Raw genomic sequence first — 143,193 nt, forward strand, 5'->3', positions numbered from 1 at the left:
TATAACATAAAATCTTTCTTGAACCGTCACAAGAAATTGGAAAAGAACGATTATTAGTATAATTTTACAATTTAAAGGTTAATTTTTTAAAAGATTAGGAATATTTATTTAAAAATATTGTTGGATGGTTTGTTTAAAGTTTGATAAAATATATTTCTACTCTTGTCAGAATGTTACAGCAAAGTTCTAAAAGAATTATAATTTAAAACGTATTAATTGATTAAAGAAATGACAATGAAAATGAAAATAATTTTACTTTACATAAAAAAAGAAGAAATATATGTAGTACTATAGAATTAGAAGCAGAGATGATTGAAGAAGACAATGACAGCTATTGTGATATATGGACGTCAAAAACTTCCTAAAATATATAAATTTATGTCAGAAGATTCAAGAATTTAAGAAATATTAAATCTATAAAAAAGTAGATCAGCGAAAATCATAGATTACTTTCAGCTCTTCGTCTCTGAAGAATTCATAGAATTCATTGCAAATAAAACAAATCTGTATTGGTCTAAAAAAATAACAATAATATAAAAAATCCAGAAGGAATAGTACTAACTAAATTGTATTGTTTTTTGTTGTGTCATTTCTAATGACACGCAACAAAAAGTTATTATTAGTAAAGTATTGGAGTAAAGACAAACTTCTGCGTAATGATATTTTTAGAGAAATAATGGTAAGAGACTGCTATTTTAAATTGTTAGAAATACTACATTTCACCCATGATCTCGGATCTACTAATGATCGTTTATACAAAATGTGTCATTAATATGTTACGAAAAATATTTAATCAACCATTTCAACTTTACCAGCAGCTATGTATTAACGAATTTATTTTTATATAAAGGGCGACTATCTTTCAAACAGTACATTCCTTCAAAAAGAAGTAGATTTGGCATAAAATCCTTTATTTTCAGTAATTGTCAAACAGGATTTATGCAAGATATAATTGTTTATGCTGGATCATCTACCATGATGGATAATGAAAATAAGACTATTAAAAAATCAGAAGCAATAGTTAAAACATTTATGAAGCTCTATCTAGGAAAGGGCCTTACCGTTTATGTAGATAACTGGTATTCGAGTCCAGCTTTACTTAATCTAATAATTGTACAAATGCACGCGAGACCGTAAGAAAAAGGCGGAAGAAATGCCAAAGATTGACGATCAATTAAGAAAAGGAGTTCTCGTTCATTCAATAATTTATCAGTCATAAAGCGAGTCGATAAAAAAGAAATATACATGTTTTCTACCATGCATACGGCAGAAATTGTAACGGTATTCAGGCATGGAAGAAAAAAGTTATCCAAAAACCTATATGCGTATTAGATAATAATTCAGTGGATACAGTAGATAAAGCCGATATGGTTATAAACACTGAGACCTCAACACACAAATCATTGAAATGGTACCGCAAATTTCCTTTTCATTTACTAAACATATGCGCGTGGAGTGCTTATTATCTTTACAAACATAAAATGAAAGAATTCATATTCACGGCCAAATTTAAATTGCAATTAATCAGAGAAATACAGGAAAACTATCATCAAAGTACAAATCATCATCATCAAACAGGTAATAATTATTCATTGCGATTAACATAAAAACATTTTCCTACAGTTTTTGTATCGATAGGAAAACACCCAAATAAAAGGTGTGTCGTTTTTAGTGCAAACGACGATAAACGCGAATCTAGATATAAATGTAAAAATTGTAATGTAGATTTGTATATCGATCCTGCAGCTGCTGCTGCTGCTGCTGTTGCTGCTGCTGCTGCTGTTACTATTAGTACTAGAACTGAAACGATTTTTCACGAGGTTAATCGTAAATGTTGGAAAAAAGTTTTGCAAAAGTAATAAATGCTACATTTGATTTATTTTTATTAATGGAATAAATATTAATGTATTATAAATATAAAAATGAACATATAGATATGTATGTATGTATGTAGGTATGTATGTATAGTACAAATTATATTTTATATTCATATCTTCTTTCTTTAAATGATTCATTCTATACTTCGTCGAATTGTTATTTGGAACGATTTATATTTATACTTATACAGTAAAGTAATAAATTAATTATCATCAATGTTTTATTTAACCAAAATAACTATTCTTGTACTGTTTTATCTATAAAAAATTGAAATATATATACACATACATACTATACGCACACAGGACATATAAAAATTAAAAATTAAAAATTAAATATGGTTAAATATTAAAACTTTTCAAATGGATTATTACGTAAGTATAAAAAAATATTTTTAAATGAAAAACTGATCTCTCATTAATATCGAAACTATTACACACACAGATACATATGTACATATACAATATTATAAAAATGGTACCAGATACTCTGCAAGAGTTTATTAAAAATAAGAAAAAAAGCAAAAAGATTTCCTTTTTTAAAAATTTGTTTAAAAAAGAAAAAAGAAGAGAAAAAATAAATCAGTATGACCTACAAAGCAAAGCGGCAGACGTGACAATTTGTCAGTATACAGTACCTATATATGATACATATAGTACCTATAAAACATATACATAAACATTCTTTGTAAGTAACCATGCAGAGTTTCAATAGTACTCTGTGTTATGTTTCGCATGTGATCGAAGCCTGTTTCCTCTTCGATAAAGAACAATTATCGATCATAGCAATGAGTAAGGGAAAGAGAGAGAGAGAGAGGGGAGGCCCCTTCGATAAATGAAACGGCCGTTGCAAAAAAACCTACTAGGTGCCTCGAGTGTATCGAATAGAGTATATGTTCTATGCATATGTACATATATATGTACGTGATTGTGTATATATAAAAAGAGAGAGAGAGAGAGAGAGAGAGAGAGAGAGAAAAGACCTCTCTTTCATTCTCTTAAATCTTCTAATATTTAATATTTAATATTTAATATTTAATATTTATTAATGTTTATTGTTCGTATATTTTTTGTATACATATATGTATATATATGTTTATATCGGGGTCTATATATGCACTTTGGATACTCTTACAAGCTTTTATTAACGTAATGAAAAAGAGAAGTACTTCTCCATAATTGATGTTCATCATTCAATTATTAGAATGATTCGTTTTGATATCGTTATTTTATTCTATCCATATTTTACTTTATTTTACTTTATTATATTATTTATTATGTCATTATTTAAAATTATAGTCTTTAGAATATAGTCTATAGAATTTAGTCTTATTTATAAGTATAATTGTTTTAATTCTTTTTTATTCTTTTCTTTCTCTTTTTATTCCTTTTTTAATTTGTTTACTTTTTTTATATTTTTTTTCTTGTTCAAAAAGGAGAAGGAGGAGCTGGTGAAAGAAGAGATGGAAAACATTGTATTCTAATGATTTATCTAATTTTTTCAAGAATTATTTTTTCGCTCTTTATGTCCTTTCTTTTGTTCAAAAAAAAATTACTGTGTGTATGCGTATGTGTCAGAGAGGGAGAGAGAGAGAAAGAAGGAGAACAAAATCACCAGAAGAAATAAAGCCAAGTGAGTATATTTTATATACAAATCATAAGTACCACTTATATGGAATCTAACTGGTAACTTGAATGATCGTCGCTATTTTAAAAGAGGTCAAGACGGAGATTAATCATAGCAAATTGATCGTCTATCTTAAGGAGGGTACATACTAGAGATAAATATGGAAAAAAGCACAGACAAAAATCGGAAAAAACATTTATGCGTTCGTGATCCACTTTAAAGTAACTATATATGCTAGCTTTATAACATACACCTCTGTGTATCTGTCACTGCGTCTTTGTCTATAGAAGGTATCGAATTTAACTCTCATCTCGAGTACATATCAAGACTTAGTTAACTAATATTTCGAAAATATCTTCGCCGTTTTTTTCCTTTTTTTATTGTTATTATTAATTCTTTTTCTTTTTTTAAAGATCCATAAAAATGTCGAGCAAAAGGAAATCGTTCGATCTATAAGGAACAATGTTTTAATTAATACATTTTTGTTTTCTTTCAAATTAATACATCATTACAAATATACGTATCATTAGCATGTAATTTCTTTTCTTCAAATTTCAAAGTCATTATTAATTATTTATTTATTGATTTTTTTTAACGAATAAATCAATATATTGTTATTGCCACGGTATTAGATCTTATAAAAAATTAAAAAAATAAAATAAATCAACAGTACAAATTTCTATATACATTTTCGGATATGTATAATGTGACCGAAAAAATCATTTCTAGTGTATCGTGTCATTTCATAAAGAATATCAAAAATCTATTGAAGTTATGGGAATCGTTCGGAACACGATTTAAAATAAACATATTGTATCGAAATATTTTTTTTCAAACATTATCTCAAGATCAACAAAATTCTCGCATAATTCGATTCGCCTTTTTCTAAGATTCGATAATTGGATAATAAAAGTATTTCAAACAATTTAAAAAAAAATCGTTGACGATCTCGTAAGTGTTCCAAATAATGACCATGAAAAAGATTTTTAACGGTCGAGAGTTATGTAAATGAGTTATGATAATGCTAAGGAGGGGGATAGTGGATAGTGGTAACGAGAACGGAGACGGTAGGAGGTTTGGAAATAACGACTTTATTCAACGAAAAAGAAAATGAAGTATGCAGAAGATGCCGCTACTTTCGTCAAGAAACACGACTAAAAATGACGGCATTAATTCTTGCTCGTTAATATAAAGAAGAGTTTTCGAGCGAGTCTTAAAAACGCGGGAAATTCTTAACGAGATTATTCCAATTAGATTGCAGACGCGCGAAACTTCTGGGAGCTTTGTCGCAGCGAATTCAGAGATAGAAAAATTAAAATAATTAGATATGTGCATATACTACCTTTGAAGAACTTGTGAAAATCGTGACATTGTTTTGACACTTCGATTTCAAACATTTTAAAGGTTTTCATTTAGAATAAGTTCTTGTAAACAAAGACCCAAACGTGCACGCGTGCATACACATACATCAATTTATTTTCAACCTAGAAAAATTTGTTCTCGCTTTTGTCGTTCAATGTTATTTAAGTTAACATTATCAAAATATTATATTACAAATATTTGCTTTCTACTAAAATAGTTTATATTTTAAAATAGAAAATATATGCCAATCGCAACTGAGAAATCTATTGAATCTCTTATAGAAAGTTATTGAAATTTATGTGGTTAAAATGTTGTTCCTTTTAAAATGACTTTATATTTTTTGTTAAAAAAAAATTAATATTACATTTTAACTGTTCCTTTTTAGATCCTTCATAGCGTCTCGTCATCTTTTCTTTTCTAAATTTAATAATTAATAACTAATCTTTCGCATTTCTTAACATAACAATATATTACAAATAAAAAAAAAGAAAAAGGATTGAAGAGTTTTTCAGTCATTTCAATTTCTTAACAGAATATCAATTATATTTTATTCATTTCATTCTTTTCTTGATTAAGCTTAAAACAAATCAAACAAAAGAAACTCATTAATAATCGCATACTTCCAATGAGCGTATGAACATCAACGTCACGAAGTTTAGCACGTTTTTCTATTTTTCTCTTACCACACTTAATCTCAAATAAACAGTTCTCTTCTTCCTCATTCTTTCTACCATGATATAAATTATTAAATCTACCACACATATCAAAAAAATAAATAATAAACAAGCTAAAAGCTCTGGAAACTCGTGACGTCCTTATAAAAAATGACTTTAACCCTCCATAACCCAATTTCTTCAGAAACATTAATTTTCCGATTTAAATAAAGATTTAATTTTTTTCCTTTTTCTTTCTCTTTTTTTTGTTTTACAAGAACAAGAAAAAATAATAAAGTTAGACTTGCAAAAACACTTGAACGTATAACTTTCAACGCGACGTTGTAATAAAAAAATAAACAAGTAACGAGTTTTCAACGATCTAACAGATTAATCAATTCATTTGGAAAAGATAATAGAATTTATCATATGTCAAAGTAGATCGTAGATTTATCATATGTCCACATAAATCATAGCCAATAATAGCTGTTACCAAAAAATGACAATTTCAGAAAAATTCGAAAAGAGTTGGGAGGAAAAGAATGTATGGTGTTATTATATATACATCATGAGTTGCAATTTTAACGTCCAAATTGAAATCCAATCATAGTATTCCAAGAAATAATCTTGCTTTACCATGATAACAACTATTATTATATAAATCTAATATTGCAATAAATCTAAGAAAGTCTGGAAAACTCGTAATATTAATATAAAAAAACAACCTTAAACTTTTACAACCTAATTTGATAGCAAACATTAATATTCAGATATGAACTTATAATTAATTTTGTGATAAAGTAATGAAACAAGTCTCCACAAGTACAAACTTAAAAGCGTATAACTTTCAACGAGACGTTATGGATAACGAGACGTTATCGTAAAAGGAAAAAAATAAAAGGAAAAAAGAGAGAGAGAGAGAGAGAGAGAGAAAGAAGCAATTCTCAACATTAATCAATCACTCTTAAAACAGTGCAATCGTGATATTGCTGTAAAATTAAAAAAATATATCCATAGAATAGAAGTAAAAAAAGACTTCGACCAACTATACATAACTCAATTTTTTGTTACATTAATTTTTTTTACAAACTAATAAATTAATTTTTCATCGCAATAATGAAATAAGGAAAAAATCCAGATATATTATTGTAATTTTCAATATATATATATATATATATATATATATATATATGTGTGTGTGTGTGTGTGTGTACATACGAGTTATGTAATATGAGTGGTAATATGAGTTTTAAAATCGTAGTTACTTTTTTCTCCTTCCATTTTCTTTTTCTACTTATTGTTTAATTAAACATCAAACGATCTTAAATCATAGATCACACGTAAAACAAGAAACAAAACGATCCAGTAAATGTCGAAGTAATGATCGGAGCCAACCGTATGTAGTAACAGAAAATAAAGATGTTAGAAAGATCCGAAAAAGGTCGAGAGGAAGGAAGGAATGAACAAACACAATTCTCACATCGTGAGTTTTGCTTTTAATGAGTAAGGTAAAGCAAGATCATGTGATTTCAAGGGATTATTTAATACTAATATCCAAGTCAAGAGAGAAAAGAAGGGGGAGAGAGAGACAAAGAGAGAGAAAATGAGAATGAGAGAGAAAAATAGAGAGGGAGAGAAAATTAAAAAATTTTTTAATATAATATATTTTTAAAAAATTAGGACAATTTTTTTATTCTATTATTAAAATATATTATAGATTTCCTTTTTTTATGAAGATTGACAGAAATTGTGCTATCTGTGTAATCGAAATGCATAAAAATTAGGGAGCATTTCATTACATAAGTAAATATATAAGAAATATTTTTAATATTTAATAAATTTCTTATAATAAATGATAGTAATGTATAATCAATTTCAATATTACAAAGGATTTAAACGTATACCAAAAATAATTAAATGTTTGCGAATTAAGTTTAAACGATGATGTATCATATATTTATATCTGTTTTATCCATTTTGCTAAAACGGATATCAATAGAAGATGTAATATATTCGGAAGAAATAAATCTGTAATTAAACCTGGAGCAATCCATACATTGTTTATAATATAATTCTCTTGTCATTTAAAAAGAAATTGATCTATCAGAAACACTCACAAACCATAGTTATAAATGACAATTTCATTAGATATTTTGTCAGATATTGAAATTAAAGTCGAAGGTAAATTTAAAAGTTTTTAACATTGAAAATGTTTTTGTTAGAAATAGTAACTAACTTTTGTTAGAAATAGATAATTTGTTCCTTAGTTTATTTATATTAATTTTCTTTCATTCTAGTTTCTGATGGAAATTGTAAACTCTATTCCTATAAAATGTAAACTGTTTATTTCCAAAGGTGATGACATCAATAATACAAATAAATTCCATAAAGCAAATTAATCAATTAGACTTATTTGAGAATTGAAATTAACGCGTTACGTGCCAATTTGAATTTTGGACACTTTCCGTGTCCAAAATTCAATACGCCATGTGAAGGCGTATACGCTTCACGCTTTACGATTAAATAGTTTTGCTTCTAACGTATGCCTTACAATCTGTACAATAATACAAAGATGATAATTATCGAGAAAAGGGTGTAGAGATTAAGATGCATAAGACAACAAAGCAATACATTTCATTTTCAAGGAATTATTTTAATAAACACATGATTTTATTCTTTTTACAATGAGAATTCCAAATGGCTTGAACGGAAATTTCAGTGTGGGCCGCATACGCCCTACACGGCACGAGACGTGTTAATAGTGTAATAACTATAATTTTTTTTCTTTAGTTGTTTTAACTAAACATTACTTTTATTATTTCAGCTCCAAATTATAATAGCTACAATACTTCCAAAAGGCGATGGATATTCTTTAAAGCACATTATATTTTGTAAATCACAACTGCAGATGTTGCAACACCAAGAAGGATTAAGAGTCATCGAGTTGATAAAAGCGTCTGACCTGCAAATATTGGAGTAAATTAAAAGTTTACAAGAATAAATAGGGCAAGTTAAAACATATTAAATCTTTATAAGACTTACAATCTCATTTTAAGAATAAAAGAATGATAAAAGAGTGGAGATACTTTTATAATAAAGTATAAATAAATATGGAGTATTATTTTTCTTTTAAAATGTACATAAAACGTTTATTACGTTTTAAATAAGGAATTTCAATAATGTTGATATACAGAAAAGGAATATAAAAATGAAAACAAATTTAAATAGTAATAATCAATGAACAAATTGTTGTTACTATTTTTAACAAAAACATTCAGAATATTAAATACTTTTAAATTTAGCTTCAACTTTACTTTCAATATCCAATAAAATATATATGACAAAATTGTCATTTATAGTCATATTTGTGAATGTTTCTTTTGATAAATCATCAACTTCTTATATTGTATGACAAGATTTACGATAAACATTGAAGGAACTATTCCAGGTTTAATTACAGATTTATTTCTTCCAAAAGTATTACATCTATTTATATACATTGTGGAAAAGTAGATAGAACAAATATTAAAGTTTGGAGAAAAAGTTTCTTTGTATTTTAATGTAAAGGTAAATCAAGTCTTTTATATTTCAAACGAAGTTTGTTACACCAAATATATGCCGTTTTGATCAATCATCATTTGCCTTTTTTGATGTAAAATCATAATCCCATTATAGTAGAACTTCTGTGTTTTTTGGACAATAAACTCTCACAAGTGATTTTTACAGATTTTTTTAGAAATCAGTTTTACACCGTTAAAGGAATTCTGCAGAGACTCGAACAAATGGTAGTCTGATGGTGCCAGGTCAGGACTATACGGTGGGTGCATTAAAACTTCCTAGCCAAGTTCTTTCAAGTTTTGATGGGTTACCAATGATGTGTCAAGTTTAGCGCTATCGTAATGGAAGATGACATCTTTCTTATTAATCAATTCTGGTCGTTTTATCTCAATAGTCTTTTGGTCATGTAATCATCAATTGTTTGGCATAATCTTTCCAGTTATTGATAGTAGGGATTAGAATCAATCATTTGACCAAGCAGCAGCAGCTTATAGTGAACAATTGCTTTGCAATCTCACCATAGCATCATTATTTTTAATGTAAATCCTGGCTTTGCCACTGTCTGTGGAGCTTTACCTTCCTTCGATCATGTTCGACTTTCCGTTCATTATTGTTATATGTGATCTATTTTTCATTACCCGTAATGAGTCGTTTCAAAAATGGTTCAATCTTGTTCTATTTTAGCAACGATTCGCTGATAGAAATTCGATCTATTAAATTTTTCATTGTTAAATCATGTGGCACACAAATATCGAGTTTTTTTTTGTATTCAGCCTTTTTGAAATGGTTTAAAACTGTTTTATAATCAATATTTAGTTCTTTAGCGACGTCATGATTGCTAATATGTCAGTCTTATTTAATTTTTTCCATGATTTCATTAAATTTTTCAGTCATTGCTCAAACCAGAACGAAGTGCATCATTTATATAAAAATTTCCAGATTAAAAACACTTGAACCGGCTTCTTGCTACACTAGTACTGCATCAATTTCATGAACATTACAAATTTTTTTAGTCATCTGAGTCGCATTCTTCCCATTTTTGTAATAACATTTCAAAATGTTTCGAATTTTTTCTTTATTTTAATTCATTTTTAAAGCGTAATAACTTTTAAATAAATAAACGAATATAATCATAATCTTTCTAAAATATTCAGTGATATCACTTTTCAAACGCATACAATTACCAGATTTGATTAATATTAATAGAGTTATACGATTATAATGTTAGCCAGAAAAATACAAAAAAATTTTCCTCAACCCAATATAAATACGTGATATGTGAATTATCATTAATCTATACTGCCATATTTTTTGAAAGGCTGAAGTTAAATATATATTTCTATTAATATAAAAAATTTATAGTTATAAAAAATTTATTAAATGCTATAAATATTTCTTGCACCGTTTCTTTTTTCTTTAACCCAATTAGCAATATAGTCTTATTATATATGTAGGATATTTTTGAGAGATGAATAAAGAGAGAAAGAAAATGAGAGTGAGAGAGAAAGAGAGAGAGAGAGAGAGAGAGAGAGAGAGAGAGAGAGAGGGAGAGAGAACTAAATAGATAGGCAGATATAATTTGTTTTTTGATATTATTGAATTTTAGAAATGTCAATTCTAAATCATTTTCACATCGAATCATATTGTGTAAAGAAATTAAGAGAGAGAGAGAGCGAGAGAGAGAATGGGAAAAGGGAAATAATTTGTGTTTTTATATACTATTTATTTTTAGAGATTTTAATTGTTAATTTTTTTCATTGAAAAATTTTGTGTAAAAAAAAGATGAAAAGAAAGAAGGAGAGAGGAAATAAGAGAGAGAGAGAGAGAGAGAGAGAGAGAGAGAGAGAGAGAGAGAGAGAGAGAGAGAAATAATTTGTTTTTTAATTTTATTTATTTTTAGAAATTTCAACTATTAATTTTCTCATTGAATAATACTATGTAAAGGAAAGATGAGAAAGAGAGAGATATAGAGGGAGAGGATTTTGTGTTTATTGAGAGATTTTGACTATTAATTTGCTAATTTAATAATTTCATGTAAAGAAACAAAGAATAGAGAAAGTGAGAGAAAATATAAGAGAGAGAGAGAGAGAGAGAGAGAGAGAGAGAGAGAGAGAAAGAGAGAGAGAGAGAGAAAGTATATACAGAAGAAACGCTTGATACTTACATTAACAGAGATATCATACTCTGGAATAAATCGAGTGTAAATAAATGATATTGCGTATTCTATCATTGACTAAAAGATATAAATGGGATAACCAATCTTTGATCGTATCGATATTTGTATCACGAGTATATAAAAATCCTTTCATATATCATTATTTGTATATTTGTAAGATTTTTAAATTATCAAACATAAAGAAGATACATATTTATACACGTCGAGAATATATATTTGAACAATATTTTCACGTGGAACATGAAATGTAAATCGCTTTGATTATTTTTACTATTTTAAATAATTCTACACAATTTTTATTTATTTTAATTTATTTTCGCCTATGCGATCTTTTAATAGTTTAAAAATTTTTTAGAATTTCCATCGTTTTTAAATAGAAAGTAAAAATGAATCAAAGTTATTCGTGAAATTTTATAGCATCTAACATGATTTTTGGTATAAATTTCAAATTAACAGTTTAGACAATGTAATGGATACACTCATTTAGATTTTAATATGAAACGTTACAAAAGACTTAGATACCTCAAGTAATTTTGATGATAATTGTTTGTTACACTATTTATTATATTGGAGGCATAAGAAATCCTTTGTAATCGTTAAAATATATTTTCTTTTTTACAGAAATTAAAAAGGCTATTCACAACATTGTTGTGTGTTTACGCTATCAATGAGGATGGATGTAATTCTTGACTAATTTTGACGAACAAGAACTCATTTTAAAGAAGAAAGCTTAATCTACGGGGCTCTTTTTCTTAAATTATGAAAAAACATTATTTTCATTGAAAAAAATCGTGTTAAAAAATGGTATTTTACAAGAATAACTTGCATACAAAAAAAAACTTTTTCAAAAGTCTGCTGAAAGAGCGCTGTAGATTAAAACTTTGTCTTTAAAATGAGATCTTGTTCATTAAAATTGGTCGAGAATTACTTCTGTTCTCATTGATAGCGTCAATGCCCTTTTCGACATTTTTCGCGAAGAAAAATTGTGGCGTCCCTCGAAATTTGTGGTAAAAGAGATGAAGTTCGTACCCCTACTACTGATTTTCATATACACGCTTGAATGATATATGTTTTATGTCCGTGAAGAAACTATTACCTGCTTTGTTGTGTTTGTAAATAGCTGGTACTCAGATTTTTTGAACATTTCCAAACGCAAAGAAAAGCGTTTTACGATGCTCGCAGAGAAAAGCCACAGTAACTCACTCGATCATTTTAATGAGTTTTGGCAAAATTATTCTATGGCAAAAATAAGGAAATACATGTCCAATCGTTTATGACAAAGGATTTAAGCTTCTAAAAGTTTCTAATAGTTATATTTTGGAAAAATTTGTAGTTCCTTTTAGATTTTATAGATTAAAAAGATAGGGATCCCATAAGCAATATATAACACATTAGCAAGCGTCTTGGTTCGCAATTCAGGAATCGTATGTAGTTTTAAGACTTAAATGATTCCGGTGGTTTCTTTTTATTATATCGATGTAAACGAAAATAATGAACTAATTTACTCTTTTTTCCTTATTTGATAATTTAATAAAATGTTACTATCCAATCTCTTATATTTATTTCCTCCAGTGATGATTGACGTGAATTTCGTGGTGATCTCTGTGCTAGATAGGACACAGCAGCAGTATAATTTTGTTCGATGACAAATACATATAAAATATATACATTTGTCGATTACTTTTTCAAAATTAATAATTAGTGAACATATATATTATATATTATTTTTAATAAAGATCAAAACACGAATTCGTTTCGCATTATCTATAAGATTTTTCTCCCAGTGCTATTTTGTTATGGTTTCCTCTTTTGGAGTTCATTTCATATTATTATTATTACTATTACTATAATAATAATATATAATGTAATAACATAGTAATAAAAACAGTAATAGGAAAAAGAAACAGAAATATATAGTTACATTGCATACATCATGACACATACGATGACGGTAATTTATGATAACAAAAGAAGGAAAAATGTATCATTTTACGTTGTGGTTTGACGCACGAATTCTCAACAAATCGTGTTCTTAATAATTTTGACACATGATTGCCCATCCAATACAAACGACATATAAAGAAAAGTACGAAATATTTCTTTTGTTTTCGTCCGCTATTGTTTCTCTTTGTCTTGCTATCTTATGATCGTAATGCATTTTTTCCATACTGTTTCTTACTCACGATCAATCGATGCTAATTGTTTTTGCTATTATAATATAAAATGTATTTTAAATAATATCTAGATGTTTATAAATAATATTTAAGTAGATTTTTATTATTATTATTGTATTATATTATATTACATTATATTATTATTATTATTATTAGTAATAGTAATAGTCGAAGTAATATAAAGTGGTCTAGTCCTACAGGAGAAACCATTTAAAAAGAGCACTGGAAGTTTTACTTCATAAGTAGTGTGGAAATGAACTCATGTTTTAATTAGTATTAAAATAATATAATATATAAGTGTTCACTAATTATTGTTGAATATTTTCTTAACAAATTCTTATTTTTTATCGCAGATTTAAATACTAATTCTGATATATGTCAATTTTTTTTATTATTTTCTATGAATTTATCGTAAAACAGATGTGTACCGACATCGTATCTAGTAGGGATCATTGCGAGATGCACGCTATGATTTTAAGGTTTCAAAAATAGCATTTTTACTCGTAGCTTCTATATGTACACATAGAAATGACGTCAATTATACGTTGCAATTCAAAGGATATTCTCGAAAAGAACATTATATTCTTGTTACTTTTGTTACTCAACTGCATCGATAAATATCTATTATGTGAGAATCGGATGAGATTTAAACTTTTTACGTTTTGATGGATAGCAGCGTACGTGAAAATCGACACAAATCAAAACGATAGAATCTTCAAAACCTCGAAACAGTATCAAAAAAGATATGCTTCTTATGAAATTTAGTCTGCTAAATCGATTGAAAACATTTCGAGAATTATGGCACAACTTCTGTCGTAGTTATTTCGATCCTTAACTGCTGAATTCAGAATCGCTTGTTTTTTCGAAATGACGCCAATTATACATTATCATTCAAATAGCATTTTGGGATATGGTAGAGTGTTAGTGAAACATAATTGAGAGTGTATGGTAAGTAATACAAATTTAACGCTTATTACTCACATCGATAGATTGACTGACTAACTCAGTCTATCGATTGATTGACTGATTGATCGCTTTCTTTTTTATATCTTCTTGTGAGGGCGTAACTATGAGAGTGTTTTCAGATACACGACTCGCACTGGACCAGCGATGATGATCGATTTGCACGGAGGAAGTTCTCCTGTTTCTTCCTGATAGTCAGAGTTCGGAGAACGCGAATTTTTTTAAAGGATCCCGTGGAACTCGTGAGGTAGATGCGAGACAATAGATATAATATGAATATAGTTATCATAATAATTTGTCGTAATATGATACAATTGTTGATATATTCTTGTGTAGTGAATCGTATTGGCTATTTCTAAGCCAGTAATGTAATAAGACTTGGAAGTCTGGATGTTGTGAATCTGAAGGATGTAGTTTTGACTGATTTTCGCTTTCTCCTGAACTATCCATGAAGATATTACTGAATTAAGCAAGGGCAGTAGAGAGGGAGACAAGTAAAAAATACCTAGAAAGGATATTCTTATTAGTTGTGGGCGTGTAAGGATAGTTCATTCGAAATGTATAAACATTTCCAGGTACAATCCTTTGTCCTACTAATTGTGTAGACACATGAGTGTTATAATGATAATTAATAGAAAGATACCTGACAATCCTTGTCTTATCGGGCTCAGGGGTCCTTTACTGTTTGTTTATTGCCTGGTTCGGCACATTATGGAAAAATGAATATTTTATTAACAGTGTCTAAACTCAATCTAGTGCGGTAATGGGTTTTTTATTTATGCGTTATCTTAACAATTATTCAAGAAATTCCCAGAGACAGATATAACCAATGGCGATATGTGGCCCTTAGGATAAAGTACTGTAGATACTTAAGCATGAGAGAGAAATATCGCTATTTGTATCAATCAGTGCTTTGATAGGATGTGTTTTACTGAACCTCTGTTTACTGAACCTCTTTCACACATTTTTTCTCAAGAACCCGATATATAGAGCAATTTGCTTCCACCACGATTGACTTCTTCGAACATTTCGACGCAATATGTCTTCGCTCGTTAGAGCTGTAACATCTCGGTCCTTCACTTTTCGATGTGCACTTGTTGATTAAATGATCGGACGAACTGCAAATGTAGCAGATATTTCTTGCTCTCGTAGATTTCAACTTCTTTTCCAATACCTTACTCATTGGATGGAAAGGTTTTCTGGCAAATCTAGTACTGCTCAAGATCTGACTTTTTTCCTGTAAAATCACCTCTTTGAAAGCTTCTATAATTTCTGCCTTTGTACAGAATTTATTTATTCTGGCTTTCAGATTATGATCAGGAATACCTTCAATAATATAATCCCTTATTTCATCTTCGGGTTCATTCTTTTTCTGTTTTTTTTTTTTTTTTTCATTAGTTGCATGAACTATTCAATCAACCAATTTTAACCTTTTTCGTACGTAATTTACGTTGTGAGTGGATCATGCCCCGATGAACAGTCTGTCGGCGACTTTTAAATGAGCAAAATGAAAGGAAGCAGAAAAGTATGACGATAATATCGTTTTATTTATTTTGTTTTTTATACATATTTATATTTTGTGAGTGAATTTGTTTGGATTCTTATGAAGGTCAAGTATCAAAAAATTGAAATCTTTTCTTTTCTTTTCTTTTTTACATTTTCCTAACTCTTAAGCAAATTCAAAACTCTTGTGCAATCGAAACTGTCTTTTGATTTTTTAAATTTTCATTTTTTCAATCATTGTCATAATTTAGAAAAATCGTAATTTTGTTTTGGAATTTTGTTGACAAATTGATTGCTACAGTGGTATTTCATGTGACCGTTAATTATTTTCATGGTGAAATCATGGTGTAACTATCTCTAATTAATTCAAGAATTAATTAATCCATATGTCAAGTGACATTGAATAAAATAATTATCTGATTTTACAAATGAATAGTAAAAATTGTGCTTTGTAGAACTATTAATAATTGTTATCAACAATTTTCGTTTCTGTTAGCAATTTATAATAATGAAACTATGACTAATTAATATTTATTTTTATATTTTCTTAGTGTAAATATAAATTATTGTTTCGAATATCAGTGATTAGTTTATTAGTTTTTAATATTTCGAAAGTTTACGAACATATTTGTTAATAATTGCATTTTATGATGAGCGTAAATAAATGTTTGTTTTATTATTGCAACATTTCAATTCATTGTCATTTTTTCTGCAATTTTACGGAATTTTGTGTCAACAATTTTTTACTCTGTAAATTTTCAATGACATATGATTACTCTTATCAATCTGTTAGTCATCTAAAAATGATTAGCAACTATCTATGAATCAAAAATCCAATTCTCACCTTCAATAATTTGAAGAATAAGATTTATTTTTTTATTCACATCAGGTGGATTAATAGGAATTATCCCTTCTAATTCATCCTTAGATATTATCCTTCATGATACTTATTATGTAATTGGCCACTTCTATTATGTTCTATCTATAGGAGCAGTATTTGCTATTATTGCCAGATTCATTCACTGATTTCCTCTAATTTTTGGATTTTCTTTAAATAAACTCCTATTAAAAATTCAATTTACCTCTTTATTTATTGGAATTAACTTAACTTTCTTTCCTCACCATTTTTTAGGATTATCAAGATTTCCTCGACGATTATCCTGATATATATATACTTCATGAAATGTAATTTCACCTATTGGATCTATTATTTCCTTTATTTCAATAATTTTTTTTATTTTTATTATTTGAGAATCATTTATATCCTAACGAAATATTTTCTAAAAATTTTTTATATCTTCTAATATAGAATTAAACCATTCATTCCCACCTATTAATTATTCTTATGAACAAACTCCTTACACTATAAATTAATATCATTACTTTTTTATAATATAACAAATTAGTGCATTGATTTTAAACATCAAACATAAAAAAATATTTATATTTTTTATAAATTTAAACCTGATTAAATTTTTATATTCAAGGTTCAAATACTGCAAATATAAATCAATTAATTCTTTTTCATGATTATTCTATACTCATATAAATTCTTATTATAACACTAATTTCTTACATATCTATTTTTTTAATTATTAATAAAATTACTAATCGATTTATAATTAATGAACATCTTATCGAAATAATTTGAACTATTACTCCTATACTCACTCTATTTTTAATTGCTATCCCTTCACTAAAAATTCTATATATAACATAAGAATCTTTTCATCAACTTTAACAGCTAAAACTATTAGTCACCAATGATACTGAAATTATTAATTATCTGACTATAAAAATATTAACTTTGAATCTTGTACACTACCATTAAAAAAAAATAATTTATCCCAATTTCGACTCCTAGATCTTGACAATCGATTAATTCTTCCTTTTAAGATTTCTATTTGTATCCTTACAACATCAACTGATATAATTCACTCATTAACTATTCCAGCTTTAAGAATTAAAATTGATGCTACACCAAGATGTATAAATCAAATATTTATTCACATAATCCACCCAGGAATGTGAATCAACTTTTAGATGACTAACAAATTGATAAGAGCAATCATATGGCATTGAAAGTTTACAGAGATAGGAATATAATTTTATTTAATCATCAGATACTCACTAATTAATTATTATAGTAATATTATTAAAAATATGATAATTCTACTGTGGCTTTTAGGATGAGGTATAAAAATACCATAGTAGTCAACGTATCAATGTTTAAATGTTAAAATATTTATCTCTAAATTATTAGTTACATACATAAATATATATTATTAATATTTATATACATATATATATAAATGTATATGTATGTCTGTTAATGTATTTTCTTTTAGAAATTTTTGATTTTTTGTGATTTTAATAAACAATATTTTTTATTATGATATGTATGCATATTTTTTAATATTTTAGAAACACTTATATTTTGTTTATATGTATAACAGAATATTATTATATATGTTTATTGACCCATAAAAAAAAGATTTAATTCAATAAAACTAATATTTTTATTTGTGATAATGGCTTTTTTTAAATGGCTATTATGAGTGCAATTTTATGCCCCTAAAGAAGATAATCAATTATTCAGCGAAATACAGGGATATGTAATAATTTTATTTTTATTTCCATAATTTTCTTTTTAATTTTTTATATAAAAAAAATCAAACTTCGTACGTCACTTTTTCCATTGTTCAGTAATTATGAAAATATGATTTTAAAAAATGTTTTCAATATCATAAAAGCGATAACATTGAAGATTTGCATTACACAACTTTTCTTATTTTCATTATATATATTAAAATATAAATGATATGCATATATGCAATATATTCTATACAAATGATCAACTTCTTTTTCAAACATTTTCTTATCCATCTTCAATTTTCGGCGTTATTTAAACAATGTTTATAATTGAAACAATTTCTTTCAATACTCTCATATTTGCGGAATGAAAACTTGTAATGCTTTATTTTGAACATCTGATATATATATATGTATGTATAGAAAATTTTATAATGGATTAAAAATTCATATATAGAATATTTTAAAAACTCAAATTTTGAATGAATTAAATAATTACATATTAATATAACAATTATAATAATACAAACGATACTAATAATAATGATAATAATAACAATGAAAATAAAAATAAAAAAGATAGAGGAAAAAACAATAATAAATATAATAATAATAAAATATTGTGCAAAATGTTTATCTAAAAATTAAAAAAAAAGTGTTTATCTTAAAATAAGGCACTACACTACAATAATGAAACCGGAATGCTTATACGCGAGTGAGTGCTTGGTACTAAATTATAGATTAGATAAACTAGAAGTAATAAAAAGGAGAATCATGAGTAAAATATTAGGGCCAGTGAAAACAACAGAAGTATGGAAATTAATATCTAATGATGAAATATACAGGAACATAGAAGGCATAACAGAAACGATAAGGAAAAGACGACTGCAATATATTGGCCATATTTACAGAATCGATGATCCCAGATTAACAAAAAGGATACTCATGTACCTTTAGGAGAAAAAGGCAACAACTAGATGATTCAAAAGGTAAAGAAACATCTAGAAAGAAATAATATAAGTGAGGAAGAAACTATAGACAGAAAGATTTTTAGAAAGAGAGGTATTAAGCATAGAAGGATTCCAAGGAAGATTAAAAAAGAAACTTGGTGCGAAGTGGTCTGAGAAAAGAAAGAAACAGCATAGTGAAAAGATGAAGGAATATTAAAGGAAACGGAAGAGAAAACAGCTAAGTGTGAAGAATTGAAATTGGCACGTGGTTCCTAGCAGGCCTCATCGAAAGAAGAAGAAGAAAATATTGTGCACGAAAATTAATTTCATAATAAATAATGCACATATATAATATATATAATAAACCTATATAAAATTTATAGAAAATTAATTAATTTCAAATATAAAATATAATATATAAAGTAAATTTCTTCCTTTTCTGCATTCGGCAAAACAATAATAATTCATGGAAATAATTAAAAAGATGTTATGTTATTAACGTTAATTATAATTCTTTCTCTATACTGTTATGACGACTTTATCAAAAATAAATTACCTTGCATGTTATAATATATGAATAATAAAATGATTATTTAAAAGAGAAGTTTTAAGAGTTTTAAGTTACCGAATTTAAAAGCTATCTTCGATATTGTTTTAGATTTTCCACTGCGGATTTTTCGTCGAAAAAATTTTGGGTTTTTCGTTAGCATTAAAGGATACAGTCCCTCAGCCGAATCTGACGTTGAAAATAGTCGGACTAGTTACAATATTAACACCAAAAGAAACATCGATTGCCCGAATGATCGATCGAACCACAAATTAGACTTTTTCCCGTTAATGTTTTCGTTAGTATTTTTTCTCATTGAATATCGAGAGTTCTGATTTGAAACGTTGAGGTTCGCTCCATCGACATTCATTGTTTCGTACTACGAGAAGTCGATTATAAATATGCACGGACCTTTCAACCATAGATATGTAGATAATTGCATACATTTTCGAACTAGAGAAGACATAAAAGTGAAAAAATAATTCAATTGGAAATAGGATAATTCGTCGATAAATTTTTTATATTTTTTCACTTTCAATTTTAGTCTTGTACATAAAAAAAAAAAGAAAATAGAAAAAAGCCCGAAACAAAATTTGCAACTTTTCTTTAAACTTCCAAGAAATGTTATCCTTACAATATTATTCGGAATATTATGTGAATTATAATTAAAACACATAAACATTGTATATATAAGATTCTATAGATTCAACAAAAAATTATACATGTTTATTTAAAGTGAAAAATGCTAATATGATATTAATACAAAGGAAATGACGAATTAGTTTATTTTGTATTACAAGGTTTCCTTCTTTGTTTTAATAATTTTCTCTTTTGTTTAAGGCTGTTTACTACCTTTTGTTCAAAGCGTGTGTGACTTCAGCCACAGGTATGGACAAAATATGAATTACGAATAAGGCAGAAAATGTTGTCCCCACCATGCCACTATCATATTAGTGTATAAACTTGTTTGGTTATTTCCTTTTCACGCGACATAACAATTGGTTTCGTGTGAGTTAGAATAAATAGTTAGTAAACTGTTAACTCACACTTTTCATTCTCTCATATGTATACCTTTTTTGATGGTAGTGTGCATCTCGCAATGATCCCTACTAGATACGATGTCGGTACACATCTGTTTTACGATAAATTCATAGAAAATAATAAAAAAAATTGACATATATCAGAATTAGTATTTAAATCTGCGATAAAAAATAAGAATTTGTTAAGAAAATATTCAACAATAATTAGTGAACACTTATATATTATATTATTTTAATACTAATTAAAACATGAGTTCATTTCCACACTACTTATGAAGTAAAACTTCCAGTGCTCTTTTTAAATGGTTTCTCCTGTAGGACTAGACCACTTTATATTACTTCGACTATTACTATTACTAATAATAATAATAATAATATAATGTAATATAATATAATACAATAATAATAATAAAAATCTACTTAAATATTATTTATAAACATCTAGATATTATTTAAAATACATTTTATATTATAATAGCAAAAACAATTAGCATCGATTGATCGTGAGTAAGAAACAGTATGGAAAAAATGCATTACGATCATAAGATAGCAAGACAAAGAGAAACAATAGCGGACGAAAACAAAAGAAATATTTCGTACTTTTCTTTATATGTCGTTTGTATTGGATGGGCAATCATGTGTCAAAATTATTAAGAACACGATTTGTTGAGAATTCGTGCGTCAAACCACAACGTAAAATGATACATTTTTCCTTCTTTTGTTATCATAAATTACCGTCATCGTATGTGTCATGATGTATGCAATGTAACTATATATTTCTGTTTCTTTTTCCTATTACTGTTTTTATTACTATGTTATTACATTATATATTATTATTATAGTAATAGTAATAATAATAATATGAAATGAACTCCAAAAGAGGAAACCATAACAAAATAGCACTGGGAGAAAAATCTTATAGATAATGCGAAACGAATTCGTGTTTTGATCTTTATTAAAAATAATATATAATATATATGTTCACTAATTATTAATTTTGAAAAAGTAATCGACAAATGTATATATTTTATATGTATTTGTCATCGAACAAAATTATACTGCTGCTGTGTCCTATCTAGCACAGAGATCACCACGAAATTCACGTCAATCATCACTGGAGGAAATAAATATAAGAGATTGGATAGTAACATTTTATTAAATTATCAAATAAGGAAAAAAGAGTAAATTAGTTCATTATTTTCGTTTACATCGATATAATAAAAAGAAACCACCGGAATCATTTAAGTCTTAAAACTACATACGATTCCTGAATTGCGAACCAAGACGCTTGCTAATGTGTTATATATTGCTTATGGGATCCCTATCTTTTTAATCTATAAAATCTAAAAGGAACTACAAATTTTTCCAAAATATAACTATTAGAAACTTTTAGAAGCTTAAATCCTTTGTCATAAACGATTGGACATGTATTTCCTTATTTTTGCCATAGAATAATTTTGCCAAAACTCATTAAAATGATCGAGTGAGTTACTGTGGCTTTTCTCTGCGAGCATCGTAAAACGCTTTTCTTTGCGTTTGGAAATGTTCAAAAAATCTGAGTACCAGCTATTTACAAACACAACAAAGCAGGTAATAGTTTCTTCACGGACATAAAACATATATCATTCAAGCGTGTATATGAAAATCAGTAGTAGGGGTACGAACTTCATCTCTTTTACCACAAATTTCGAGGGACGCCACAATTTTTCTTCGCGAAAAATGTCGAAAAGGGCATTGACGCTATCAATGAGAACAGAAGTAATTCTCGACCAATTTTAATGAACAAGATCTCATTTTAAAGACAAAGTTTTAATCTACAGCGCTCTTTCAGCAGACTTTTGAAAAAGTTTTTTTTTGTATGCAAGTTATTCTTGTAAAATACCATTTTTTAACACGATTTTTTTCAATGAAAATAATGTTTTTTCATAATTTAAGAAAAAGAGCCCCGTAGATTAAGCTTTCTTCTTTAAAATGAGTTCTTGTTCGTCAAAATTAGTCAAGAATTACATCCATCCTCATTGATAGCGTAAACACACAACAATGTTGTGAATAGCCTTTTTAATTTCTGTAAAAAAGAAAATATATTTTAACGATTACAAAGGATTTCTTATGCCTCCAATATAATAAATAGTGTAACAAACAATTATCATCAAAATTACTTGAGGTATCTAAGTCTTTTGTAACGTTTCATATTAAAATCTAAATGAGTGTATCCATTACATTGTCTAAACTGTTAATTTGAAATTTATACCAAAAATCATGTTAGATGCTATAAAATTTCACGAATAACTTTGATTCATTTTTACTTTCTATTTAAAAACGATGGAAATTCTAAAAAATTTTTAAACTATTAAAAGATCGCATAGGCGAAAATAAATTAAAATAAATAAAAATTGTGTAGAATTATTTAAAATAGTAAAAATAATCAAAGCGATTTACATTTCATGTTCCACGTGAAAATATTGTTCAAATATATATTCTCGACGTGTATAAATATGTATCTTCTTTATGTTTGATAATTTAAAAATCTTACAAATATACAAATAATGATATATGAAAGGATTTTTATATACTCGTGATACAAATATCGATACGATCAAAGATTGGTTATCCCATTTATATCTTTTAGTCAATGATAGAATACGCAATATCATTTATTTACACTCGATTTATTCCAGAGTATGATATCTCTGTTAATGTAAGTATCAAGCGTTTCTTCTGTATATACTTTCTCTCTCTCTCTCTCTTTCTCTCTCTCTCTCTCTCTCTCTCTCTCTCTCTCTCTCTTATATTTTCTCTCACTTTCTCTATTCTTTGTTTCTTTACATGAAATTATTAAATTAGCAAATTAATAGTCAAAATCTCTCAATAAACACAAAATCCTCTCCCTCTATATCTCTCTCTTTCTCATCTTTCCTTTACATAGTATTATTCAATGAGAAAATTAATAGTTGAAATTTCTAAAAATAAATAAAATTAAAAAACAAATTATTTCTCTCTCTCTCTCTCTCTCTCTCTCTCTCTCTCTCTCTCTCTCTCTCTCTCTCTCTCTTATTTCCTCTCTCCTTCTTTCTTTTCATCTTTTTTTTACACAAAATTTTTCAATGAAAAAAATTAACAATTAAAATCTCTAAAAATAAATAGTATATAAAAACACAAATTATTTCCCTTTTCCCATTCTCTCTCTCGCTCTCTCTCTCTCTTAATTTCTTTACACAATATGATTCGATGTGAAAATGATTTAGAATTGACATTTCTAAAATTCAATAATATCAAAAAACAAATTATATCTGCCTATCTATTTAGTTCTCTCTCCCTCTCTCTCTCTCTCTCTCTCTCTCTCTCTCTCTCTCTCTTTCTCTCTCACTCTCATTTTCTTTCTCTCTTTATTCATCTCTCAAAAATATCCTACATATATAATAAGACTATATTGCTAATTGGGTTAAAGAAAAAAGAAACGGTGCAAGAAATATTTATAGCATTTAATAAATTTTTTATAACTATAAATTTTTTATATTAATAGAAATATATATTTAACTTCAGCCTTTCAAAAAATATGGCAGTATAGATTAATGATAATTCACATATCACGTATTTATATTGGGTTGAGGAAAATTTTTTTGTATTTTTCCGGCTAACATTATAATCGTATAACTCTATTAATATTAATCAAATCTGGTAATTGTATGCGTTTGAAAAGTGATATCACTGAATATTTTAGAAAGATTATGATTATATTCGTTTATTTATTTAAAAGTTATTACGCTTTAAAAATGAATTAAAATAAAGAAAAAATTCGAAACATTTTGAAATGTTATTACAAAAATGGGAAGAATGCGACTCAGATGACTAAAAAAATTTGTAATGTTCATGAAATTGATGCAGTACTAGTGTAGCAAGAAGCCGGTTCAAGTGTTTTTAATCTGGAAATTTTTATATAAATGATGCACTTCGTTCTGGTTTGAGCAATGACTGAAAAATTTAATGAAATCATGGAAAAAATTAAATAAGACTGACATATTAGCAATCATGACGTCGCTAAAGAACTAAATATTGATTATAAAACAGTTTTAAACCATTTCAAAAAGGCTGAATACAAAAAAAAACTCGATATTTGTGTGCCACATGATTTAACAATGAAAAATTTAATAGATCGAATTTCTATCAGCGAATCGTTGCTAAAATAGAACAAGATTGAACCATTTTTGAAACGACTCATTACGGGTAATGAAAAATAGATCACATATAACAATAATGAACGGAAAGTCGAACATGATCGAAGGAAGGTAAAGCTCCACAGACAGTGGCAAAGCCAGGATTTACATTAAAAATAATGATGCTATGGTGAGATTGCAAAGCAATTGTTCACTATAAGCTGCTGCTGCTTGGTCAAATGATTGATTCTAATCCCTACTATCAATAACTGGAAAGATTATGCCAAACAATTGATGATTACATGACCAAAAGACTATTGAGATAAAACGACCAGAATTGATTAATAAGAAAGATGTCATCTTCCATTACGATAGCGCTAAACTTGACACATCATTGGTAACCCATCAAAACTTGAAAGAACTTGGCTAGGAAGTTTTAATGCACCCACCGTATAGTCCTGACCTGGCACCATCAGACTACCATTTGTTCGAGTCTCTGCAGAATTCCTTTAACGGTGTAAAACTGATTTCTAAAAAAATCTGTAAAAATCACTTGTGAGAGTTTATTGTCCAAAAAACACAGAAGTTCTACTATAATGGGATTATGATTTTACATCAAAAAAGGCAAATGATGATTGATCAAAACGGCATATATTTGGTGTAACAAACTTCGTTTGAAATATAAAAGACTTGATTTACCTTTACATTAAAATACAAAGAAACTTTTTCTCCAAACTTTAATATTTGTTCTATCTACTTTTCCACAATGTATATAAATAGATGTAATACTTTTGGAAGAAATAAATCTGTAATTAAACCTGGAATAGTTCCTTCAATGTTTATCGTAAATCTTGTCATACAATATAAGAAGTTGATGATTTATCAAAAGAAACATTCACAAATATGACTATAAATGACAATTTTGTCATATATATTTTATTGGATATTGAAAGTAAAGTTGAAGCTAAATTTAAAAGTATTTAATATTCTGAATGTTTTTGTTAAAAATAGTAACAACAATTTGTTCATTGATTATTACTATTTAAATTTGTTTTCATTTTTATATTCCTTTTCTGTATATCAACATTATTGAAATTCCTTATTTAAAACGTAATAAACGTTTTATGTACATTTTAAAAGAAAAATAATACTCCATATTTATTTATACTTTATTATAAAAGTATCTCCACTCTTTTATCATTCTTTTATTCTTAAAATGAGATTGTAAGTCTTATAAAGATTTAATATGTTTTAACTTGCCCTATTTATTCTTGTAAACTTTTAATTTACTCCAATATTTGCAGGTCAGACGCTTTTATCAACTCGATGACTCTTAATCCTTCTTGGTGTTGCAACATCTGCAGTTGTGATTTACAAAATATAATGTGCTTTAAAGAATATCCATCGCCTTTTGGAAGTATTGTAGCTATTATAATTTGGAGCTGAAATAATAAAAGTAATGTTTAGTTAAAACAACTAAAGAAAAAAAATTATAGTTATTACACTATTAACGCGTCTCGTGCCGTGTAGGGCGTATGCGGCCCACACTGAAATTTCCGTTCAAGCCATTTGGAATTCTCATTGTAAAAAGAATAAAATCATGTGTTTATTAAAATAATTCCTTGAAAATGAAATGTATTGCTTTGTTGTCTTATGCATCTTAATCTCTACACCCTTTTCTCGATAATTATCATCTTTGTATTATTGTACAGATTGTAAGGCATACGTTAGAAGCAAAACTATTTAATCGTAAAGCGTGAAGCGTATACGCCTCCACATGGTTTGAACGGAAAGTGTCCAAAATTCAAATTGGCACGTAACGCGTTAATTTCAATTCTCAAATAAGTCTAATTGATTAATTTGCTTTATGGAATTTATTTGTATTATTGATGTCATCACCTTTGGAAATAAACAGTTTACATTTTATAGGAATAGAGTTTACAATTTCCATCAGAAACTAGAATGAAAGAAAATTAATATAAATAAACTAAGGAACAAATTATCTATTTCTAACAAAAGTTAGTTACTATTTCTAACAAAAACATTTTCAATGTTAAAAACTTTTAAATTTACCTTCGACTTTAATTTCAATATCTGACAAAATATCTAATGAAATTGTCATTTATAACTATGGTTTGTGAGTGTTTCTGATAGATCAATTTCTTTTTAAATGACAAGAGAATTATATTATAAACAATGTATGGATTGCTCCAGGTTTAATTACAGATTTATTTCTTCCGAATATATTACATCTTCTATTGATATCCGTTTTAGCAAAATGGATAAAACAGATATAAATATATGATACATCATCGTTTAAACTTAATTCGCAAACATTTAATTATTTTTGGTATACGTTCAAATCCTTTGTAATATTGAAATTGATTATACATTACTATCATTTATTATAAGAAATTTATTAAATATTAAAAATATTTCTTATATATTTACTTATGTAATGAAATGCTCCCTAATTTTTATGCATTTCGATTACACAGATAGCACAATTTCTGTCAATCTTCATAAAAAAAAGGAAATCTATAATATATTTTAATAATAGAATAAAAAAATTGTCCTAAATTTTTAAAAATATATTATATTAAAAAATTTTTTACTGCTTCAACTTCCGAATAACGTTAATTAATCTCTCCTCAGTACGTTAATTAATATTTTCACTTTCTTTTATTGAGAGAATTATCGCACATGCTTATAACAAACACTGACGCGATTTTATCCAGTTCTGGTAAAATTGAACTATTTCGCGATACCAATTTAGAATTTATTCTATAATTCTAATTGAAAAGAATAAACTCAAACTTTCTTTTAATAAACAGAAACGATGAATATATTTTATATTAATACGATTATTTAATTAATTATTTTATATTAATACTATTATATATTATATAATATTATTATACTATTATTAATAATATTAAATTAATTATATATAGTTATTTGATATTAATACAACGATTATTTAATTTAAGAAGTTTATAGCTAGACACAAACCAAAACTCAAGAAAGAGATAAAAAACTTAAATGCTTCCGTATTGCCAAGGTTCACAGGCACAAAAATTGTCAAATCCGGATTGGCTGGATGAAATCGCATGCTGATTGGCTACCGACGTCATAAAACAAAAGCTTTTGTAAAAATTCGAAAAACTATATCCTCACTTAAATCTTAATTTTTAAAATGAGATCTTGTTTTACAATATCGATCAAGAATTACGCTTGGAGTCATTGTTGGCATAAATATTATTTTCGATATTTTCATGAAAAAAAGTTTTGCATAGTGACGTGATCGTTGAAGTTTACAGTAACAGAAAAAAAGCTCCTACCTCACTACTAATTTTCATATAAATGCCTGAACGTGTGCTTTCCATGAAGCAGACACTGATTATGCAGATTGTTTGCATAAACCGTTGCTCAGATTTTCTGATACATTTTCAAAGAAAAATATTTCCAAAATCTCTATAAATTCTCTATTTATTCGCCTAGTAAATCACCTAGCAAATCTTTGTTATCCTAATGCAAATTGAACAAATAATGGAAAAATTGTAAATTTGTAATGATCTGTTTCAAAAACATGCAAGTACTATGAAGCATCGGGAAATGGCGCTCATTCGTAACTTGTGGCGACCTCGTTACAACTGTTACGCCTCCACCGACAAGACACATAACTAAACGCTTCGGCGTCACCAACTCACACGTAGGAAACCAACCAAACAAAGTGAAAGACAATAAAGAGGCCGAAAACAAAGGAGATAGAAAAGACACCGGGAACACAAAAAAAATCATTTACTCTTTCTTCGACTCTTCTAAAGATCACAATCATAGCTACTGGAAGTCAGAATCTGATTGTACTTTCTGAATACCAAACATAAATAAATAAACATATTACTATTGTTACTTGATGTGCAGTTTTTTCTACATAATGGGTTATCAACGATAAACCCACACTTTCTCAATTAACGAATCATTGTCTTTCCAGAAAATATTTTCTAGCCGATGATATTAAGGATTTAAATATAGGCTTCATAATTAATTTCTATATCGATTTGACGATATTTAGTATTCAACTAGGGAAAAATAGTCTAATGATGAGAAAAACAATTTGAATCTTAATTTAGTTGCTAGGTGTTATAAGTATTTGTTAATTACTTATAAAAATATGAGTAAATATATATATATATATATATATATATATATACACGCATTAACAATTATTATATATAATATATCAGTTACAATTGAAATTTAATCAAAATATATTAAAATGTCCATATCTTTTATTTAATTTCATAGCATACAATGTTATCATATTTGTCATCGTCTTGACTAGTAACAGATGAAAAAGAAGAAACTTCTTGATTATTTGACTGATGTGAAAGAGGTTTTAACCAATCATTTATTACGATTCCTGTTTGTAAATCTTTTAACATTGTTTCAATATTTGGACGTACAACAAGAATTGTTCCTTTCTTTAAATTATCTTTCAAAAATTTCCACATTTCTACTTGTACAGACTCAGATAAATAAAATTCAAAAGGATTATTCATAATAATAACATCACTTATTTTTACCACTTCTGGAGCATCCTCAATCTTTTTATGTAAAATTTCAATTCTATCATTCATTTTATATTGATTTACAATGCTACATTGGAGATCACAAAATTCTTTATTCATTTCAATGCCAATGATTTTACTAGCATCTGTATAGACATATGCCTACAAAATATATATTATTTCATATTTACTATAACTACATTATATGCAATATATACAAATAAAATAGTTTTTCTTTCTACTTACACCATACAAAACTGCACCTAGTCTTGATCCAATATCCAATACCGTTTTTCCTTTTAAAGTTGGTAATAAGGTGTTAAATATGAAATACAAAGCATCTCTTGACATGGAATGCGAAATGAATACTACAAAATAAATAATGTATATATCAGAATAATTTTATAAAAAATAAATGCTAGTTTTATTATCTTACTTATTGGTTTTATATTTCGTGATCCACAATCAATACAATAATATTTTTGTAATTTTCCATTATCTATTAATTCATTCATATCATCGTCGTCATAAAGAAATTCATCAACATGCAACGTTACATTAGATTCGCAGTCCGAGTTCTGTAAAATATAATATTTAATGAAATATTATAAGAACTTTTAAATTTTAATAAAACATTATAAAAACTTTTAAAAATTTTAATTAACATACCTCTCCTTTTTTAGGAAATTTTATATGTTCTGTAGATAATATTCCATTAAAGGGAACTCTTTTCCTTATATCATATGCAATTGAATTTAATAAGAACACAGGATCATCTATAATTGCATCCTCCATATCTTTCCTAAAATCACCTGCAACTGCATGCATTTAAATATTTAATAAGATTGATATACTTTTCAAAATGAATAATTTATTAAAAGTACAAACCTGGTCGATATTGGAATACAGTTTCCATAGGTTTCCATTCTTGCAAAATAAAAGAAAAGAATTGTTCTTGATCTTTTTTGTTTAAATTTCGCATCAAATCGATAAATTGTTTTTTTGCATCTTCTAAGTTAACTGTCATTTTTAAGCACAGTAATAAATAATTAAGTTTATCACTGACGTTTCTAAATTAATTATTTTAATATTTTTTATTAGTTTTTAATCTATTAATTCTTTAATAAAGTTGAAAATTAAAAAGCTGAAAATTAAAAATCGTTAAATTACAAAGTCATGTTTTCTCTCCACATAGTTCAATTCAGTTCGATGATCCCACGTTTGAAACATAGGTGTTCAAACATCACGTAAAGGTTACATTTTATCTGAGAATAAAACGATTGTAGCGCCAATTAATAATCTATTATTCTATATTCTGTAATATTTGCAGATGGTAATGTCACAATTTAACTTATCAACTGATATTCTTAATTTCTATACTTCCATTTTGAAGGTGGCATTTTTGTAGCAATTTTTCTTCATTATTATAGAAATTTGAGTCTTAACATTTTCTTTTAATTCTTAAATTATATGATAAAATAATGCGATAATAGTTATTAGCTTTAAAGAAATTAATATTTATTGCTAAACAATGTATAAGATACAAGATACGATATACAATTTAAAATTCGAATATTTCAGTAATTTTTTTAATAATTTTAGCGTATTTTTATATACTTCGATTCCTGCCATCTTATACGTTGATATTTTTCCTTGATTTGTTTGCGATACATAATGGCAGTAAGTTTTTGTAAAAGAATAAAATTATCTTTCACAATTCGTGCCTGTCTTTCTCGCTCTAATTGCGCTCGTTTTGCATTGAAAATAACATGGGATCTATTTTTTGGAGGACTCATGTCGATGGCTGATTTAACTTGCCTTAACTAAAAATATGAAAAAAAAGTAAAGAAAAATACGTTTTATCGGTATAATTTAAATGATCATTTTCCTTTTAGATTATAACGTATACTGACCTTAAAATGATATTGTTTACAGTGATCATCTTGTCCGACAATTACTGCTTCACGAACTTTCTTTTTGATCAACATTGCACTTCTCTGAAAATTCTCGAATGTTTATTCGATATACATAGTTTCTCTAGCAACGAATACGTTCTATTGATTTGACGCTTTCGTGAACGTTTCGCACAATTTTACTAAATTGTAAGTGAAATACATCATTCTTCGTATTATACAAAAGAACTATACACACACACATACTGGAAGTACGAAATTAACAATTATATACATAAACATTCATATATATATATGTGTATATACATATACATATTTATTTTGGACAAATTATTAAATTATTAACATTTATGTACATAAACATTAAATCAAAGTTCAAGTATTACGAATTTATATGTAACTGTTTAAAAAAATCTCTTATTTACTACTATCATTAAAATATACAGATTCATATTTATTTTACGAAGTATACCTAACTTGTATACTTCCACTTTTTTTTAAGTACTTACCTACGAATATAGTATGTAATAATATGTCGATCCGTAACGTGATATACCGAAAAAATGAAAGCTGCTTTCGTTAACAGAGAAGAGTGATGTATAAGCAGCAGAACAAGGGAGAAGAATAGAGGGAGAACGAGTCATGTTTTGTTATGCCGTCTTTAGAGTATCGTTAGGGGGAGATAATACATTCAATGGCGTGTATATATATACGTGTATAAATCTCTCGTAACGTCTAAATAACGTATGTATATATATGTGTGGACATATGCAGTCCTCTCGAATGTATTCTTCTTAATCTTAACGCTGAAGGGAATGCTAGGATTGGCGAAACTTATGGACCAATCGGATAAGCCAAGAGGCGGAGAGGAATACCGCGAAGCTTTCTTTATCTATCCAAAAGAGAGAAGAACACTTAACGATATGTGTATATATATATAATGTGTGTGTTGTATATACATATATATATTCGACAGTTGCAATAGATACACAACACCTTTTGAAGGATTATTCATTTACTTGTAAGTATAAAATATTTTTGTTTTATAATTTCTATATATCGTATCTACACAAGTTTGTTGTCATTATGTTATAAGTGTACAATAATGTGTAATTAAGATTTATTATTTATCTAAAAATAACAGTTATTGGCTGTTCTATAAATAAATTGTTCTGAAGATGTCTTTCCAAATGTAAAAAAAATAATCGTAAATTCGGAAAAAGGTACACAGCATGGCAAAAAATAACAAAGTTTTAGATTGTTGTAAGACCAATTTTTTTAAATTTAATTTATAAAAGTAATAGAAAAGAGAACTTTAATTAGGAGTTTTACTCTGTCGACGAAGGAAATGTTAAAACATCCATCAGTAGTGTTGAGAAATGTTGTACGAAATTTTCACCTAACTTTCAGATAATAGTTTCCCTTTTGCTCATTTTTTTCTGACCTATATTTGTGTCTATTATTTGTAAAAAATGTAGTTTCAAGTTCATCTTATCGAAGAAATTTTTCCGAAAAATTTCCTCAAACTTATCATCACTTCGATAAAAATGACTTAAAATAAAGATAATTAAATATACAGTCTTCTGAAAATTCGTTTTTAAGCGAATTCTTAGTAATATTTTAATTACTAAGTCAGCAATACTGTTCATCTCAAATATATACGATACTATGCCATAACCATTGTATATATACATGTAAGCGTGTGCGTAACTAGAAAGTTAGGAAGCATACCTATTATACACATTTACTATTACTTCTAGTTTTACTAAATTTGTTTATATAATTATAATATTAAACTTTTTTCACCATTCAAAGTAACGTAACAAAAGTGCTTTATATATATATATATAATAAGAAAAGGTGTATGTTTGAACATACATGCTTTGCATGCATGCATGAATGGTTAAATTCATATTATATTTATATATATATATATATATATATACAAACATACGTAATGATAGTAGGGGAAAATCGTAGTTTCGCGAATCACGAAGCAGTCGAGTGGGGACAGTAGTCGAGAGGCTGGTCGGTAGGCGGGACTTAACACGAGCTCTTCGAAAATAAGAGGGGACCTTTTTCTATATAAAGTTTTGTCAGTCTCCACTGAGACGCTGTATAGTTCGGAGCTCTGTAACAAGTCAAGACTAATCGTATCTCGTACTTTCGATCGTGTTACTCGATAAGAAAAAAAACGTGACATTAACGTAATTATACGCGTTCTTAACTAGTTTTTCCTGATCCACGAATTTCGTTTGCTTATGTGAACTGTCTGTTGATACATCGTAAATCAAAAGTTCATTGGAAAAAGAACGAACGGACAAAAATAAGAAAGAAGAAGTAAGAATATAATAAAAAAAAAGTGAGGATACAGCCTGTGCATGTACGCCGAAAAAATGATGCACGCAATGAGCGAGCACGCGGGTGGCGCGGCCGGTCTCGGCGTTGGTGTTCTGCCTTTTGATGCAATGGCACTATATGAGCAACCACGACCTCGTTATGCGTTAAAAATGCCACGCGTTGTGCCTGATCAGAAGGCCAAGTTCGAAAGCGACGAGCTCTTCAGAAGACTCAGCCGTGAGAGCGAGGTAAAATCCGATTCGTCTTAACATTCAACGTTCTCTTATTGTATATAAGTATATCGACAAATCTATTTCTTTTGTTTTCATACATTTATGATGTATTTATGTAAACTGAACGATCCATAGTATTTACATTCAAAATTTCGATACGTGAATATCATTATAGTCAAGTGCGTATAATCCCTTTGAAAAGTAAATCGATCTTGTTTTCTTGATATACAACTATTTGTAACGATCGAATCGAAATTATTATTGCAGGTAAGGTACACCGGGTATCGTGATAGGCCGATGGAAGAACGTCAAGTGCGCTTTCAAAATAGTTGCCGTGAAGGTCAAGTAGAGATAGCATTCGCAGCAACCGGTACGAATCTTCAACTGGTCTTTGGTAACGCTTGTGGGACTTATCCTCCTGATCGAAGAGAGGATTGTGATTTTGACAAAGAACACGGCAAGGTAAGAATTCTTAATATTAATATTGAAAGTCATTTGAATCCATTTTTTTCTATAACAACACAAAATCCAAATGTTTACTTACTAATAATATTTATATAGAAGATTATTATGGTTTAACACTTCTTATAATGAAGACTTTTATCTATTTTCGAATCAATTTACGGTCTATAACATTTAAGATAATTTTTACTCTTTCTGGCAATGGTATTGTTGTAACAATTACCAAATATGCGACATATTTACTTCGAAAAAGCTTTTCTCTTACTCTACAAGGGTCTGCAATTGTAACTGGGACACATTCGGTATGTAGTCGAATATCTCACGATGCTCTTACAATTTATTCCAACAATTCCAAGAACATTTTTATTCTTCGAGCTTTGAAAGTTCTACCGAAAATAAATTCCACGGAGTTTCACAGGACCCTCTTTTCTTTATTTCTCGTCCTTTTTTTCCTTTCGCTTTTTCGAACTCTTTGTCCTTGTGCCGACGACGCGTATATATGTGTAGTTAGAGAGAGGGAGACAATATTCCAGCTTCGCCATTGCGATCGATAGCGTCTCTGGACCGCCATTTTCTTGCTATACTTGCAGATTTTTAAGGACATACTTTCTAATTCGAAAAGTAAATATGTGAAAATTTTTATTCATGGAATATTTTTATTCGATTAATGATAATCCTTTCAATCATTTCTCAATTTTCTTAAGATTTCACTTTCTTTTTTGACAAATGACTCTCTCTTTTTTCCTTTTTTTTTTTGAAAGAAGTTTATTCTGACATGGGCAAATATCTTCGGAAATTTAACAGTCGTTCGTTAATTTGGTCGGTCGTAAATCTATGTGACACATGGCTCATTCTTTGAACCGTACCTCTCGAGTATCGTCGGGACATTCGAGAGTCACTCAAACGAACGCAGACACTGCTTTTTCTATCTTTTCTGTCGCATTGCATTCCATTGCTTTCAAACAATAATTTAAAATATCAATAAAACATACTTTATTACAAACTAATTAATTTCACAGGATTATCAAAATTGTACTATTTAAAATCTTTTATATTACACTTCCTACTTGATACAAATTATTTATCGGAAGTAAAAACTTTATTTTTTTAAAACTTATTATTATATATTAAATAATTATATAATAAAAATTATATATTCAAGCTTTTCCCAAGAATAAATTCATTCATTTTTTATAAAAGAGTATAACAAGTGATTTAAACAACTGCACCTGTAACTAGAAATAATAAAAAAAAACGAAATAATAAAAAGAATTTTCGTTGTATTAATAACAAAAGAAAATATTAAGAAATATTGAATTTGATTAAATACTATATAGTAACGTCCATATATTTTATAAACGATAAAAAGATATAAATATTCGATATAGAATAATTATTAAATAACATCTTCACATTAATATTTATTTCAATAATTCATTGTATTTGATGAGAATAATAATTCATTTAATAAAGAGTCGAAGTAGATGATATAAAAAGAAAGAATTATTCGTGTTTGCAGTCGCTCATTTACATCAATTGTTTCAAACAAAGAATACATTTTGTGTACTTATCGTTAGAAGTAAATTTGAGAAGAGAATTTCGAGAACTCGTTAGAAAGATTGAGAAAACGATTCATTAGATATTCAACTGGCACTTTCTCGCTAGCTGCAAACATCCTTTAGTAGAGACCGAAATCGCACGACTACCCACTACTCCGTGTTTTGTTTTATTCGGACAATGAAAATGCAAGAAGAGAAAGAGACGGCAGCATAAAGAGCGGCGTGGGGCGACACGTGCCCTTGCGTATTGTCTTCGGTTGCCCTGCAGAGGAGCAGTAATTACGACAGAGATTCGCGATCTCTAGATGAAGTACGATAATATGAAGAGTGTAGATCCTTTTATCGTACACGTTTCCTATAAGAAAGATAGGGATAAAAATTCGATGATAGATATAACGAATAACGTCTCATTACGTTGAAAAATTCGAAACAATTAATACGTTGTTAGCCATCGGATTCACTATCATACAAAATATTTTTGAAATTTTTTTATATCTATAATGCAAGATTTATTTTTTTAAAAACTTTTAGGAAAGAAATATACTTTCTATAACGTGAACATTAAAGCGGAAATAATAGGAAATAATAAAAATTATCATTTTTTTTACGAAATTTAATGGAAAATTACATTGTTGCACGTACGTTACGTTGCACATTAACCAATATTAAACGTTAATATGTTGTATATTTGCAGTTACATGTATTTAAGGGTTAATGACATTTACAAATATAATCAACAGTTGTAACAAGAGTAAGATCTAACATCTATATCAAATATGATAGTGAAATTTTCTTCATATTTGTTTAAAAAGACATTATACAAAACATTAGATGGACTTATCGATTTATAGAAATCTAGGTTTTTTCTTATATTTTTTTACAATTCAAACAATCGAAGTCACGTAAACGTCATGTAACGTCAAATACAAGTAAAAACTCAGAAAAGAGAAATTTTAGTAATTATTTTTTATCTTTCGGACAAAAATCAAAAGTGAAAGTTTACAGTTTTATCATCTAGGTCTGTTGTTCAATAAAATTCTAAAAATACAAAAGAGAAAAAATACAAAAGAAGAGAAAAGTTTTATTAGGGTCTCTACTGACCATAGCAATTTTTTTCGGCTTTGTATTTTTTAAGGGATTTACTCGAAAGGGCTATCACTGACGAATGTTCGCTCTTTTGTGCAGGAAGTGAACCTTGCACAAAAAGGTACCTAGGTAACGCCTACCGAGAAACAAAAGAAAGAACCGTCGTAGGACTAGCCAGTCGTTTATCTCCGTACGTTTAAACCATATTGCTGCTCTTCTCCCTTTAAAATTCTTCTCCCTCATATATATATATATATATATATATATATATATATATATGTATATACATATATACATATATATATATGTTATATATACATATATGTATATATATATATATATATATATATATATACATATATACTGGTCTACAATTTTTCAACCCTTTTCTCGTAGCTGATTCGTATTACGATGCCTTCTCTTTCTTTCTTTCTCTCTTTTTTTGGCAGACCAATGCAAATTAGCCGAATAAAAGGGTTGACGTTCGAAGATATGCATCGTTCCGCTGTTAAACGTTACAGTTTAAATATCGTCACTATTATTTGCTGCTAATGGGTCACGCCCATGCAAGATAGACAGAGAGAGAAAGAAAAAGAAAGAGAGAAAGAGAAAGAGAAAGAGAGAGAGAGAAAGAGAAAGAGAAAGAGAAAGAGAGAGGAAGAAAGAAAGAGAGGTGTTAAAAGAATATAAAAAATCTCGTATATCGCGTGAGAATATAACAAGGGTCGAGAAGGTAATATCGCAGGGAAGGTTTCCTATCTTGTACGTTGTAATTTAGCCGTACTTTGACCGTGAATAATAATAAAAAGATAATTTTGTTTTTTCGAATTCTTTTCATGTTTAAATTAAAAGATCGACTCGTAATTGATTCATTAGAAGAAACAGAAAATGTTTTTGGAATTTCAGTCGTCGCTTTGCTTCGACGGTAGTAAACATTTTTTTCTCTCTTTTTTCTTTCTAATTCAACATATGAAGGTGATAGACTATTTGTGTAGATCGAAGTCGAACTACCCGCTGTCAGAAGCCATGGTTCAATTATAACTTCATATAGAGCTTCCTACGGTGTCGCTCGCATTGTTCGCGTTACGTTACCAACCAGCTGTAAAATTTATTGTGTATTTCATCGTTCGTACTCGACGTATGTATCTAACAGGGATAGTTTTTCTTTTTCATTTTATATAGATATTTTATTAACATTTCTTTTCTCTCTCTCTCTCTCTCTCTCTCTCTCTCCTCTCTTTCTTCTCTCTTTCCCTATCATATTCGAAAATTATAATTATAGAGTATACGAAGGTGAATGGACTTGATTGAAATACAAAATACGGGCAAATATCAAATGAACAATGGAAAGTGTTTTCGGAACGTGCCTTTGTAAAACAACATGAAAGATGCGACGACGCATTAAGAATACATTTGAACGCTTATAACGCTTCTTCTACGAGCGATTTCATGGACGGGACCGGAAACCGTACCATTTGTCAAGAAATAAAATAGCCCTCTCTTTTCTCTCATTCTCTCTCACGCTTGCACCAGGCATAGGCTGACGGAAGATAATTGCTCGTTTCGGAGTTGCTTGTGGACTGACAGCTTGAATTTATCCTCCTTTTCGTCGAACATTCTTTTTCTCTTTCATTAATTTGTTGTCTTTTTTGTATATATTTTTTTTTTTTTGGAAATGACCCTACAAATTACACAGTATCCTACGATATAAAAAAATATACGAATTATAATTCCGTCTAAAATGTATTTTGTATTCTATGTCATTCTATAATTTTAGTATATAAAAATTAAAAAGAGAAAAAAAAGAATCTTAATTGAGAATTCCTTGAGCAATATTTTCGTCGTTTATTGTTTCCCGGATGGGAATATCGAAGATTGGCACGGTCAAACTCGCAATTTTATCTCGCACACTAAGAACGACGGTAGACCGGTGATCGTACCTTCCAATTTGCGTAATCGTTCTCTCGAAATAAGAATCGTTTAAGGATATTAGTGGCGAGAAGGTAATAGGAAACGTGATCGTGCAGATATATATGTAATAAGTGAAACAGTAATATTGTTTGTCTTCATTTGCAATAATTAAAAAGAAGAAAAGAAACATTTAGTATATCCGAAATCACATCAGAATCAAGTTTCATAAACATACCCATCTATTACCATTTCTTTACAAAAATTTCTTGAGATTATTTTCGTGGTTTTAGATAAAAAAAAAAATAGAGAATAGGAAATAAACACATTTGCAAATAAAGAACAACTAATTTCATTTTGGAAGAAAAGAAGAAAAGAAGTTGACGTATATCCGTGTTCGTTAAATTTCCAGGTACACCTAAGATCACACTTGATAATGAATGGCGTATGTGTACGATGGCGAGGATGGATCGACCTTGATAGATTAGACGGTGTTGGTTGTTTGGAATACGACGAGGAATTAGCTGCTGAGGAGGACGCTCATCTTCGCAATCAGCTGGAAGTTTACAGTCGGCGTGGTCGAGATATGCACGAGAAGGCTTATAGGAGTGGAGCTACTCAACCACCTCATCTTAATCATCATCACCTTCATCATCATCAGGGACATCATGTGACTGGCACAGGAGGTACAGGTACCACTAGTGCCGGGATGGAACCTCATATGACGCATCGACAAGATCCAGAAATGGAGGTCAGACTGAGAGCGTACTGAGACTCAACGTCTCAGAAATGAATGTGTCAAGGATACAGTGATAAACTGGATGAGTGATATCATTAGTTGGCTATATTCATAATAGTACGAGTCTTTAATTATCTAAGGGATTCATAATTAATCAATGATGATTTATAATCAATCAATGATGATCGTCAAAGGTCCTTTCATCCATAATAAATGTAAAAATGAGATCTTTTAGGTGATAAAATTAAATTAGATGTATTTTGTATATATTATATATACACTATATATCTATGTATGTCTAAGAGAAATATTAACGAAATTGTCAGCGAATTGTTTGTTCGTTCGGACTTTTGATTTTACATTAGGATTTTATATAGATTTTCAATAATATTTTATAAATAATCCACCATACGTTTGTGGTATATTTCTTTTTGCTTATACAGCTTTTTGAAATGTTGTGATGATACGTTTTTATGTTCAGATTTTATGCGTTGAAATCTACAAATGCCATCAGGATATGCATGCGACTGGAACGACAATTATTTTGTATCCAATACTTTAATCGTGCGTATGTAGTTTAATATGATTTATAAACACATAACGACCCTTCTAAATCTATGATGAGTGTATTCTTGATACCGACGATGAACGTGGCCTATGCAAAAATACAAAGTAGTAGGCTTCTCGGAAAAGAAGAAGGAAAAGGAAAGTCGCGATTGCATTGCGTCAGAGACTACGTTCGACTATGAAATACATGAATCACGATTATATCCACTCGTATATTCCCAACTTCCCGATGAATCATCATCGTGCATTTTATTTTATTCATTTTATTGGCTCAGCACTACGCTTGTTGGAAATTTTTCTTTTTATTTAGTTTTTCCTTTTTTGTTATCTTGTACATATTTGTAAAGAGTTTAAATATAAGTTTCGATGAAATATAATTATCATTGAATTACAAAATTCCTACCGAATATGTGTGATACTCTGTGTGAACGCAACAAAAGAAGATACATAGATATATCTTAATACAGATTGACATAGAGACTGTACTTTCAATAGACAAAAAAACGCAATAACGTGCGAAATTTCTTTGATGGAACAGTAATTAAGTGCGCTTGGTGTTGTAAAACGATAATGTACACGTAGGAATTCTTATAAGAAGAAACCTTACAGATTCCGGATAGTTGATACCAGTTAGGGAACAAGAAAATACGAAACTTCCCACGAGATCGTCCTATGTTTACGAAAGTATATTCATGGAAGAAAAAGAAGAAAAAGAAGAAGAAGTAGAAGTAGAAGAAGAAAAGAAAAATAAGAATAAGAAAAGTTTGTTGAGTTTGTTGGAATTACCTTGATACGTTTTGACGACTTTATATGCCCATGTCAAGAACGTCTTTTCAAAAAATTTTTATCGTAAAACAGCCACTCTCCTTTTTAACTTCCTGTGGTCTGTAGATAAACACCATATCGTTATACTCGTATATTTTACCAAAACGAACTATGTATATAGATACTACTTCATTACGTTGTTAAAGAACGTGCTCGATATAAGAAAGACTGATAAATGGTAATGATCTACATTTCAGTTAGTAACGAAAAAACGTGAAGATTTTGATAATATTTCTTCGCCGCATATATAATTATTAAAAAATAATGAAATATTTAATATTTTATACAATTTAAAATAGATTCATTTGCTTAGAGTACGATATAAATATTATGTTTTATAAGGAAAAAAGATCAATGAAATGATATTTCATTTTGATGTCTTCCGCATAGCAAACGAACGGCATAGGAATTTCATAAGACTTTAAGTTAGCCGAGATTGGAACGTTTAGTGCTAACGTTTTATATTTGTAGCAAACAGTGCTATTATCCGTAGGGGGTAAGGGATGAAAAATCCACCACCCGCGGTGTTAGCCCTGTAGCTACTCGTCGCATCTGCCTTCGATTTATTTCCAATCGTAATTGATGACTCTTGCCCCCAGGGCCTTTCGAGTTCTAGCAAAATAACTCTGATTCTTTCTTGAAGTAGGTATAGAAAAGAGAGGAGAGGGGAGGAGAAGAAGAGACCGATGAAAAATCAATCATCGATCAGTATTCGACAAAATTGGAATCTTACCGAGAATAATAAATTATCTTGATCTTATGTTCGAACGTGAAAATTAATGTTTCATCGTAGAAACATCATATTATTCATAATAATGACAATTGTTTGACAAGAGCATAATGAAAGCTTAGAAAGATAGCTTTACTCGAACTTTTATTAATATCTCACGAACTTATTCTTCGTAGGATTCTTCTATTTTCACATTTATACACATACAAACATTCTTCACGCGTATTTGGACAGGAGAAGTCAAGGAAAAGAGGCGTAATAACATCTGTTCGACGTTATTTTCTTTCGCTCCCTTTATCTTTCCTATTTTTTCTCCGATCTTCACAATTCTCTACTTGAACATTAAGGATTTTAAAAGATCGTCTTTGGAAAGGACTCGAACAGAGGGAGCTGATACTTATAGTTACTGCCATGTACAAAATAGGGAAACAGGATGTTGGAGAGGTGGGGTAACCAACCTGAAGAGACGAGAAAAAAGATAGCGAAGGATCTATAATCCCTTGATGATACATCGCAGGTTGGAGATTACGTAAATCGCTCCCTTCCTGTTACCTACGTGCTGGCTATGAAAAGGATCGAGATTATCCTTGAATTACATTTTTCTGAGATCCAAAAAAATTCTTATATATCTATTACGTTCCTTGTATCAACAGAATTATCAAAGTATTATTAAAGACATAGTCCTTCATAGTTATTCATTTATTAGTACCTATAAATATATTTTCTTTATTTTTCTTCATTTAAATATTTGTTGTCCTGTAAATAACTACGTAAAGAAAATTATATTCCTGATTTTAGGAAGCGTCGGGTTATCATTAATTTTGTTGACTATACACATGCACGTGAACACGTCGTAAGCACAATACCAAAGCACATAGGAGGGCTCTCGTTGTCCCGTTGAGTTCTGTGTGCCAACAAGCTAAATGCGTTTCACGGATGGCCGCCTTCGCTCAATGTAGACTCTACCGGTTGGATTCAACATGTACATCTACTCACGAAAACTGTTCGATCGAGTAGGAATGGATAAAATTCGAACGTTCGTTAGAAATCGTCTGTGCCTCGAAATTTTTTACGAACGTACATATATGTAACATATATATAACAGAAATTTCAAATATGCTATATCCTGTCGAAAGACAAACGTTTATTTCGTGTAATTATTTCGAGTAGATGAGAAGTGGAAAGTAACTACAATTCAACTAAATGATCGCGAGCATTGTGCGTGTGAGAAGCACCTGTGTATTCGATAGTATAATTTACGAATGTAACAGCTCGGCAATTAGGTAATAAATAGTAAGAGAGGACCGTTCACCCCTGTCTTTTTTTTCCTTTCGTTACGTCGACGAGCACTCGTTCGAATAGTCAGGGAGAGTGAATTAATAAAACGACCCTATAGCTCTGCACGCCTCACAGATGTGCGTTCCTTGAAGGGCTATTTCTTTTATTTTATTACAAATGGTTAATGGAATAGTTTGCATACTTTGACTTATCAGTCGACAAAGAATATTGCATTCCTTCTGACGAGTTTAACATTTTTGCTTCGAAAGTTTATTAGCATTGAATTTCTAAACCTGAATAGATATATCTAAAAAAAAAAAAAGAATGTTAATAAATGGTTATAACTTTTATTATTTTATTATTGAGGATAATTAAACATTAGTTTATCTTCTTTTCATATTTTGTAAATTAAAATACATAGAAACACAGAGAAATATGTAGATATACTTCTTCAAACAAGATACGACTCCAATTCGAATATTTAAATTCGAAGTCCCGCCCCCGTTAAATGCAAAACAACTGTAGCATTGCTAGGAAAAACCATAAATCACGATAAGCGTGCACGTGCTACCCTTTGCTCGTACATAATCAAAAGAAATCTATTAACGTTCTAACTGTTATTAACGTTCATCGTTTTTTAAATAGATAAATAGATAAAGCAGACGTTCAAATAAGGTAATAAAATTACAACGAATATTATGTCTCGAATTTACAAATTGAAATTTACAACATGAAAATTTGGAATCGTATAACATCGGCTATATCTATTTAACGAAAAAAAAATGTGAGATCATTTTTTCCGAAATATTCATGAAGAAAATATTCGAATAGGAAAGAGGAGAAATAAAAAAAGAGAAAGAGATCAGTACAATGTTAGAGGATATGAATATTCGAATCTGCAGGACACGTGCCGTTCGTCGAATCGGTATTCAGGGCAGCAGGGGGTGGCTGGGGCACATTGGTAAGGTTCTCACTGTCAACGGTCCCTGGCCGACCTTTGCGCTCGGTGTCGCAACAGCTTCAGTCATATACTAAACCCTCAGTAATTGCCAACATCACGGGGGATCAGCGACGATCGCAGGAGGACAAGAAGGAGGCCACGCGACTTCACGATTTCGCGCGAGAGCATGTTTAATTACACGTCATGTATGTGAGTGTAGAGACATCGACGACATCTCTATTATTCTATGCCGTCTATAGTTCTCTCTAGTACGGCCTTTATACCATCTCCTATCCTCGTATTTTCATTCTTAGTGAACAAACTTTGAGCAACGACGTTGGGTGCCAGTATTGAGTAGTATTTTATTCGATGCGAGTTAAGGAAAGGCAATGTGTGTGAGACATATGCGATGACGAGACAAAACGATAGGTCGTTAAGTTGATAAAACATTATTTAGCCATGTCATCACAACTTGACCTATCTGATGAATTAAGTACATTTTAAAAACAAATGGTTTTGAATATCTTTAGTACGTATCTAATCGATATGTTATGAGAAGGTTGTTTTTATAAGTGATTGATTATTTCTAAAAGGAGAGAATGAAACGAGGGTGATAACCAGTATAATCATGGCCCCATGTTTGAAATAATTGATCAGTCAACGATCTGAATGAAAAGTCGAAAAGTCATCGGTGCTCTGACACATAAATGGGCAGAGTTTGGAAGAAAGCAACTCAGGTATAGCCTGATATATACGCTCGTATCGCATTACGAGGGTTTCTCTGTCTGATCGAGCGACACAAAGTCCAGCTCCACCGTTGAAAAAGGAGCACTAGATTTTTCGTCGGTACTCCTGATGACCGGCTGTCAATACGAGCTCAGACTTCCCTTCCGGAATGAATGAAACGCTTTGGCAGTTCGTTTACAGGCGGGGGCGGTGAGCAGTATTATGTTCCATTCGTTCTTCTCATTCCACGTATAGATATATACGGGAGGGTCAATATTATACGAGCGATTGAGCGTATCCCCGGTTTTTCTGTTTACGTTTCTACTCCCGCACACTGTAAGCTAGCAGGTCTTGAAAATTAGTGCCAATTAGATTCGTATGGCGATTTCTATTCGGCCTTTTTGTTAACAACTTGCTCGACAAGTTGTTAAGAAGGTATTGCGTGTTGTTTATTATCGTACATTACTTTTTTTAATTGATTCTTCAAAAATTTCGTAGTTATATAATTTCATCGTTAATAGAGGGTGATAAAAAGATGACAATAGGATGATTTACTTTACCCTTACTATGATTTATTTGTGGCTATCAAAAAATTATAATATAAACTTATAGTACAAATTATGCTAATATAACTATATTATATACTAATTGTACTTATAACTTTTATAATTAGTGAACATTTATTTTCAGAAATGAACTAATAATTTTAGAAAAAACAAATATAATTTAATTAAATTAAATAAAATTTTAAAAATACAAATATATGAAAATAATTGTTCAAAATTGCATTAAATGAAATATTGTATGTTTCTCAAATGCATACGGAAAATAAGGAAAAGTATTTCTATATTAAACAACACCGTCGTACAATAAAAAGCGACAAAGCAAAATTCTCGAAGCATGTAACTTCAGAACGTATGTCGTTTCACACTGACTGCATATACGGCAGATCGAGTTATCGCAAGTCCAATCGTGCGCAATCTAATCCGATCAATCGTAGGCTATCCATTACCGTAATCCACTTTACGTTGCTCTTATTCACAGGATAAGGGTGTGAACAACAAGAAACTATATGCAAATCGTTGCAAACACAAAAAAATGTCAGTTTCGATCGAAATTTCATTTCAACTCATAATCAAATGAAACGATTTATATCTATAAAACGAAAGAAATATCAAGGTCAAAATCGTTTCAAACGATCTCTAATAACAGTCATCGATTTCTTAATCGGTCTCACAATTTTTATTCGTTTAAAGTTTTCACGATGTGAACACGTAAACGTAGTATTGTCACGTGACATTGATTTGACGTAATTGGCACCAGGAAGGAGACGGACGGGGCAGAAATGATTGGGATAAGCCGGTATAAGCTGGGATAAGCAGACCGTGGATTTGCTGCTAAGCGAGGGTCGCCAGAATTTCGACGTACTTTTCTAACGGAAGGGAGTTCCTCGATTGTTTAGCTTGATCCGGGCCGAATCTTCCAATACGTCTTTGGATTTTATTCCAAACTATTTGCTTATCAAGTGATAATGTTCATGTGTTCGTAAAATACTAAAAATAAAGTAAATTTCAAATTTGTTAAGTATCTAGATATTGGATGACATTTTAGAATTGAGACAATCTTTACGAAGCTTCGAAAATTTATTTTAAATAAAAAAATATATTTTAGATGCAAACACATTATAGAATCGTTTATTTCAAAAGTGTACTAGTTGAATAGTGTAAGAAAGATTTAAATCTTCCGTTAATCTAATGTTACTTCGACCGACAAAAGAGAAGGGAATGAAAAGAAGACGAAGAGTAAGAGATAATGTACTTCGATGACGCGTGGAACTTCTGTTCGTAGGCGTTCAAATATACCATACAACGAGTGGGTTCCGATGTAATGCGAACATCAAACACTCAGTAAACCCGAGATTCCGCGTCAGCCTGTGAGAACGGACACCTGAATACGCGAGCTAGAATCCGCTTTAAGCTTGGTAGATTTCCTACTTTCAAATCGCAATACGTTTCAAGTCTTTCGGCACATATGTAGTTATATACAAAGAATAATTATATATAACGAGAAATAAAAAAAAAACAATAGATCTTATATTTTCATTCGAAATTACATATCGATATAAAGAATGTATAATGTGAAATTTTATATTATAATTTACAGGAGTACAGCTAATACTTAACAGATATTAAATTTTGTATATGAAATAATAATTAATTTTGTATCAAAAAAATGAAATTATACAGAAATATGAAAGTGTGACATAAAAGTTATATGGGATTATAGAAGATTAAACAAAAGAGGAAACAAGTGCAAACTCGTACTTACATATGTACGGTATTATTTAGCGTGAATTCATAAATCTTTGATTTTAATTTCACCGTCAATAAAGACAGCCAGTCGGATAGGAAGATCGATCAAGAGTGACATACGCAAAGCGTTATGCGTTATATTCTTTTGTCCCGGAAGGGTGCTGTCGGGCTACACGTGTGATTTCACGGATCTTTATCGAGTCGCGAACTCGATATACTACTACCCTATTCTGCGTTCGTAAAAGGGAAGAGCGTAAAATTTGAATAAATGTGCATGGACAGGAATCGTCAGTTATGCTGAATCAGTTGACATACTAATCAAGATAGGACATTACCACCTGAACATATGAACATACGAATGAATAATTGTTATCTTTAAATATGTTCTCATTTGAATTAAATCTGGTTTTCAAAATAAAATAAACAAATTCGAGGTTAGGATAACATAGATACTATTGCAAAATAAAAATTATTTTATATTATTATTATATCTCTGATAAGAATGAGCAATGGAATACTTTACGCCTTCGTAATGAAATCATGTGAAAAATTTCCGATCCTTTCACTTTTCACAAAGACATAACGGTTCGTCAGCTGGCCGTACCTGAACCTAAAAAGGGTTGAGCAATCACTTGGAAAAATAGTAGAACCAATTGGAAATAAAATAAATGATCTTTCTTGTCGTTGATATTTTTTCAACGATTAATTCTTTAAATTCGTGCATCGAGTAACGTCTACGTATCTACAGAAAAAAAAAACAATTATCGTTCGAGTTAAGTTAATAAGTTCTTTGACAAACGTAATTAAAAACGTTGTGAAAATTTTATTCACAATCTTCTCGATTGTCTTCTCGACTGCTATGACCGCAAAACATGATGAAACTAACCGCAACAGTTCGACCAGATAATCATGATATACAATTTTTCTAACTTTCTTATTTTCTTTCTTTTTTCTTTTTTTTTTTGTTTTTGTTTAAGTTTCAGAAATCTTAACCAATAAGAACATATTATGTTTCAATTAATTTTATATACGAAATATTATCGGATTATTTGTGAATACGATCATTTATAAACGTATTATCTAATTAAGTAAAATAATTGAGGAATAAATCAGTATCGAACGCCAATGTATAACATAAACACATAATTAGCCGAGGAAAAAGAGAACAGGATGATCCTGAAGGACATATCCAGAATGTTTCATTGTAAAGCATACCCCGGATAATACCAATGTATAGGTATACCTACGACTGAGATCGACTCGAGTCACTTTACACTTTAATTTACGCTTCCAAATAAATCTTCGTATATCGGGTTCAATCGAAAACGATACGAATGAAAGAGGAAAAGGAGAGGAAAGAGACGTTCTTCTAATCCAATGGCGATCCAAACATGCTTGCGCATGTTTTCAATGAACGCCCGAGGTTTCTCTGTTTGCAGATAGTAAATTATGGAACACAATGTGAACTATAGAAACCCTTTCATCCCTTACGATTTATAAAACGAGAAGACATCTATTGCTAACATGTTTTTTTTATTCATCTTTGATATATGTATACGTACGAATACCTCACCTTTATTCGATCTTTTTTTCTACATCTATATATATATTTTTTTTCTTAATAAAAAAAAATCTACCCAAAATGACAAAATTAAAAAATTAACATTATGTGTATATGTGTGTGTATATGTATATATTTGAGAGGACAAGGACCCTCGAAAATTTAGACGATCGATACAAGATTCGCCTGCCGCATCTCCTCCCTAGTATCCATGGTGATGTAGCAATGGCTTCCGGAATGTCGCGGCGCCTGCGTCGGTGAACTCGGTGTAATTAAATTTTTTTTAAAGCTCCTTTGAATCAAGAAGAAAGATCCCTGATTTCGACTATCGCCTTTATTATAATCTTCTCAATATACTCGATATTTCCCACTGTTTCTAAAGCATTGTATTATATATATATATATATATATATATATATATATATATATATTATTCCATTAGAAAAAAAAGATTCCGCATAGATTTCGTAGAGAAAAAAGCAAAAAGAAAAAAATTAGAACATCATTTATCAAAAAAGAAAACGAACGCTTCACGACCAGTGTCGAAAAGCATACGTCTCTTCTCCGGTTGTAACACCATCATCAAGTTGCTGCGCCCTTACTGAGAGTTCTCTTTCTCTCTCTCTCTCTCTCTCTCTCTCTCTCTCTCTCTCTCTCTGTCTCTCTCTCTCTCTCTGTCTTTCTCTCTCTCTCTCTCTGTCTCTCGCTCTCTTCAAACAGGAAGAAGTCCTGTCGAGACCCTTACGACATGAATTACATTCACTCGCTAGGTTCTTACGCGTTTCGTATTCGAGGGCACGAACGGGGCACGACCCACTGAGCGTCAAAGCGAGTTAACGTCGAATAAATCAAAATAAAAGGGGAGAGAGAGGGGATAGGCATAAAATCCCTGTAGGGCGACGGACTAGAAAAATCAGCCGACCCGTGCGAGAGAAGTCGTCTAAAAGAGTTACCTGTGAAAAGTTCTCTTGAAATACTACATCTTTACTTTTTTGTTTTTCATCCAATATGTCTCTGCTGCTGCACATGGTCGAATCTTTAAATTTGTGTCGATGAAGAGCGATGAAAAGCGATGAAGAAAAGTTATTACATCTAATCGTTTAATTTCCAAATTATTTTTGACATTTTCTCGAACAGATCGCAGGTCTTTTCGTTCTTTTTTTACTACTTAGAAAAAGGGTGCAAAATCTCGATAAGCGATAATTGATTTTACGCCCCCTGATTTATGATCAGGAATGACACAAAACGACGATTTTGGGGTAAAAATCGAGCGAATCTAACCCCATCGCTCCCCGTGTATTCTCTAGTTGTACCTATCGACATGTGTTACCCGTTCATCTGTTGAGTTGAGTAAGGGTGGACAACGAATTTCCATCTTTATCGGCAAAATTGGGATATGTTCTTTATGAGATCTTTGTTCGCGTAAGGCGTCACGCTGAAAACGTCAAAGCACAGGAACGGATTCCATATCAGTTCCTATTGTAATAGCAATCGAAAATTAATGTAACGCAGGTCATTGTATAATGACGATGAAAAATTGTAAATTATAAATCTGTTGTAAATTATTTCATGAAAATCTGATTTATCTACGTTTTAGAATTAAATAAAATTTTTTTATCAGAATGTTTATAACAACAATTCCATATAACTCGGAATGTTGATTTATTTTTCTCACGTTCGTCATTCTTCGGCCATTATGCGAAAAATATCAGTTTCGAACGGATAATACCCCTTTTACGAGTAGAACCGATAAATGTCAGAACGTCAGAGGCCAAAATGGTACTTAAGCCGATTCGGAACTTATATCAGCCAACTCCTGTTTATCTATATACGAATAATACTCCAATAGCAGATATGGATGTAGATTGTGCTCTAGAAAATCACACATTATATCGAATATGGGAAAGTCAAACAACCGATAAGAAGAATATAAGAATAGTAGAAATTAACTGTTTTCATAACGATTGATTTCCTTTAATTCTTCTCAATAGACATTTTTTATGAAGGAAGAAAAATTTCTTCGGAGAATATGTCTAAATGCTAACGCTTTTCTTTTCATTCGACTCCATACTTTTTTCACTATCGAAATCTCGCAAAGAATGGACTTGGAAAAGTATCCGTTTCATCCGACGGAAGATAACACCATCTGCTCTTTTCGCTAAGCATAGACGAACACTCATTGACAACGGTGGCGGTATACTTTGAAAATAGGATCGCAACAATTTACTTTCACGTATCGATGATCATCGATGGTAGATACTTTTTAATATCTTGTAAAAAAAGCGATAAGATTGTCGTTCTCGCATCCATTAAAAATTTCCTGTTTCTCTACTCTCTAAATCTTCTTTTCTTCATTTTTTTTTTAATTTAACTATAAATTTATAACAAAAATATTTGATGTCACATTTCATATATTATCAAGCATAGATAAAAATTAAAAAAGAAATAAGATAAAGATTAAAAGTCTTGTTAAAGAGATCATCGAAGTTATCTCGTAAAAGAAAAAAACTGACCTGGACTAGAAGAAAGAAGGTATTCAGTAGCGTTCTACAAACTGTATAGTGTTAGTCGAATATATTTCTCGTACTTACTTTCATTTCTTGCTTGTGCAGCTCTGTTTTTAACATTGTCTTCGCTTTTTGATATATTTCGGAAGAAAAAAAAGTTAAGCATTATTAATCAAATATCACATATTATGTAATCGTATTGTATATAGTATATAATTTGTTTTCTTTTTTTTTCAATATTATGATTAAAAATGAACATTCCAATTCGAAATTATTCATTAGATACTTTTTTCTATTTTTATTAGGAACTCGATTTTTAAGGACACTTTTCACGTGTCACGTTCATGATCATCCCCCGTTATGGTTTTCTAACCGTAAGCTATCGGTTACGCGAGAACGTACTTGGATATCTATTCATGCATAGACATTCGCTAGCGTAAACGTATAAAGTCACGACATGCATATATGATCGATAGGCATTCGTAGCTCTTGATCCGTGTAATTCGCCCGCACGAGAGAATACTATGACTGCATTGTCCGGCTGTCGGCTCCTCATACGTCGCCATTTTGACCGATCCGTTTTACGCACTGTTCGAAAAATAGATATTTTCACATATCTACCTGCTTCCCCTCTTTACGTCACGAACTTTGATCGAGGAAAGAGATTATTCTATTCGAGTGGGATATATCGGTTCCGCTTCCGTCGGAAGAAGTAAGGAAAGAAACAGAACGGGAACGCTTAAAAATAGAAAAGCGTAACATTTCTATGCCTTTCAAGCGTCAATACGTCAAAGATTGAAATGTGTGCAATTTAGCGAAATGCCAAGATTGTTTAACGAATTGTTTCTTTTTTATTTTTTTATTTTTTTTGATGGAATTTTTTAACTATGTCTCATCGTTTATCAAGAAACAATTATAGTCATCATGAATTTGATGTTTTTGATGACTTTGAATTTCATTAAAGTAGAAAGAGCTCAATAAATATAAATAACTAATATGCACCTTACACTATCATTTTCAATAATAGAGACGTTACATGAAAGCGTAGGACTGTTTGCCAATAAAGCTCCAAAACTTTGTCTTTTTCTACATTCGTTCTGCTTTCGGGACAACCCTCGAAAGGCCACCGAAAGGGCTTATAGTTGTGAATGATGACAAGGGGAACGACGAACGAAGTCGGAGAGGATAAGAACGAAAGGAATGGTGAATAAAGGAAGACGGGTGGATATGAGAGAGAAATACCTCGAACGGTTGGCGTGAGGGGAAGTCGTTTCGTCAATGGCCACCCTGTGTATAGCTGTATATCACAATACAGAGCACTAGAAAGAGAAAAAAATTGCCAAAGAAGAAGTCCTATTTGACCTTATTCGGAAAGATTTTCTAGTTGAATATGGCAGTAAAAGCACGTCTGTGCTTTCTCTTTCTACCTGCTGAACACTTTTTACGCTGTCAACGGCCATCTATTTTGTTCTGAAAAATTGAAATGTAACATTGACGCATCGTCGACCTATTGAGGTCGATGGACAATCGAGACTCGAGAATTTCGATACACCTTAACACGCCTTTCTAAGAATTTTGTCCTTTTTCTCGATCGTTTCTTCGAACATCTTTCAAAAAAATGTTTTTTCAAGAAAAATTCAATTATTTACAACTTTTTTCGTTATGTAGGTATTCAGGATGTGTTAATCCTGATAATGTTGAAACAAAATGATTAAACTCCGCAACATTAGTAAAGTATCTTCCGAAAAATGTAAGAGGCGCCGGTTCCACTTGGAACTCCATTCGGTATAAAAGAGCCCGCGTAAAATTTAGCACCTAGAAGACAGTTACGAGGCGCATCAAAAACGCTTCTTCTTCAACGACTGCAAACCGCTAATTTCACAGTCGTTTAAGAGACGATAATTCATGGAGATTTACAATACGTTTTAGTAATAACTGTTCGTTCTCGACACGATATTCCATTAATATTCGGAAAAGTATAATTCATGAGAATAATTTTTCGAAAGATTTAATGACTTTAATGAAAACTCTAACGAATTTTGTTCAAATCTTTGAAAGAGATAAATTTCATTGATTTTCTTCGCATTTCATCGATTACAAAATATTACGTTCTATGAAGTGAGAAGGACTGTGACCATTCCATAGGTGGTCCTCGAACAACAACCCTTCATGGTTCTTGTAGAGTAGTAGCAACAGTCGAGAACCTCTTTAACACTCTTACTCTCTCTCTCTTTTTCTTCAGTTCATCATCGAATGGAACGATGATGGCTCAGCTTGACGTCAAAATAACCAAATGTCAACAGTGCGTTACGTTCCTATGGGGTTCTCGATCGAATTATAGGTGAGCAAGGACCTCTCGATGGGATGTACGAAGAGACCCCGTCGCGAGCTTTCTTCTCTCAATTAAGCGCGAGTGTCGAGAGAAGCGTATGCAGCTGCCCTTTAAACGCCCATCTACACGAGATTTAGTTTTCTTTGCCCACGCGTTCATGAGAAACAGAGAGAGAGAAAGAGAGAGAGAGAGAGAGAGAGAGAGAGAGAGAAGGAGAAAGAAAGAGAAAAATACATATGTTATACGCTTTTGCAGAGGTAAGACGATAGGGAAAAACCAGTTTGATAGGCAAACCCGACCGCCTACTTTAACGGACGTACCGCCAATTTTCGATAGAAGGTCAATTTCGTGAAATGCGTAAGGTTGACCAAGCAATGGACATTGTCCAGGTAACACCCCCTGTAGCTGCATTCTCATGAACAAAGGAAGGGGCAAACTTCTCCTTTAGAAGCCTTTCAATTTATAGTTTTAGCTCTCTCTTTTTTATCTGCCTATGTGATTAATCGTTTGTATCATCATACAAATTTTACGGATCGGTTTGTTCACGCGAAAGTTTGTTACGAGATAATATTTTCAGATCATTTCCGGTTGAGTAAGCCCAATTTCTAATTGATCAAACTCGGAGATAAATAAAGCGTCGAAAGATATGTGATCGTCGAACGATCTTTACGATCTATCTCTAGACACCAGACATCCTTTGCAACAGACGAAGAAACGTGTCGCGGCGTTCGTCAAAGCGACATTTTATGCGTGCCGCCTTCGCCCATTCGTATACATATAAACTTGCCAGGAATCCAAACAATTTTCGTCGCACTAAAACCATACTTCTGTTTATAATAATAGTTATCTCGTATGGCCTGTTCTTATTTGTTTATTCTCTTCTAACAAGCATGGATTAGACCTCTCTGGTATGACTTGCTTATGAACAAACACATCGTTCGGGAATTGATGAGATTCTCATTATTCGTTGATAGATTCGTAAGAAATGTTATTCCTTTTCCAAGACTTCGATGTGATCTTTCAAGAATTTCTCAATGTTATCACATAACAAGACTCTAATTCAATAAATTTCTATTGTAAATGAAAACTATTTTTTTTTCTTTATTCATTATTTTTAAAACATATATATTTAGAGTATAAAAAGATATCAGTGATTGTTAGATCATTGATACCATCAGCGATCATTGTAAACGGTTTTTCTACGGACCCCTTGAAAACAGAATTGAAAAGAAAAGGTAGGAGTAAGGAGAACTGTTCGGTACGATGACATCGAGATTTTTACGATTCCGCCCAGATAGCGAGACGAATGGAAGACGATTAAATTGACACTGACATGAATCATTGTCGAAGCAAAAACCAATGGAATAGTCAGCTTTGAGGTAAGAATGCCATAGAATGAAAGGGATCTGGCATGAAAGTTACGATTAGGTGAAAATAAGAAACTAATTTTAAGTAACTATAATATACCAATAGTTGTTAAAAACGAATAACATATAAATATGTATTAACGAAGAAGAAACAAAAATAGGTCCAACTTTCTTTTAATTGATTACTTTTTGTTGAAGAGTGTTTTAATTACACTCTTTCAAAGTTTTTGCGATTACACAGGGCGTCTCGTTTTAATGATTCCACACGAATACTATTAAACCTCCATGCAATTCACTAATGAGCATGAAACTTTTTAAGGAAGACGCTAGCGTAAAATTATATCTCACGAAAGAGGGGAAACAAGAACGGGTACGTAGTCACTAAAATCGGGGGTGACTTTGACGAGAGGGTGCATCACCTGGTAGAACCATCTATCACACGATACGAAAAAGAAGAAGGGATACCAGAAAAAGAGTGAGAGACAGAAAGAACATGTATACACGGACACATGCGCACAAAGACGTCTACTAAGCGAGGGAGGAACAAACGAAAGGGACGTATCCACAATTTGTCCTCGTCACGTTTAACGTAGCTGCCTTCGGAAAAAGGACCAAAAGGGGTTGGAGCCGAACGATAGAACCCTGGCGTTCACAGTTATAACCTTGTTACATCTACTATATATTACAGCACACACCTACCTTACACGCTCACAGCCTGTCCATTAACTTCTCGTCGCAGGAAATTAACATTTTGTACATCACTGAGAGAGAGAGAGAGAAAAAGAGAGAATATAAAGAGAGTGAGAGAAAAGGGTATGCACGATCGTAAAACACAGCCGGTGTTAGATGCTCGCCTACATGTAAGTTCAGACATATCTTTTACAGCCAAACCTTATGTGGAATCTTTTAATTTGAATATTATTATACAATAATAATGGTTTAGTAATTTATTTGCTAATTTGTTTTACATTTCATCCTATTAAAAAATTTGTTATCAATCTGTAATTTATTAGGTCTTTTTTGTGACAAATGACAAAAATAAAATAACTGAAACGTAGAAAAATTTAAAGACGACTCAACTATATATTTATATGGGGAATAACTTAATTGTATACTTTTATTATGTCGAGTTGATTAAACAAATCTAACGACTACCGTTCAGTTATAATGTGTAATAAAATTATAAAATTAGCCTGAAAGTATGAAGTATAGATATTAGAAAATTTTTACAAAACACATTTTTTTAAATAAAAATAATTTACAGAAATTTACACGGTCTTTCAATTCCCAGGCTATTTATATTTAACTTAATTACTAATTAAATCGTATGTTTTTTCTATAGAATTCATAAGTGTCATATTTAACGCCTATGTAAAAATTAGGGAAGCCAAAGAATTTGATATGTATTCAAGAAAAATAATGCAAAAACTCGATGTGACATGATAAATCTCGACAAGCAATTAAGCATGTCGTTGTAATTCCCTAATTCTCATAATAATCAAAACTATGCTGCCATTGTCCTTGTACGAGCTATTGTCTTAGCTGCACGTCGTACTTTTGTGCCACCCGTGCAAATATGCCTCTTTGTTCTCTATAATCAGCCGTTACACGTCTTTCAGCCCGAGTTCACATTAAACCGCTTAAATGGCAGGGTGGTCTGGATCTTTGCCTATTAGAAAGTCAGGATAAAATTTGCTTTTTAACGATATCTGGTAACTTATGTATTCGATATAAAAAATAAAATATCAAATCGATCAAATTAAAATGTTCATCATCGATTGAAAAAATATTGACTGGTTAGTAATAATAAATAGCATCAATTAAAGGATCCTCTAAAGATTTCCACGAGCATGTATTTCTTACCAAAAATAGAAAGCCATTTTATACTTATTTATCACATCGTGTTTGGAAAATAACTGCCCCCTAAAATCTCGCATCGTTGGTCCTCGACATTTCCTGAAGAGGTTTTCAAAGAATCAAGGATGCAGATGTTTACGCAATGGACTAAGTTCACGACTTTTCGAGTGGGTAAATATATCTCTTTTGCTCGTTCTAGACTTCATTATTTGTTATTGTGATAGTTATATAAATTTCGAAATTCACGGTACGATTAACACAACGAGTAGACAAACTTATTTCTCGATATATTTTCACGAAATTCTTTGCAAGATTCTCTTTCAGGAGGATTCTCAGAGCTATTGAGAAACTTTCGTTCTGCGTTCCAACAATTTTACCGGATTGACTTGTACGTTTTCTACCAGACAACGAGCATCCTTCGATAATATGTGCAATCTTCACGATGTAAGAGCAACAGTATCGGCAGCAAAAAAGTAAAAAAGAAGAACGAAAGAAAGGAAATCTTCCTCCTCGAGGAGTTTCGATTACACGGTTACTTTGGCCTCGTCAATAGAAAACGGGCATACAGAGAGAAAACAGGAGACGAGATCACGTCTCTTATGGTGATCGCGCGTTCTTGGGAAACATCGCAAAAGAAGAAAAAGAAGAAGAAGAAGAGCATGGAGTATACCGTGCGTGCAAAACCGCACAAAGGAAATTTCGCGGAGCGAACTGCAACGACTGCTCGAGAGCCTCCACCTTCCCATCCTTTCTTCTTCGTCCTTTTTTTTTTCTTTTATTTTTCGCGTTTCTTCTGACTGGTACCGCAACACGAATTTATTCTGCCGTAGGTCCCCTCACTTCGAGCTGAGAGAGAAAAGAGTAATGTGAATCTCCATGAACAATTTCTAAAGAAAATATCCACACTCTTGATTTGTTGAATCATTTATGAATATTTAAAATGTTTTAAAATGTATTTCAGGTAAACTTCTATTTCAGAAATCACTTACAGAGTTTATTTTTATAGTATTTTTATATTTCATTCTATATCTACTTTTTTATTATACTACTACTTTTTTTTGATTTATTATTATTGCGACAATTTGTACGATGCAATACTTTTTTTCGTTCAACTTCTCGAAAAAACCGCACAACTTTTTCCCCTTCCCGATATCGATTCAAGACGGCGTATAATTCGATATCGATATCGTAATCCTATACGAAAACGGGACACACAGACACCTTAACTTGCAATATCGTCGATCGACCACGTGCAACGTCACTCGACAAAGATCTTTTCTACGGTCATGAGTAGTGGTTTGCATTGTACATTCGTCGTCATCGATATTCACGATGGATCTCCCGATGCATAATGATCGTCGATGCGGAGGAATCGTGTCACGGAAGATTATTTCGAAGCTGCACTTCATCTAGAAATAAATCGAACGAGAACATTCCCACTAAACTTAAGAATAATAATTAATATGAGGTCGAGTGAACCAAGCTATAATATCTTGTTTAAATATTACTTTCACCTCTTATTTTTTTTAATAAAACTGTATTTTTCTTAAAACTAAATTATATTTCTTAAAATTAAATGTGATCGTCGGATTAGATATATTTTAACAGACTATGAAGGACCGTCGCACTCTTTCTCTCTCTCTCTCTCTCTCTCTCTCTCTCTCTCTCTCTCTCTCTCTCTCTCTCTCTTTCTCACTTCTCAAGATGTATTTTACGTCTTGTCCTTGAAAGAAGTCGATAGCACGTGCTAGTTCATTCCCTCTTGCCAGCTGCAAATGTCGTGACAAGATCCGGCAAAATCGAGCAAACGCATGGAATTGGAGAACGCGGGACCCATCTGGCGCGTGCGTGACCTCCTTTAATTATCTTAACTCTTTGCACTTAACTGTTCCAAAGATTGCCTCGGGCATCGTTCAACTATGCGAATTCAAAAATAATTTCAACGTCCTCTCGAAGCTTCGTTTCATTCATCTTTGTCGTAAGTATCCTCTTTTTCATTCGATGGAGAAATACTATCGATTTACTATGGAGGTCGTCAGACCTTTTTTCTTTTCTTTTTCTTCTTCTCCCTCTTCTTTCAACACTCCCTATCAAGCCTGTCTACCGACCCCATTTCTAGGGGTTGGTAGTAACGCGCACACTCTCTGCGATCGGAGGGTGGATTCGCTTTGCCCGGCTGTCAAGAAAATCCTCCCTTCCGTTAGCCAATCGGCGTACGAGCACGCCCCATGACGTCACACACATCCCTTCAGCCTATAATTAGCCAATCCGATTGCAAGTTATCTTTTACGCAGCCCTCGACTGATTATATTTACGAGCCAATGATTTTTGCACTGCTCGGAAACCCCTACAAGAACGTTCGGATTTCAGAGGGGTTAAAAGAGGACGAGCATAAGGGTCTTCCCCTTCTTTTTACAATTTCAGATTCCGTACCATCTCTTCCTCTCTTTCTCTCTCTCTCTCTCTCTCTCTCTCTCTCTCTCTCGCCTCCTCTCTCTCTGTTTCCCTCTTTTTGTATTGATATTCTCGCAAGTATAAGCATACTTTTTTTGATATTCCATCATCCCACTCTGTCGAGTATCAACAACAAAGAAAGGGAAAAAGAAAATAAGATACTTATCTCTCTTTCTCTCATTCTCTTTTTCTCTTTCCCTCTTTCTCTATAATAATATATAAATATTAGACATATATTTAGATAATGAAATAAGTTACAATTTAACACATTTCTGCTTTTCCACTATCTTATATTTATATATACATATATATATATATATATATATATATATACATATATATATATATATGTATATATAAATATACAATATACACCTTCAGGTATATAGTAATACTTTATAAAAAAAGAATGTTCTAGATGGCTCACTCAGGTAAATGATAGCGAAATGAGGAGGGAAAAAAATTATCGATCTCCTTTGAAAAAGATCTCTCGAAGATAGCGATTATATGAAGCAGATAGGTAAGAGGAGTACAAAACGGAATTTTTAAAGATAGGAGAAAGAGAAGGTTGGACGGCTCCCGAAACACAATACAAAATACGGAACCTAGTATGTACGTGTGTTGGTAAGTATCGCTTTCTGAGCTTTGGGATAATCCGCTTAGACTAGTCTACGGCTCTGTCAACGCGTCGTCATCATGTTTGAACGTATTGTTAACGTGTTTTGTGAGAAAACAGCATTTTCGTCGCTCGAGGTGACGACAAGAAGAGGACTTAACTTATCTTCGTCATAACAGATACGAAGAGGAAGAGCCGGTTCCTTTTTCACGTAGGAGGATTTCAATGATCGGCCTAATACCTCTCTCGGATTTCATATTGATTTGAGATTCCTTAATTGTTCGTTCGTCGAAATATTTCAAAGAGCGAAATAGTTCGTTTGTCGAAATATTTCATCGTCACCAAGTACTGGTATATACCTATGTATATTTTTGTTTCCGTTTTGACGGTTCGTTGACAACGATGATGATGATATCATGGTTGTCTCATTTTACAGTAAGAGAGAGAGAAAGAGAGAGAGAGAGAGAGAGAGAAAGAAAGAGAGAGAGAAAGAAATAGAGAAAGGAAGGGTTACCGTAACCACCCTGAAAAGGACCCATATAATCTCATGAATACATAATCCAGATGCAAACAGCCGCCACGCGCACATCGTTTTAAACGGTCACGATATTTCACGGATTATAAGAATGCAACATAAAAAGATATTTGCACTTTGCTTTCACAGTATGCATGTATTTATATATAACACTGGTAAGGATCGATATTTCGCGTTATGTTTACAAAGTATATGCTCTGGAAGATCGTAAATTGTAAATATTAAAAATTATGACAAATACAAAATAAAAGTGAGATTTCAAATCTACAAAGGCGCTCACATCTAAGGTAGCGTAAATTTGAATTATGAGAAAAGACTCGATCGTTGATGCAAATAGAGATAAATCTAATCCCTCGACCTTTTTTTTACTAGGCAAAGTAAATTTCGATAAGGATACTTTTGTGATAAAAAGTAGACGTTGATCGATGAGTATATAGATAGGATTGTTCTCTCTTAAGATAAAAAATAGAAAAAAAAATTGCTTTTCATTTTGTCGTATGTATCAGCATTTCGCCAACGTGTACATTATTCTAAGAGACACATAATAAGGATGAAAACAAATTTTTTCGTTAATAAAAATTTCAATCGGGAGGATGAAGGAAATATAGAAAATTTCTCAATTTCTTTATAAAGAAAGTTATTATTTTTGCTGTAATCACACGAGGACTCACATTTTCGTTTATTCCATTTCTATAGTAATTATTCGCTTCTTTTTTATGGAAAACTTTCAACCGAAGGAAGTACGATCAAAATCGAAATTGCACAACATGCAGGAGCACTTTAAAATAATTACTTTACCATTTCACAAATGCATACATGCAGACACATACACACACGTATAAGCACGCTCTAATCATTCTCTCTCTTTCTTCCCATTTTCCTTTAATTCTTTTTTTATTTCTTTTTTCCGACTTATAAAAATATATTGGACGGAAGCCGCAACATGATTCTTTATACTTTTTAAAAAAAGAATAAAGTCGTTCTTAGGTACAGCGGTCGATATCTGAGCGAGGGTCTCTGTCCTCTCGTCGAAGATCATCCGTAAATAAAAGAAATGAACTCGTGTGAAACTTGGGCAAAAAAGACAAAAAATGAAGAAGGAAGATATAGATCTACGCTGATATTGCACAATATGACTATTTACACGATATATATATCGATTTTTCACACCTCGCTTCTTATGTACAAAAGAGGACAGAATCTTTCTTATTATTGTTAAGATTAATATTGAAGGAAACACTTCTTGTTTCCTTTTCTTGCAACAATATTAGAGTTCCATCGTTTTCATATAAATAAGGTTATATAAATTACTAATATAATTACAAAGATTTTAGAGATATCTATAATTAGAACCTTTTATTAGTAAATGAGCGTAAATAGCTCTTGCAAAAATACAATTTTTATTAAACTAACTAAGAAAGTTGTTACTCTTTTAATATTCGTTATGACTTTCTCTCTTTCTCTTTTCTTTTCTTCTTGTTAATCATCATTTATTATAGTGAATTCGCCAATGAAGTCATGCAGTATCGCATTTCTTTATCATGAATGAATAACTCACTGCATCCTTCATTCAGTCAAAACTGGCAAGAAACCAAGGACACAAAGTGTCGAGAGTAAGTGTAAAACTATTAATCGCTCTTTCATACAGACATTCTCTTCCATTTTTTAATAAAACATATTCAAGTACGCAAAATAGAAGCAGCATTATTCGATTTTTTTGTCACTTTGTTTCGTGTTAATTGTTTACAATACTTTTACGTATAATCTTGATCGTTAATTACACGATCAATATAATTCAGTCAATTTTGTTAACAGATATCTCCCATGATTCTCAATACTGTATTCATCACGACACTGGAAGAAATCGAGGACCAAAGGCAAAGACGTAAAATCCAAGTACCTAGTATTTTAGATTCAGCAAGATGTAATTACAAGAAGCAGGCACTTCAAGAACATGATTGTCTATCTCCTTGGTCCTTCGCCACCTCGAAAAATGATCGATGATGATGTTATTCAATAGAGTTCATGTACGTCTTAGACGCTGCCGTTTTCGTCACTCGAGACTCCTGATGAGGACACTTAGTTCGCGGAAGGAAGCTCCTAGTTTACCCGGAGCTGATTGTTTTTTCAAAATAATGCCACGTATCGTAGACAATTTCTCGTAACAAGAGAGGCACTTTTGATATCTATAAAAATAAGGTATAATATGTTAATATATGAGAAAAAAAATTTTTTTAATATATCTCGATAGAAAAAAGTACAAGTTACTAACCGTTCTTCTCGCGAAACATCGACGCCTATCGTGTGAAGAGGTGCTTCTACGTTTGACTTTATCACTGAAGCAAAATTACGTAAAATAAGTCTCAATGCCGATAAACCTACGGTTATGTACCTGAAAAAAAATATTGCTTTTAATATCGTTATAAGATTTATCTCTTTTATGAGTGAGTTAACGAAGCATTATCAAAAATGATACGGTCTAAAAAAAATTCGAAGATGTGGGAGCGAGAGAACACAAGAGCGAGAAAGTCGCGTTACGGCTACTAAGGTGTTACAAAATGAGTTATTGGACCATAACGATTCCAATAAATAACGAAAGTTACCAAAGACTCGCCCGAGCGATTCGACGCGCTTCCTGTTGGCCGACGATAAAAGGGTTCGAGCAAACTGCCGTTTGAATCGGCGAGACGAATCATAAGCAAGGCCATAAATACAGGACGCAACGAAACGATTATTTCTAACGCTTAGCTTCACGGACTTTAAAAAATCAAACGCTATTCGTCGAATTTTTCAACAAAACTAATTTTAGCATACCTTATTTATTATGTTTATAACATTATTCAATTTCACCATTTTATCTTTATTTTGTTCTTTTCTTTCTCAAGTGTCTATTTACGATCGGTTTGTCATTAATATATTAGAATTATATATCTTTTAAATACATATATATTTCCTTTCTTTTTCTTACGAAAAAAGAATGTACATAGCAAGCGAAAAAACGCAAAGAGAGATTGAATGAAAAACTAAGAAATTATGGGAGAGGATAAGTTGACCCCTATAACACACATACCCAGAGAGGTTCAGATTTTCATCCTCCTATTTTTTCTCGCAGGATTTACAAGAAGCAAAACCGAAAACCGTATCGAAAAAAACCATGAAAATTAACAAGTATTTATAAACAAATTGTCATGTCTAGTATTATTAAAGTATGTACATATACAATTTTAATTTTTTAAATTCTCTCTCTACCTCCCTCCCTCCCTGATTTAATGTTGATCACACTATATAATGAAGAATATTACCGAGTTGAGATTCAGTAATTCAAATAAAAACGAAATTTTAGAACGTAACAAGATAGATGATTTTTACATATACTTTATTTCATTTCCAAAAGAGACGCTTTCTTTAGGGTTTGAAAAAAGGATTGATAATCAAAGGGATACAAGATAGTTATTGTAGTTTATCGAGGGAAAAAGCACGTTGATTGACAAACTAAAATCTATCAACATATGCACGCACGCTTAGCACTTCAAATTTCAATTCAACGAACAATGCAATTCAAAACGCGAGGATTGAAACTCGAATTTACATCTGCCAGTATCTCTCATTGTCTTGGCTAATTTGGCATACCCTCCTCTTTCTTACTGCACGCTTCGATCCGATTTCCCTACCTCGCTGAATTAGCCATTCCCATAGAAAGTGATGACAATATACGTAAGTTCTATTGATTCTAACATAAGTACAGATTCTTGTGACATATATATATATTATTTAGTTTCAGGTTTGAGTGCATGGATTTATTCACAAGGGAGTTCAGATTTTTTGGTTACGTAAAAAATCAATGTTCTTTCTATGATATACGATAATGTAAAAATATTTAATTCCAAAGATTATTTTGAAAAATAAACTAATTTCTAATAGTACTCACATTTCGTATTTACTTTGAACAAGTTCAGCGATAGGTCCAAGAAGTAAATTACACAGGTCCAAATTCCAGATAGTTCTGTAAATAAAAGATCATATGCGTGAAAGAAAATTAATTGGAGTAATAATATGTGTTTGAATGTTCTTTATACAAATAATATTACGTACGGTTTCAACGTTAATATTCCCAAGAGATCAACAATAATCGCAAGATCATTCATTGCCACCGCGGAATCTATCGCTGACTGTAATTTTAAATAGTTTTACATTTTATTGTATATCATGTTTTTAATTATCATTTGTAATATATGCCAATAAAAAATACCTTAAGATCTTTATTATGCCAAAGCGAATAAACAATTTGTAAAGAACGATGTCTACTCGTGAGTACTGCCATCATTGGTTCGTGTCCGCGCATCATACTATTTAATACTTCTGCTTCTGACATCTCTGCAAGTACTCCCATTTGAGAATACGCTAATCCAGTAGATCCTGCATAACTACTTTTCTGCAAAACATCAATACATTAAATAAAAAACATTCTTATATATAGATATAAAACTTACAGGTAAAAAAGTTTCAACGTCTAGACCAAAAGGCTTATCAGCACTCATTGGAACAAATTCTTCTTTTTCAATTTCATCAACCGGTGATTTCAGCTGAGTAACTGTATCCACTTTAGACGTTGGAAGTACTTGTAGTTTATTGTTCTTCTTCGATGTTGACGTTCCCGTGGTCACTGTATTTCGTGCAGACAGCGAAGCAGAATTAGCGAAATTTCTATTTAATGACATTGATCTTGATTGCGCCGTGTTTGGTCTATTTAGTGCAGGATCGGAGGGACTATGTCTTATATTATTAATTCTGCAAAATGTAATATTATATAAAATATAAATATACATGCTACGATTACTAAAACGATTTTTTTTTCATTTTACATCGAAGACGTGCAAATGTCAGAGAAAAAGGTGACCCTCCCACTATCGTTATTCAATTATCTCCACTCAAGTATGCTTACTTCAGCATTTTCAACTGTTATAATTCAGATGAGCAATATATACATACAAACTCTTCATTTATAGACGAAAAAATAATATTGTGCATAATAATGTAACACAATGACAAACATTGAAGAATGTTGGTATATAGAAGCAAGAATTTGCTAACATAAGGAGAAACAAAAAGAAGAGTGGAAATAAGGGTCAATTGCCTTCGTTAGCAGACTTTGCACATCTTTGTTTTATATATAAAGATGTGTACTTACTGTACAGGATAATCACTTTCATAGCCTTGCTCACTCTCTCTACAACTGTTTTGGCGCTTTAAGTAATGCTTAGGAGAATCTGGGCTGGGCACTCTATTTTTTAACTTTCCATCATCCATAACAGGAATGACAGCTGCCATTGGTGCCACTCTTGGTGTTAATGTCGAATTTGACCTTTGTGGCCCCAAAGGCTGTGATGGTATTGTTTCATTAGTTTGCACAGCTCTTTTTCCAGGAAAAGGAGTAATGTTTTGTTTAAGTGGTGGTATAGAAGCTAAATTTTTTGAAGATCTGTTTAGCATATTATTTGCTTGTAAATTTGCTCGAATTTGACTCGTTGTAGTAATTACATTCCTTTGTGTTGGTGGTGATGATCTTATTGGTTGAACACGAACTGCCGCAGGTTTTGTCAGTGATAATGTTGTAACAGTTGGTGATGGAGACAATGATGGTGGTATAGATGACATTTCACTTGATTCTACTGTACTTATGTTTGATATAGACGTACATAGATTTTGTAGTACCTGTGGCTGCGAAGGATCTGAAATAGAAAGTTTTCAATCAATATTATAACATTATTTTTTAGCATTTGTAGCATTATTTTTCTTTATAATATTTGTGTAATACAAAATTAGGAAAATGTGTTCTTGTAATACAAAATTAGGAAAATGTAAATCAAATGTGAGTTAAAATAACAAAGACAAGTAGGAAGTTTTTTACAAACTCACCTACATCTTGAGGCTCTTGGAAAGCCTCAGGTTCTGGTGGAGGTGTACGAGACACTGAAACATATCATGCAGAGCATGCCCATTCACAAACGACATTCCACATTGTCTAAGTTATATATATGAAAAATGAGGTTGATAAGTGATTAAAGATAAACTGATAGAATCTACTAGGTAAAATCGTATAATGGACTAGCAAAATATGTAAAAAAAAATCATTTACGAGCTCTGTTAGGTTGAAAGATGTCTCGATATTCAGAAACATTAGGTATATCTGCATATGTCGCCTCATCTTCTGGATCTGTGCCTGACTTGTCCGCCTCCTCTATAGTTCGTACATCTAACCTATAAGTTTATGATACATTCAAACTTTTTTCTAAAGTGATATATAATACAGGCACCATTAAATTATAATTACGTATGTTTCTTTAATTCTGGTGGCCGATCTCTAGAAAAACTTTTCCTTAGTGAATTTCCATGATTAAACGGAGACAATGACACTCCTCCTAATGGTGCAATTTTTTTTAAATCACAGACATAAAGGATAACATTTGTAGTATGGCAACTTGCACCAATCTAAAATAAGCAATTATTCTATTATTATACATTTATCACATTATAAGAATAATATAATTTATAAATGTTTTGTTACCAATTGATTTTGAGCTACAGCTATGTCCTGTACTTTGCCCCAGCCAGTTGGAACTGTATCTAAAGTTCTACCTGGCTCCCAACCATAGACCTTTAAAACATCATGGCTACCAGCAAAAAGACATTCTCCTCCTTGACTGAAGTATAGGCACCTAGAAAAAACGTTTATACAAAATATATGAAATATATTCATAATTCGAATTAATTACTTACAATTAAAATTTATTTTACTTACCTTATTCCTGAAGAATGATTTTGCTCTGTGGAAGATACAAGTTGAAATGATTCCAAATCCCAAAAGTGAACTGTTCTGTCTGCGCTTCCACTGGCTAATAAAAATTCATGTGGATGAAATTCTACAGTTACTGCTGGCCCCCTATGTTCTGAAAATTCTCTAAGTTGTCTTCCTGCTCTTAAATCCCATAACTACTAGAAAAATTATTTTGTGATATAATGTGTATAAAATTATATTTTTATTAAAAAAGATCATTAAAATTCACCTTCACCATGCCTTCTTCTCCTGCACTAGCAATCCATTGTCCATCAGGACTAAATTTTAAACTATTCACTGCCAGATTATGTCCCTTGTAAGTAAAAATGCAACCTTTTCTTCTTATATCCCATAATTTTATTGCTGTATCCAAACTTCCAGATGCCAATAGTTCCCCATAAGGGTGGAAGTCCATACATTTTATTCCTGCTTTATGTCCTGTTAAAGTACGAGCTAATTTAGCATGTTCCAGGTCCCAAATTTTTAATGCCCCTGTCTGCGAACCAGCACATACTAAATCTTCGGTTTGGCCAAATTTTACACATTCTATTGAGGTTGTATGGCCACTCAGGCTCTATAAAAAAAAAAAGAAAAATATGATTATTTTATAACATAAAACATAAATAAAATGGCTATTACAAATATATAAAAAATAAATAATAATATTTTTTTGAAATACCATAATACAATTTGGCTTTCCAACTGCCCATAAATTGACTTTTTTGTCATCGCCACCAGTAACCAAAACACGACCAGATTTATGTCCCAATGCCAAACAATTGACATTTGACGAATGGGCAATAAAATCCTCTGTAAAAAAAATGATATTTATTATTTTAAAAGGAACACAAGAACATTGATAATTTAAAATATTGTATGGTATGTTCATAGAACAGCACAAAGGCTATGACTATAATTAGAGAACACTGTATATAGATATGTAGGTTTAAACTTACTATCCTTTAATAAACATTTATTATTTACTTTAAATTTAATCAACAATTTGGAGTATCTAAGACCCTCATTCTGTATCATTTCTATTTAAAAAAAGGAGACGCAAATAAAAACAATCATTGTAAAGAATACTTACGGAGTTTCCAAGATCTCTTCGTAGACGAAGCCATATTCCGGGACCAACAAGATTGCGTTGTACACGACTTATTTGGGAGGAACAACAGTCTGAGATTTTAGATCGTAGAAGTACGATATCTTTTTGCTCGAATTTAAATATAACATTTTTACTTGTTATATCTTTGTCTCCGAGTAAAACATTCGTCAACTTGATGACATCTCCTACTTTAGGCCGGCTCTAATATTACTGTTCCCATCAATTTTAACTCTTTTTGGAAACTTGGTTTCACTTATTCGTTGTATCTCATTTCTTGAATCTCTGACTGTGTCCGTGAGTAGCGATGCGAAGTGACGTTGAAAAATATCGAATTACTTCAGAATCGAATTTATGCTGCAATCGATTATGCTAAATATCGTCGAATGACACTTTTGCTTCTAAGAACTTAGACAAGCGCGGTTTCTTCATTCGAAAACAAAATAATTATAAATGATGAAATAGAAAATCTTGAAATCGTAATAATACGATAAATCACATGTAATTGCCGTTATTATAATATAATTGTACTTGTTTTGTGGCAATCGATATCAAGATACGATATCGATTGTTGAAAGGACCAACAGCAACTGCACTATATATAATAATTAGACATATATGAAAAATGGAAATGCGCATGTGTATGTATACCATGCGACACTCGAGAGATTGCGCAAAACGCACTTACACCACAATATTAGAATGAATAAACAATGAGATTCTAACTACTTTGCGTGGATTGCTCGCGGTGTGTATTAGCATCTACGTTATGATCATAAAAAGTTATTAATTTAAATAATTATATCGTGATTATAGACGAACTAATAATTAAGACGAAGTTTTAATAAATAATTATAATCAGGAACATGTTTACTTTGTCTAATATACATTTTAATAAAATAGTTATGAATGCACGAAAATTTTCTTCTTATAAGATATACGAACGAAGTTATACAACTTATGTACAAGGTCAATCACCAGAACCTCGTATACGAGAATACTTTTATTATATTGATCATCAAGGCATGGTATGATGCACTACTTTTTCTAGTTTTATCAAATTTATTATTATTGACTAATTGGCTTATTACTTATAGCTGTTCTTGGATGATGTTCGTATAAAAAATTTTACATCCTGTTTTAAAGGTATATTTGTACATATGTTACAACTATGCAAAAAAAATTGAAAATTTGCTTGATGAGTCAAATGTACTTCTATTTACAGATGGCAAACAAAAAATATTATTTCAGACAAAAAGTTTTTGGCTTTCTTCTTCAAACGACTCAAAATAAATAACACTAGACGATATACACAAGAATTTCCATATATCTCTCTTTGTGGTTCGGAAAGGAATTTTGTAAAATGCGATGATCTCCCTATAGTGTTCACGAAAATTATTCAAAAAAAAAATCTAGAAATTGACAAAATGGAGGATTGGTTTGGTTATTCGCATGCTGAAGAGTTTTTGATGGTAAATGATACAAATTCGGTATGTGTGCATTCACATCTAAACATAACAGTTATATGATTGATATTTATAGGTACCATTTGAACCAAAAAAATTATTTATGGACTCTAATTCAGGCAGAGTATATCATCCTGCGCCTGAAAAAGTAGGAGGGATTGGTCTGGTAAGATCTAAGATTGCTATTGAACTGAGTATTTTTTTCTGTTTTGAAAATGGTGAAGAACAAGGTCCAACTCATTTTCAATGGAAAAATAACAAACATGTAATTGATAACGAGTGGTATAAAAACAGTATGAAATATAAAGATTGCTACTAAAAGTTATATTTTTTATTAAAAAGGGAATAAAAAATATGACCATTTTCTTAATATGTATACACATGTATATTTATATTTATGAACATAATAAATTTTTTTAAATACCTAAATATCAGATTACATTAAAACAAATTTGCAATATTAAATATTCTTGCAGTAGAATCATCTGATGTCGTTAGTACAATTTGTCCTTCTCTGAAAATGTGTATAGGTTAAATCGTTTTATTTTTTTATTAATTATTATTACTTACTCTGCTATTTGTAAGTCAAGAATATCCTCAGAATGTCCTGTAAGTAGTCGTAAACATTGTCCACTTCTTGCATCAAAGCATCTGAGAATACCATCAAGTCCACCAGAAAAAAGGAATGATGTAGTACTTTTCCACAGAACTTTACTTATACCACTTTCTTGTTCTATTTTATGTCGAAGTATCTATACATTTTTTAAAGACATATAGATGTCATATAAAACCAAAAAAGTATTTATTTTAAAATGAAATATACAACCTACTTGTTTTGAAATATCCCAAATAAAAATTTCTCCATTTAAACTACCTGTTGCAGCTACTTGAAATCCTGGATCTTTACAAAAAGCTACTGTTTCTATCCAATTACTATCAGAATCTTTCATGTCAGTTTCTTGTTCACTATTAAGATCTTGTAATATGGATATTATCTAGAGAAATTATAAAGACATTTATCTTATTAACAGCAAATTTTTTAATTATTTAATATAATTATACCAAGTAATTGGTTTTTTCAATTACCTTTCCTGTATGTGATGTACTAAGAATAGTTTTTCCATCTACTGCTGCAGATAATATTAAATTATTATCTAAGTAACAGTCAAGTCCTGTTATGGTTGCAGTATGACCTATATTTGAAGGGATACTTGATAACATGGTATTTGTTTTTAAGTCAAATACACGAATTGTGCCATCTTCATATCCAACTGCAAGCCGTTTACCTGTTGATACATATATATGTAAGTATATATATATAGATACAAAATTTCAAACATTTGTTACCATCAGGTAAAATTACTCCTGCTTCTGCTCTATATCCATAACTTTGTAAAACTTTGCAATCCCCATCAGGTACTTTCCACATAAAAACTTCACCATCTACAGACCCTGCGATTAAAACATTAGCTGCCATGTGCCATTTCATCCACTATAAAAAAAATGCAAGTCCTTATATTTTAACATAAACTTATTACATAAAAACATTAATATAAAAGTATATTTACAGTAGCATCTCCCATATTATAATTCCAGACAGAAGATTTGTTGCTTAATTTCCACAATTGTATTACACCACTCATATCACCAGTTGCCAAATAAGTTTCATCAAAATTAAATTCAGCAAATATAACACTATCTTTATGACCTGTGCAATTTAGGATTATTTCTCCAGATGTTGTATCCCAAACATAGGCCTTATCTTCTTCTCCTCCAGTCACAGCAAACTTTCCAGCTTTACTTAAAGAACCGCAAAAGACAGAACCTGATGTTATAATAAATTTAAGTCTCTTATACTACAACCTCATGGAATTACAAAATCATAACATCTACTAACCAAATTTGTGTCCAGTAAATACAAAAGATGCATCTCCTTTTTCTAGATCTGTCTTCATTGCTTCTTCATCATTAAGTGTATCAGAATCTATCACTTCGATTACATCTTCATTGTATATCAGATCCTCTTCATCTATTTGGCTTACCGCATCAGGAGATGGTGAAACTGTGTCTCGTTTCATTATGTTTTAAAAAGTATTTATCAATGTAAAAAATCACAACACGCTTTTTTGGAAGAAAGGTTTTTTTAGAAGTAGTGGAATCTGTATTTGTAATAAAAAACACAAATGATAGAACTACTAAACACTGCAAATAAATTTAATGTGATATAACAAATTTAATCGTTGACGTTTAAATACGTCAACTTATCATGCTTGTTTTTAAATATCGAGGTTAAAAACTCACTATTCTATATATTATATAATAGTATATGTGTGTGTATATATATATAGATTCATGTGTCATTTGATATTCTAAATTGCTTGTGTGTATCTGATGTATGAAGATCGAAAAAATTGTGATATTGTTATCAGAGCTATCTGGCGACAGATCGGGAACTTATTTATCATCACAGAATAAATAAACTTTTATTCGTCGATAAGTTGGATCATCTTTAATAAAAAATCAATGAAAATTAAAATCTTTTTTAAGTTGAATAAATGTTTTAATCTTTTTAATTAACATGTATGCGTAATTTATCTTCCAAATGTATAGAAGATAAAAATCATTATTAAAATCACAAGAAGTAATTGTACGTACATAAGAAATGAAATCTCATATAATCTTAAAAAGAATTTATATAATCACTTTATTTTTATAACCTAACAACTATTCCCTCTCAATAATTCGATTTTATTGCTCGAAGATTATCAATGAATGAACTAACGACTAAAATGCGTCAATTGTTCAACTTGTTTCATCATCCTTCTGACGTTCCTCTCTTACTCTAATCTTCTATCCACCCTATCTTTTGCGAATTCCGTTTCTCTCTCTGTCTTTCTTTCTCTTACAAAAGAAGCGCAGAAGCATTCAACGCTCAAACTAGTCGACAGTCTTGGCTCGTCCTCCGTGCCGTGTTTATATCTAAGTGGGCTTTTGTTAATATTTCATTATATAAATATACAATATACAATCTCTTAAAATACGATCGAAAGAGCCTTCAGTGTAATATATATTTGATTGTTTATTTGAATTTTCGTATTTTGTAATCAGTCAAAGATCTTTAAAGACAAGGTAGGTATCTTCTTTAACGGAACATCAGTGTACATTAAAAAAAAATTAGAATCAGTACTTACTTTCCACAATAAATGTTGTCTAAATAGCAATTTGAGGTACAAAATTGGATCAACAAATAATATATAAAACAGTCTAGTGATGAGAAAGATAGAAAGAAAAAGACAGAAAGGGGAAATAAAGAAATAACATAAATTATATTTCGGTAAGAGCTCATTGATAAAAATACATACAGCACGAAGAAGAAGAAGAAGAAGAGATTGAAGGTCAATAGTTTATATCGAAGATATCATTAAGAGCACGTGGCACGTGTGGACTTGGAAAGTTTTCGACTACCGGTACAGTGATCGACATTGAATCGATGGAAACGAGCGCAGGAAGCGCCTCTTACGATATTCATTATTCGCGAAATTCAAAATTATCGTGGAAAGAAAAAGAAGTTCAATTGGAAGTAGTAAAAGGAAAGATCCAAAGTTCATTAGTCAAAATGAATCAACAAATCGTTATTCACGTTTTATCGTTAAGGTGAAATTAAGGGAAATTTTTCGCAAAATAGAAAAAGCATTTTAATGAGATGAAAGAAATACAATTATTTATTTTATTATTTTTTAATAAACCTTTATCCATTTGCAACAGCGATGGAAATGCCAAAGTTTATATATAGTTTACTCGCAGTTTTTATTCATATATAATAATTAAAATGAACAATAGAGTAAACGCAAATCCAAAAAGATCATTAATATTGAGTTCAACAAAGCTTTCGATTTGATGATGATAAAGTCGATAAAGGGAAAAACTAATTAAAATCTTGATGGTTGTCGGAAGATGATGGTTTGTCTAAATCTATACTGTCAATATTACAATACATAATTATTAATAACGATGGATAGCAACAATGGTCTTTGGATTTTTGGTTACGGGTCTCTTTGCTGGAACCCCGGTTTCGAGTATACTAAAAGTACAACTGGTTTTGTAAAAGGATTTGCCAGACGATTTTGGCAAGGAAACACAACTCATCGTGGTACAACGGAGAAGGTAAGTTCGGCAACTATTTCTACAACGTTGTATTTATCATCTTATGACGTCAATGATCACGCTCGTGAATATTTTACAAATATAATGTTCTCTTCTGAGAAATTGCATAAAGGTCAATTCACATATAATAATTCATTTCGGTCAAAATGATTATAACATTATTGTATGTATTTTAAATGTACACGTTCACAGATTTCCATTGTCTCATTGCTAGTTCAATCACCGATCCGATCATACACAATTCCTCTAATGTAAATTACGAAGATTGAATTGAGATCGAACTGAAATGTGTGAATCGAACTTACCATGTTATGCGGCATCTAATTTTTTTTCTTTTCTTTTTTCTTGTAAATTAATTTCTCAACAGATAAAAATAAGGATTGTTTATTTAAATTTTTTGTGTTTGTGTGCATGATCAAATTGTATAAAAAATAATAATTAAAATTCTATCGCATCGTAGTGCTTTTATCAAATTTATTTCGTTTGTTATTTCGTCGATATATTTTTACATAATTTCTTATCTGACATTTTAAAGTATATGAGATCGATTAGAATACCGCCTGTGATATGACTTTTATATACATATATATTCTTTTTCTTTTCTTTTTAATATAAAACTCCGATAAATCATTGCAGTTGTACATAATAACAATAATTCTCGTGAATATCTTCTATGATATAACTTTTATATATTTTTTTTTCTTTGATATATAATTCCGATGAAACGCTTCAGTTTTATATAATAACAATAATTCTCGTGAAATTTGAGCGAATTTTGTTCATGATCTTACATTATTCCACGTTATATCATTTGGTCTTTCAGATGATAACATTAATCTATATAAGATTGACTGAAAGTCTAAATGTACATTAATAATTAAGGACAAGATTTTTTTTCTTTTTTTATTATCAGAAAGAACAAAAATTTACTAGAAATAAAAATCATGACGCCGATATTGATATAATTAAAAAATCATTTGTATTCGTTTAACGATGATATTATTTTTACATTTCTATTAGATATTTAATATTGCATTACAAATATAATAATACAAATAGACTTGATAGAGGAATAATAAAATTAAGTAAATCGATAATGAGCATATTAAAATTCTTTGCATAAATTTTTGCATCAAATAAGGAGAAAGTTGTTGTCTCTTGATAAATATAATAAAACTACCTCTCGTTTATACTAAGCTAAACCAGTTAGAAACCAGTATAAACTGACATCTTTATATGTGTTACTTTTATATTTCCACAGACTATCACACAGACGTGTCTAAACCCACGCGTGTATGTTCACAGTCGAACGATATAAAATACTGCTATGCTATCTTTAACGTTTTTACATGTATGTATATACATACATGTTTTAATTTTCTTTAGATAGTTGATAAATAAACGCGTACATCAGTACGAATGATAGTTGAAATTTATAAAAATAAACAAAACATTTGTTTAACAAAATAAGATATATTTGTTTTTTCAGCCCGGTCGCGTTGCTACTTTGATAGAACAGAAAGAGGTAAATGAAATCTTATTTGTTCTTTACTTTTTTTAAATATTTATAATATAATTTTGACAGATATTTAAAAAAAAATTTGACTTTTAAAATTGTAATAAAACAATATTATATTTATTAATACATATAAAACAATATATATGATACTGTAACTATATGTAATATTTATTTGAAACAATGATTATCGTATAAAATCTGTATATTGTAATTATATATATTATTTATTAATTAACAGGGAATCGTTTATGGTCGAGTTTTTCAAGTAACAAATAGCACGGCTTTACCTTATTTACAAAAAAGGGAATGTTCCTTGGGCGGATATCTCACAATTATTTCGACGTTTTACACTCGTGACGGAAACAGTAGCTTTCCAGTAATTATTTATATAGCCACTAAAGAGAATCAACATTGGCTTGGGGAGGCATCGTTACGTAGCATAGCAAAACAGATTACAGAATGTTCAGGATCAAGTGGACACAACGTTGAATATCTCTTACGGTAAAAAACAAAAAATATCTCATTATATGTTTATAATAATTACAAAATGATCATTTTAGCAATTAAATTAAAAAGTAATGTTAATACACATATATATAGAGGATGTTCCAGGTTATTTTACTACCAAACTCTGCTAATATGTTCTAGAAATAAGAAAAAAGGTACATATGAACATAAACTTACAAATGCTTTATTAAAAAGTTATAAGAAAAATAACATTTTTATTATCAAAATGGTACTGTAAAACGACGACGTATTGTACTTTTTTAACTATTATTATTCCGTTATATTATTGTATTTCAAAATGTCTACCATTTATATTAAATTTGAATAGCCGTTGAAAGATCTAATTTTGTATGGATATTTTTTATGACTATACATAATTATTTTAACCTTTTAAACGTTGCTTCATCGGTCCATAGTACCCTTAATAGAAAATGATTATTTTTATCGGCTGCATAAAACGTGCCATTCACAAAATTGTAATCACTTTTATTCTCTTTTAATGTTTATTTTTCACACGACGAATATGATATCGTATTAATAATAAAAATGCACAACGTTATCATTTTATTTAATTTTTGTTATAACTTTTTAATAAAGTATTTATATAACATTTATTTTTTATTTCTACTCATAAAACATATTGGTACAGTTTGGCGGAAAAAGCTGATACAGCCTGTATATAATAATTAAAAGAACAATATATATATATATATATATACACATACACACACACACATATATATATATATATATAATTATTGTAATATTGTAATTATTTTCAAAAATCATATTAGCAATTATATTAAAATAATTGCTAGTATATTTAAATAATACACTTGTTTAAAAATAAATTTGTTTAACTAATAAATAAAATAATTGTTTAAAACTTACTTTTTAAATTTAGATCGGAATGCAGATATGTTCGTTTAAAATTATTAAAAGGACAATTTTTTAAAAATTATTTTTACGTTTCATTACAGATTAGCAGATTTTATGCATAATTATATACCCGAGGCACAAGATGAGCATCTTTTTACATTGGAATTGTTCGTACGATCGATTATAAAGGAGCAAAATATGTGTTTAACTACCCTAATGGGAAATAGAGAATTCGTCATCGACCTTGAAAATGCCGAACAGGATCAGTTGGAAGAGGATCGTGATAATGCGAATGTTCACAACGATGTCAATCGTGTTATGGAAAACTCTTTCCAATATGCATCTAGAGTACCACCTCAGACATTGCGTTGTCTTAAAATGTAATAAATTAAGCGAAAGAATTATTTTACATAACGATTTAACAACAATCTAATAGAGAATGGAGACTTCTTCTCGTTATGCTTAATAGAAAATAAGAAAAATAATTACTTTTATACATTTGACAATCATTTATTTCATTATAATATAATAAATAAATAAATTTATTCATTATCGATAAGCACTGATAACTTCTGTTTTATATATATATATATATATATATATATATATATATAAAAAATATCTCGTATATATATATATATATATATATATATATATATATATATATACGAGATATTTTATATATATATAAAATATTTATATACATACATACATACATACATATATTTGTACATAAATTATAATTTAATCAATTTAAACGATGAATATTTCTGGTAGCTAACAATTAAATATTAATTCTAATTTTATATAATCTATATATTGCTTCAGCATCTTCAAGTTGAAAATAATATTATTATTATACAAGTATATAATTTTGTATATCGATAAATACATTGTATATCATCATAATGCGATACGAAAAATCTTTTGTGAAATATTATTGTAGTTTAAAATAAAACCAGGAATGAATTCTACATTGTTTACGGGCTCTATTAATACTTATTCTCTTTTTTCTCTTTACTTGACTTTCTTACTTTACATATTTGTAAAAGATATCTTGTATATCACATTAACAGATTTTACAATCTAAATAAAACAATAAAGTTAAAATAAAAATTTTAAAATTTTATTATTAAAGAAAATTATTTTAAACGTTTATCATATCCATTAAAGTAATCAATATATGAATTGTTTAAAAAAGAGAAAAAACCAGATTTGTTTAAATATTACATCGATATTAACGCAACATGAATACAAAATATTCTGTTGCGTTATTTTAATCTACTCAATTTCGATGTCAGTTAATTTCAAATCCACAAGTCACTACTCTACTTGAGGAGAAACGTTGCAGCTCTCTTTATTTATGCTCATATTTTTAAATACTGCAAATATATTACATATAAAATTGTGTATTATAATTTATGAATACATAGAACTAATGTTTAAATTAATTCGAGTTGTAAAAGTGTTTACATAATACACTTGTTGAAACACTATGTATCTATAAACAATTTCTTTTTAATTTCATTTTTAATGAATTTATTTCGATAAAATAATAAATAGAAGTGAATCATTAAATATTATAAAATTAATCTTTTAAAAGAAATATATAATTTAAAAAATCTTAAACAATAAAATATTAAAAAGTTAATGAAGAGATCTCAAATAATATAAAAACAATGTTCACAAAATTTTCGTTATTTCCATATACTTACTCGGGTCTTCCAGGGTTAGCTGTTTCGACGAAAAATGAGTTTTGTTAACAGGAAAACATCAGGGACAAGGAGTTCTCGAATACTTCTCTTTTATGTAAACACGACCACTAGATAGCACCTTTGTATTTTTGCTAAATTTAATAATGTCAATTCTTATTATTGAATAGCTCCATGGATATATTGTAACGAACGTTGTAGTTTTTATTTTCATTACTAGATGACGCCATGATTTAACGTCGACTTATTAATTCTGGTTATAAGATAGCTTTATGCGATACTAGTAATGTTCTTTTTTGATAAACTGTATTACTATTCTATATTTCTATTCCCATATTTAATTCATTCATTATCTTTTGCTCGAAGCATGTGTGACTTCAGTGACAAGTATAGAAGAATATGAACTATAAGCGCAAATGGAGAATACTGCATCACCATGCACTTATGCATCTATCGATGTATAAGACTGCTTAAGCGATGAAAAACTATAAATGAGTTTCTTATTTCTGTCGATATTTTCATTTGTGGTGAGCAATACTGATTCTACGTACAATGCAATTGTACATACAACTGTACGTATTGCATACAGTTGTATGTACAATTGCATTGTTGCGTACTATTATTTAAATATAACTCAATTAATAATGAAAGAATTGTATCGTAAAACCTACACTATTCAAGTATGATATGAAAATCAGTAATGGGAACAAGTTTCTTTTTTTCATCGTAAATTTCAAGGGGCGCCACTTCACAAAATTTATTTTTCACGAAAACGCCAATAATGAATCCAAGTATAATTCTTGACCGATTTTGATAAATAAGATTTCATTTTAAGGATGATAGTATGTATAAACCTGGAGATAACTCTTTCGAATTTTTGACAAAACATTATTTTTATATATATGAATTATTCTAGAAAAAACATTATTTTTTCTCACCATATTTTTTCAAAGAAAATAAAATTTCAAAAAATTCAAGAGTCATATTCTTCTTTAAGAGTAGACTCATGTCTAGCTTCATTGTTGACATAAAATAATAAAACTGGGGATAATGAACAGTCTTAATTTTTACCGCAAAATGGTGAACTATTGCGAATTCATATACATATCTATATTACACTCCCGGATAAAATAATAGTACTTGTGTGCTATTTTTAACTTAGAATTTCTAAATATAGAAAATAGCATATAAATATCATGATATTGGAAGAAAAAATCTGTTATTCTCATTGACTTTCTGAGTAAACAGAAAAAAAGAGATAAATGCTGAAGATAAAATAATAGCATACTTGAAATTTTGGTTGATATTTTTCAGTAGTTCGTGATCTATCAAATTATCAACATCAAGTATTACGTTGTTCAAATAAGTTTCGATATGGTTCGTAGAAAGAAATTAAATGAAACCGAGATTTGAAGGATCATTGAAATAAATTTAACTGTTCGTAAAATTTCAAGCATTGTTAAAAGAAGTCGTAGAATAATATATAATTTATTTAATTATCCTGCAAATTATGGGAAGAAAAAAGTTGTGGAAGACTGCCAACATTATCAGAATTGGAAAAACAGGCCATTATACGTATCGCCTCGAACTCTATATTAATATCACACGAAATTGCTCGCGAAGCAGGTATCACAGAAATAACAAAAAGAATAATGATTAACATTTGCGAAAAAATGTATTCACTGCAAAAAAGAACGACGACAAATGAGTGGTGGTGTGATCTAGATCGGAATCGGGTGCAAAGGCAAAACCGATTTATAATTCATCGACGGGAAAATGAATATCCAAAAATATATAAAATTAATTTCAGAACAAATAAATAAGCATGCATAACGAATTATTAAAGGCAAATATATTTTCCAGCATGATTTCTGCCATTCATTGAACAAAAGTTGTAGAAACATTTTTTAAAAGAAAGAATGTATCAGTTACGTCATGGCCTGCATGGTTCCCAGTTTGAATATATAATTGTTGAGAACGAAAATTGTTGGGAAGAACTCACGCGTGCCATATACAAGAATGGAAGACAGTATAATAATGTTCAAGAATTAAAAGAATCGATTATCGTAGAATGGAATAAGTTGTCTCAGAATACCATCAAAAAGTTCGAGAAATCTTTACCAAACCGTATGATCGAAATTATAGAGAACAAAGGCGGTTACACACATTATTAATTTCATATTAATTAAGAAGAAAATTTTCTTTTTGTTATAAATATACATATAAATTTTGTTAATGTATTATAATTTCGTAAAACGTAAAATTTTGGTTTTCTTTACATATAATAAATGTTAAAAAGAAAGACCTTGTCTTAAACAGATTCTTTCTTCTCGCATCTTGACATTTATGCACTATTTAATATATTTATAAATTCTAAGTTGTCTTTGAAAAATTAAAGATAACCCACATGTGCTATCATTTTGTCCAGGAGTATATATAGATTACACTAATAATTATAATAAATCTTTGGAATATTTTTCTTATAATAATTTCTAAGTATTTCTCATGCACTTTTACAATATTATATATTTTTAAATATATTACAGAATATTTAAAATATTATAATAATTATTTTTGCTGAAAAGTTATAGAAATAATACCTTGTTTAAGTGATACTTCGAATCTCATTGATTATAAGTAATGCGTTTATAATTAATAATTAAAGTTTAAAGTTAACTTTCTTTTCTATAAAAATAGTATACAGACAAAACCTATTAGTACTTATTATTAATGATAGTAAAATTCCCTTTAATCTTTATTTTGAACAATACTACAATATCATTTAATAAAAGACGTTATATACTTATATTTTATTTAATATTTTATTATAAATGCATTTTGCATTGCAAATCAAGTTGTAGAATTAACTAGAATAATTATATCTTTTATAAGTACAATAAACCCGGCATCAAATATATATTACAAGTAATAAACGTATTTGTCTAATCAATTATTATTTAATGAATAATATGTCAGTTTGATTAAAAATATTTTGTTGTAGGAGGATCTATCATGATTAAAATATTGTAATTAAATTATTTAATTAAAATTAGGAAACTATTACCATATATAATAAATAGTATAAAACATTTATATAATATATATTATATATTAAATATATATATTATAATTTATATTACAAATTATAATATATATATAAAAATTCAATATTATACACTATTGAATAATCTTCGTATATTCAAAGAAAATAGACACGTTTGGTCAATTCCAAGTCTATATTTACAATATTCGTGCGCTTCCTCTTATTAAAAACATGCAATATTTGATAAACTCCGGGATTATTCGAATGTTCATATAAATATGCTTGTATAAGTTAATATATGTATTATAAACGAAATTTATACAATTTACATAACGATTAGTGAATAATTATATCTTTCTTATATACTATATATACTTTTTGAATATTTTAAATATTTTTAATTAATCCTGCAATTTATCAGATATTACACACATGCTCATAAAGTTTAAACTCTAAAGTGAAAGATAATTGGCGTTAGAATGTAATAATTGAAATATTTGCATATTTTTCTGATACAAACAAATTGATGTGATATTTTGACAATAAATTCTGTCAGTCAAATACCAAGATAGCTACAAAATATAAATGCTGCACAAATACTCAGGATTATCAGCAACATGCCGAGCCAAAATGGTATTGTATCTGAAATGCATATAATTTATGTAAGGTTATTAATTTCCTTTATTTAAACTGAAACTAAAAAGTTAATAACTATTTTGCTACTTACGTCTAAATGGTATACTGTGTATACAAATTCTGTTATCTATAGAAATGCTAATTACTGAAGTTTCTGAATTACTAGTGATGGGTGGTCCATCTAATTTTGTGGGTAAGAACTCTAAGCCAGTTACAAACATATTGTGTGCTCCAGGTACATGCAGTACTCTTCTTAAGCTGAAAGCTACGTATATGTCTACACTACCAGAGAACATTGTTCCAACAGCTACAAATTTTCCATCATCAGAGACTGCTAAAGCAGATAAAGTTTCCTTGTAAATAATAAATTTGATTATATTTCCAGATTCTGTATCCCATAATTGAAGAAAACTTGGATCTTTTCCCATAGTTGCATTAGAAAGAAGAAATAGTTGATTCAATAATTTATTTTCTTCTGATATTCTAAATCGACATCTTTTGTACATATATTTTGTATTATTTGGAGTATTCCATGTGAGTTCTTTATTTAATGAACCACTGGCAACGTCCCATAAAATTGCTTTACCATCTTTAGCTATAGTTATCAATGAATTATTATCTGGGCTAAAATCAATATCATCTATTTCTTTTTGATGTGCTTTTAAATCATGCAATTTTTGCAATTGTGGAAATTTCCATATTCTTATGCAACTATCTGTACCACCAGTGGCCATAAATTTTCCATTGAAACTTATACGAACTATTCTTTGTAATGATTCATCTTCACTAAATTAATAAAAAAACAAATATATTAGATATAAAAACAAATTAGAAAATAAGATAGGCTTAATAATAACATACAAATTAATTACCTAAAATCTGTTTGAACACTATCAATAGGTTTTATAATTAGCTGTAATTTTTTGCACTTAATATTATAATTATCATCTTTAATTTCTTGTATTTTTCCCTTCGTTGTCCACTCTTCTTCAATCTTTTCATTAATTTTTCTATTTCTGACATTATCCTTTGTTATATTGCCAGCCTTTTTAATTACTTCTCCATTTTCTACATTTATTATTTTAGTGTTTACATTATACAACTGACAGTGATTCTCTTGGCCAGCTAGTATCCATGACCTTTTCTCATTATTATATGTAGCACAGTTCATGACTACAGTAGGACCTGTTTCATGTCTTGTAACTTCTTCGGCAAGAAATTGTACTCCATCATGAAGAAGTTCAAATATTTCCTATAATATGATAGATTTTTATATATTTAAATAATATAAATTATATTATAAAATGAGGAAAATATAGAAACTGAATCTTACAAATCCATTTGCAACTCCAGTTTTTGAGGATCCACCACCACCTCCAACTAGTATATGTCTACTGGTCAACATTTGCAGAGTGTAAAGAGGAAAGTTAACCCTAGCTAAGAGACCAGCTTTATTTCTTCTAGGAGCCATTGTGTATTTATATCCTTTAAGTAAATGGCTGTTTTTTTTATAAAATTTGACCACTGACTATTCAACTATCTAATAAAACATATAATTAACAATACTAAAAGTTCCACGTTTCATAGATGTGACTCATTGCAAATTTGTGAAAATCTTAACCTTGTTTAACTCACAATATAAAGATAAACTTTAAAAACAATTTCAGATATAATCAATAAATTACATACGATTAAATATAAATAAATATCGTTTAATACGTTGTTTATAAGAAAAATATTGATAAAATATTTTGATATGAACACGTATTCAATCTTTCGTTATTAGTTTTATCATTTCATCAAAAGATCGCGACACTAACAAGTTCTCTTTAGAGAAAGTAGAAAAATACATAATATGAATAAAATGATAATTAAATATAGGTTAGTTTTTTTCAATAATAAATAAACTGCAATTATGTATTATTTAATTACAATATTGTTTAATTATATTGAAATCGTATATAATAAATACAAATTTTACTTCAATTATTATTATTAATTTTAATGGTATCGTTTGCACGATTTATTTTATTAGGAAAATTCTAATTTTTCAAATTTGTTACTTTCAGTATTCTTAAAAATGTTTATTTGTTCTTTACAAGTATTAATCTCTGCTATATCTGTCAAGGTAGACGCTCTTGACAAAGAAGGATCAAAATCTGATTCCATTAAAGAATATTTATGAAGTTGAGAAACTTGTGAACATCTGAAAGAAATTAATGGGGACATCGTTGATATAGTTTGACTGGATAAGGAATTTTTCTTATCGACGTTATTCGATTTTTCAAATTGTAAAGAGGAGGATATTCTTTTAGAAGTGCTCGAATCTGTTTGGTTTTTCGGTGATTCATCCGAATTATACAATAGTTTAGAAGTTGTATTTATCAAAGTTGTTAACTTGCGACCCGCTTCATTTATTTTAAAAGGAGACGTATGTGTCGAACATGTAACATAGCTCGGATTTTGTTTAATTGTATTTAAGTCAATATCTTTTCTGAACCAAGATTGTTCTCCTAATATTTCTTTTTGATTTTCATCAGTAACACCTCTAAATTGTTTATTTGAATTCTGTATTATATTTGTATCTTTTGTCAGATTTGTTTTCATCATAACATTTGTATTAACGTCGAAATAAATTGTTATATCATTTTCTCGATTTGTAGGGGAGAGCTCTATATTGTGCCAATTTAAATTAGACATTTGAACTGATTCAAAAGTTTCCAAAGCTTTGCACAAATCTTTGTCTTCTTGTTGCATTTTTTTAAATTCGTCTGTGTTACAAACATCAAGTTCATGTATAAGACCGACGATAGTTTTACGATTGAATTCGTTATTTTCTATGAGTTTATACATTTCTGCAACACGATCATAACATGTCTTCTCCCATGAATTTGGTTCCATAAAATAATCATCTCTCTAAAAGTAATAAACATAATTATCAATGATTAATATTTTAACCTCTTATTAAAAATCATTTTGATTATTGTTATCTTCTTACTTTTATTATTGTAACTTCTTTTTTTACGTATTCTCGAGCTTTGGTAGTGATAGAAACTGGAAGACCTGATACTTCGGCTAATGCAATACCATAATTATCTGTAGGAGTTACACCTACCATTAATTTATGTGTATATATTAATCGAGCTTCGTCTAAACCTTCTATGTATTTAGTTTCAGTCTTGAAACAATGACTGTTAATTAATTAGTATATTAGTATTTCTAGAAATAAATTTTAAAAGAATTAAAAAAAGAAAAAGAAAAAAATAACGTACTTCGTAACATTATAATATATTTCAGCTAATTTGGTGAGATAACGAAAATGCGTCGCACTGAAAGTAAACGCGGTGGTAATTAATAGTTTTTCGCATATTGCCCACGTAATAGATGAACCTTCTTCAACGGTGGTACCTCTACAAAGCTCATCTAAGATAACTAATGATTTAGATGTAATTGATTGTAGAATGTATTGGGCTTCTTTCATCTGAAAAAAATTTAATTAATTCATTTTATGCATATAATATAAATAACGATTTTTAAATCGAATTATTTATCTACCTCAACAACAAATGTGGAAGCATTACATTCTATGTCATCGCGAAAACATATCCTACAAAATATACGATCGGTAATTCTAAATTCCGCTCTTCTTGCTGGAACGTAGCAACCAATCTAAAAAAAAATGATTTAATTATAATTAATAAATAAAATATTTAATAATTATATATCTATATTTATATTTATATATTATATATCTATGTACTACCTGTGCCATAATATGTAATAAAACTATTTGTTTCAAGTAAATTGATTTACCACTCATGTTAGGTCCAATTATGGTATGATGATTGTAAGGTATCGATGCTCTCTATAATATCATTAAAATTACTAAGTATATTAACACAATGAGATATTTTATATTAAAATTTATACCACGTCATTAGGTACAGGTCGTTCTGTTCCGAATATTCCCATTATAGGATGTAATGAATCTATAAGTTCTAATCTTGGTCCAAAAATTGGTTGTACATATTCAGGAGATGAACTGATATGAGCTAAAGAGATTATTAAATCTAATTCTGCAACATCAGCACTTAGTTGATAAAGACAGCCGATGTGATCGCGAATGTTTACAAGCAAATCATTTAAAATTCTGCAATTTTCATTTTAATTTTATATTACACTAATATAATACATAGAGAAAGAGAGAGAAAGATTTGTATATTAAATCATTTTATTTAACATGCTATTAAAAAAGACTTACGTGTTGCTCATTATATGAAGATCTTCGCAAGCAATTTTACATTGATGACTTAATACTAATAATTTGTTTGTTGTCATAGAATAGGTGTTTTTATTTTTTTGTACCTATTTAAAAATAAAATGTGAACATGAAAAATGATACGTAAGAATTTAAGCATCTATATAATTTATTTACTTGAACGAATTCCGATGATAAATCGGAGGGTCGGAAATCCGAATGTCGAGATATTTCTGCTAAAATATAAAATCCTAAAGATGAGTTGCATTCCAGTGATAAATTCATTTTATATTGTATCGCTAAGTTTTCCACCAGAGCTGAAGAAATATTAGGAAAAGTATCATGTTATACGAAGGAAGAATAAATATTAAATGCTTTAAAGTGTATTTTTAATAAGCGATCATACTGACTTTTCATATCACTTATAAGTTCGCAATATGTTTGTCGAGCAATATCCAATAAATCACTAATGCCTGGTTTAATAGCAAAACATCGTTGCATGTTCGATGATGTATATCCTACTAGAGATCTTGCATCAGGATGTATTATTTCTAGAATTTTATTTTTCATTATTTCGAATTGTGAATTCTCTAAATTCTGAAAATATGTATCAAAATAAATCTAAAGTCGTTCGTAATAATCAAATTAAAATCATAACATTTAAATAAAAATAATACTTTTCGAACTTTAGTAAAAAATAGAGCTCGAGCACTTTCAAGTGCTTCTCGCAATTCTGGCACAATATCAAGGGAATTTTTTAAGAGAAGCACATAATTTAAATTTCTCTCTGCATTTTGTACAGTATTGTGTTGTGAAGTCATCATAGAGAGACTCAAAAGACGATCCGCGCCATATAATCTTCTTATAAAAGGCTAAAGAAAAAAGCACGATTGTACAATAAATAATTATAATTATCGTCACGAGTATAATAATAATATATCCAATAGAAATTGATTACCTGAACGAGATTGCATAATGAGCGATTCGACACTAACTCAGTAATGCTACTTTGACGTTCTATTATCATTTTCTCATCACAAAGAGGTTGTAAAATAGATGCTCTTAAAAGTCTTCTACCCATTGGTGTAACGCAATGATCCATAGAACTCAAGAGGCTAGCATTTGGTTGACCACATTGAGACACAACTAATTCTAAACTCTGTGCACTTTCTATGTCTATAATAAAACGGGAAAAAAATTAAATATAAATACGGAATATACAAATATTTGATTTTTATATTGTAATCACCTATAATAGTAGTATTGGGTGAGCCTTGAAACTCAATTCTGATCGATTTTGGTGCGTAAACGATATGTTGAATAAATTCGATGTATTTCAATAAAGCTGATACTGATGCTAATGCATAATATCTACAATATTAGATATTAGATATTAAATATTTGTAATTATATTAATTTCATTATATTTTACAGACAAATTTTGATATTTACTTTTGTTTCAAAAATAATTCCACCGTCGAATATTCTTTCGCACAATGAGTTTTTACACGTTCCAATCCGATAAATTCATTAAAATGAATTCTTGATACCGGAGTGATGCATAGATTAGGAAACTTGTCTTTAATAGAACAATACAGTTTATTCCTGTTTCTTCTTTCATTGCACATAGTGTCGGGCATGAGAATCTAAAATTATTATATATCTTGTAAATATATTCTTATATTATTTCATAATTCGCTACTATTATCATACTGACTTCCACTGGATTAAATATATAAATTTTTGTTAAGGTATTAATATATGTCTGATAATCGCTCATTTGACAAAGAATTAAATGTGAATGATGAATATCTATTGCAGCTATTCCGATTTCTCCTCTTGCTTCGCCACGTCCGGATGTTACTGCTACATTGTGTAATCAGATGATTTGAAACATTTAAATACTCCTAACGATAGGCAACATTTATATATGTATATATAGAACTCTGTATGCATATATTTACGTATATATGTACATAAGCATTTATTCGTATATGAATGTTATGTTTATATATTGTCAAGAGATACACTATAATTAGTTCTAAAACTTGACCGCCGGATGGAATTGGCTATATGTCTAAAATAATTTATTTTTTTAAAAGAGAGAGAGAGAGAGAGAGAGAGAGAGAGAGAGAGAGAGAGAGAGAGAGAGAGAGAGAGAAATATGGTGTAAAATACAAAATAAAATTAAATTAAATCTTAGAATATATTATTAATATATTTCACACTTTGTTGTATAGTTTTTTATTAAATTACCAAGTATTACGCAAGATTCCGTGGAAGTGTTGCTTCCTGGCGTTCTCGTGGCATTTGATCTATATGTGAAATAATTATAAAGAAATCTTATTGTATAAAAAAAAACATGTAAAAAGATTATGATTAAACTTTTGATTACCCTAAACTTCCTTTACGAGTTGAACTTGGGAGAAAAGACGACGTGGATGCACTTTTTAACGTGCGATAGGTTGTAGTTTTCAAAGTATTTGAATTCGAGGGGCATAAATCAACCAATGGCTTTCTAATTCCAAAATCAAAGCCTATTGAATTATCGATGAAAAATTAATTAATATATGATACGTTCTTCTGGTCGATTTACAAAAATGAAAGAAGTTTTTACATACGATATTTTGGCAAAACATTTGCTATTATTTCTCCTAATTTTCCCCATCTTCTACTTCTAGCTCGTCTTCTTGACGGAGCCGCATCATTACGTATAACATTCATTTTAATCTATCCCCTGTTACAGATACTTAATAACGAGAAGGATCAGTTTAATATCGGCGAGTAATTGTCCCAAGTGTATATACAATTACTTTGTCTGCTTTCTTAACAATAATTTTATCGAACAATGCAGACAAATCAATTTATTGCACTCTAAAATAATATAAGTATATAAAATTAATATAGTACTCGCGTAATTATAATTACAAATTGAAATTGTTTTGAGTATACGACGAATCCACGTTTCAATCGACGACCATATTAGATCGCCATATTTGGCGGGATAATATTTGAATTTCAAACAAATTCACTTGAATAGTAAAACTTAAAGATATCTGTGTCTCTCATAGGAAGATTTTATTTACAAATTTAATGCCTTTATCCGTCCAACGTTACAGAGTTCTGCGAACAACAGACTTAAGCAATAATTAATAAATAACACAATCACAAATACTATTGTTTTGTAATAAATATTATACCGTCGGCCCTCGAAATTTAATTACATTTGTATTTACACTTGATTCCTAAGTGCTACTTCAACATGAACTTCCACATAAGTGAAATTCAAGGGCCAGTTTGAGCGACTCATGTTTGCTCTTGGATGTCTCGAAAATGCAGGACAAGAATCGATAAAGATCTTAAGAAGTTTCAAAATCTACTTGTAGATATTTTTGCTTCTATAACCTTCGAATTATTTTGGAGTAAATCAGAGTACTCATTCTGGTCCCCAGTCACTCGTCTCCTTAAATCACATATGCGAAAATGTCGATAAAATTTTCGCGTGTGATTAAGAAAATGCATTAATGAGTTTGTTTTCTATTGGAGATACATAACCGTCAAGGTGATTGCCAGATCTGCGCGTATATCAAGGGCACAACCCCTCTAAGAGAATATTTAAAGTGAAAAAAATCGGCAAGAGACAAATCTTACCATACTTCGAAAATATATGTGTTTATATATGACGTAGTTTGTGTGAAAGCTTAACATGAAACTAACTTTAAAGAACGCGATATTATTTGTGTACATTGGTCTTTTAGAATACAACTGCAATATAGTCGATTTTATATGGCGAACGCGATTTAGACATATAACAGTAGATGTCAAATTCTTGTTGCAAGCTTCCCTTTTTGATTCCAAAGCATGCGTATTTATGATTTCCATAAGATTAAAATGTATTAACTTGAAATTATTTGTAAAACATTTCCTATCTTTGCATATTATCGAGAACTTCGAGTTCTCTTTTGTAAATTAATTTCTTTATATATTTTTAGAACAGACGTTTACCATATTATTCTCTCGGTATATATATAAACTTAAGCCTTTACTAGACTATAAAATACCATAACAGCAGTCTCGCACGTAGATTAAAATAATCTTGATTACAAACTATGCAATACGCGTCGAAAATATAGTATAACAATTTGTATAATATGTGTATAGATTGACGCGTAATCATTTTTATCACATGGTGTATACTTTTATGTGAGAAGATATAGAATATTAACTAGTTTTTTATTTGCTTTAAAAGCAAGATTTTTTTTGAATGGGAAAAGTATAAGATAATATTTTCGAAGATTTACGAATTTCATACTTTCACTAGATCATTTACCCTTATATAGATTTAACGTGTGTGTACGTGTAATATGTACAAATTTTTCAACACAGAGACAAATGCATACAAATTCTGCTATTTATGCTAAACATTATATCTTTACAAGGACCTTGTGAAACAAAGCCAAGTTCAACGCTACCGTATATATGCGAGAGGCTCACAAATATGCAAATCGGTTATTAAAATATAAATTTAAAGATAGATTGACGTCACGGTATAAAACTATCCTACCGTTCGTGCGGGCCGCTTATTATATATATATATATATATATATATATGTATGTATGTATGTATGTATGTATGTATATATACTTTATATACAAAAATTTACTCAATCACAATTCACAAATATGATGTGTTGGATAATTGACACGATATAAATACCAGAAGCAAGATTATTGCTTGCTCTCTTAGAAATATTATATTACTTCTTTGTTTTCTCTTATAAAGTCAAATAAATTTCTTTACCAACGGAATATCATTATATGCGTACTGCATTAATACTCAATGCAGCTATAGCATAATATATAATATAATATAATTTATATAACATAACATAATACAATAATAGCATAAAATGATTTGGTCAGCGTATTAGCATTTCATTCATTCGCAAACGATAAGTGATACACGTGCAAATCCAAAATCAAGAATTCAATTTGAATTTATAAAAATTATTAAAATTTTTAATTTCATTCCTTGAACAAAAGCGATAAAAAATGTTGATTAAAGAATCACTTTTTAAAAAACTGATATCAAAATTCTTTGGCACGGATGAGTAATTTTTTATATGCTTTGCATACCTACATTCGATGAATTTGAAAAAATTTATAATATATTTTGAACAAATTGATAACTATTAGACGATTCGGAGTTTACGTGAAAATATCTGATCAATGTCTGATATCGAATTTGATATGGCTCGTTTAGCAATTAATTACACGTGGCATTATCAATTGAAAGCGATGGCAGGTATTATTTTAATAAAATAGAAGTACCTAGACGTGACTTTCGAGAGGTACTTTGAAAACTTTCGACGCTAAATTGGCGTCTGGCAAGGATTGTGGTCGTGCATTAGTAACATTAAAAACAACATTACTGGGACCACGAAAACTGACTTCGATCAAAAAACTAGTATCTGTTACGTTGACGCGATTGGTACTTAGATCGGGTGAACTTGTTCTCAGTTGACTTTTCTTTGGCTTGTAATCATTTTTAACAACTCTCTCTGCCTCCGATTGTAATTTATTATCAAGCCAGTGAACTTTATCGAAGTCCTTCGTACCACCGACCGTGTGTCTTCTTTTGATTGATCTCTCCGGCATCCCGTTTTTCCTCTTTAATTTCGTAGCACTATCCTTTCTAACGGATTGTCGTCTTTTACTGATATTACATTCTGTCTTCTCCGTTTTAGTCAACGACTCCGATCGCTTCAGCTTACTATTAGGCGATTCGGATCTGTCGGAGTGTTTATTTAAACTTTCCGAACGCTTTAATTTACTATTCGTCGGTGAAGCTAATCTTTCGGAATGCTTGTTTAAACTTTCGGATCTTTTTAATTTAGAAAAAGTATTTTCCGATCTCTTATTCAATGATTCGGATCTCTTCAATCGTGATCTCTCCTCGGTATTTGTTAATATCTCGAATTTTTCTAATTTGTTTGAATAATTCGAATCGAGTTCTCGATCGTGAACCTTTTTTTCTTCTGTTTTATTTTCCATATCACTAGATTTGCGAAAAGTCGACGATCCATTTCCTTCCTTTGTAGCAGTAATTTGAGCAATATCAATAATTTCTTTCTTTTTGTCATCTTCCTTTTTAGTCGAATCCGTTATCGCATTAGTTTCTTTCAAATGATTAAGAACGTTTTTCGTTTCCAATTTGATTGCATTTCGATCGTTATCCGGCGTAGTCATTGCTTCTGTATCATGTACTTCGGTAACCGTTGAATCTGTATCTTTTTCTAATGCCTCCTAAGGTCGTACAAAAATAAAAATTAATAAATACCTTTGTCAATTGAATATAAATAAAACACGATATATAATATGATCTTACGTCTTTTACTCGAAGAAAATGATTTTTATCGATCGATGATTTATGAAGACTAGGATCCCGGTAAACTTTTTCTGTTTGTTGATTCTTTTCGGACAGATCTTCCACCTTTTGTTTTTTTTGATCATCTGAAATTTCGATATTGTTGACAGGTACAGGTTCTACGGGCGTTTGAATAATTTGACTTGATGGATTTACGAGTGACCTCCATTTACGATCGAAGGTTGTCGTAAGGCTAGTCAATAAATCGCTACCTGAAAAGAAAAATTAATTCCAATAAAAATCAATATATGACATAAATAATTGTTTTTAGTGAAAAACATTCAAAGCACCGCTTAGTTATCTTAGAGTGTGAAATGTAGATTATTATAAGAACTCTGCATGATAATAAATAAATAAATAAATAAATAAATAAATACAAATTATTTAAAGAAACGAAATATTGCCTTCTATTCGTACCTAGAAATGATTATCTGTGAAAATACATTCTTTCGGTAATAACGAGAAAACATAATAAAAATATGACGTTGAACAATGATAAAAATAAAAGTAACACAAACGATAACAGTAGCGAAAGCAACAAAAACATTTACAAAATTCGTGATCTTCGCATAGTAATTATCACTAAGTATTGTCATTAAACGCAAGAGCGACTATTAGTTACAAAAAAACTATTATAAATCATAATTATACTTCACGCATTACAGACGCATCGCAATTGAAGCTAACGATATACAAATAAGCTTCACACTTATGCATAGTATTAATTGAAATGTAACGAATGAGATGTAAATAAATAATATAAATTTTAACATATATATATATAGAACCCTGGTGGTATTGAATTTTAATTAGTTATGCATTTGTCACATTTCAATGTATGTTTATATATGTTATGTATAATCAATGATATCGATAATAATAATGCATATAATCATAAGATAGCGATAAGAAATATTGAAACTAATAGCAAAGAAACGTTCTTTCCCTGCTATTGATCAAATGAAATACGTAATAATCATGTGAGTAATATTAATAATAACAATAACACAATAACATTAATAATAATACAAATAGCAACGACAATAATGATGATGATGATGATGATGATGATGATGATGATGATGATGATGATGATGATGATGATGATGATGATGATGATGATGATGATGATGATGATGATAGTGATGATAATAATAAGAATAAGAATAACAATAACAATAATAATAATAATAATAATAATAATAATAATAATAATAATAATAATAATAATAATAATATAATAATAATAATAATAATAATAATAATAATAATAATAATAATAGTAATAAAAACAACAACAACAATAATAATAGCACTAGGAATAGCAATAATAGTAGTAGCTGTAGCAGTAGTAGTGATGTGTAATAACATTAGTGAAATGATAAAAAATGTAAGCACTTGGAAAGGATAATAACGTAGCAGGAAGGCAACGTAAACGATATAAACGTTTAAAAGAAAAAAAACAAACTTCGTAGTATAGCACAAATACTGAAAGAAAGAGGAAAAATAGAAAAAAAAATTTTACTATAATTTATGATTTTATAATGATAAAATGTGACTAGAGAGAACATAATCTTAATAAATAACAACGGCAGGCAATAATAATTAATCATAGCGATTTGTACCATTACATCGAATTTCATTAAATACAAGCATTCGATATAACGCATACCTGCGTACTTCTTTTAGTTATACATAATTATTAGTTCCCGAATAAGTGAGACAAAAGTAAAAACCGATGAAACTATTTGTTCCAATCACGAAAATACTTCACGACAACGATCTTTGCATAATGATCTTGATCGCGCGTTTCATGAAAACGCTGTAATATTATTTTCTTTCTTTTCTTTTCTTTTTGGTATTTTAGTTTCCACACATATCCTTCATCGCTACTACTGACACAAAGTGCGAGAACACACACATACACGCCGCGCACATCCATGTGAAAAAAGAAATTGGAGGACAAAAAAGTCGTATAGAATTCGAAGTCCGAAGAAATTGATATTTCGTAAAAAACTTTTGTAAGAAATACAAAGAGAAAGAAAAGGAAAGAGTAGGAGAGGGTGGAAGGTTGGGTAGGAGAGACGGAAAGAAAGAGGGGTTTAAGCGGATGAAAGTTTAAACAAAAGGTAGAATTTGCTTGTGTATTGTGTAGCAACGGATAAAAGATGGAAAAAAACAATAATGATAAGAGAAAAATAATATAACAAAAGAAAAGGAAGAAGAAGAAAAAGAAAAAGAAAAAGAAAAAGAAAAAGAAAAAGAAAAAGAAAAAGAAAAAGAAAAAGAAGAAGAAAAAGAAAAAGAAAAAGAAGAAGAAGAAGAAGAAGAAGAAGAAGAAGAAGAAGAAGAAGAAGAAGAAGAAGAAGAAGAAGAAGAAGAAAGAGAAAAAGAAGAAAGAGAAAAAGAAGAAAAGATAAAAGCCATTCGAATGAGGCAACTGTCAGCAGCAGCTCCTTGGACACCGACGATGCTCTGCGGTGGTCCTCTGATGGATTTACCTCGGAGAAATTTGTTTAAAGTCTTGGAGGGCGCACCGGACCCTGAGCCTGACCCTCTTGGCACCTCTGAAAGGTGTCGTGGTAGGTAGGACTGGGTTGTTTCGCTCGTTGCTCTTGAGTTTGTTGTTGGCACTGTTGGTGCTGCTGTTGTTGCTGAGATTGATGATCTGTATGCTGATCTGGTACTGTTAACGCCTGTTGATGCTGGATCAGCCGATGATGAGGCCGATGTCTTCGCGGTGGTGCCACTGGACCCTGTGGTACCGTGTAGGTGGGACGATATGTAGCACCAAAAACCCGGACTTGCTGTATGCCTACATACGTTCAACGTATTCGGATTTGTCATAATCGGAACCGAGTGCGAAGAAGGAATGGCTGCTGAAGGAATGGAATCACGAGGCGCGATAAATCTATCCCTCGTCTTCTTTCTATCTTTTTTTTTCTGCAATTAGACCCTTCCGCCTCGGTCCGAGTCAAGCCGATACTTTGTTTTTCTTTACTTTTTGTTTTTAATTTTTAATCGCCTCTCCACGCAAAATAAGATCATCGAAATCGGAGATGTATTCTCTCTCTAACTTGTTTATTGTCTCTTCTACTCGTTATCGACAGAATTTGAAAGATTAAATCTTCTGATTTCAATAATCACGTTTATTTTTTAAGCGTATAATAATCTGATAATAGATCGTAGACTGAGGCGAATAGGCAGAAAAGGCAGGAATTTGACAAAATAAGAGCACAGGCGTGTAAGCAGCCAGGCAAACAAGCAAGCAGGCAGCAAACGATATACTTTGATGCTTGTTGCTTCGAAAAGCGTACAAAATATTTAACGATTTTGAAATTTCGAAATATCTATATATCCATATCTATATATCTATATATGTATGTACATATATATATATGTATATATATATATATATATATGTATATATATATAGTTTATTTGTCTTATCGACGAATATTGATTTAAAGTAATATTTCTAGACCTGCATGCACGTTTATATACTAATCTATAAACCAGATAATGTGAATTTTTGTTAGTGCGTACTATACGCAGAATCGAACGAAGTAAGCTCTGACTCCTCTGTCTCTACGATTATACGTAATTTGATAAATAAACTATTAGTTATATTCCATATTATATAAACTCTATCATATATAAATTTGTTTCTTTTTAATAAAATATTGTAGTGCGATTATTACAACTGCAAATGTTAAATACAAATTGAATTATTGTATTAAATTTGCCACGCTCTTATCACAAACCGAGAATAGTTGCATGTGCGTGATTATTTCTAATAAAAAAATTATCCCCAGACGTTTTATTCTATTTATTAACGAGTCGATCGTAGAATCATCTTTGTACGTTATGTAAGATTATGAGTAAAAAAGTTGTAGGAAAAAATCTGTAACACCATGCTTCGATGACATGCTACGCATCGTAACATTGCTGTAACAAAGCGATTTCTAATTCGCGTTACTGTAACTGAATAATTATTAGAAAAAAAAAAAAAAAAAAAAAAAAAAAAAGAAAAAAAATAATAATAATAATAATAATAATAATAATAATAATAATAATAATAATAATAATAATAATAATAATAAAAGTAATAATAATAATAATAGAAGAGAAAAATAAATGTGTTTGAGATCAAAAACTTAGATATACATTTTCGTCTGCTTGAAAAAAGTTGCTTTATAAGAACGTGAAGAAGGAGATAAAAGTACCTAGAAAGCTTTTTGTTAATAGTGAGAATCTTCTGAGTCCAGTGTAGAAAACATGATCCGGCTACACTCACCGACCATCAGAAGCGAGATTACAAAGAGAAAAATACAGAAAGAGAATAAATTGACAGATAAACGAAAGCGCGTATCATTTAGCTATTGTTTGCGTCACATTTATTTACGATTCATAACAATAATAAGTAAACGATTTAAAAAATTTGCTATTTTGTGCAGAATAATAAAAATTACTATACGTAACAGTTCTATCATATTAAAATACACGGGATAATTTTCTAATATCGAATTTCCTGCCTTATAATATAATCCTTACGTAAAACTACATTCCTCACAGTTCGTCAATTATATTGTGACGCATATTTAACAAGATTTTATAATACTTTCAGTTGAGATTATTAAAAATTTATAAACATATTATCACTTTATTATTATACTTCACTTTTGTCATCAATCTAGAACCTTATTTTAATATATTATTATATATTATTAATGTGTATGTTTACATTGCTAAAAAGTCTTGGAACTTACAGGTGTGCACATTAGATAGATTTAGGATATTCTGATTAAATGTAGTGCCAAAAATCAAATACGCTAAAGGAAAACCAGATCCGCGATAAATCGAACAAAGTTGTAAGAAAAAAACAAATAAACAGACAATTTAATACTAACCATCGTCCGAGATATCTCCAGAAAGTCCTCTCCGTTGTTGAGATGGCGAGGGTGAAGAATGAGGAAGCGTGTGTACTTCATGCAACGAATCCAAGCTGCCATAACGAATAGGCGGTAGGCAAATAGATTCTAAAGACGGCTAAAAAAAGAAAGATAAAAAAAGAAGAAAAAAATAGATTTCCACAATATCCGTTGTTAATTATTTTACTAGATGTAACATATATATGAAACTAAACGGAACAATGGAAGAGAATGCATTGGCCTCACCTCTTTATCTGTTTTAAACTTTTTTATAACACCATTATTTATCTTCTCGCCTAATACATTAGTAAGTTGATTAGTAGCTTGTGCTTTCTGTCGCGCTGTAGGTTGTTGTTGTACAGCTATTGATAACGGAGTAATTCTCGTCGTTGATCTTGATCGAACATGTTTCTCGGGGAGATCCACTAATGATTTTTCTGCCAACCTCTGATTCATATTGGAGAGACGTTCGGATAGAAAATTAGGAATCACTGTACTGTCTACTATAGTATCTAAGAGATCGTCATTTTCCATTTCTCGTTTTGCCATTTGCCATTCCTTTTCTATTTTTCGTCTTTCCTCTTCTCTCTTCTCTGCTTCGCGTCTTTGGCGATGCTGATCTCTCTGCAACATAGCCTTTGTCTCCTGTTCAAACCTTCGTATTCTTTCTTGTGTTGTTGCACTCAGTCCGGCATACGTTCTTATAGCTACCTCATCATTACTCTGTTTAGTCTCATTGGATGCGTTTGATGTCATCGAGTTTGTATCCACACAATTCAAACCAGCCTCGCTTAAAGGTCTCGAAGATTCGGAACTCGAAGAGATAGCAGGCACAAGTTGATTCGAATATTTGGATCGACTAGAGGATGAAGCACTTACTGGACTATTATTATTTGTTGCTGAAGATCGATCAGTCGGCTCGGAAGAATTATTAGAATGATTGAGGTGACTTTTGTTTTCATGCATCAATACTATTTCACTGACAGAACATTGACGTTCATTAAGTGCCATGCTTTGTCGAATCGTCGGTGAACTGTCCGATTCATGCTTCATTTTAACCTGTTTAATTAATTAATAAATATAGTTATATGTAACAATACAAATTGAAGAAATTATAAATTAAAACAATATTCTACATATAACATATACATATATAACATGAACCTTCTCTTCATCATGTTCTTCATTTTCTGCTTCGTCCTGGCCTTTTCGTCTTCTTTGAATTTTCCGATTAGCTGCAGATATGATTGAAGATACAATGTCCTTTGCTGATACCATTTCACGCATGCCTGTTTTATCAAAATAAAAAAAGCAAGCAAAATAAATAATAGCACATCAAACAAAGAAAAATAAATAAAAGCATTGCAATTAGCAAAAAATAATAATTGTGTAATTTATAAATTATTTTATAATATTTTACATAAAAAGAATTTAAATAATTAAAATGAACAATAAAAATGTATACATATTTAATTATCGTACTATTAAGACTAATAAAAATATTTTGTTCGATGAAAAGATCGTTAATCCATTAATATACCTTCGACTTTTTGTATATTGTTTAAAAGAAGATTATGATTTGTATTAGATGTTGGTTCAACCTCACAACCATCAGCTGGGAGACTTAAATTTACACTAAGTCTACTTAAATCATCAAGGTCTTCGTCTGAGAAAAACCAATCAACCTAAAAATCATAATTAAATATTTATACATTTATCGCAAATTTCTATTAAGAAAGATCGTATTCGATTAATTCGAAAATAATTTAATACTTTATACTCACATTATTTAATAAGCTTTCGACTATTTTACATTGGTGAGACATATCAGTGACCATCGTAACCATATTATCCCTTGAACCACTTGCGCGTACCAATGTAGGTCCAAAAACAATAGCTAAATTTTTAGCTTCCATCTTATTAACTTCACTGTGTTCTACAATTTTCTTCAAATGTAACATTAAGTATTTGAGTGTTTCAAAATGATGTTCTGGAAGATCTCTTAATAATTTCCTTATAGTTGCCATTCTCCTTTGAGGATCTTCAATCTTATCCGCGTCAATGAACATGGGATATAATTCTGCAGTTAACAGTGAATCTGGTAAATGTCGAAAGAAAGACTTGAGTAAAGAAGATATCACATTCACATCGCTCCATCTGGGGTCCTATTAAAAACAATTAGCAATTAACCAACATGTAACGATTTAATTTGTCTTCGTATTATATTCTAAATTGCAATATTAAGACACGTACCTGAAGATTAATGTTTTCAAATCCTTTATTTACACTCTCAGTAAGCTGAGAAATGGCAGCAGTATTTCCTGGCACTCTGTATATTCCAACAACTTCAAGACCACGTGCCTCAACTATACTAGTACACATTTCAACTATAAGAGGTACAAATTCCGAAAAGGAAGACTGTAACGAAAGAATAATTAAATTTAATTAAATTTTATTTGGCTATAAACAAATATTCTTACCGATGGACAAAGTTCAAGTGGCACTTTAAATGTAGCTCCTTCAGGTGGCAATTGTGCAGTAGGTGATGATGGTGAACCATGCATTCTTCTAAATTGTTTAGCTACTCTACCCTTCCAAGTTTTGGTTTTTGGAGATGAAAGAGGTTCTACAATTTGACTTGGCTTTCTTGTTTTATTTACTGGCGATTGCCCAGTCGGTGATCTATTTCTGAAAGATGTTAACTTCTTGATACCTTTATGACTGGGTAAGGGACTCAGTCTTTGATTAGCATTTTGAACAGAGGCAACACTGGGTGTTGTTGGTCCGGGAGTTTGTGGTACTGCTTGTTGTTTCAAAGTACTAGAGGTAATATCCTACGAATTGTTATATTAACAAATATTAATACGCGTAAATGCTATACTTTTTTCCGAAAATAGCAAGATATTAACAAATAAATTTACCAATGGCTTTTCAGTAGCAGCATATTTATGAAGTGATCTTAGCCAAAGAGCCATCGAAGCTGCATCTTCTGTTTGTAAAAGCACTTCTGCTGTAGGATTCACCACTCGTAATACATGTTTTCGTTTAGTATAATCCTCAGCAATATCCACCAATGAACACCTTACATCAATATTTTGTACAGTACCTTCAGTATCGTTAACCGATGAAGGGCTCTGTAAAATAATAAAAATAATTAGAGTATTTAAGTATTATTTGTTACGATTAAATCAAGTTTTTTAACTACCTGACTGTGACGATCCTTATAAAAAAATAAAATTGGACCTCGAAGAACACCCCAAATTTGCTTCCAGGAACGATCAGAAGATCGCTGCGATATACAAATAAAGAAATATATATTCGATAATTTGTTAGATTTATTGTCAAATAAAACAGTAATAAATTTTCATTTACCTTGCCATCGAGCACTGTGAACTTGATGTGAAGTGTGCCTTCTCGTTCAATAGGTTCAACCTCTTTCGGAGCTTCGTTGCCACTATCCGTAGTACTTATGATACTGTTACTGAAATAATTAAAAATATATATCACATTTCAATTCGTTTGAACTTTTATAAACTATAGATAATCAACATGTAAAGTATTATGTTGTGTAGTCACTGAAAATATACATAAGTGAAACATTTTTATTTACAAGAACGAATCGATTGAATAAGATCATTCAATAAAATGTGTCATTAGATCTTTCTTGAAAATTCAAATTAGATACAATATCATTTGTACATATATACAGCATTTGTTATTAAATATATACAATAAAACACTTGCACATTATAAAATCCTTGCAATTTTTGCACATTCACGATTGATAATATAAAAGCTTTGCCCACATACATATATGTTTATTATATAAATGACATCACTGGAAACAATCACCTTATATTAATTCACAGTTTTTATTCTGTAATTATCCAATTTATTTGTATATTTTGTTACATTCAGAATTTTAAGCTGTAAATATTATATGATTAATGTTTTATTACTCACATATACAATAATTCAAACATAAAGTTATTACATAAAAAAGCCATTTGATCTGGATACAATAATGTTAGTCCTCTTGAGTCACCTTGGAATATAGATGTCCTACATAAAGCAAATATTCTAGACATTGATTTACAAAAGACATTGTACACATATAAAGATCTGTAACAAAACAAAGTTCACGAATAGACATGACCAAACTATTCAAGGAGAATGGTAATGCTGTGCTCATTTCTACTAAAGAACCAAGGATTACAACGAATATTTTCGCGAAATAAAAAAAAAAGTATCGTTTTATTGTAGATTTTTTTAAAGCTTTCTAAACATAGTCGTTGTTTTCCCTGAGTACTGATAAAAAAAGATTACATTTAAATAAAATGGAAGAAAAGAGTTAAAAGCAATCATAATTCGTGAATAAAAAAAACAAAGAATCATTTTACTTGCATAGAACTATTCTGAAAACAGATTTGTTTATTATTAAAAGAAATATCGAATGTATTTACAAAAATGAAAATTATAATGAAATTGTTTCGTTTATTAGTTTGATACATAATCAACGAAAATAAATCATAAATAGCCTCAAAAATAAAACAGAAAAATAGAAAATAAAGATACGATGCTTTCTTTAAGGCTTTCTACAAAAGATTACATCCTCACCGAAGAGAATGTCGATGAAGATTTGCAGACTGCGTCATATCCTCAAAGATTCGTCTTAACGGTGCTATGTCACTTGTAAATGACGGTGGTCTCCATCGTCTATGTGCACTGGAAATATGAACATAACTGAAACTCAAACGTACTTACACGAAGAGAAATAAAAGAAAATATAATTGCCTGACACAGCATCACCAAAGGAACAATGGTTTTCGTGTCGGTAAATTTCATGCACCATATTTCAGCTGTATACAATGATTTGGAGGATGAAATGTGCTTATTGAAGCATGTTCGCAAAAATACAAAAATGGATAAATAAGATGATAAGTTGTGACATAAGCCAGATTTTGAGTCCACCTAGTTTTATCAAACATTAATTGACTTATACTAATTAATTAAATCAATTAAATATTATACATTTTTTACTTCCCTTTTGTTAGATACTTTATAGAATTTAAAATCAAAAAATTAAAAACAAAACAAGTATTTACCTTCTAAGAACGTGAACAGGTTCAGTGTCACTAAGATCTAAATCGCTATCAACGTGCATTCGTTCACCCCACGTAGCTTTCAGGTAGGAAACTCTTCTCGTAGCGCGCTCTTCATCACCTATAATATAATATTATTGTCACGCACTTCGTTTTTTTTTTCAATCCATCATTTTATTAACATACACAATAAAAATACTCACTTAATTGTGCGTTTTTCTGTCGTCTAAGGATTACTCCATTGTTTGATGTTTCATCGCAAGAAGCTATGATAAAATAAAAGTATATTTACATTCATTGAATAAGTTTAAATAATTGATATACAAAAAACATATGAAAGTAAAGAAAGTTAATCAACTAACCAAGTTGACTTCTAGTAGACTGTGCATAGCTTTGGTTTTTACTATCACCATTATTATTATCATTTCTAATGTCTTTCTCCTCTTCTTGCTCTGTTTGCCATGTATGTCTTATATTTCCACGCGATCCGTTTACAGTTTCCCAAGATTCTGCACTATTACTACGTGCCCTAAGATGAACTGCTTCTATTTCCATCGTTGGTATTTCTGTAAAAGTAGATCAAATGAGTGAACAAATGGTTTCTCATCATTTTTGGCATTAATAACAGATACAAGTTATTCAATCTTTGAAGAGGAAATTTAGTTACATTAAATTTGTTGAACAATACATACAAACTTTCAAAATCAGAAATCAGAATTTTTCATGCTATATTCTAAGCCTTGACCGTATCTTAAAGTAAAATTTTTAATTAACATTGCTAACGATAAACATTTTCACAATTTACATTTTTATGATTTACACCTTGAATAAAAATAAAAAAGCGACGTATACCTGTAATAGTAATGCTTGTTACACGAATAAAAGCTGATTGACTCTCTTATTTATTTTCTTTAAGCTTATTTTATCTTTACTCATGCATTCACACATACTAATAATGGCACACTTTATTTCTACAATATCACTCACGTTTATTATGATGAATGATTTTACTGAAATAAAATTTGCAAAAAAAAACATATAGCAAAGAACAAATATCAAATATCTTTTTTTTCCAAAGTAATTGACCTCTCTATTTTAATGATAACAGCCATAAATGTCTAATCATTTAAGACAATGTATTTAATGAATTATCAATTTTCACTTTCCTTAGTATACACTAAACATTGAAACAATATGGACAACGTTTAATCAAAATGCATTTTGATCACCATCATAAATAAAATTAAAAAAAAAAAATAAATAAATAAATAAAAAAAATATGAATAAAATGATTGATTGGTTCAACCGCTTGTCTTATTCTACCTTGAACTTCTTTATAGTTGGCAGGGGGTTCACAATGGATGTACTTGCTGCCTATAGGAAATATTCTGTTCCCGGACAATCCCTTTCCTAAGCCATAATATTTATATATACTACTTGTATAGTAATATGTCGAATCAGATTCACGTATAAACGGATAAATAAATAAGTAAATGTACTAACAATTCATGTTGTCATTCATTAATTCATTCAGAATGAAATATAATACTTACCGGAATCTAACGACCTGCTCTCTCTATTACCAGGCATTCTTCTTGGTTCTTGTGATTCTGCTTTCGACTCGAACTCTCTCTTCATAACAGCAACATTTGGTACACTTCGTTTGTTAGACAACCTAGACAGCTCGCTTTTGTACAGATTAGTTCGATCGCTGGTTGGCTCTTCATCATCGCTAAGAAGTCGACCGGACTCGAATTGTTTCGCTCGTCTAGAAACAATTTGTAGTCCCTGCGGGGGTACCAGGAATTTGTCATTATTTTTTTTATCTGGGCCTGGCGAAGATGGTACAGAAAGTGATTCATTCCGAGGATCTTGAGGTTGTTGCTGATTCGTTGCTAAGTTCGACGTATTTTCATGAATTCTCGATAAGGTGCTAACGAAAACAGATTTATTGCTGTTTTTATATCTATCCTGATCGTTAGTTTTAGTTGATAGATAAACGAAATGATTTTCTTTGCCCAATTGGCTCTCATAAAGACTGGAATAAAATCTATCTCTGATGCTACGTTGACTGTCAATAAGATTCGATCGATCATCATTCTGATCGCTTCGCGTATTAGTATAATCCGATTCAGAATCAATATCCGTCTTCACTCTTTGGACGTTTTGATTCGACGGTTTCGTTAATGACAATTTACCATTACTTTTATTTTCCACTCTTCTCGTAGGCGATTGTTGCCTTTGTTGTTGCTCATTAGGCGGCCAAATTTGCCTTTGAAGTTTTTGCGGTCTCGCGTAAAATTCTCTTTGAATAACAGCCGAGTTGCTACTACCTTGTTGCAATCTTGACGCATCCTCGGCGATATTCCATCCGATCGGATGACTCGGTCTGCGTAAAAATTCTTCCTTTTGTTCGAAACTCTTACGTAATCTGTTCATGATTACAGAGTCATCAGAGCACTCGTTTCCAGTAACGGTCGAATTAGAATCAAACGAGGACAAACTACCCTTACTGATTGGTGAGGAGTCTCTTCGAGAATCCATGCTCAACCTTAAACTTGGATCGTTTAATCTAAGAGCATCTATACTTCCATAACTCGGAACTTCTGATTCATTTGTTTGCCCAGTCCCTCCACTACCTTCACTTGCTCGTCTCGTTATCACTCGTCTGCCAGGACGGTAAATAGGAACTTGTGGTTCCGCGCGGGACATAGGATAACGTAACATCGTTAGCTGTTGTTGTTCTTTCTCAAATTGGCCTGATTCACCTGATCTAACGCGTTCGTAAATAGGATCTTTAATTCGATCGTAAATTTGTTCGTTACTCGGTCTAAAATAAAATATTAACTGTAAACTATGTTAGTTTAGATAGATAAGAATAGAGAATTACAAAGTACAAACCTAGAGTAAATCGATTCGGGACGCGTTCTATCATACAAATCGAACCTCTGATCCGGTGAGGGACGGCTGTACGACTGGAGAGGCGATTCCATGGCTTCTCTAGCTTGTTGTTGCTGTAGTTTTCTTGATTGCATTCTATCCTCGATAGGTTCGCAAGGAACACTCGTTTCTTGCAGGAATCTTCTTTGTTGCGCCGTGATAACTGGTATAGACGGTGACATCTTGTTGCCTTGTTGTTCTTTGTAAACAGCCTCTTCGCTTTCTCTACAAGTCGTATTCTGATTCTCTGAATCTGGAAGCGAGCAAATCCATGATTGCCTCGTTGTTTTCGGCGACGATCCAGGGATCATGCTGATAGATCTTCTTTGCTTCTGAGAAATCCTCTCTGGAGAACGTAATCGTGGACGTTGATTCGTCTCAGGATTGTGTGCCGTTTCACCAAAGTACTATTAAAAATTTATTATAGATTATTTTTTATCATAGATTATAAATTATTTATCGTCATGGAATTGAAGAAAATTCGCACCCGTTGCAAGATATCGTCTTCTTTTGAAACAACGAGTAGTCGCAACCAAGGACCCGCTTGTTGAATACGTTGCACTACACTGGCGTATTGTTCACCTCGTGTTGGTATTCCATCAACGGAAACCACCCGATCACCCGTACGAAGACCTGCTTCTGCTGCTGGCGAATTGACTCGCACCTGCTTTACGAAGATCGTGTCCATAGGCTCATCGATCCTTGTCCGCTCGTGTCCTGGCAACATCTGTAAAATACCATTTGGAAACTTTATAAATTCTATATTTATGAACAAGTACATTAGCTTTTTAAATTTTTTTTTCCATTTATACTTACGCAACAGGACTCGGGCGGATAAACGATAAAATGTCGGAGAGTGAATCCGAAGCCATTTTCGCTACGTTTAAGAAGGAGAGTTCGAGGACCACGAAGTGACGAACTCTCCTTTCGAGTAGCTGCAGATGTTGGTGCTGGTGGCGGTGGTGAAGTATGTCGCACCTAAAATCATTTATGAATTTTACAAATATATACAAAATTTGATACATTATTATATGATATTTTTTTCTTCATTTTTCTATTTTGTTTTTCTTATACGTTTCAATAGACTTGTTGACTTTGTTGATACGTCAATCAACAGCTTCAAAGACGAAATTAAATACACCAGATGTGTTTTTTATCATTGATATCCACGTAACTGCATATTATCACTTGTATTATATGCAGAACGCATAATGTCTGTGTGAAGTACGAGGTCATTAGGTAATCGCAGTAGTAAGTGCATGTTACTCGCACAGGAATGACCTTAATTGTCTGCTTCATTGGCTAGGTTAACTCTCGTTATGTGATTTATCAATATATTATGAATCGTCGTTCTAAAGATGAGAGAGGAGATCCGCATTCCCTCCATTTAAAAAAATTATTTTCAGTACAACGGTAAGAGAAGAAGCATAGCATATATGAATTAAATTTTTGTTCAACAAAAATTTTAATGAGTATGATTAACTCAAATAGATAATTCTTGTTTTTAGTAAGAAGATTTCGAGCGTGCCAAAAATATGTGAGTTTACGTTGAAAGATGTTTACTGGTATTCAAAGCATGTATATTTTAGTAATTGTAATGAAGTCAAGAATTTATGGCATTTTTTCAAAATCGCTAGACTTTTATAATCATGAACGGTACATGAAAATATGTAAATGATTTTATAAAAGGTAAAAATTAAATATGAACCTTTTATCAAATCATTCTATTCCGATTTTTTAAACTTAAACTTAAACTTAAACGTTTACTATTTTTTAATATCAACTTTGTTGGCTAAATTTTCTTAAAAGATAACATGGGATTATTCAAATACACATCACAAAGTTCCGTGTGAACGTTAATTGTAGGATTTTTAAGCGAAAGATTGAACAAAAGATAAGACTAGGAAAACTTGCCAAGAATCTCGAGTCACATAAAATATATAGGTAAAAGAGAGGAAGATGCTTTGCTGACGGAGTTTGAATAAAAGGTGGCAACTTTCCAGGAAACAAAATAGTACTACTGATTCGAAATAGTTAAGCCAATGAATTTCCATGGAAACACTAACGAAACGAAATTTTTCATTTTTAGAAAGTGGAAAACCTAGTCTGATCAACAAGAGAAGAAGAAATTCATTAATCAATTTGCACTAAATTTTGCAACGTCAATAACGATACCACCACAAAAATTGCTTTCCTTTCAAACAAATATACTAGATAGAAAAAATACTTGAAAATGTTCTTATCTAAAATAAAAATTAGCAAAGAAGACCGTATAAACCATAGATATTTTTATCACAATAATTAAATGTATGTCTTTACTTTCCTAGTTTTTCCTAAGTACTTGTCTTAACGATGAACTATTACATCATCGCGTAAATGTCAGTTCCTTTAAACGCCCACCTTCATTTTGACAAAACAGCAGACAGAAGATCATAAATCATTTTTTAAGTCGTTCAAAAATCTGCATTCATGAAACTAGCATAACGTACTTTCATCCAATTATCTTACAAAAGATCATTTATAAAACTTCGATCAACTCTCTTTATATCGAAATGATTAAAACGGTATAAATAACTATCGTTAAATTGTAATAAACTTTTTTTTTATAAAGGCACTTATTTATGAATCAACTCAATACATCGACATACCAAGTCTATGTCAATAATTTCAATAATATTTTTTATCATATTGTCATACTGATAGCCCAATTGCTTGCTTAGAAAATTGATCGAACTGCACTAGATCTGACTATTCACGTTGAACCACAAACGTCTGCCGTGGTTCGCCAACGTGTACAGTGGTTTTCCGTGTTATCTAATACGTATCACGTAGACACAGCTAATGCACTGAAGTACCAACACACATATCATTTCGTTAAGAGAACGATGGCTTTCGCCCGATTTCGTTAGACTGCATACCAAAAATAATCTCGACGAACGTACCTACGTACATATGTCCGTCCGTTCGTCCGTCCGTACGTACGTACGGACGTAAGTAGACGTCGGGGAGTCACAATGGCGGTGTGAGCAGCATACGTTAATTCATTTAGAACAAAACATGCGTGGCATAAATAAGAACGGTATTATAAATTAAAACCAAAGAAACATAAGTCCATGAATTGGGAGGCTTTCCCCAGCGACATTTAATTACCTTCACAAACGAAATCAATGTATTCGTAAATCGTAGAACATTGAGCATGTAACACGTCAACATGACGTTCCTTTTCATCATCGCAAATCAGGAATGAAGGAAGAAGCGACTGAGAGAGCCATCAAAAGACACGTCGTGATCAACAACGTGTCCCGTTTGCACAATTCGTGATCCCCTGTTGGATATAAGCGTTAGCATACGGTCACCGTGACACCATTAGCATTGTACCGGTGGTGCTGGCCCGTCTGTTTCATTGTGACGCTCTACGTTTCAGCCGAGCGAAGCCGTCACGCGTCGTATACCACATGCGGGAAACAAAATAGCACCGGTTTTACTGGAATACGCAAACACACTTTCGGGTACATAATGCGAAAGTTTTGACTTCCTGATTAGGAAAAAAAGCGAATGAAAGAAGACGAAGGATGGTTAAGTAGGTAACAACTTCCCTAAAAGCATGACGATACTTGGTCGGAAATTATTTCTAAGAATTCAAATAAAAGTAACAATTTGCTAACAGTGCTACTATTATATTTCTAACATTGAAGTAATCATTTCAGACTTTCTCAAGAAGTAAATTTTTTCAAAGTATGACATCTATTAAAATAGTATACCTCTATTTAAAATAGAGATAAATCATAATCAAGTATTTTTTTCTTATTATTTTTCACTATGCACAATCTGCTTTTATGAATATCGTTGTCCTTTGTTTTCTTAAATCGAGTGAGCTTTATGGTAACTATCATCGCTTGTATAGACATTGTAAAGAAAGCGTTTTTTGCTTTGTTCGTGGACGATGTTAGCGATGCTTTAGATTGATTTAATATGAACAAGTAAATAAAATTATCGAACATTTGATATAACCAAATAAATAAAATTATCGAAGAGTTGTAGTTACCGAAAAATATTATAAATATGTGCGAAACACGAACTTTGAACTGCTTTCTCTTTTCGTACAAGGCATCAGGTTATATTTAAGAACGTTTGCTATTAAAAAGATATTTTTGCGTCTCCTTAACGACGCTCTGTATACAATCCACGCTGTTCTTGGATACTTTCAAAGCAAATCGAATATGTTTATATGGAAAACAGATCCTATGAGCGGGAGTGTCAATAAACACATTTGTGTCTGACAAACGGCAAGGAGATCGAATTGGGGATATAGTTAACGTGCCGAGGAAAGTGGGTCGTGTCGAGAGAGAGAGAAAAAGAGAGAAAGAGAGAGAGAAAGAGAGAGAGAGAAAGAGAGAGAGAGAGAGAGAATCGATCGACCATTACAGCCGTGAACAATTCACTACAAAATCGACGATGGATTTTAAAAGCCGATTTATTGTATAAAACGCCGCCATTGAAAAGCGCTAAGGAAAACGAAAATTATGAGCTCCATTTAAAGTGCACCGTTATAGCCCTCGCAACACATTTTTAAATTTCCTCTACTTCTCTTTCTCTCTCTCTCTCTCTCTTACTTACCAGAATAAAAGTAGAAATGGCGTCTCTCAGTCTACAAAGATAAATATTTATCAGTATATTTCTGAAGATTATACTTTTGATGTACAAGAATAATTGAAGATAAAAAAAAGTGAGATTACAATCGTAGGAATACAATGTCTAGGATTAATATATATTAAATATGTATATTTATTATTATAAATATATATTATAAATATATACATATATATATAAATATTAAGTTTCTCGCAAGGAGATTCAGAAAAACGAAGTAAAGGACACCCTCCAGAACGAATGAATTGGCTCTTGGTTTCCGCCTTCCTGGCTGCAGACCTCGTCTATTAAAGACTAATCGGCCGTTAACCGATTGCGAACCGGTTCGCGTCGACGCTCTACAGAAATTCCAATCTTTCGCTTAAAATATTAACATCTACTTGGTACGTCCTCGCACGATCCGATACGGTCCTGGTGCTCTCGTGGAAATCTCAAAAAATTTGACACTAAGATCTCGATCATTAAAGTTCTACATTGTAAAACATAATATCATGATGTTGGCAATCAGTATTCATCGTTCAATTGTAAATATCATAATACATGAATTAGCTGAGAAGTTATCAACACCATTTTGTATGTAATTTCTTCGCGAGGTCTTGGATTACAACAAAAAGAGAGAACCTGTGAGATCATGATTATATAAAAAGTTCGATTAAATTTCGAGAAATTGCAGAAACAAGATCTTGATAAATATTATCTCATTATCAGGAATAAATTACTATCGTTTCATATATTGACGTTATCGATGATATTGATGAAGTTCACAAAAAAGTTCATGATTCTTTTTTCTACAAAGATTCAAGAACATCTGAACGATTTTATTGACCTATTTTTTACAAGTTTCAAGTGTAGTCGAGTTATGTTACAAATCGGTATGTAATTCTTTTTTGCCTCTGTCTCTCTCTCTCTCTCTCTCTCTCTCTCTCTCTCTCTCTCTCTTTCTCTCTCTCTCTTTCTCTCTCTCTTCCTCTATCTATCTATCTATCTTTCTCCACTCACCCTACGTTGTTTTATGAGACTCGAGAGGAAACGAGAGGAAGAGAAAAGTTACGTAATTTCGCATTACAGACACGCTCTTGCGTAAGTCGCTACGACGCTGATCAGCGATTGCGATGGAGGATGACCGGCAACCGGTATACACGCACAGTCTCTCCGTTTGACATCGAAAAATTATTTAAAAATTTTATAATTACCTTGAGAATTTGCCAATTTTCATATCTACTGGCAGACGGTCCTTCAGGAAGAAATAAATAAATTTGAGGATAAAACAGCCAGTACGAAAACAAAAATATAATTCGTTCTTTTTTCCTTTTAATATATAAATATATTAAAATCGAACGATCGACAAATTAATTGACGATTAATTTTCGATTGTTCTTTACTCTTGGTTTACCTTTGACACTTAATTAACATAGTGATAAAGCTCTTCGAATAAACAGATTAGATCAACATGATGAGGTCTCTCATTCATAAAAGTTTTTCACTTCTTTAAAATACGCGATCATCGGATAATTTTAAACCGTATCATTGTTCGACTCACCTAAGAAATTAATCGAGCGTGAAACACACCGCCGCAAGAACCAACGATGCCACAGTACTCTTCCCGAATGAACGCGCCTCGTAAGAACCTCGAATATACATAGATTTTACCTCGAAGAAATAATGATCAAACACCATCACATATTGTCACTATTATTATCGTTACTTTTTTTTTATTATTTCTTTTTATTACTTCTTGTTTTCTATTCCGAGACAGAAAAGAATATTTGCAATATCATTACCAAGATGCAATTAAAGTTTGATTGTTTTAAGACACTTCTGAGGTAAAACAAACTTCATAACGAAGATTCTGTTCCTTGGTCACTTTTTCGTCGTGCTCGAGAAAGAGAAAGCGAGGGAAAAAGCCGAAAAAAGAGTTAAGGACACGCGATGAACTCTCAAACAACAGTATGGTTCGCGCGATACTGACGATACTGAATCAAAACGGTGTTGTACGTTCCTACGTGGTTGCTGATAGTGGTGGGGTCAAGAAGATGGAAGCGAAGAGGTGGGAGACTGCGTGTACCTAGTGTAGTACCTCTAGCTACCGCCTCCGACTACCTCCACCTTTCCGCCTCCTCAACCCCTAGTCCGACCCCACCATAACTTACCGGAAGATACTGCACTGTACCATGACAATCTTTATCGAATTATGAGTGCTACGTATTCGCAAAAATATTTTTAGTTCTTGAACGCGACTTTTTTAATGAATATTGTCTTACCTCTGAAAAGTTTCATTTTCAATGAATAGAAAAATTTGACTATGTAATGCAACGACGTATTACGAAATTTTTTTTTGTTTTTCATTTCATTTCATTTATTACATATAATCATTTCATTATCAATGAGTGTCGAAATTAGAACAATGCAAACGTATCACTAAATATTTCTTACTTTCCTAATTATAATAATTAAACAGTTGCAACTGTTTTACTTATTTAAATATTCTATAATATATAAATAGCTTCATCTTTCTATCATAAGCTGATTGAAAAGCGTTGCCTACGCGAAAACGGCGATGCGCAGGCGTATCGAATACTCTGTATCGATATAGCATAAACATCGCTTATAAACACTGCTCTCTATTATAACTCGGGTTCGTGCTTGCTATGGCATTATCAGCAGTATTAAGTGCATCGTAAACCATAGCTGGGCTATTGATGTGTACACGGATGTGTGCATGTATCTTTACATATATACGAACGATTCTCCATTTAATTTTCAAGTGAAATTATTTTTAAATAATGAAAAACATTTCTTTAAATAGAAGAATATTATAAAATAAAATACGTGATCAGTGGTAGATACATGGATATTTATATTCGTACGATCTTTAATTGATAAAAGTAATCACCCTTGAAAACGTAATAATAGTATGAGAGTGAAGCCCTTAATCCTTAGGTGAGATTTACCATACACGTGCCTCCACTCTAAAACCGCTATACGTACGTGTGACAGCTTTGCTTGAAAGTACCAACTCCTGCCTATTCATGAGAGACAATGTAGAAAGACGTTTTATCGACAGCTTTGCAACCTATCGTGCATAAAAGGCAAAGGACGAGCACGTACAAAGCGTATATATAGAATAATAAATATAGTTGAGATATGTTGAAGTGTAGGCGTGCGTGCGTGAGTGTTTGTGCGTGTACGTTGGTCATTCGTAGGACTTTCAGTGAATCTATTCTTTTTCAAAATAATGTATATTTTTAATCGATGAGATTCTCTTTCTCTTTTTACACCACTTTCTCCCTTATCTCAAAGTTCATTCTATTTCTGATCCAATAAAAGGGGTCAAGGCTAATAGATGGGAAAAACATCTTTGCTTCTATTTAAACTGTTTCGTCATAGAAGGAAAAATTAATGAAGAAACAAAATTTCATATGGAGTTGGAATAATTTTTGAAATTTGATCAATTCTCCTCTGAAACTTAACAAGACTTAACGAAATAGTAAAATAATACGACGAGTACTATAGAGTAATAGTTTGAACAATTACGAGACTTTTATGACGTCACAAATAGTCGAATTGAACGTCTATCGGTAATTTCGATCGATAGTTAGTACGATTAGTATCATTGTTAGATACAAAGACTGGACGTTCTGTTCTCGCGTAACTATTACACAGAAGAGAAGACGAGTAGGCGTAAAACCAGAAAAAAAAGAGAGAGAGATTCGTTTACGTTGCGTTTAATGAAAAAGTATCTGATTGCTAGCTATCGTAACGCTAAAGCGAACTATATTTAAATTATTAAATATATTTAAATTATTAAATATATTTCGTCGACAAACTATTCCCTGACGGAACCGAGCTTTCGACTATGGCACGCTTTTATATTTTATATAGTAGAAGTTATACTCCGAGTTCCGTTACTCATTACTGAATACTCGCTATCCAGTTGAAAGTAAAAATAAGTAAGAAATTTCGAGCCATTCTTTTTTCTACTGCAGAAAGTGGAATAGAGATGGAGACGACTCAAGTGTGTCGGGGTTGTCTGTGAAAGAGAAACAGACAGACAGAAAAAGAGAGAGAAAGAGAGAGAGGGGTCGTTCACCCGTCAAGTGGAGATATCAACGTTGTCGCCCTTTTTCCCTATTTATTTGTCAAACTTCTTACTCCCTCAGTGAAAAAATCTTGCCTTTTGATTAATTAACGTCTTCAAATAATCGATTATATTTTAATTCATTGAAACAAATATAATATAAAGATCCAAGCAGGAATAATAAATCATATTTAAGGTTAATTTAAGTGGTAAGCTTTACATTAAAGTGTAGAGTAGTTATAGATCCTCGAACAACGCGGAAGATCAAAATACAAAGTCTTTAGAGATCTCGCTTTTCTCTCAGTATAATATATACATATAAAGGTACATATACAATATGCATACATATAGACACATAGATATATATTAGAGAAAGTGCGGCGATGAACATAATTTTATTTCTTCAGAGGGTGAATCAGTACTAAGCACGAAGTATGAAATGGTGATACAGTATGAGTCACCGGCTCGTCGTAAAAGGGAGGGTCGCTTGTATAACGAACAAAGGGAGCGAAGGAGTAGGTGGATATGCCAAGTAGAGGAAAAGGGTGGTCAGAAGGTGGGCTCATTCAGGGATGAGAGAGACGAACGACTAACGAGGAAGACTCGTTTCTTTAAACGACACAATATTATTTCACTCGTTAATTGATCTATTGGAAATATTAACATATAATTTTTCTCGATATTAATAGCTAACATAAGATCATTTAATGATTAATATTCAACCAATGAACATTATATACTTATTAATTATAAATTATATATAAGTGTGTGAAAAAACATACGAATCACTTTGCTAAAGAAATAGTTTAAAAGTTTTTTCCTCTTTTTTTCTCTTTTGATGACGTGGAACCTTCCAACGATAAACTTTATCTATAATGCATGCATTAAAACTCGTTGCTAGAATTTCCGATAAGTTGTGTCGGTAAAATTCGTGGCTTACATTCGATGCCTTTATATCGCCGCTACACTAATATTAAAGAACTAATAACACAATGTTTAATAAAAAACAATTAACAGATAATGAGAAAGTGATTAATTATTTGAACTCACCGCATGAACCTGACCGATAAGCCTTTGTGCGTTCTTTCGATCCTCGGCCATCGTTTCTTCTCCTAAAAATGATAAACAATGTTTTTGTAACAAAATTTTGGAGACATTCACGAAAATAAGGAAAAGAAACGAACGGTGTAAAAATTGATATCCTGATAAATTTAAAAAAATTTTTCTATCTTTCCATACATACATATATATATGTGTATCGATTCTTTCGTCGTCCACTTAAGCAAGTACAGATCATATAACGTAGCGTACTAATTCATACACACGTATCTATCCGCCTATACAGAATGCACTTTCTCCTTGCGGTTTGACTACGTGTATATTAGTCAACGAAATCGAGCACTACTTGCAAATCCAAAAAAGCAACTTCTTAGTTTCTCGATCGCCATAAACCAGTGATATCGAACACGCTAATTTCGAAAAGTTCCTCTTATTGTCGGTGTGTTCATGCACGTATATTATACTCGTGCTCCTAGTTGGCTGTTTATTACTTCGGTATATGTACATATTGAAATGGTGTTGTACGGCGAACGACCGAAACCGCAAAATTTTTTTTACTGCGAAACGTGGCACACGTCGATAGATTATGTATCGCGTTTGTTCTGGAACACAACGGTAAATACAACAAAGAGAACATAGAAATTCGATGTAAAGGAAAAAAGAAAGAAAGTTTTAAAAAATAAAGAAAGAAGAAAAAATAAGAGAAACCAGGTATGTACTCAAGAAGCTTCTCCTCGAGACACGATATGGATGCTGAAAAGACCGGGAGCCGGCTTGCTTACTCAGAAAGCACGAAGAGAAGAAAGAAGAAAAAAATAAAAAAAAGGAAGAAGAAAAAGAAGCCGAAGGCTTCACGTGCACGCGACTCATACACGCGCAAAGAGTGACCGACCATGAAGACCTCGAGTGTCAGCAATGCAAACACTGATCGCGACATTTCTCGACCTCAAAATTCTTTGCGATGATCGAGATATCGAAGGAGATCCCTTTTATTGTCAAACGAGGACTCGCCTAACGTATCATGAGATACCTACCAACTCCAAATGAAACAATCTACGCGGTAAGGCAATACAGTATTCTCCTTACTTAAAAAAAAATTAATTAATCAATTTTAATAATCAACAAATGGTAAGACAATACTTAAAATCTTTCTTATTTGAAAAAAAAAAAGAAAACAAAAAAGAAAAAAGATGAAATAAATATAAACGAACAAGATCTAATTTTAATAATTGATAAATCGCATAAGACAATAGACAAAGTTATCTTATTTAAGGAAAAAAAAGAGAAAGATGAAAAAAAAATTTCAATAATTAATAATCTTTTTAATAAGAAACCTTTCTAAACCTTGAAGTTAATAACATATTTCTCCTTTGATATTGTGTAAATAGAAAAAAAAACAATAAAAAAACAAACGTAAAAGTGTTAAGGCGCCATTAGGAAAGATACACCTATCGAAAAAGGAAACGCTTAATCGGCAAACCACTCTGCTTTTCCGTACTTGTTTCGCCCTCGAACACTCTACTCCGACGTTCTTGTCAGTAATCGTATCAAGATATTTCGCAAATTATATAGTATACATTCGGTATAAGGAATGACTCGGTTTTGATACGCCATGTTTGCCAAATGATTACATCACGATCAAAATATTGATAATAAATGCAACAAAGGAATGGCAAGTAAGTGTTAAAAGTATATTTCCCAATCCTTAAAACAGACTGTAATTATATTTTTGTAAATCTATATACACGAAAACTTTGTAACAATGTAACGACGACGATTTTAAATAATCCTCTCGTTCGATATTTTGAATAAAACATTTTTTAAAGGAAAACTTGACAAAAAAATTTTATAAACAACTTACAAATATAATTTGATGATACTTCGTATAATCCAAACTAAAGATTTATGCAACTTCTAAAACTTTTAAAAAAACGTTTTATAACACTCGCTATCACAAAGTTTTGAATTAACTTATTCGATTCTTATTTCAAATTGAGAACATTCGTGGATAATTTTTCGAAACGACGCGATATAAAAATGAACATTTGGAGGCCGCGTAAATATTTGTACGCGAGTTATGTGTGAAGATCCCTACCTACCTCCCTCCCACTCTCTTCCTATACCCCTCTTGTACCCACTATCTTCCTCTTACGGACTAATCTTATCGGTCTCGCGCGCATATCTCCTTCGAACGACATACACCGAATGAATTGCTCGTCGAAAAGAGCTAGCCGATGACGTTTACGATATCTATCGTTCTTAAACGTATCACAAGAACCTGTTTCTTTCTCTTTCCCACTTTTTCATCCCTTCCTCACCCCCTTCTTCCACCTTTTTTCTTCTTTCTCACTTTATGCCTTTGATACGACGATCGGAACTTCGAAACAACAAGATCGGAGCAACGATAAGTTAGCTACCTTAACACTTTCGCATAATATGTCTATCAGCTTAGCGAAATCTTTAACAGGACATGTAAATTGATTTCAAATAAATTATTCAAGGTTGGAAGCGTACAAAAAAATGATAATAATATAAAAAGAAGAAAAAAAAAACTCTATCGAATGAGAAAAAAACAAAATAGACGAAAACTACGAATATAAGGATCAACGCTCCGAAGAATCGATGCTCCGTATTAGTATATCGAATTCATTTCGAAATGCGTTTTGCCTTACGTCTTGAACTTGTGGACTATTTAGTATTATGTGTTAATCTCGTATTACCGAGTATTTTATTTAGAATCGTAAAACGTATGGTTAATATTATACTCCCCAACGAGAGCATAATCATTGAAAAACTTTATTTATCCGTACGTACAACTAACAAAATATTATACGTTCAAACGAAGAAATAAACTTTTATGTAGGATGTGTAACAACATACATACATACATACCTCGCACAAATTTATCTCGTTGATATAAAACCTACAGCGCCTCCCGTACTCCTCGATCTGTCTTTTCGCTTTTTTCATTGGCGTCCAGTGGGACGATCGGAGTTTGGTATTCGTTGCCTCTTCCAGCGTTGAACACAAGAAAAAGTTGTCTCGTATCGAGACACCTTCGTTCGCTCTCGACGCATCCCTGCGATTTCTTTATCGTGTAATAATAATTTCAAGAGATCTCTTTCCTTGCCTCGTTTCTGAGATGATAACGAAAATAATAATCTTCAAAAAAAATAAAAAGAACCCGATTCACTCCGAAAACATTCACAGCCGCGCATGAATCTCGGACGATGCGATTTCTCTTTCTGTCTTCTAAAGGTATCCCCACTATCTTTATGTCTCTCTCTCTCTTTCTTTCTTTCTCTCTCTCTCTCTCTCTCTCTCTCTCTCTCTATCTATCTATCTATCTATCTATCTATCTATCTATCTATCTATCTATCTATCTAATCTATCTATCCATTTCTCTCTCTCACTCTCTCGTTTTTTTTCTTAATTATGTGGACGGAGAAATACACGCGGCGTTATGACGCGGACGTTGCCCCGGCGTGTGATTCGTTAACGATACTACGTAATTTCACGGACGGTTAAAATACCAAGGATGGAATTGTCTGTACGCGTTTTATCGAGCTACTCCAACTATTGTTGCAAAGACGATGTGCAATAAAAGTACCACAGAACATGGCGGACACACTCGCTCCCTCGCTTCTTTGCTCCAGAAAACGTTTAACACCATCCAGTTTCATTCGGCTCCGAATAGGGACTGGTAAGGATCATATAGAAGAGAAGCTATTTCAAAAGTCATGCAAAACCATATACACTTACGCCTCATAACGTTCATTTCGCGAATTAACGCCAGAAGCGCGCTCCAACTATTATTTTAAATTATTTTAAAGCATTGAGATACTTCCGAAGATTGTAGCTTTAATTGATATTTTTATATTGATTAATTCAAAAATACTTCATGAATATACTTCAAAAATACTTCAAAAATATCTTTGATGAGTGTAATAATAAATTGAGGTAAATAATTTACAATTTTATTCGTTGTACTGAAGGTATTTATTATTAATATTTTGTATCAGTTTTTTTTTTATTAGTCATAAATAATCTATGAACTGTTATACTCAAGAAATCATAATTTAATCAGTTTTCTATCTTAAATAATGAATGAAATTATGGTACATAAACTGCTTCACCACTACAAACCATAATTTCACCTATTACACCTTTTGCTTTAAATAATTTATGAAATTATTGTATATGATCTTTTCACCTCCACAATCATTCTCAAGGCCATTGCTTACATTACAAAATCAAAAATTACAATATAAACATATAAATTTTATCTGCTTGGATAGTTGTATCTCACAAACCAAAATTTCATTCATAATAAGTAGTTACTAAAAACATGCTCACTAAGTATTATTTTTTAAACGAAAATATTTATTATTTTTTATATTAATATATAATAAATGTTTATAATAAATGTTTATGATAAAAAATTACTGACAACATTTCTATTTTTACTAAATCTTTAGAATATAAATATTGCATATTTTTTAGGATTATTTCGTAAATTATATCAAGAAACTTGATGAAATCATGAAAAATTTAAAAAGAGTACCTAAAGACCGATATTGTTTACAATTATCAAATCCAAACAATGGAATTGAAAGAGAAGCTATGATTAAGTTTGATCCTAAATAATCATCTTTACCAAATTAATTAGCCTATTCTCCAAGCATATAACCTGTCTCAATAATATTGATACTATAATCAATGTAAATTATGCTGTTTCTGTCATAATACATCACAATTTCTCCTAATTCATCTAATAGATCATATAATCTAAATATTACATTAATAGTTGTGAATGCTTGGATAAAAACATGTTGACAAACTATTCTCAACAAATTAGTTTTTGAATTTATAAATCAAACCTGTTGATAAATAAATTGACAAACTATTCTCAACAAATTAGTTTTTGAATGTATAAATCAAACATGTTGATAAACAAGTTGATAAACTATTCTCAACAAATTAGTTTTTGAAATTGTAAATCAGTTGAATCATATTTTCATTTAGAGAAACAGAATTATTCATTTCTAATTTATCGTCCAATATTTCATACTAATGTTTAGCATCAATAATATATTTACTTTGTAATATATTTTGTTTACAAGATAATAATCAAAGTACTGAACATTAATATCTTAATATTTTGGCTTTAACTTTCAAATTGCAAACATTCTTTCACCATAAAATGTATTACACGAATTTAAAGGCTCTATTATAATAATAGTTTTATTTAAAACATTCTTATAGTTTCTTGACCTTAACTTTACATTTCCACATTTATACTAATTTATATTCAGGATCTATTATTTACATATTCCTTTATTTTGTTTTTTCGTATAGTTTATGGTTAGTATTATATAGTTTTATGATTAATATTATTGATAGTATCTTCATGGTAAAATTTCAAACAACAATGCCAGATACATACCAACATTTGATACTGATAAACAATGTTTATAAGCTTATTAAATCTATCAACTTTTTTTATATCCAACAACTTTCACATATAATAAATTTCAATCATTATTGTGATGTATTGGAATGGATTTATTATATTTAAAAAATTATTTCTAGATAATTTTTATACATTTGTACAATTTTATATATTTTAATTACTATTTCTAAATATTATTTTTTAAGTTTCAAACATCCATATCTTAATAATCAGAATTACAATATTCTTTTGAAAGTCAAATATATAATTTTCTTCTACTCTTTCGGTATACCATTCCAGACATTTTTTTCTAACTTCTTTTTTCATTATATCAGATCCATAGTTTTTGAGACTAAAAGCTTTTGAAAAAGTAAAAACTGTAGAAAATAAAATTATGGCTGTCAATAATTTTAATTGTCTGTCCTATTTCAAACATCATTATTTTGATTCCATTTTGGTTTTCAAATAGTGCAGTAATCGTATAATGGTTTTAAATAATCGTCAATACAATACTTTACAATGAACTGTGTATCATAAGCTTTAGAGTTATGTGCGATAACAATAAAATCTGCATGTTTCTTAGAAATCAGCCACTTATAAAATTCATTGCTAGTTTAAAAGGATACTTTCAATCATCCATATAACAAGCGATCAAGTACATTGCGTCCATGTAGAGAACGACCATACTTGCGCACCTTTCGGTAGAGTGGGGATTAAGTGGGGGGGACTCGAACCAGCTATTGAGGGCATTCATAAATGGAAATACATATATATATTCTCTTATCTTATTTTAATTAATATTCTGTCTATTTCTTACTATGTATAAAATTTTTGTAGAATGTAAAAATGCTTATTGATATCATGAAAATATAGATTAAGAATGACATACAATTAAGTTTTACTGTTTGCTACTGTACTGCTGATTTGTAGTATCGATGAAGGTCGTATACTATAATTTCATCCGTTATTTAAAACAAAAAGTATAAATTATTGTGAAATTGTGATTTTTGAATATAACAGCCTATATACTACTGTCATACAAAAGGTTTATACAGAATAAGGTTACATTATCTTCATTTGTTATAAATATTATAAATATAATTTATTTTTTACTTTAAGGTTTAATATCTTATAATACAATATTTGCAATGATATATGTACACTTAATTAAATCAATTTGATTTGCATCGTCTTCGAAGTAAAACATAACCAAAAATATGAAATGCGACATAAATAACAGTCATAGATATTATATTTATCCAAAAATTGTTCTCGTCAAAATCATAATGTTCTAATACTTCTGTTCCATTTGTCATGCAAGGTAAGTCTTCATTAACAACTTCACAGGCTAAAAGCAAATAGTATTCAGGATTTAAAAATATCACAGGATTTTATAATTATTTGAAAAAATAAAATATATATATCTGTCTTACATATATTATATACACCTCTCCATTGAATAATAGAGAGAGTCTCTGTCGATTGTAAGAGCCATGAAATGTATCTTATCCAACGTACATAAATTGGCAATGTACTTAAATCAAATGTTTACAAAATTATTAATTATTTTAAAGATTTTATTCTATTAAATTAATTTCTACTTTGTACAAATTGTTACCTTAACTTGATAAAAGGACCCATACTGACCATGAGAATGTAATCGAATGGCACCAAATATGCCATTGCTAATGGTACAGAATCAAATGCCACAGAAAAGAAACATCCTAAACAATGTATCTTTTTGCATTTCTAAGTTACTATGTTACGTGAAATATATATCACATTAATATAATAACATACCACAAGCAGTTGATACATTTATTGTGAATATAATAACTATCATAGTTGAAACCACAGCATCAGTTGTTGCACGTAATCCAGAAAGCCAATAAACTATTGTAGTAAATAATATTGGTTCCAGTATTAGTCCAGGGATCTGAAATTAATAATTTAATTATGTCTCATATTTATACATTTACTTATTGTTTATAGTTGGTATAGAATAAAATTTACCAAAGATAATATTCTTGCAAAGTAATAAAGATAAATAGAATACATTCCAGCACGGTATTCTCTGAGAAAGAGTGGGAGTTCTTGTGGTATTAAAGATAAAGTAGCATACATTGGAAAAAATGCATTTTCAGAAACTAAAATAAAAATAACACCCTGTACAGCTTGTATTCCCAGTTGATTCAAATTCACTGCACCCACAAAACAAAGTCCAGCCATTGTTGCTACACACTATATATAATAAATAATATACAAATTTAATTTTACAACTTTAATTCTTTTAATTGATAAAGTAATTCAAATGAGAACTTTTGATTTACCAATTTTTGAAACATTCTGATTAGCTGTAATGATGGATTTCTTAACACTTGCATAAAACCACGATGGACCATCCAAAAAAGCTTCAACCAACATTGTAATTGCTTGCTTTGAAAGAATTTTTAATGTAGGATATACTAATAAGAACAGCAATTGTAAATGATAAGTTTTAGCATGAGTAAATACTTACAATTCGTTTGTAAGTAAAACGTCATTTCTCCACTACAAAAAAAAAAGAATAAGATATTGCAACTGATGATTATAATCAAAGAGATATATGTATGAATATACTATATTATTTAAAATTCCTCACATGATAGGTTTTAGCTATATGCAATTCCAATTGTATGTTAACATCCACTTCCTTACATGCTTCACTTGTGAGAAAAGCATCACAAATTCTTTGTGCAGTTATTCTACTACTGCCCTCATCTCTTGGAACAATTGCAAGAGTTGCAACAAGAAAATCAGCGGGGTTGTAGGTTTGTGGACATTCGTAACCTTGACTATAAACGACAAATAGAATTATCAAAAGTTAAGTATGATTATTAGTTTGTTTATAAAAAAATTAATTTGTTGAATACCTTGCAAAAAAGCGAATAGCTTGTTCATTGGTACCAGCAAATGCAATTCTTCCATCGGCAACAAGTATAATTCGACGAAAACAATCAAAAATTGCAGAGCTCGGTTGATGTATGGTACATAAAACTGTTCGACCTTTCGCTGCAAATGACGTTAATTCTGATATCAAAAAGCTAGCAGAATGTGCATCTTGTCCCGTTGTTGGTTCATCTAAAAATAATATCTTTGGATCCGTGAGTAACTAAAAAATTGCAGAATTCAATTAGTACATATCTTGAAACTTAAATATTTGAATATTATAAACAAAGAGATGAAGAAAGATATACCGTACTTCCGTCGCGAAAGCAAGCCTTTTCTTTTCTCCACCCGATAAAATCTTTCCATCGTCATTATTACCGATACGAACGTTACATCTATAACTCAAACCAACATCACGTAATAAACTTTCAATTTTTCCATGAATTTCGCGATTTCGTATCCTTCTGTCGAATTTCATTCGAGCCTAATCAAACAATAAATATTTTTAAATGTAAATTCAACGTTTTTTACGTTAAAATTTATTTTATTATTAAAATTAATGTTAAATAAATGCATGAACCATAAACCACAGATGTTCCAAAACGGTCATTGTTCCAATAAACATATCTTCCTGATGCATAAAACCACTGTGGTGTTTCATATAAGATGATCCGATTGGAACACCGTTCACACGGATATCACCGTGCACCACAATACCAGCTGGAAAAAATAAAAATCGTCTCCGTTATGCCTGATCTTTCGTAAAAATATTCACGATTTACAATAAAATCTTATTTACGTCCTGTACGAAGTGCCAATGCTGTCATTAACGATGTTTTCCCAGATCCACTAAATTAAAAAAAATACTAATAAGATCTACAATCGAATTATTCTGTCGATTATAAATATCATTATTTGTTATAATGAACTATTTTACCTGCCTCCTAATATAGCTGTTAGATCTCCAGGTTTGATCACTCCTCGCACTAAAATGAAATTGAATATTAACAAACTGCAGGTCAAATTATTATTTGCAATATTCCTTGAAAAAAATACATTTACCGTTGTTTATAAGTTGTTTGTCTATGGTTTTCCCATCACGTTTCATCGCGTATACAGAAAGATCTCGCCAAAAAAGTGTTGCTCCGGATGAATCTTTACTATTTGATGGTTTTAAAATTAAAGGTTTCTTTATCACAGTCATATCGATCAATTGCTCGTTCGTCATAATGATAATCACAAATTTTAGATGATTGTCCGATATTTTTATAAATTTTTATATATTATTTAGCTTGGAAAAATGTGAGGAATCTATTATTAGATCTCTTCTAATAATGTTAGATCTTCTTTTTTGTGTTATTAATGTCGTATCAAGATTTTAATGTTTAAGAATTTAAGGATTAAACAAAAATATTGATACAGCATTGTCATGTAATAAAATCGACGCGCACAAGATGTCTGAGATATCGAATACTATCAATTGATCACTCGGTGTAAAAACATTACTAATAATATCAAATTTGAACGAGTAAGATATCTGTGTACGTTGAGCGTTCTCGTTCTTCTCTGAAGCCTTACAGAAGTCAGAGGAGACCCATCAGAGAGCAAACTAACGTGTCACCACCGCGTGCGGTACTGAACAGACTACATGAGTCTTGAAATGCTTCGCTAACCCCTTGATTATACTTGTGGATAGCGTTATGAATCTGAGACGCCTTTAATGAAACCAGATGCAATAGAATTCTTATTTTTATGTGAACTCCATTCAGTTAGTGTGTGAGAATGATCAAATGTATTGTTTTTTCTAAAATTGAATTTTCAGTACTTATTTAATATAGATAGAAGAAACAATAGACTTTCACTTCTATTTAAAAATATCCTTTCTTTGGCGTAAGATGTCTGAGACTCAGATTATGGTAATTGAAAACCGAAACCTTACACGTACGATATGCTATCTAAGTACTTGCGATAGATTTTACACGGTAATCAAATAACTGATTGAAATTACTAATATTCTTTTATAATTAATCTAATAATCATCATCATCATTCTTCTTCATGATTTTAAAACTTTTCAAGATAGTTTAGTTAGATATTAAAATAATATTATTCTAAAAAAGCATCATTTGAATTTTTATTGGAACGAGTAAAAAATTGTGATCTCAAATAACGAAGATCCTTTTTAGGTGAGTTAAGTATAACTATCTCATAAGTTCTTCTTTTCTTTTTTTCTGTTGTGGTCACACGGTGTGCATTGTAACCGGTTTATAACGATACTGTGATATATCAAAGGATATAGTGGATGTCTGTACGGGAAATGACGCCGGATTGTTACAGATCATGTATACCTTTTTCATAGCACGTAGATCAATGCATCACGCACACCCATATCTTACGGTGATTATATGTCGGAATCAATATCAGAATTATTTTGATAAGCATCAGAAACCGTATTCATTCTTTCCTAATTCTCATTCTTACTAATTCTCATTCTTTTCTTTAAATTAGTTATAAGTATTTCTTCTACTTCGATGTATTTATCAACATTTTTAATTCAATTAAAATAATAGTATATAAGATTGTATAAACAAATTGATACAATTGATACATATAAAGACAATATCGAATAAAACTTTTAAGCTTGTTTATTTGTACTTAAAACATCAAAAATATAAAGAACGTTATCTCTGCATTAGTGGATTGAGGCAGTGACAGAGATAAAATTTCTTTAGATCTATCTAGAACGACGTGTCTTCGATAACAGAGCAAGAAACGCTAGAAAACGGAACATTATGATTAGAGAAAATAAACAAACTATATCCATCCAAAAATTTTCCTGAAACAGAATCAAAATCATTATATATATGTATTCATTCTATTAAAAAATTGTTAAATAAATTTCAAAAAAATATACTATTAATAAATAATCCAAATCTTTTATAGGTACACACTTGCTTGAAATTATAGATTTGAAGAACCATATGTCCACTTTTTGGACAGGTCGAATTACTTCTGGTACATTCTATTGTCTCTACATCTGCCCATTGATTAATAAGAAGAGCCTCGTTTCCATATCGGAACCAGGACAAATATGAGAGCCATTCAAAGTATGGTGGCACGGATCTATATAAAAATATATACATATAAACAATTCAAAATTATTACAATTTTTTTATTTCATTTACCCTGCATTTAAGAAAAATCCTCCAAATAATAGAAAAGGTATTATCACTGGAGGTCCTATCGAGAGAGCCATTGAGACGTTGGTGCTAATACATGATATGAGATAGCCTGAAAAGATAGAATGAAATAAATTACTCGATATATATGTGTGTGAAACAAGTAATGTGTTTGAATTTTTATAACGCATATCAATATAATATGTATGCATGAGTACATGATACAAACACGCACGTAACTGGTAATGAGAATATACATATTATATGTATAATAATATTTTCATCACATGTTTAAGTAAATAATATAGGATAGATAATCCATACTGAAGCAAATATGTCTTTTCAAGGATCATATGTTTCACAAACATATTACAGTCAATCACGACGAAAATATATGTTATGAGAATGATCGAAACACAAGATGGTATTACTCATATTTCCACAATTTTCTATTTCTTTGCACATCGAATTAAAGAACAAAGTTACATATAGATTCATCTATAGAACTACGATGTTATTTATTTAAAGGTTCATCTAATTTACTTACCGAATGAAGTAGAAACGTTGGCAACAAGAGTTACAATGCCAACGGTAATAAAAAAATGATTCACACCGGAATATAAACCAATCATTGGATAAACGATTATTGTAAACAATAAAGGAACAGCTATAAAAATCGGTGCTTCTGCCAGTGTTTTGCAAATGAAATAAACGTCCGTACGATACATGCCACTGCGGTGTTCTCTTAAAAATACCGGAAGTTCAGCACAAAATATCTACAAAACAATTATGGTCATATAAAAAATAAGAAGATCATTGGAATGAGACTCGATTTAAGATAAGCTAAACTAGAAAATATTTGCCCATCTACCGTGCCAAGTTTTCGTTCATGATCGCTCATGTAATATTCTCTCTGATATACGATACACCGTTATTTGATATGTTATGCTACTAACATAGAGGTTGTCGATAACAAATATAACTATTACAAAATAAATGATTTCTAACTGTGCAAATCAACGATTAAAAAAAAGAAAAAAAATTTAGATTAATTTAGTGGTAAAATTTTTGACTTCTTACGTTAATCACAGCGAAAACGTTCTGGAAGGTCATGTTTGTTAGAAAAATGAAAAGAGCACCGTTGATGTTCATTACACCGTCTTGATCCAACCGTTGATTAAAATAGACGATACCAATTAACAGTGAAACTAGCTAAAGACAAAATGAAAAAATGTACGTTCTTTTTTATTGTTATTATCCATAATTAATATAAACAAATAAGCATACTATAGTCTGCAAAAGGCGGACTTTGATGAGGTTCGGTTCTTTAATCACCGCAAGCCAAGATCTCCATAATACAGCACAAAATTGTTCGCACCATGAGGCTTTATAGGGTGATCTCATATTATTCGGATATATTCCCTCTTTAAGAGAATTTTCAAATTCACCATTCACTGTCTCAGCTTCCAAAGCTATTTTCAATCCATATTCGCTCTTTTGAAAAGTATCGCAAACTACGTTTATCGAATGCCTACATGATGCTTCTCGTCCAGGTACTACGGCAAGAACTTGAATGAAATAATCGGCAGGATTGTAATTACTAGGACAGGCAGCTCCTAATCTATAATGACATAATCGCCATACACATTATAGTTACCTACAGTCACCTATAGTTATACTTACCTATAGTTACCTAAAGTCAATCAACCTGATAAATAATTTAACTTACGTTTTAAAGAAGTCGCAAACTTGCGTCGTTGTGCCCATAAAAGCGACCCTTCCCTCGGCCATCAACAGAATTTTATCAAAAAGGGTAAATAATTCGGAGGATGGTTGATGTAGTGTTGCAATGATAGTTTTACCACGTGCTATGAAAAAAATTTAACAAGTTGCTTTATTTGCGACAACAAGATACAATCCACTTTAATTTACCTGTTAAGGTTTTTAGAACAGAGACAACCTGATGCGCCATAAAAGAATCAAGACCAGAAGTTGGTTCGTCGCAAAACATCAAGGGTGGATCAGTAAGAACTTCTGAAGCAAAAGAGAGTCTCTTCATTTCACCACCCGAGAGACCTTTCATGCGACCCGGCATTCCAATTATTGTATTTTTACATTTCGTTAAAGCAAGCTGCAATATTATATTATATAATTAATCATAAAGTACAATAAATAATAATTTAATCGTTAATAAGAAGTAACTTTTCCGATTAACTTTCTTCGATTACCTCGTTAATGACCTCGTTAACTCTTTTTTTTCTTTGCTCAAAAGATATATATTTGTCCATACGAACCATCGCTTGAAAAAGCAAATGTTCTTTAACAGTCAAAGTTCCGATGAAAAGATCGTCTTGTTGTACATAAGCTGTCCTAGATGTTAAAACTTTTGACGACACTCTTTTACCATTGGCGGCCATCAATCCCGATACTGTGACATCAGGACCAGATCGAAAAGTTAACGCATTCAACAAGGTTGTTTTTCCTGCACCTGATGATCCCATAATTACTAACAATTCACCAGGATAGGCCACTCCAGATACTACATATTTGTGATCATACAAAAGAAAATAAATGGATCGATTAGATGTTAATTTCAAATTCTCATATAATATTGGCCAATATAAAATATTATAAATAAATGTAACTATGCTTTATTCTTGTTCATATGTTACATTTCATAAAATTTGCAGGAAAACATAAAAACAATTCGTCGCTCATTGCAGCGATTACAAAAGCAATTGCTGCTACAATACACTTCCTTCTTCAACTTTGAAAAATAAATAATAATCCAATAAGGAAAAAGTAATTTATTAACTGCAAATACAAAATTGGGTATAAAAATAAAAAAAGAGTTTGACAATTTTAGTTTTTGACATTAGTATGTATCAATTTTTCAGAAAACATACAAATAATTTTTTTTTTAATAAACGCATTAAGAATATTAAACTTTGACATAAGTCTCTTCTACATCACGTTGACCCTTCTTCTACGGAAAACATCTTTCGAAAAATTTATAACATAATCCCTTCTTCTATATTCCCATTCGATTACAGTTTATTATAATATTTCAATAAGTCTCAATAATTAATTATTCCATTCATAAAATACTATGTAATTAACGTCACATTAATCGTTAACGTTTTCAGATTAATAACGATCGCATTCTTTAATATTTTAAAATTCTTACCGTCTTTTAGTATATGCCTTTGTTCCAGTGGCCTTTTATTTTTAAAAAGAGTACGGTCCCATATTGTGTCCTTTCTTGTAGTAACGTATGCATTTATGTCGCTCCATGTGTATGTAATCTTGTCATTCGGAGTACCGCATAGTTGTGATATTCTCGATGAATGGAAAATAGGCTCCATGCATAAAGTCGTTTCTGGACTTTCACCTTCCAGCGTAAATTGTTCATTATTTTCCTAAATACAAAAAAAAAATAAAATGAGAACAAATATATATAATATATAACTTAATTAAAGTGAACTTTGGATCTTATACAATTTTTTTATGTATTGTAGATCTTTTTTAGATATTAATCAATTTGAAATTAGATTGAATATAATCACTTAACATTTATTTAGAAAATGTACAAATATGTTCTGACGTGTTTCTATATTTAATAATTAATTCAATGAATCGTTCGATACGTTACGTTCTTACGCTTATACATGATTATGCAAACGCAATACTACGAGAAGCATAGTATGCATATAAATAAAAAAGGATTTTAAAACTTTGCCAGAATTTTGAAATATTTTAACATATATGTTCAATCACCTTTGTTTCCTCTTTATACAACGCTTGTAAATTTTCTTTCAGATAGAATATAAAGACAATATTATTTGATATTACATTGTATCAATGCTATCATTGATACGATCGATTGCAGTTGTGTTAATATTCATGTCTCATTTATGTAATTATACTAGTCTGTTACATGAAAACCCATGTACGTAATGTATTCTGACGCATAAGAAATTGAAATTTACGACAATCGGACAAATCAATTTTTATAAAACATAATCATATGATTCTCTTGTTACTTCGATATGGAATATAAAATTAGAGATTAGAAAGTACTAAAAGAATTCATTTCAAATTGGATCAAAGAACTTAAAAAATCGTGAGGATTGTGGTGAACATGTGATCGATGGAAAGCGATAAAGAGAAGCCTTATGTACATACAGTAATCACCGTATGGAATTACATTGTGAAATTCAATTAGCCATTTTTTCTTGGTAATATATACTGGCATATGAAGCTTTTGCTCGTAAAAGAATGTATAATCCTAACTTATACAGATAATACGTTAAATGATACACCGAAACGTAAATAGTAATATCTTTACAGCAAGCGCTAAACAAACGCAAACAAGCACCGGTAAGCATTACGTAGCATTAGAAAAATGATATACTAATTCATTCATCTTCTAAATAAAATAATCATACGTTAATATACATAGTTTCTTCCGTTGATGTACCAATACTTTACTGGAAATGAAATAAATGAATCTTTTTTTCTTTTATTTTTCAAATCAATGATAATAATTTTTAATTATACTCACAAACAAAATCGCATGGTAGGAGACTCTTTGTTGCTGCTTATTACTACTAGAAGCAGCTTTCGTTACTGGTATCAATGGTTCACTCTCTTCATCGGCCGTCATTCTCTTTTGAGTATTAGTCGAATCCCGCTCAAATCTTTTTACAATAAATATATAACTGAATAATCACGCGATCCTAATTTCCATTGACATCAGAATGAATCATTAGAGATCATGACTTTTCTAATTATTGCTTTGATTTAAAAAGAATTCTAAGTTTTTATTTAATTTTTCAAAATCAAACGCATCAATAATAAAGTTTTTACAAAAAAAAAACAATAAATAGAAACGATGGAAAAAAATAAATAAAAAAAGAAGCACAGTGATATCAGTTCTTAATTACTATTCACGGTAAGGAAACAAACTCAATGTTGTTAAGTGGAATAGTCTTAGAGATCCATAAAGAAGACACGTAGCCGTCATTAGCTCGGGTGCCACTAAAGAAGACCTAGGTGTCCCCTTTGAACGTGCAAAGGAGAGACACTGTCGATCCCCTCACGCTAGTTACTTACGCGCACGCATTCGCTTATTTCAGAACGAGTACGAACCTGAAGTATCTTGCAACAACTTCGTCCTTGTTAATCTTATATAAGAAAATTATGAACGCGCAGAAATATTTATTACTGTAATAAATAAAATAAAGTATAATCTGAACTAATGGTAATATATGGCTTTTTAAATTAGAAAAAATTTTAATGAATATTATAATATAGATTATTATAAAAGAGAAACTTGCAATTTCAATGGTCATCACGTTTTCGACGTTCGATCAATGTTTATTTATCATTTACACAATTTTCAAACAGCCGATAATATTAACGGCTTTTGAATATAAACAAAACTTTTTATTTATCGATCAATAACATAATTCTTGATTTGGATACTCCCACTTCCCCCCACCCTCACTCTTATTCTCTTTTTTTTCTTTCTTTTGGTTGAAGTTTTATCACATTGTTTGTATTAGCAAAAAATGTGTTAATTATGATTGTCATGAATATCTTGGTTATAGATATTCCATAATTATGAGATGACAGCAATCGTAAATAAACATTCGATTGGAGATTCCATATCATTAATACAAAAACAATATTTTTTCAGTCAGACATTTTCTTTTTTTTTCTCAAAAGGGCCATCATTATTCCAACATTTTATGGTAGGAAAACATTGGTAATCGTCTCTTATTATTATACATTGTTTAATGTTTCTTAAAGAATATGTTTTGCTTAAGCTTAATATGCTTCCTGTATAAAAAAAAAATACATTTTATTAGACTATCCAATTCAAAGAAAGGAATTGCTGACATTTGCAATACTCTTCAAAAAGTCAGTGTATGCTCAACAATTATTTACTGAACTTGTAAAAAAAAAAAGAATAACATTTATGCAACGCAAAGATGTTTCCTATGTATGGATACATAAAAACAAAAACGTATAAAAATGTGCTAATAAAACGAAAAATAGTCCTCTCGACACTTATTATTTTTGGCACCTGAGACGGTCGCCACGTCGACCCAACGGCAGAAACCTGGTAATGCTCCGCTTACAAATTTAAGTTATTTAAACATAATTTTATGAATAAATATTGCTTTGAATTATCACACTATCACTGACTATTGCATAGTACGATTTATATTAAGGGCGATAAGAAATAATGCTTAAGTGTTATTAATAAATTATAAGATAAAATTTATTATTCTTAGTTTCTGCACTACTGTCGAAGACTAAGTAATAAAAATACAATAGCTTTTTTCTATTTTATCATCCTTTACATGTAAGAACCTCACGTTTTGGTATACTTGAATGTACTTCTTATTGCCGTATTAATAGAATTGGATTTAAATGGATTTCTTAAACAGTAGTCCTCTAGTAGAATTTCTATGCATACCATTTTAAGGCGCTCTAGTGTAGTGTGATATTTAAAGAAGACAATTTACATATAAGGTAGTTCTGTACAAGCCAGTTATCAGCAATTTTTAAATGAAACTTTTTTACAAAATTCAAAGCAATATACTTTTTCAAATTAAACATAATTTTATTGTTAAATTTATGAATAGGCTGTCTATGTTAAGAAATGATATGTATCATACATCAGCCTCTGAAAATATATGCCACAGTGTATTTCTTACTATTAAGTATTTTTATGAATATCGTGTTCAACGACTGAGAGCTTAATAAAACGCGTCCGCCTGATTTTCATTGTTTTGTCATCCATAGACAGCAATTCACATTAACAGTTCGATTTAAAACATTATATGTGCATTATACGTATTCATTGCATGTAGTAAATACTGTCTTATTCACAACTTCTTAGTACATTGACTTTTTAGAAATTGTTAATCAGCATACTTCACTGACTCTTACCACCTTCAAAAGTTTCTCAGACATTAACTTTACACTGCCTATAGAGCATAACTGCATTCTAACTATCGTCAAACACATTGAAATAATATCGTTCCTTTTCTAGTATAACTTTTCATATTGTTTTATTATTTTTAGCCATGTTATGTGAAGCCCAATTAAGTGAAGTTTTCCATGAGTTGCAAAGTGCCTCATCGAATTTACTTCTAAAGTGTTTTTGAGCTTCACTTTCAGACATTTCTAACACCTGTAATTAAAAAAATATACAATAAATACCATACTATAAAAGTTTAAATATTTTAAAATATGAAAATATATCGCATATATATACCAATGTATCTCTTAAATAGTTGAGATCTTTTTCTGATGAAAGTTCAGGAAGTCCAGTAGATATCATCATTGCAAATAAGGATAGAATTAAACCACCATGCTGTCTTAAAATTAAAAAAGCTTGTTCACAATGACTTTGAAATCGCTGAAATTCCACAGCTTGCCCTTTCTTTGTCTGTCCTTTATTAATTACATGAACAAAATCATTAGTTAATACAAACGGCACGCGTTCACGTCTAAACCCAAATTTCTCTTTAAAATGTCCGAGGATATGACCAAAATCAACATGAAATAGTTGGCCAGTTTTTTTAACCATAATATTATCAGAATGTCTATCAGCAATTCCAAGAACATATGTTGCGACACAATACCCAGCACAGCTTAACGTAAATTCTTCAATGGCTTTATTTAAAGCTACTTCTGTATGATTATGATCTTTTAACCAAGCTAATAATGAACCTCTCCTAAAAAAAATCCATTAAAAAAATAATAGTATGCAAAAATAAATACATCATAGACCGATATCTGCAATCGTATGTACCTAAAAGCAGCGGTTGCAGAAAACGTGCCTTTCTCTTTTTGTATATTTGCAATGGTCTCAGCATTTAAAACTACTTCAATCATTCCAACTCTATTCTCTGTAGATATACAACCGTATGGATTCATACGTAAATCCAAACCTTCTCTTTTCCACAACTTGTCCATGATCCTTAACATCTGAAGTGTAAGCATATCTTGTCTCAAATCATCTCCATGTTTAAGTATTAAATAGATATCTTCACCAAATGGATCCGCATTTTCAAAGACAAGCCACAATGGTCGCATTTTACTATCCATAACCCTACACTTTTCAACTCTACAAATAGAACACAAATGTGAAACAAATAGGAATACATTTAATGTAATACGTGAAACTAAGAACGTACGAAAGATATTATAATAAGCTTAATAAAATATTTGCTTTTACAAAGCTTACTTTAGATGTTTCCACCTAAAGCTTGGATCTAATGGATTAAGAACATTAGATAATGCTTCTTGACAATGCGGTTCTTGAATAAAATCTTGGAAGGTTTGAAGTGCTGCTTTACGATCTTTTTTCTGCTTAACTTGTTCTGAAGCACATCTTAACTTATCCAAGCACTCCATTTGTTTAAAAAGTGCTCGCATATGTTGTTGACTACCTCTACAATAAGCTTCAAGTATAAGACCAAAACGAACAGAAACGGAACCAACTTGCATTTCTGACCTGAAATACAAAATGATCGATTAGTTTTAGACTGATTTCTCTTTAACAATACCAAATATTTCAGTATACGCGTAGGTATTCAGTATACATGCAACAATAGAATATCACACACCGAAGATGCCAAAACAAATAATGTCCTATCCTCTGGTTATTAAGAGCACGTCCTAATAGAAATTCAGTTAAATCACATGATAAATAATTTTCATGTTTCAATGCTTGAGCCAATTGTAAAAGATACAAACTCAAATCCTCATCACTAACATCTAAAAGACAACGTACAGCAAAACTTCTAACATTTTGATCAGCATAGGCATAATCTAATAATTCTAATGCTTTTTCTACTGGCAATGTTGGCCATTGTTGTACTAATGCTGTAGCTTCAGCTACTTCTCTGAAAAAAAAAGAACAACAATCAGATTGAATTTAATCTTCCATCACTAAAATATATAAAATTTGTGTAGTGTTACTTGTGATCATTCCATTCTACACATTGCAATAGTTTGGCCAAAACTGTTGGAATTTCATGAAGACAATGATGCCTCAATGCCCACATAGTTTTCTTCTCCTGTTCATGAAGTTCATGGAGTGGATCTCTATCTGCTAAAGATCTTAATTGTTCTAATTGTTGAAATTTATTAATGTCATTGTCTTGATTTGGTTCTTCTTGCATTATTCTTTCACTAGCAGATTCACGTAGTTTTCTTGCATATTCTACCATTTTTTCTGGAGTAGGATAGAGTACAGATTTATCTTTTCCATAGCTGTAAAAAAAATTAACTTAATCTATCTCTTAAAATATAAAAAAAAGAGTATTAAAGATTTATCTTGTAAATAGTTTGTTTAAACTGCCTAAAAACAAAGCATAAGCATACTTAGGAAATGTCAGCATAAGTGCTGCTGCTCTATCAATATGTGGATTTGATACTACTGTCCCTAAAGGATGAAGTAAATCATCATTCTGCATATCCTCTGCATATGTCCATGTATATAATGTCATTGCTCCAGTCTTTAATTGAGACTTAAAGTCATATATAGTTGTGTTTGCCCAACACAAAGGATTTATAAAGAATTCCTGCTTAGAATCTTTAACCAGTCTTCTACTCTTTAGGCCTTTTGAAGTTTTACTAATTTCATACAAGACAAAACATAAACGTGCCATTCGAGGTATATCCTTAACTTTTATATCAAATCTAAGAGTTTCTTCCCATTCACAACTACCATCCGAGCTTACTATAGTTTCTTTGGTTTTCTGACTCTCACACAATGACTTCCCGCCATGGAAAAGGCCAGCTTGCAACCCAATCTATGTATACAAATTTGACAGCTTAAAGAATACTGTCAATATAATGAATTGACAATAAAACTGTAAAACTAAAATTAATTTCATGGATATTTCTGAAGTCAATTTATAAATAAACTTGTATACCTCTACTGTCCGATGGGCAGCATCACAGTTGAGTCGAGAAATACCATTTACAGTGAACACAAATGGATCATCTATCTTCCAAGCAGAAACATGTTTGCCTTTTTTACGAAGTGTAAGCGTAGAAAAGGAAGGTCTTGTGCGCTGTAGTGCATCTACATCTGGATTCTCAGGACCATTATCCTGATCTAAAGATACACTATCTACATTGAGAGTAATAAGCGTTGGTGTAATGTCTCTTGCTAAACAATCTTGGATATAATTAAACTGTATAAGAGGATATTCTCCAATCAAATATTCTTCTTGACCACATACTTTAAGTATGAAATCATTTGGATGTTCACCTCGTAACATCATCGTATTTGCCCTCTTATTTAAAATAAGTACCAATAGCTCATATGGTGTAGTAGAATGCGAGATTTGAAATGTAAAAGATGTCTAAAAATAATAAGTCATTATTAATATACGTTTCTTTTCTTGAAAAATGAATTTAAATATCATATTTTACATTTTTACACAATATAATATATTAATAATATAATTGATATAAAACGGATGTGTATGTGTACGTCTATATATATATATATATATATATATATATATATATATATATATATATATATATATATATATACAAGCGTGGATATGTGCATATGTGTATGTATCCATATATAAATAAGGGTATATATATATATAGTTCGGTTCATTAACAATAAACGATTTATTTCCTTTACAGTTTTATTCTATCTTATATACATTAACAAATAGTTGTATCTCATTATATATATATATTAATATATATATTAATATATATATTACTATATATATTATAATATATATATTAATATATATTATTATATATATTATTTCTTTTTTGTTGTAGAATAAACTTTGATTTTACAATTACATTAATTTATGCCGATATAGTACATCTCAAGTACATGAGAATTCAAATTTCTTCAATTGATTCCCGCCGAATGTATAGAGAAAACATAAACATAACCTCAAAATGTCTGAGACAATGTCTTCGTGTAATGAAAGTGCATTTATAGGCTCGAAAGATGAATATTTAAACGAGACTTTTGATGGAAGTACAGATTATCGTAAAATACATTTACAAAATGAAAATTATCGTCAAGAATTACACGAATTACATCTAAAACTTATCCATAATGAAGCTATGCAAAGGGAACTTCAAGAAGTTAATGAATCATTGGAACAATTGCTAATAAAGGAAAAAGAGAAAGCAGAAAAAAAACTTCACGATATTCAAGAAAAGTAAATAAACATATAAAATTATAAAACATATATAAATTTTTTAATATTTATAGTAATTATGTTTTTTTTAATCTAGAAACCGGGAAACTAAAGAAGCGTATGAAAATCAACTTAGTGATCTAGGAATAATATTAGAAAATAAAGAAAAAGAAAATAAGGAATTATATGATTCATTACATCAATTCAAAGTTAAAACATCACAAGATAATTCATATAAAACCGATGATATTGAAGAAAAGTTAACACCATTAAAAGAGCAGATCCAAGAACTTTTAATCAATTTAGAAGATGAAAAACGAAAAAAAGAGGATGCTGAAGAAACTATTAAAGATATAAAAAATCAAGTTTTTGAACTTCAAGAAATTTTAGAAGTATACTGTTTATTCAAAAAATTATGCACTTAAGATTAAATAAATCAAATATTATAAAAATAATCTAAATAATTATTTTATATAGGTAACTAAAAATAATTTGAAAGAAAAAAATGAAGTATTAGAAAGTATTCGTGAAGAATTAGTTATTTGTCGTTCAGAGATAGAAACATTGAAAATTGTTCCTGCTAGTGAATCGTGCAAAGGTAATTTTTAAAATTAATTATTACATATAAAAGGAAATATTAAAGAAGATAATAAACATTGTAATACTATTATAGGTAATTCTTTGTTTGCTGAAGTTGAGGATCGACGTCAACTTGCGGTAAATAAAGTAACTATTTTAAAAAAGAAATATGATGAACTAAAACAAGCATATGATATAAAAGCTGAAGAAGTTAAAACTCTTAAAATAGAGAAAGCATCTATATTAAGAAAATGGGATGAATATGTAAACATATTTTCAGAAGATAATGAATTAATAAATAAATATAAAAACAGAATTCGAGATTTGGAAAAAAAATTATTAGAAGTTCAACAAACTAATACCGAAACGAAAACAATTGATAACTCCTTTAGGTAAGCATGTTCTTTATAATCATTCTTTTGTTTTCTTATAAAATAAAGTACTGTGTTTGTATAAAACAAAATTATATTTACTTCAGCTATTTGGAGTCATTACTAGCAGAGAAAAAAAAAGAAATACAGGAGTTACATCAGAGGATTGAACGTGATTCTGTTGATATGTTACTTCAAACTGAAATAAAACATAAAATAGCTAAACAACTTCAATACTGGCAATATAAAGCAATGTATATGGAAGTAAGTTCTTTTATTAAATATAAAACTATTTTTATATAATTACTGTAATATTACTTTGCAGGCACAATTATCAGCAATTAAAAGTCAGTTAGAATTGGAAAATGCAATTTCATCAGATTATAAATTATTTTTTGAAGCAATAGAACAACACAGGACTATTTATAAAGATTTTCCTGATAAAGAAGAAATAATATTAGAAAGTGATATAAAAAATATTGAAAAAGTTACATCAGAATTAACAACATTAAAAAATACATTACCAATTAATTACCTTAAGTCTAAGAACATGCTACAAACAACTAGTAATATAGATACCGTATATAAATCAGATCTATTAATAAATAAATCATATAAAGCAGATATTGATAAAAATTGTCTTGATCATGACAATGATAGCACATCCAAATTTGAAGATACAAAATTGGAAGGAAACGCGAACATAGTACAATGCAAAATAATAGAGAACAATACAATACTAGATCTTAAAGCAACTCATATTGAAACAACAGATTTAAATTTAATTGGAGAAGTACAAAAACCGCAGAAAATTGTACAGTTTGCTGAAGATACAAAAAATTCATTAAGTGACAATTCCATAATAAAAAAGAAGCAAAATGAAGAAAAAAAGAAAATTAGAAAACAATACAAAACTATATATATTTCATCTGAATCATCTAAATAAAAGACTAAAGATATTGTGACAATGAATGGAAAATTGTAAATGTATATGCAATTCTGCTTTACAATTGTATTTTTATATGTAAAACTACCCTTGTTAATTTTTATAACTTTCTACTTAATGCTTATTTTTATAATATAAAAATATATAAATATTACATACCTCTGTATTCCTGAATTTTGTAACAAGAACAAGATTTCCATCCTTTAGCCGACATTCAATATTTTTAGGTATCGCAGAACTTGGAGCTAACCTTAATGGATACTGATATTGTACTTTCTCCACCCATGATTTTTTTTGTCTAGCAACAGCTACTTCATCACCCAATACTCGCATTTTCCATCTGAAGTCATTGACTTCAGAATTTTTTAAGGCAGCAAATTCATGTAATCCTTTTCCAATTATATGACCTATTTGGGCATCTAAATTCCTATCATTTTTTATACCTTCTCGTTCAATAACTTTTAATACAGAACAAAATGGTTTTATATCACAAAGACGTCTTGTTTCATCTCGTAGTTCTTCTGCCTCTGCATTTGAGTTGATGTATGAAAATACATATGATTGCGCATCTTTCAATATTCCATGAAGAGGATACTTGCTTGCCTCGTCCCAAAGATCCTATAATACTCATATTCTATTATTTGTGAACACGCATTTAGTTAGGAAAAAAAAAAATATATATATATAATTATATAACATTTCTACTCAGACAATTTGATAACTATGAAAGAATTTTAAGAATATTAAAAAAAATACTTGCTTCTTTAATTTCAGCCAATGTAGCATTACGATTTGTATCAAGTGGGACTACCACACCGTTGGGCATCAAACATGTTAACTCTACGACTTCTGTTGGTGTTTTTGCCCAAAAATCGTAAGTATATGTGCTTGGTATATGCACCATGATGAAAAATGTATTAGTGCATTAGGCACAAAACAAGGCTAAGTATTATTCAGGCACTAGAATAGCAACAGTGTCGAACTCAAAACTGGCAGTTATCAAATACATCTCCTGTCTGGTTTACATAATTTCATAAGCTCTATGTCAAGCAAATTATCTCCCCTCATTGTAGTGGAGAAAATATATACAATATTGTCTTAAAATCATTTAATATTTATTTTGATGTAAACACACATTTGTCAGTTTTATCACTTTCCTGTAAAAGCAGTACATACAACCTATGGTGTTACAAAGTGTACCACACTGTCACTTCAATTCGAGATCCAAAACAATATTACGTCTTCGTGATTTTTACAAATTAAATAACAAAATATTTTATCCTTTACTTTTTTCTCTCTTAATGAGTTTTGTTCTATCAATAATTTATGATTTGTATTCGCATACATGCAATCATATTTCTTGCAAATAACAACACAAGTCATCCATTATTTGTTGCGTTGAGTGAGCAAGCCAGAGTAAGCACAATTTACAGATAATTTAACGACAGAAGGGTAAAACTTTGGTTGTACATTCATGTAACTAAATAAACCACACATCTATCGTTTCATGAAAATTAAAGTTATCAACTCGTTGATTGGAGTAATGTAATTGTATATAGTATCCTCTAAAATTATAATATTAATTTAGATATCCAAAATAAATTATAAATAAATACTATATGAATGGTTATGAAGTAAATTCGTAAAATTATATTATGTAAATTCAAATACAGTAATATGTTATTAATCTTGGCATACATTATTATCGAGTGTCATAATTGGGAGATTATCAATTTGTCAAAATTATTCAGGTGAAAATTGTTTTACTTTTTACGGAACTTAATCATTTAATTTTGAAAGATCACAAAAAATAAAAGAATTTAAAGTTTTAGAAACATGTCTCACTTATGAACAATAAACGTTATCTCTTTATAAGAATCGCCATCATATGGGTCAACATGTCGCTGTAATAAAAATCCACCCACAGGTTCAAAAGTCGAATTTCTGATGCAACACTCTGGAAGAAGTCTTGAATACGTTGGATGGATGAGTGTCGATTGAAGATATTTGTAAAATTAGCTATTTAAAGTCATTAGAAAATATTGAAATTTCTGTAAAATCTTCAACGGTTTAATTTCACATACAAAATGACAGAAGAAGATTCGGTATGTTGTCCTACAAGACTATATAGAAGCAACATATTTTAATATGAATGAAGAGAGTAAAATCATGGTTCTGTTAATACATCCTATATATTTTCGTTAATATTTCATATAATGAAAAAAAATATAGTAATCTTTTTGACATTTAAAAGAATTTTATAAACATTAGTGTCTCAAAAGCAAGAACTCGTGCCCATTGAGAGAAACCCAACCTCAAAAGCATGTGGATACTTCGCCATCATAAAAATTTTCGTCACGAGCTTATACTCATAATGTATAATAAATAGAATTCACATTACTTCTAGATAAATGCTCTCATTAAAATCACTGTTTATTTTTGGACTATCGATTTACATAAAAAGTTTGCGTGTAATAAAGTATTTAATCAATATAATTATGATGTCCAGATGTTAGTTCAATATTACACTAATTTTATAAAATACAATCAACTTTCTTCAATTCCATAAAATTAAAATATTGTGCTATATTTATTCTGTAATTACAAAAACAATTGAA

General features: G+C 30.4%; 15 protein-coding genes and 2 long non-coding RNA genes across 42 annotated transcripts in view; 6 read left to right on the top strand and 11 right to left on the bottom strand.

The window, feature by feature from the left end:
- The first annotated feature begins 7,511 nt into the window (after positions 1-7,511).
- LOC118448686 (uncharacterized) lies at positions 7,512-10,246 on the top strand. Its single transcript, XR_014981946.1, has 4 exons — positions 7,512-7,700; positions 7,817-7,874; positions 8,344-8,525; positions 9,246-10,246. It is a non-coding gene; the product is annotated as an uncharacterized LOC118448686 (long non-coding RNA).
- A 14,324-nt stretch (positions 10,247-24,570) lies between these two features.
- On the bottom strand, positions 24,571-29,259 carry LOC118448683 (uncharacterized). Of its 4 annotated transcripts, XR_014981942.1 has the most exons (4): positions 27,250-27,551; positions 27,076-27,133; positions 26,437-26,618; positions 24,571-25,716 (listed from the first exon to the last, which is right to left on the bottom strand). It is a non-coding gene; the product is annotated as an uncharacterized LOC118448683 (long non-coding RNA). The 4 variants fall into 4 exon arrangements; XR_014981941.1 differs by lacking the exons at positions 27,076-27,133; positions 27,250-27,551 and adding an exon at positions 28,518-29,259; XR_014981943.1 differs by lacking the exon at positions 27,076-27,133 and having other exon boundaries at positions 27,250-27,550.
- Positions 29,260-29,463: 204 nt separating this feature from the next.
- LOC118448665 (uncharacterized) lies at positions 29,464-31,029 on the bottom strand. 3 transcript variants are annotated; one of them, XM_085655787.1, is made up of 6 exons: positions 30,918-31,029; positions 30,636-30,817; positions 30,417-30,559; positions 30,184-30,325; positions 29,994-30,115; positions 29,464-29,909 (listed from the first exon to the last, which is right to left on the bottom strand). In XM_085655787.1, exons 1-6 carry the CDS (start codon positions 30,938-30,940, stop codon positions 29,469-29,471), a joined length of 1,053 nt encoding a protein of 350 aa, XP_085511913.1. In that variant the 5' UTR covers positions 30,941-31,029; the 3' UTR covers positions 29,464-29,468. The 3 variants fall into 3 exon arrangements, with proteins under 3 accessions (XP_085511913.1, XP_085511912.1, XP_085511914.1); XM_085655786.1 differs by having other exon boundaries at positions 30,417-30,565; positions 30,918-31,028; XM_085655788.1 differs by having other exon boundaries at positions 30,417-30,565; positions 30,636-30,767; positions 30,918-30,998.
- Positions 31,030-31,335: 306 nt separating this feature from the next.
- Positions 31,336-32,702, bottom strand: LOC118448675 (uncharacterized). Of its 2 annotated transcripts, none has more exons than XM_035882197.2 (3): positions 32,170-32,702; positions 31,661-31,744; positions 31,336-31,570 (listed from the first exon to the last, which is right to left on the bottom strand). In XM_035882197.2, the coding sequence occupies exons 2-3, from the start codon at positions 31,733-31,735 to the stop codon at positions 31,346-31,348; spliced, it is 300 nt and encodes a 99-aa protein (XP_035738090.2). In that variant the 5' UTR covers positions 31,736-31,744; positions 32,170-32,702; the 3' UTR covers positions 31,336-31,345. The 2 variants fall into 2 exon arrangements, with proteins under 2 accessions (XP_035738090.2, XP_035738091.2); XM_035882198.2 differs by having other exon boundaries at positions 31,661-31,905.
- Positions 32,703-33,742: 1,040 nt separating this feature from the next.
- LOC118448677 (protein big brother) lies at positions 33,743-40,931 on the top strand. Its single transcript, XM_035882203.2, has 3 exons — positions 33,743-34,248; positions 34,501-34,695; positions 39,661-40,931. The coding sequence occupies exons 1-3, from the start codon at positions 34,042-34,044 to the stop codon at positions 40,018-40,020; spliced, it is 762 nt and encodes a 253-aa protein (XP_035738096.1). The 5' UTR covers positions 33,743-34,041; the 3' UTR covers positions 40,021-40,931.
- Positions 40,932-61,225: 20,294 nt separating this feature from the next.
- Positions 61,226-68,832, bottom strand: kat80 (katanin p80). Of its 2 annotated transcripts, XM_035882135.2 has the most exons (15): positions 68,520-68,832; positions 68,109-68,239; positions 67,659-68,003; positions 67,394-67,584; positions 67,160-67,310; positions 66,926-67,083; positions 66,731-66,852; positions 66,511-66,564; positions 65,783-66,323; positions 65,085-65,382; positions 64,844-65,026; positions 64,687-64,763; positions 64,523-64,597; positions 62,867-62,986; positions 61,226-62,780 (listed from the first exon to the last, which is right to left on the bottom strand). In XM_035882135.2, the coding sequence occupies exons 1-15, from the start codon at positions 68,551-68,553 to the stop codon at positions 62,648-62,650; spliced, it is 2,613 nt and encodes an 870-aa protein (XP_035738028.2). In that variant the 5' UTR covers positions 68,554-68,832; the 3' UTR covers positions 61,226-62,647. The 2 variants fall into 2 exon arrangements, with proteins under 2 accessions (XP_035738028.2, XP_035738029.2); XM_035882136.2 differs by lacking the exon at positions 66,511-66,564.
- Positions 68,833-69,138: 306 nt separating this feature from the next.
- On the top strand, positions 69,139-70,572 carry LOC118448638 (UPF0598 protein CG30010). The gene is made up of 4 exons (XM_085656209.1): positions 69,139-69,562; positions 69,632-69,680; positions 69,786-70,006; positions 70,077-70,572. The coding sequence occupies exons 1-4, from the start codon at positions 69,401-69,403 to the stop codon at positions 70,317-70,319; spliced, it is 675 nt and encodes a 224-aa protein (XP_085512335.1). The 5' UTR covers positions 69,139-69,400; the 3' UTR covers positions 70,320-70,572.
- On the bottom strand, positions 70,357-72,474 carry LOC118448635 (angio-associated migratory cell protein). Of its 2 annotated transcripts, XM_035882138.2 has the most exons (8): positions 72,302-72,474; positions 71,898-72,159; positions 71,569-71,825; positions 71,348-71,492; positions 71,087-71,286; positions 70,831-70,995; positions 70,571-70,752; positions 70,357-70,514 (listed from the first exon to the last, which is right to left on the bottom strand). In XM_035882138.2, exons 2-8 carry the CDS (start codon positions 72,076-72,078, stop codon positions 70,442-70,444), a joined length of 1,203 nt encoding a protein of 400 aa, XP_035738031.1. In that variant the 5' UTR covers positions 72,079-72,159; positions 72,302-72,474; the 3' UTR covers positions 70,357-70,441. The 2 variants fall into 2 exon arrangements, with proteins under 2 accessions (XP_035738031.1, XP_085512334.1); XM_085656208.1 differs by lacking the exon at positions 72,302-72,474 and having other exon boundaries at positions 71,898-72,295.
- A 428-nt stretch (positions 72,475-72,902) lies between these two features.
- On the top strand, positions 72,903-77,551 carry LOC118448637 (glutathione-specific gamma-glutamylcyclotransferase 1). 2 transcript variants are annotated; one of them, XM_035882139.2, is made up of 6 exons: positions 72,903-73,129; positions 73,219-73,654; positions 73,766-74,164; positions 75,654-75,689; positions 75,922-76,184; positions 77,171-77,551. In XM_035882139.2, exons 3-6 carry the CDS (start codon positions 74,012-74,014, stop codon positions 77,451-77,453), a joined length of 735 nt encoding a protein of 244 aa, XP_035738032.2. In that variant the 5' UTR covers positions 72,903-73,129; positions 73,219-73,654; positions 73,766-74,011; the 3' UTR covers positions 77,454-77,551. The 2 variants fall into 2 exon arrangements, with proteins under 2 accessions (XP_035738032.2, XP_035738033.2); XM_035882140.2 differs by lacking the exons at positions 72,903-73,129; positions 73,219-73,654 and adding an exon at positions 75,426-75,515 and having other exon boundaries at positions 74,023-74,164.
- A 4,255-nt stretch (positions 77,552-81,806) lies between these two features.
- Positions 81,807-84,259, bottom strand: LOC118448681 (guanine nucleotide-exchange factor SEC12). Its single transcript, XM_035882209.2, has 4 exons — positions 83,794-84,259; positions 83,333-83,712; positions 82,552-83,246; positions 81,807-82,466 (listed from the first exon to the last, which is right to left on the bottom strand). Exons 1-4 carry the CDS (start codon positions 83,929-83,931, stop codon positions 82,381-82,383), a joined length of 1,299 nt encoding a protein of 432 aa, XP_035738102.2. The 5' UTR covers positions 83,932-84,259; the 3' UTR covers positions 81,807-82,380.
- Positions 84,260-84,470: 211 nt separating this feature from the next.
- Positions 84,471-89,630, bottom strand: LOC118448651 (mutS protein homolog 4). Its single transcript, XM_085655833.1, has 17 exons — positions 89,340-89,630; positions 89,114-89,255; positions 88,975-89,033; positions 88,436-88,584; positions 88,171-88,364; positions 87,968-88,089; positions 87,677-87,894; positions 87,396-87,590; positions 87,129-87,315; positions 86,896-87,035; positions 86,722-86,825; positions 86,391-86,610; positions 86,224-86,325; positions 86,016-86,129; positions 85,733-85,941; positions 85,459-85,651; positions 84,471-85,376 (listed from the first exon to the last, which is right to left on the bottom strand). Exons 1-17 carry the CDS (start codon positions 89,440-89,442, stop codon positions 84,492-84,494), a joined length of 3,336 nt encoding a protein of 1,111 aa, XP_085511959.1. The 5' UTR covers positions 89,443-89,630; the 3' UTR covers positions 84,471-84,491.
- Positions 89,631-89,773: 143 nt separating this feature from the next.
- Positions 89,774-119,221, bottom strand: RhoGAP19D (Rho GTPase activating protein at 19D). 10 transcript variants are annotated; one of them, XM_035882404.2, is made up of 24 exons: positions 118,798-119,221; positions 115,897-115,958; positions 106,935-107,096; positions 106,606-106,845; positions 106,080-106,525; positions 104,732-106,008; positions 104,502-104,588; positions 103,541-103,744; positions 103,382-103,444; positions 103,182-103,299; positions 102,694-102,801; positions 101,449-101,557; positions 101,282-101,365; positions 100,998-101,210; positions 100,557-100,910; positions 100,330-100,494; positions 99,861-100,241; positions 99,617-99,761; positions 99,241-99,365; positions 98,788-99,135; positions 98,323-98,712; positions 98,056-98,194; positions 93,107-93,357; positions 89,774-93,024 (listed from the first exon to the last, which is right to left on the bottom strand). In XM_035882404.2, exons 2-24 carry the CDS (start codon positions 115,945-115,947, stop codon positions 92,050-92,052), a joined length of 6,435 nt encoding a protein of 2,144 aa, XP_035738297.2. In that variant the 5' UTR covers positions 115,948-115,958; positions 118,798-119,221; the 3' UTR covers positions 89,774-92,049. The 10 variants fall into 10 exon arrangements, with proteins under 10 accessions (XP_035738297.2, XP_085511953.1, XP_085511954.1 ...); XM_085655827.1 differs by adding an exon at positions 116,090-116,507 and having other exon boundaries at positions 98,323-99,135; XM_085655828.1 differs by lacking the exon at positions 118,798-119,221 and adding exons at positions 116,090-116,507; positions 116,625-116,978 and having other exon boundaries at positions 98,323-99,135.
- A 3,283-nt stretch (positions 119,222-122,504) lies between these two features.
- On the bottom strand, positions 122,505-126,231 carry LOC118448652 (protein scarlet-like). Of its 6 annotated transcripts, none has more exons than XM_085655837.1 (14): positions 125,348-126,231; positions 125,223-125,271; positions 125,085-125,134; positions 124,866-125,005; positions 124,599-124,769; positions 124,270-124,508; positions 123,999-124,191; positions 123,876-123,907; positions 123,688-123,793; positions 123,371-123,598; positions 123,158-123,293; positions 122,976-123,081; positions 122,791-122,891; positions 122,505-122,696 (listed from the first exon to the last, which is right to left on the bottom strand). In XM_085655837.1, exons 1-14 carry the CDS (start codon positions 125,511-125,513, stop codon positions 122,530-122,532), a joined length of 1,884 nt encoding a protein of 627 aa, XP_085511963.1. In that variant the 5' UTR covers positions 125,514-126,231; the 3' UTR covers positions 122,505-122,529. The 6 variants fall into 6 exon arrangements, with proteins under 6 accessions (XP_085511963.1, XP_085511962.1, XP_085511964.1 ...); XM_085655836.1 differs by having other exon boundaries at positions 122,505-122,705; positions 125,348-126,225; XM_085655838.1 differs by having other exon boundaries at positions 122,505-122,705; positions 122,976-123,042; positions 125,348-126,223.
- Positions 126,232-126,889: 658 nt separating this feature from the next.
- LOC146873099 (protein white-like) lies at positions 126,890-132,563 on the bottom strand. Of its 2 annotated transcripts, none has more exons than XM_085655834.1 (11): positions 132,028-132,563; positions 130,651-130,882; positions 129,692-130,002; positions 129,396-129,594; positions 129,193-129,331; positions 128,751-129,084; positions 128,544-128,675; positions 128,011-128,239; positions 127,470-127,575; positions 127,236-127,407; positions 126,890-127,120 (listed from the first exon to the last, which is right to left on the bottom strand). In XM_085655834.1, exons 1-11 carry the CDS (start codon positions 132,127-132,129, stop codon positions 127,019-127,021), a joined length of 2,058 nt encoding a protein of 685 aa, XP_085511960.1. In that variant the 5' UTR covers positions 132,130-132,563; the 3' UTR covers positions 126,890-127,018. The 2 variants fall into 2 exon arrangements, with proteins under 2 accessions (XP_085511960.1, XP_085511961.1); XM_085655835.1 differs by lacking the exon at positions 132,028-132,563 and adding an exon at positions 131,241-131,380.
- Positions 132,564-132,829: 266 nt separating this feature from the next.
- Positions 132,830-142,036, bottom strand: Pi3K92E (phosphatidylinositol 3-kinase 92E). 2 transcript variants are annotated; one of them, XR_004840228.2, is made up of 11 exons: positions 141,336-142,036; positions 140,735-141,193; positions 137,426-137,860; positions 136,872-137,302; positions 136,467-136,760; positions 136,112-136,390; positions 135,730-135,999; positions 135,295-135,609; positions 134,755-135,217; positions 134,427-134,670; positions 132,832-133,307 (listed from the first exon to the last, which is right to left on the bottom strand). XR_004840228.2 is itself a non-coding variant. In XM_035882416.2 (10 exons), the coding sequence occupies exons 1-10, from the start codon at positions 141,477-141,479 to the stop codon at positions 134,539-134,541; spliced, it is 3,222 nt and encodes a 1,073-aa protein (XP_035738309.1). In that variant the 5' UTR covers positions 141,480-142,035; the 3' UTR covers positions 132,830-134,538. The 2 variants fall into 2 exon arrangements, 1 of the variants encoding a protein (XP_035738309.1); XM_035882416.2 differs by having other exon boundaries at positions 132,830-134,670; positions 141,336-142,035.
- Spindly (spindle apparatus coiled-coil protein 1 spindly) lies at positions 138,366-140,660 on the top strand. Its single transcript, XM_035882426.2, has 6 exons — positions 138,366-138,700; positions 138,777-139,071; positions 139,157-139,277; positions 139,353-139,650; positions 139,737-139,893; positions 139,955-140,660. The coding sequence occupies exons 1-6, from the start codon at positions 138,432-138,434 to the stop codon at positions 140,573-140,575; spliced, it is 1,761 nt and encodes a 586-aa protein (XP_035738319.1). The 5' UTR covers positions 138,366-138,431; the 3' UTR covers positions 140,576-140,660.
- A 467-nt stretch (positions 142,037-142,503) lies between the features above and the next one.
- The window catches only part of eIF2beta (eukaryotic translation initiation factor 2 subunit beta), a 2,393-nt gene continuing 1,703 nt past the window's right edge, over positions 142,504-143,193 (top strand). Inside the window, exon 1 of the mRNA XM_035882439.2 lies at positions 142,504-142,680. Coding sequence (XP_035738332.1) covers positions 142,663-142,680 — 18 coding nt within the window. The 5' untranslated portion in view covers positions 142,504-142,662. The remainder of the gene's footprint in view (positions 142,681-143,193) is intronic.

The sequence above is a fragment of the Vespa mandarinia genome, chromosome 3, assembly GCF_050613455.1.
Source record: "Vespa mandarinia isolate Hongniang chromosome 3, ASM5061345v1, whole genome shotgun sequence".
Lineage (NCBI taxonomy): Eukaryota > Metazoa > Arthropoda > Insecta > Hymenoptera > Vespidae > Vespa > Vespa mandarinia.

Bases quoted from the DNA above. Each gene is read 5' to 3' on its own strand.
- LOC118448665 (XM_085655786.1), bottom strand. From the start codon at position 30,940: ATGTGGAGAGAAAACATGACTTT. The intron at 30,116-30,183 runs GTAAGATAATAA...TTTATTTTGTAG, and splicing joins ACGAAATATAAAACCAATAA to TATTCATTTCGCATTCCATG. The intron at 29,910-29,993 runs GTAAGTAGAAAG...TATATTTTGTAG, and splicing joins TAGGTGCAGTTTTGTATGGT to GCATATGTCTATACAGATGC.
- LOC118448675 (XM_035882197.2), bottom strand. From the start codon at position 31,735: ATGTTGATCAAAAAGAAAGTTCGTGAAGCAGTAATTGTCGGACAAGAT. The intron at 31,571-31,660 runs GTCAGTATACGT...TCATATTTTTAG, and splicing joins GTAAACAATATCATTTTAAG to TTAAGGCAAGTTAAATCAGC.
- LOC118448677 (XM_035882203.2), top strand. From the start codon at position 34,042: ATGTACGCCGAAAAAATGATGCACGCAATGAGCGAGCACGCGGGTGGC. The intron at 34,249-34,500 runs GTAAAATCCGAT...TTATTATTGCAG, and splicing joins GACTCAGCCGTGAGAGCGAG to GTAAGGTACACCGGGTATCG. The intron at 34,696-39,660 runs GTAAGAATTCTT...TTAAATTTCCAG, and splicing joins TTGACAAAGAACACGGCAAG to GTACACCTAAGATCACACTT.
- kat80 (XM_035882135.2), bottom strand. From the start codon at position 68,553: ATGGCTTCGTCTACGAAGAGATCTTGGAAACTCC. The intron at 67,585-67,658 runs GTGAATTTTAAT...TTTTTCTAGTAG, and splicing joins GAGAAGAAGGCATGGTGAAG to TTATGGGATTTAAGAGCAGG. The intron at 64,598-64,686 runs GTACGTAATATT...TTTTATTTACAG, and splicing joins GGAATATTAACGTTGAAACC to AACTATCTGGAATTTGGACC.
- LOC118448638 (XM_085656209.1), top strand. From the start codon at position 69,401: ATGTTTACTTTGTCTAATATACATTTTAATAAAATAGTTATGAATGCA. The intron at 69,563-69,631 runs GTATGATGCACT...TATTACTTATAG, and splicing joins ATATTGATCATCAAGGCATG to CTGTTCTTGGATGATGTTCG. The intron at 69,681-69,785 runs GTATATTTGTAC...ATATTATTTCAG, and splicing joins TTTTACATCCTGTTTTAAAG to ACAAAAAGTTTTTGGCTTTC.
- LOC118448635 (XM_035882138.2), bottom strand. From the start codon at position 72,078: ATGAAACGAGACACAGTTTCACCATCTCCTGATGCGGTAAGCCAAATA. The intron at 71,287-71,347 runs GTAACAAATGTT...ATGTATCAACAG, and splicing joins AGGAGTAATTTTACCTGATG to GTAAACGGCTTGCAGTTGGA. The intron at 70,753-70,830 runs GTAGGTTGTATA...AAAAATGTATAG, and splicing joins TTTGGGATATTTCAAAACAA to ATACTTCGACATAAAATAGA.
- LOC118448637 (XM_035882139.2), top strand. From the start codon at position 74,012: ATGGATAGCAACAATGGTCTTTGGATTTTTGGTTACGGGTCTCTTTGC. The intron at 74,165-75,653 runs GTAAGTTCGGCA...TTGTTTTTTCAG, and splicing joins ATCGTGGTACAACGGAGAAG to CCCGGTCGCGTTGCTACTTT. The intron at 75,690-75,921 runs GTAAATGAAATC...ATTAATTAACAG, and splicing joins CTTTGATAGAACAGAAAGAG to GGAATCGTTTATGGTCGAGT.
- LOC118448681 (XM_035882209.2), bottom strand. From the start codon at position 83,931: ATGGCTCCTAGAAGAAATAAAGCTGGTCTCTTAGCTAGGGTTAACTTT. The intron at 83,713-83,793 runs GTAAGATTCAGT...ATCATATTATAG, and splicing joins CTGGAGTTGCAAATGGATTT to GAAATATTTGAACTTCTTCA. The intron at 82,467-82,551 runs GTAAGTAGCAAA...TATGCATTTCAG, and splicing joins ACACAGTATACCATTTAGAC to ATACAATACCATTTTGGCTC.
- LOC118448651 (XM_085655833.1), bottom strand. From the start codon at position 89,442: ATGAATGTTATACGTAATGATGCGGCTCCGTCAAGAAGACGAGCTAGA. The intron at 89,256-89,339 runs GTATGTAAAAAC...ATAATTCAATAG, and splicing joins AAATGTTTTGCCAAAATATC to GCTTTGATTTTGGAATTAGA. The intron at 85,377-85,458 runs GTAAGAAGATAA...TATTACTTTTAG, and splicing joins AAGAAGTTACAATAATAAAA to AGAGATGATTATTTTATGGA.
- RhoGAP19D (XM_035882399.2), bottom strand. From the start codon at position 115,947: ATGGCCGAGGATCGAAAGAACGCACAAAGGCTTATCGGTCAGGTTCAT. The intron at 99,136-99,240 runs GTTCATGTTATA...TTAATTAAACAG, and splicing joins AAGAACATGATGAAGAGAAG to GTTAAAATGAAGCATGAATC. The intron at 98,195-98,322 runs GTGAGGCCAATG...TTCTTTTTTTAG, and splicing joins AGTTTAAAACAGATAAAGAG to CCGTCTTTAGAATCTATTTG.
- LOC118448652 (XM_085655836.1), bottom strand. From the start codon at position 125,513: ATGACGAACGAGCAATTGATCGATATGACTGTGATAAAGAAACCTTTA. The intron at 124,770-124,865 runs GTTCATGCATTT...TTGTTTGATTAG, and splicing joins TGGAACATCTGTGGTTTATG to GCTCGAATGAAATTCGACAG. The intron at 123,294-123,370 runs GTAAATTTTATT...TATTAATTTCAG, and splicing joins TTGCAAGAATATTATCTTTG to ATCCCTGGACTAATACTGGA.
- LOC146873099 (XM_085655834.1), bottom strand. From the start codon at position 132,129: ATGACGGCCGATGAAGAGAGTGAACCATTGATACCAGTAACGAAAGCT. The intron at 130,003-130,650 runs GTAAGAATTTTA...ACAAATATGTAG, and splicing joins AAGGCATATACTAAAAGACG to TATCTGGAGTGGCCTATCCT. The intron at 129,085-129,192 runs GTAAGTTAAATT...ATGTCATTATAG, and splicing joins GTTTGCGACTTCTTTAAAAC to ATTAGGAGCTGCCTGTCCTA.
- Spindly (XM_035882426.2), top strand. From the start codon at position 138,432: ATGTCTGAGACAATGTCTTCGTGTAATGAAAGTGCATTTATAGGCTCG. The intron at 138,701-138,776 runs GTAAATAAACAT...TTTTTAATCTAG, and splicing joins CTTCACGATATTCAAGAAAA to AAACCGGGAAACTAAAGAAG. The intron at 139,651-139,736 runs GTAAGCATGTTC...TATTTACTTCAG, and splicing joins ACAATTGATAACTCCTTTAG to CTATTTGGAGTCATTACTAG.
- Pi3K92E (XM_035882416.2), bottom strand. From the start codon at position 141,479: ATGGTGCATATACCAAGCACATATACTTACGATTTTTGGGCAAAAACA. The intron at 136,000-136,111 runs GTGTGTGATATT...TTTGTATTTCAG, and splicing joins TATTTGTTTTGGCATCTTCG to GTCAGAAATGCAAGTTGGTT. The intron at 134,671-134,754 runs GTATATATATGC...TTTTAATTACAG, and splicing joins ACTATTTAAGAGATACATTG to GTGTTAGAAATGTCTGAAAG.